Source organism: Myxocyprinus asiaticus, chromosome 40 (assembly GCF_019703515.2).
Source record: "Myxocyprinus asiaticus isolate MX2 ecotype Aquarium Trade chromosome 40, UBuf_Myxa_2, whole genome shotgun sequence".
Taxonomy (NCBI): domain Eukaryota; kingdom Metazoa; phylum Chordata; class Actinopteri; order Cypriniformes; family Catostomidae; genus Myxocyprinus; species Myxocyprinus asiaticus.
This window is the reverse complement of record NC_059383.1, coordinates 9,599,327-9,743,505: the sequence shown is the minus strand read 5'-3', so window position 1 is coordinate 9,743,505 and position 144,179 is coordinate 9,599,327. Positions and strand designations below refer to the sequence as shown.

General features: G+C 37.4%; 4 protein-coding genes across 6 annotated transcripts; 2 read left to right on the top strand and 2 right to left on the bottom strand.

Annotated features, from left to right (window-relative positions):
- Positions 1–5,591: 5,591 nt before the first annotated feature.
- On the bottom strand, positions 5,592–7,312 carry LOC127430434 (POU domain, class 4, transcription factor 3). Its single transcript, XM_051680196.1, has 2 exons — positions 7,039–7,312; positions 5,592–6,773 (listed from the first exon to the last, which is right to left on the bottom strand). The coding sequence occupies exons 1-2, from the start codon at positions 7,132–7,134 to the stop codon at positions 5,874–5,876; spliced, it is 996 nt and encodes a 331-aa protein (XP_051536156.1). The 5' UTR covers positions 7,135–7,312; the 3' UTR covers positions 5,592–5,873.
- Positions 7,313–26,247: 18,935 nt separating this feature from the next.
- Positions 26,248–58,203, bottom strand: LOC127430409 (RNA-binding protein 27-like). 2 transcript variants are annotated; one of them, XM_051680141.1, is made up of 21 exons: positions 58,020–58,203; positions 57,300–57,418; positions 56,219–56,340; positions 52,645–52,724; positions 51,619–51,815; positions 50,582–50,884; positions 47,176–47,394; positions 45,171–45,326; positions 44,543–44,689; positions 44,251–44,395; positions 42,433–42,586; positions 41,862–42,065; positions 41,198–41,314; positions 38,185–38,307; positions 37,993–38,067; positions 37,611–37,778; positions 37,114–37,218; positions 29,367–29,564; positions 29,189–29,272; positions 28,946–29,077; positions 26,248–28,309 (listed from the first exon to the last, which is right to left on the bottom strand). In XM_051680141.1, exons 1-21 carry the CDS (start codon positions 58,076–58,078, stop codon positions 28,220–28,222), a joined length of 2,997 nt encoding a protein of 998 aa, XP_051536101.1. In that variant the 5' UTR covers positions 58,079–58,203; the 3' UTR covers positions 26,248–28,219. The 2 variants fall into 2 exon arrangements, with proteins under 2 accessions (XP_051536101.1, XP_051536102.1); XM_051680142.1 differs by lacking the exon at positions 45,171–45,326.
- A 2,000-nt stretch (positions 58,204–60,203) lies between these two features.
- LOC127430405 (leucine--tRNA ligase, cytoplasmic-like) lies at positions 60,204–120,619 on the top strand. The gene is made up of 32 exons (XM_051680133.1): positions 60,204–60,307; positions 62,596–62,717; positions 62,807–62,894; positions 63,290–63,370; positions 63,535–63,672; positions 63,858–64,019; positions 64,128–64,240; positions 69,249–69,312; positions 69,496–69,563; positions 70,323–70,548; positions 71,532–71,619; positions 72,083–72,159; positions 72,337–72,390; positions 73,799–73,939; positions 74,832–74,909; positions 75,305–75,390; positions 76,347–76,412; positions 76,509–76,591; positions 76,937–77,075; positions 89,419–89,631; positions 91,858–91,915; positions 92,029–92,092; positions 92,756–92,939; positions 93,079–93,169; positions 97,608–97,748; positions 98,051–98,191; positions 103,039–103,149; positions 106,056–106,166; positions 114,807–114,911; positions 117,166–117,261; positions 119,124–119,256; positions 119,640–120,619. The coding sequence occupies exons 1-32, from the start codon at positions 60,302–60,304 to the stop codon at positions 119,843–119,845; spliced, it is 3,534 nt and encodes a 1,177-aa protein (XP_051536093.1). The 5' UTR covers positions 60,204–60,301; the 3' UTR covers positions 119,846–120,619.
- Positions 120,620–123,811: 3,192 nt separating this feature from the next.
- LOC127430447 (PLAC8-like protein 1) lies at positions 123,812–135,834 on the top strand. 2 transcript variants are annotated; one of them, XM_051680213.1, is made up of 5 exons: positions 123,812–123,970; positions 125,891–125,945; positions 128,357–128,541; positions 129,292–129,428; positions 134,015–135,834. In XM_051680213.1, exons 3-5 carry the CDS (start codon positions 128,358–128,360, stop codon positions 134,144–134,146), a joined length of 453 nt encoding a protein of 150 aa, XP_051536173.1. In that variant the 5' UTR covers positions 123,812–123,970; positions 125,891–125,945; position 128,357; the 3' UTR covers positions 134,147–135,834. The 2 variants fall into 2 exon arrangements, with proteins under 2 accessions (XP_051536173.1, XP_051536174.1); XM_051680214.1 differs by having other exon boundaries at positions 123,818–123,970; positions 125,894–125,945.
- The last annotated feature ends 8,345 nt before the right edge of the window (positions 135,835–144,179 follow it).

Genomic DNA, 144,179 nt, shown 5'->3' with positions numbered 1-144,179 from the left:
GCTACACAGGCCCCTGAATGGCTTTTATTTTGAAATTACTTACACATCGAGAGTGCATATTTGGAAGAGCGCAACAACTCTGTACCTTGTGTGGACCTCATTATCTGACATACAAATTACAATAATGGTGACAACCAAAAACAACATTAAGTATAAGATGAGCTCAATAACAGTAGCGTATATAAAATCTGCAAACAGTTAAGCTATGAGCAGTACATGGTCATTTGCATAATTTACTGACACCACAAAGCATTTCTGGGAGCTGAAGCCTGGAATAATGCTCACGCCTGATAAAAATGCAGAAAATAAGTCATGAAAAATATTACTTTGTAGCTATTTGAGAATTTGAGCCTTACTTTGTTTAAAGGATAGCAGAAACAGCACTTGTCAAAGCATAGGGATATTCACTTTTTCTCAAGAATAATCTGGGTAAGGAATTAAAACACTGCAGATATAAAGATGCAACAAACTCACAGAGTGAAAGTATGAGCAAAAAATCTGCAAAATATCTGCAAAGATCTACTCTTTAAAAGGTATGTTTATTTATTTATTTTTACATATATTTATATTTGTTTATATTTATGTATGTACAGTACATATTCTGGCCAAATTTGTTTTCACTGATTTATTTTTAAGTTAACATTTACACATAGTTATGTGAGTAATTGACATGACATTTTAAGCATTGTCATTAGTGTCCTGCTGTGTGACACTTTCTTCATCTAACTATTTTAAACAATATTTTATGATCTTGTATAGCTATATATACATATATAATATATTATTATTATACTTTTTCCACAACCTCATATTAACTAAGACAATAGTTTATTTGCACTTCTAGAAAAAAGTTGAAAGGTGATTAAGATCTTTTAAAACTTTGAAGAAATGCTGACGTCACAGCACCTAAAATACACACTTTCCCTTGTACTTTCATGTAAATTTTAACCTAACATCTGTATGTTGGGAAAAAAGTTTTCTGACATGTTATTTGTATGAACTATAAACTGCTTATTTTAGTGCTTTCTCTAAAAATTCAACTCACATTTATAGTGGTTTATATGTTTTAAAGTTATGACAATTTTTGCGCTGGTGGGGCCCGTTGTCATGACTGGCAGTCAATAGAAATGTCTTGTTTTCAACACAAAATTTTTAAATTGAGCTGGAAAATTAAATCAATGAGCCGCTGTGTTATGGCATGGTGTGTTGCGGGCTGGGTTTGGGGGCCAGAAAGTCTAGGGCCACTTTTTAGTCCCAGTCCGCCCCTGGGTTCAAGAATATTCCAGTCTCAATTGACAGCATTTGTGGCATAGTGTTGATTACCACAAAAATAAATTGACATAACTTTTCATAAATTTTTTTTTACAAAAATGAAGTTACAGTGAGACTCTTATAAAGTGAATGGGGCCAATGTGTTTTTTATTATTATTATTTACAGTCATTTTAGGGATTACGCCATTACATTTTCATAGCAACAAAGTTGTAAAACTGGATATAACTTTACACAGAAAAGGTATTTTACCACACTTAAATTATGTTAACACGCATATTGTTTACCTCTTGTGGCTATACTTTTGAAAAGCTGAGTATTTTAACGTTTATGGATTGGCCTCATTCACTTCCACTGTAAGTGCCTCATAATGCATCATAAACCCATATGCTTTTTTTAAAGAAAAGGAGAGACAACAATTCGAAAATATTTTTGTGGTAATCAGCTTAATTTTTATTGAACCCGGATTATTCCTTTAAATTGGCTTTGGTGCTTTGAAATACATTTTTTTTTTTAAATATTATAACAGGAAGAAATGGTTCTAAATCGCACTTAATAGTGGGCAGGTTTGGGGAGTAACGAAATACATGTAATGGGATTACGTATTCAAAATATAAGTAACTGTTTTCCACTACAGTTACAATTTAAATCATTTGTATTTAGAATACAGTTACATTCAAAAAGTATTTTGATTACTTAAGAGATTACTTTGCATTTTATTGTCATTTGTTTCATTTAATATTTAGTCCTTTCAGATGGAAAACATTTATACATATAAATGATGCGATCCAAAGTGCATTTGAACAGCGGTGAAACACTTTCTTATGATGTGTTACATTCATACGAGCAGACAGAGAAGTAAGTTTGAAGTAAGTTTGGTTTGATTGTCATCTTTACGCTAAGCTAAAATGCTATTTCTAGCCGTTTTACATGCACATATTACCAGGCACGATCTTATTTTTTTATCAAGAAAATTCACGTTGGATCATAATTTATTTTTTTCTAGTAAGACCTTTGATATTAGGGCAAAAATCTTATTCTTGATAATAATTTTTGTATTGTTTTCCTGTAAAAATATCTAAAAATCCTTAAAATAAGATCAATTTGATTGATCTTGTTTTAGAAACAACACTGCATAAGATATTTCAGTTTTTCAGAGATGTATTTTTAACATGTGTATATTGTCTTACTATACTGGCAGAGTTTTTATAGTCAAAACAAGTGAAAAAATCTACCAGTGCTGAAGAAGTAATCCAAAGTATTTAGAATACATTACTGACCTTGAGTAATCTAACGGAATACGTTACAAATGACATTTTACAGCATGTATTCTGTAATCTGTAGTGGAATATATTTCAAAAGTAACCCTCCCAACCCTGATGGAAGGCCTGTGCCCCAATCCTAATAAATTGCCTAAAACGCCACTGGTAAAGAGCCTTAAACCCAAACACAAAGGACAATTTCGGCAAAAAAAAAAAAAAAAAAAAAAAAGTTCTTTAGGTAGATTTATGGTTCCAAATTAAACTATGAAAGCCAGTAAAAAGGGAACCCTCCTATTTTTAGAGTATTGGTTTCTGGATTCTAGCATCAGTAGATAGTTTTCTGCAGAACTGGATTAAAACGTTATTTGCAGAACTTTGTCCTATGGCATCAGCCTGTAAAACCCGTTTTGGTTATAACTGGAAGCTCATTTTAGTGCAGCCGAAAATACGTGTCTGAAGTTTGAAAGCTATTTCATGAAAATTCAAAATTATAAACTGAACCAACAATAGGCAGTAACAGCGTTTGAACACACCATAGGACGTCCATTATGACACATGAGTTACTAGCCTATAGACCTCTACCTTTCAATAGATCATCAATAATTCAGTCGCCACCACTGGCCACATGCCCCTGCTCTGTGCTGAACTTAGATTGGCTTACACTATTGTTTGGGGGTTATGATATACAAAGTTGAATTACTGCCATTAATTATTTATGATTCGCATATGATTCCACACACCTCCATCATTTTAGACGTGTAACTCATCTGGGACTGATAATATATATATATATATATATATATATATATATATATATATATATATATATATATATATATATAGTTTTTTTTTTTTTTTCAATTAGAAAAGAAAAGGGGGGGGGGGGTTGATACTTCTTCAACTTAACGATTACTTGACTAAAAAGCAAATGCGATTTAAAATTTCGAGTTTGGTTTGTTTTGTCGAAGAAAAACAAAACGCCGATTCAAAGTAGTTGCCTACTGAAATTGCAAAATAAATAAATAAATAAGGTAAATACCTTGAATTAAATAGGCTACACTGAATTAAAGAAATATGTCAGACTAACCTACATTAGCTAAATTTTATATCGGCCACATAATATCTATAAACAAATGTCTATATTATCCATAAATAAGCAACACAATTAAAATGTTTACACAAATCGTTATTTTAAAAAAATAATAATAAAAAAAATGCAAATATTAGTGTTTCCAAGGTTATAAAATAAAGTATTCCTTTTATGCTGTTCTGCTTTAAAATTCACGATTTGGGCGAATTAAATCTCAACGTGAAACATTACGCGCAACGAATTAACTCGCGAATTTAGCAATGAAATCACTACAAAGCATATAATCATTTTTATTATAGCAATTGTAGAGTAATACTTATAGTAGCTAAATAAAAAAATAAAAAATAGAACATTCTGAATTTAAAAAAAAAAATGTACCATTTTCATTTCGTTTTTAAAATAGAAATATACTTGTAAAAATCTACTACAACATCATAGCACGAATAAGTTCTTCAGACGTGACAGTGAAATGAGGCAAAAACGACTCGGATCATCATCTTACCTGAACACACGGAGTCTTCCTCCATCCCTTGAGCCTGTAAGTAGAGTTCCTGACTAACAACTGTCCCCTCAGCTCTCGGGCTGTTTTATACCAATATACAATGAATATTGCATCGTCATTACTTAATAATTTCAAATCCCTCTGCACAAAGCCGTGACAGACATTTATTATTTAGCGGTATCTGCTTAAAGAAGTTGCCAAGCGAATTAGAATAAAGGGGAAAGGATTTAAAGTTGATTTTGTGATTGTTTTCTCTTTATTGTGACTGAAATGAGGGGATGTTTAGTCTGTATTTCATTACATTTTAAACACAATTGAGATCAAGAGGCTAATTAATAAAACAACACGTCATTCTTACAATGATTTTGACGCGTCTAGATTGGTTGGATGCAATTTATGTAAAATGAAGAAAATATGCAGTCCATGTGGGGTTATCAAAATTGCGACACGTGGCATTTTCAGTAAAAGAGAGAGAGAGAGAGAGAGAGAGAGAGAGAGAGAGAGAGAGAGATTTCGAGCGTCCTATACAGTAAATCTGAACTGAATTAGATGTTATCCGTTTTTCTGTTCATTTGTTCAAACTGGAAACATCATGTGAACTCTTCAGAAGGAGATATCAACTGACTCACGAAGGCTTTGAAAAAAGTCAACAATTTATTAAATGACATTCAAAGTCACACATTTTGTAAAGTGGAGATTAAACGTGAGAGTGAGTGCAGTGGCTACATTAATGCAAATCAAATAGCAGCATTCTTCATTACACCATCAGTTTTGCACATCTGGATCACTTTGACTTACTGATGATAATTCACGAGGGGGTAAAAAATCGTGTCGATTTGTGACAACATGTGATTTCCACCATACAGGCTATGCAGTCACGTATGCCAAGACATTCAAACGATTATTACAAACGTCAGTACACAAATGTCAAAAGGCATTTCAAGTGATATAACACAATGTAGACCTTGTGCGTAAATGGTATAGTTAATAAATATAAATAAGTCTTTAAATGTAATCTTTAAATACCAAAAACACACGTACACACTTCAAAATATAATTTCACGTGTGATAATACTGAAACAAAGTTTTAGCTGTTCAGTTAATCTCCTGGAAAATAAGTTTGATTATTTTCACCGAAAAAAAAAAAAAAAAAAGAAAGAAAAAAATGAAAGAAAAAAAAGAAGAAAAAAATGACAAATAAATAAATAAATAAATGAATAAATGAAAGAAAAAGAAGAAAAAAAATGACAAAAAAATAAAACAAATAAAAAAATGAAAGAAAAAAAGAAGAAAAAAATGAAAGAAAAAAATAATTTTTTTTTATATAATGTAGTGCCAAATTAATATCCATTTAATTATTTTCTTAAAGAACAGGTGACACTTTACATTACAATGACCATAACACAAATTACATGTGTCTATTATTCATTAATATCGTAATAATAATAATACCACGTGTAACCGGGAAATAATTACACATTAAATGCATGTAATTAAACAACATTAGCTACATGTTGTTCATTAGTGTTACACCTATACGTAATTACACATGATCACTGTCATGTAAAGTGTGACCAAAAATTAGGCTAATTAATATTATGTGAAGTTGTGTAAAATTGTAGGGTGTGCCAAGTGAAGGCAATATGAAAAGTAGGTTGGCTACTTTGAGTCTTTACAGGCTTAAAATGATTTAAAGAAATATTTAGATCCCTGTGGTGTTCCTTAAATGTCTAGTTTGCAATAACAAGACTAGTGCACTGCTGAATATTTCATCCTTTTCTGTTTTTGCCGTTGATTGCAGAACCAAACCCGAACCACGTTCTTCTTTAGATCCAACTTCTCCGCGATCGCTGCGATTTTCTCGGACGACGGTCGCGGCTGGATGGCGAAATACGCCTCCAGCGATCGCTTCTCCGGAGCTGCGATCGACGTGCGCTTTCGTTTCCTCTCGTTGCCGTTAAAGGGGTCTGGTTTGCCGTTTTTCTCCCGGTAAGCCGCTTCGGCCTCCTCCAGCCAGGCTTGGAGGACGGGTTTGAGGGCGATCATGTTGTTGTGGGAAAGCGTTAACGACTCGAACCTGCAGATGGTGCTTTGGCTAAGCGACCCGACCCCTGGTATCTTCAAGTTAGCGAGGGCAGAACCCACGTCCGCCTGGGTCACTCCGAGCTTTATCCTCCGCTGTTTGAACCTCTCCGCGAACGCTTCCAGCTCTCTGGGATCGGACTCCACATCATTGACGCACGCCATCCCGTGGTGGACCGTCAGGGCGTGCGGGTGGCCCATGGCCATGGCTTGGTGCAGGTGACCCATTTGCAGGTGGTGCTGGTGGGCTTGCGTGGTCATCACCGACGGGTCCGGCGGGGCCCCCATCCCACTGACGGATAAACTCGAGGAGATGTGGTCGAGCAGGTCCCCCTCCAGGGTCTGGTGGCTGAGGTGGTGGTGATGGTGCGAGGGCAGGTTGGTCGAAGGGTGCGATATGGGCACTGTGGAGGAGGAGGACGTGCAGGGGACGCTGCTCATGGTATGGTAGGTGACGTCCGTCTTGAAAGGGTGACTCTTGCCGTGAGACACAATGTCAGCCGCCACCAGAGCTTCAGCGCGGGCCAGCAGACTCTCATCAAAGCCGCTGAATATATTGCCCTGGAGCTGCAGGCAAGAGCGCGCATATGGAAGTCAGTGGGGAATTGTGTCAACTCCGGATTAAAGAACATTCCCAAGCACACTCCTCAAAGCACAGGTCATAAAAATTAATATGAAAGCAGGAGCTTTTGCTTGGATAGGCATGTGCGGGAGAGGGAGACAGAGGAGGAGAGGAGGAGAGGAGGTGGGGGAGGGAGTGATGTTGGAGCAACTCAAAACACCTCAAAGTGACAGAACTGAGACAGTACGAGTAGATTAGCGTGAGACATACCTGCGGGGCAGGTAGACACACCCGCCGCATGCCCTCGGAGCTCGCGTGCAGCGCGGGGTGCATGGAGAAGTGCTGCTTGCCGTTCATTGCCATCATCTTCGTTGCGCACCTTGCAGGTAAGTGGACCTGACATGGAGGCGACGCGGCGCTCTGGCTCGACGCTCGTCGTGTGTGCTGTTTCCATTGGCAGCACCGCCTGGTGCCCCCCCTCACTGCCCTCCTGCCTCCACCCGCTCCTGTGTTCAACTTTCAAGCTGCAAGTCAGTGAGCGCAAGAGGGCTGGCGCGCAAGCGTCGCTTACTGTACCAAATAAATGTGTCCAAGTTGCGGATGAAAATATTTCAATAACGAGTATAGAACATATTCAATATAGAATTCAATACAGCAGTCATTACAATGGAATAAATATTTATTTGATTGTTGTCTTTGCTTTGTTTTTTATAAGTTTTAATACAATTTATATTTGATCTAATTATTTAATATTGTTTATTATTATTATTATTATTTATTCTCTTATATTTTTACCATTATTTTATTTTGTATTTACGTTTTGAGAAATAGGGCTTCTGATTTGACAAACGGCTTATAAGATGTTTGGAAATAATAATTACAGATGCACTATACGTGCAAAAATAATAAATGTGTCCAGTGTAGATTATTCTTAGTTTGTGATGTATTTATACTTAATACAGGGCTTGGGTAGGCTATATTTGTTTTATTTATATATTTGACACACTGTACTACAGTAACAATATTATATACAGTAATATACTGCTAACTCAAAGAGCATTTTTGTAGATTTTTTAAATGCATACAATCCAAGAATTTATAGTCATTTATAATTAATGTATTGTGATGTCATTATAAAATGCGGTGTAATAGCAACATTAATAAAACAATATGTACTTGCTCAAAGTGGTGTTTTTATTGTGCTTCATTTCTTTAAGTGCTAAGATTAAAATTGTGATTTTGTTTTATTTATTTTTTAAATAAATATTTACACACACACACACACACACACACACACACACACACATATATATATATATATATATATATATATATTCACTTTACATCTCTGATTATTGAGATAATGGACCAAAAATGTCCTACATACAAAAGTCCTCTTTGTGTAAAAAAAAATCAAAATAAAAAAAAAAAAAAAAAAAAAAAATCATACAAATCATAAATATAAAGATACTGAAAAGGTTTCATCTAAAGGGAATATGTATCCTCAGGGCATTTATTATTTATATTTGTAAATAATTTCAATAGAATTTTTTAAAGTGCATGCTCTATACTTGGAAGCACATGCAACTTATCCTGCCCTCAGAGGTCACAATGTTAAACTGCCAAACAAAGTGTTTAAAAATGCAACAAATTCATAAATATAAATATCAAATGAAAGGTATGGATCAGTAAGATAACAAACAACATATGATATTTTCCATAATCAAAGTTGTGTCCTGGCTTTGTGTCAACTCCGTCATATTTTTTTATAAGCCTGAATAAATCAGACAATGTCATGGGTCAGCTATAACTCTGAGTACCCCTTTCCCACTTCCTGCTCATGGTGGATGTAACAGTAGGACATGTGGTCTGGTTAATTTGATATATTTTTATACTTTCAACAAACAATGTTGAAGATCATTTCTGTTAGAATTGTGGGATACATTTGGGCATTTTAGTTTATGTTATAGAGGCAGCTTTAACAGAGGAAAAAATGGCTCCAGAGTACAACACATGGTTAAGATGGAAAAATATTCAATTTTGTCAGAATAGTGTGAAAACAGAAAAAACAAAAACAATGTATAGAATGTATTTTATCACTTAACTCCTTTACTGAACAATATTATTAGATAATTAAAGACTTTACACTCCTGTTGGATGGATCACATTAAAATAGCACGCTTTTTAGTCTGACGGAATTGACACAAAGTACAATAAGATGTAAGTTATGAAGTGAATAAATGTCAATTTTGAGGAAAAAAAGCATTAAAAAATAAAATAAAAACCTGTTCGTTAGCTGAGACACTTGTCCACCCATTTTGAATAAATGTAGAATAAAAAAAAATAAATAAATAAATAAATAAAAAAAAGTTTTGTCCCTTATTTCAGGAATCGGTGAAATATTAATCGCCCATATTAATTTGGAAAGAAAATTGAGCGTCTCAAAATCAATGGCACGAATTTTCACCTTGGCTTACCCCTGATCTTCATTACCTATGGATTTTGACAGAGCTGCTCTCACCTTACCTGTTCACAGCTTGATACAAACAAGAAACAAAACACAACAACATTTTAAAAGCTCTTTAAAATGTATGAATCTTTTGTCAACAGATATCAACAAAAAAATCATATACAAGAGACGATCTAGCAAAACAAGGGCATAATATAAATAAAATACAGCAGACCAAGATAAAGCATCATAAAAATCTTTAAAGTAATTGTTTTCACCACAAGTAGCCTATAGAATGCCTCGATAATAATTAAGATTCTTTTGGTACATTGTGACAAAAATTATAGATTGTTTTATTATTCTTCTTATTATTTTGAACCTCTGTCAGTTTAGCTCCTTTTTAAAAAGAGAGGTGTAATCATGTTCTTATATGAAAACCGCTGAATTCCTCACCGTGAAGTTCACACACAAACTCAGGTGAATAGACGGTATTGGAAGTGAACACCTGTTCTCACTGCATGGCCGGTTGACGTGGCGACCGCACTGGTGACTGCAGAAAGAGAAGCCTGACAGTACAGTGACACGTGCACCATCCGATCCCGGCCAACTCTCCAGTTCCCCAGACGCTCAATTATTCATCCGCTATGTGGCGGGCATCTATTACCTCTCTGGTATTTTCTCTTTCATTACGGAGATTAACAGTGCCTACCTGCAAAAATGTAAGTAGTCGTGTTGGGCCAACTATTCATAATATTCCCTAGCTTGTTTGTAATACCTTTTATGATAAAGTCATGTCCCTATACTTCGCATGATAAAGTTTCAGCTCATGAATATTTTAAAAGCACAACCTAAAAATGCCCCATTCATAGCTCATCGCTTCATCTTGATTTACATGGACACTTTTGTGCTCCGAAATACAGCGTAATTATTATTATTTATATATTTTAAGGAGGAAATATTTTAGTTTTTGAAATTGTGATTATGGCCAAGGTTTTTCTTGTATCTTTTATTTATTTCTTTATTTAGAACTTGAAGACAGAACAACAGCACGATTGCGAGTGTGGTTTTGCTTTTTATACAACAGTTCATCAACAAAAACAAAATAATATTAAATTACTTTTCAGACAAAAATTGTCCAGTTACACTAAAGAAAATATGTTAGATGTAATTTTGAGATAAACCTAAATATTTTACGTTTTATTAATTAAAATGTGTTAAAAATTACACGGTTCAATCTGATGAAATTTTTTTATGAAATTGAAATACGTAAATCTTAAAAAATAGGTTAAAATATGAATATCAGCATCAGAATGAGCTTTATTGCCAAGTGTTCTCACGTACACAAGTGTTCTCAGGAAATAAGTGCACACAGAACATTACAGTGAGACACAGAATATAAAACAATGTAAGAGTATAAATAGACATACAAATAATAAGACATATCACATAGAATGGCGTATGTACATGTGCAAGTGGTAATATATGTACAATATAGTGGTATGTACAGTTATTGAATTAAATATGTGAATTTACATACTGTATGTACATGAGATATTTATTGACATTATTGCACTATGGAAGTCCTGAAGGCAGTTTAATTGTTCTTGAGGAAAATGGCCTGAGGGTAAAAACTGTCCTTGTGCCTGGATGTCCTGGAGCTCAGTGCTCTGTAGTGCCGGCCAAACGGCAACAGTTCAAAGAGAGAGTAGGCAGGGTGTGTGGGGACCAGAGTGATTCTACCTGCACGTCTCCTCACTCTGGAGACATACAGGTCTTGGAGGGTGGGCAGGGGGGCACCAGTAATCCTTTCAGCAGTCCTGACTGTCTGTTGTAGTTCCTTCTCTCTGATTTGGAGGCTGAACCAAACCAGACAGTTTTAGATGTACACAGGACAGACTCAGTGACGGCCGAGTAGAACTGTGTCAGCAGCTCCTGTGGCAGGTTGAACTTCCTCAGCTGGCAAAGGAAGTACAACCTCTGCTGAGCCTTCTTCACAATGGAGTCTATGTGGGTGTCCCACTTCAGGTCCTGAGAGATGGTAGAGCCCAGGAACCTGAATGACTCCACTGCTGCCACAGTGCTGTTCAGGATGGTGAGGGGGGGAGTACGGGGGGGATTTATCCTGAAGTCCACTATCATCTTCACTTTTTTGAGCGTGTTCAGCTCAAGGTTGTTGTGACCGGACCAGACAGCCAGCTGTTCAACCTCCCATTTGTATGCAGACTCGTCACCGTCACGGATGAGGCCAATGACAGTGGTGTCATCTGCAAACTTCAAGAACTTGACAGAGGGGTCCTTTGCAGTGCAGTCATTCGTGTACAGGGAGAAGAGCAGTGGAAAGAGAATGCGTCCCTGAGGAGCACCAGTGCTAATATTGAGGGTCCCGGATGTAAGTTTCCCCAGTCTCATTAGCTGCTGCTTATCTGTCAGTAAGCTCTTGATCCATCGACAGATTGGGGTGGGCATGGAGAGCTAGGTCAGTTTGGTTGAGAGAAGATCAGGCATGATGGTATTGAAGGCTAAACTGAAGTCCACAAATAAGGTCCATGCATAAGTTCCAGGTCTGTCGATGTGTTGCAGGATATAATGCAGTCCCATGTTGACAGCATCAACCACAGACCTGTTTGCTCGGTAAGCAAACTGAAGGGGGTCCAGCAGGGGTCCAGTGATGTCCTTCAGGTAGGCCAAAACCAGTCTCTCAAATGACTTCATGACCACAGACTTGAGAGTGACAGGTCTGAAGCCATAAAGTCCTGTGATTTTTATTTAATTTTTTAGGACCGGAATAATGGTGCAATGTTTGAAGCAGCAGGGAACTTCACACAGCTCCAGTGATCTATTGAAGATCTGTGTGAAGATGAGGGCCAGTTGGTCAGCACAGACTTTCAGACAGGCAGGTGAAACACCGTCTGGGCCTGAAGCTTTCCTAGTCTTTTGTTTCTGAAAGACCCGGCACACATTCTCCTCACAGACCATAAGTGCAGGTTGAGTAGCAGGAGGGGGGAGGAGGGGGGTTCCAGGAGGTGTTGGTGTTTGTGTGAAGTGAAGGTCAGAGTGGGGGAGGGGTGTGAGACTGGGCTTTTAAAACCTGTAGTAAAACACATTCAGGTCATCAGCCATTTGTTGATTCTCTACAGAGCAAGGGGTGGTCTTGTACTTGGTGATGCTTTTCAGGCCTTTCCACATAGATGCAGGATTGTTGGCTTTTCAGAGTAGCTTCTTTTAGCCACTCTGATTTCCTTAGTGTGTTTCTGGCCTAGTCGTACAATATTTTATCCCCACTTCTGTAAGCATCCTCTTTGGCATGACGAAGCTGTCTGAGTTTCCCTGTAAACCATGGTTTATCGCTATTGAATGATAAAAATGTCATAATAGGGATGCACATATCCTCACAGAAACTGATATATGATGTCACAGTATCTGTGAGCTCATCCAGATCTGTGGCTGCAGCTTCAAAAGCACTCCAACCAGTGCACTCATGGCAGGCTTGTAGTTCCAGCTCTGCTTCATTGGTCCATCTCTTTACAGTCCTTACTACAAGCTGATTTTAGCTTCTGCTTGTAGGTCGGGAGAAGATGAACCAGACAGTGATCAGAGAGTCCGGGTGTTGTTTCTCCGTGACTGTGTCGTGATCAGCCAGCTGTTGCAACACTGCGTTCACGCATGCTTGTGGCAAGATGTACACACTCACCAGAATAAACGAGGAAAACTCCCATGGCGAGTAGAAAGGCTAACAGTCGATAAAGAGCACTTATAAATTAGGACAGCACATCTTCTTCAACACTTTTACATCTGTAAACCAACTTTCCTTGATGTAAAAGCATGTTCCACCGCCTCTTGTTTTCCACGATGATTCCCCAATGCAATCTGCTCTGAACAGTTGGAAGCCCAGCAAATGTAACGCGCTGCCTGGGATGGCTTTATTCAGCCAGGTTTCCGTGAAACATAGAGAAGTGGAGTTAGAAAAGTCCTTATTTGTTTGAGTGAGCAGAAGCAGTTTGTCTGTTTTGTTGGCAAGGGAGCGGACATTCTCCAGATGAATACTCAGCAGCAGAGTCCTAAAGCCGCGTTGACGGAGCTTCACAAGCGCGCCGGCGCACTTCCCTCACTTGCGTCTCTTGGATCGCTTGTAGAGCACCGCTGCGCCTCCAACTAAGATGTCAAATAAAACGTCAGAATAATCAAACACTGGCAAAAAATGATCAGGTATGCTCTGCCGAATATTCAGCAGTTCATCCCTGGTGAAACTGATTGGGAAAGAGTGACAAAAAATATGACAAACAAACAAAAGTAACAAAAACGCTAGAGAGCTCCACACCGAAGCAGCCATCCGCGGCGCCATCTTGTTCTAATGTAAAATAGTCTTGAGTGTAGTTTCTACATTTCTTCTTTTCCAGAGAAAATAGTTCCAAAATAAGGCAAAGCATCAAGCACAACATTCTTTCTGCACAGCTCTCATATTTCAAACAAGTTGTGTTTCTTCGAAAAAGAATCAGTGTTTTTGAACGAATCGCTCTGGTTTACTTCCACTGTTTCGGTGCAGGGTCGCTTAGTTTGAAAACTTTAGGCGCTAAGGGTATGGTTATGGCCAAAGGCGTAGATTTAGGTAGTGATGATGGGGACACGTCCCTATCAACTTTCAGAAAATCGAAAATGTCCTGACCAACATTTGGGCAATTTTACCACTTAGAAAATATTTTAACTTTATAATATGTTTTTTATTTTAATGACTGTTAAACATTCTCAGTATCATTATTCATGTGTAAATTATTGTCCAACATATTTTGAAGTGGTGCATAAAAGGTGTTGTCACGTGGCACCTGTTACTTTTCTCAGTGCTGTTCAGGATGCACCAATCACAGTCTTTTGTGATTACTGTATGACTTTTTAATCATTCTGTGAACATTACACCAGCGGTGTATCATAGGTCAAATCCTTTAAACTAATAGATTTAAACAAGCATACTTTTCGTGTGCAAATATTTCCTATCTAAGTCCTGAATTGTTTGCTAAATTAAGAATTTAGTGGTGGCTAGTGGGGCTGCATTTTATATATATATATATATATATATATATATATATATATATATATATATATATAAATTAGGTATACAAATTAATGATTTTAAATATGCATTCATCTGTAAAGTTTATAAAGATACAGGGAGCAGAAAATATTAGGCGTGCGTCTAGTATGTGTGTGTTTCTATGACAACATAAACGTGTGTAAGAGAGTCGAGCAAGCAGCTCCTCAAAATGAGTAGGTCTATGTCAGCCCAAGGATGTTTGCATTTTTAACTACTATTTCATATTTTCTGTACACAGTGTATAGCATATTTAGCCAATACATGTTTTATTTTGCACATTGGAGAAGAACATTGGGGTAGATAGGAAAAGCATGATTTATTTATAAAATACATGAAATAAAATTAGACCATGATCAAAATGGTTCTTGTAAAAAAGGCTAATATTTAATGTGGTGGAGCAGAGGAATAGAAAATGAGACTTGTTAAATGAGGAAATATCGTGTCTGTAGACACAACACTTTCTGCAATGTCCTCCTTGCGATATGTCCCTACCAATTTTCAAACTAACTCTACACACTTCGGTATGGCTTTTTAATGTTCTAAATTATCTAGTCACTGTTTTACTAATTCAGAACATGCGTGAGGCTTCCAAATGTTTCTGAATGTTTCACGAACTGAGTCCACTTTGAATCAACCCGTTCGAGAACCACCTCTAACAAATTGTTCTTTAGTGAATCGGGTATCACTAGTTCTCATTCTTAACAGGTAACAGAAAGTATTTTAAAAAGATTTTTGAAACAATCATTAATAATTTTTACAGTGCAACTAAAACCTAGGCCTTCAACATAGGCCTTCTCGATAACTCCTGCTTCAGTTCCAATTAAAAAAGTTATGAACAAAAAATATTTTGGGCTAGACTATAATCTTTTCAGCAAATGTTTACCTTGTCCACGCCCCTACTTTGGTTGTGAAGGACTTTTTTGGACGAATCGGCACTCATAACATAAAAGACATAAAAATGTGCAATCTCCAGAAATAATAACTGTAGGAACAAGGGAAAGAATTTAAAATGAACAATGTATCAAAAATCCCCACCACTGTTTGAAAAGCACAAACACGGAAACGCAGAGTAATACAAATAGAAGAAGCCTCCCAGTGTTGTTGGACTGTATTTAAGCATTCTTATAATGCAGCTCGTCCAATCAGATTCGAGGACCAGAACTAATAGAGCGCAACAGTCTGGTTCCGGAAGTAAAAATCCCATTAATTTATCCCATAGACAAATTGATTTTCAACGATAACTTATAAACCTTTTGAGGCAGACCTATCGTGAGCTCCGAGGTTGTTCATCGATGGAATATGCCTCCGTTGAATCCATCAGTCTGCGTTATTTCAACTTCATTGTTTAAAAATCATGTTTGGTATTGGAATTCATGGTAAACAACTACATTACCCATGACCCAGCAACTTCAGCAATTAGAGAACCGAGGCCAACAAAGCCCGCAAAATGTTCCTCAGATGGACCGCGCACTCCCATGATGCACTGTGAATGACGTAATCAAGTCGTTCACTCCCTTCCCCCTTAAACTACTTATATATTTGTACATATCAGAATATTTTGTGATAAACATAGGGCTAAATTATATTGTTTAAATACTTATAATCAACAACCCAAAATCAATAGTTTGATATATTCCCATCGTTTTTTATTCAATTACATCATTCACAATGCTTCATGGGATTGTAGTCCATGCCCTCATGAAAAACAGTAAGTACTCAGCCTTGTATCTTTGTCTTTTTGTCCTATTTTCAAATACTTTTTTGCCTCAAAACAAAGTTAGTGATGTTGTGATTTACCTCGGAGCTGGTTGGTTTGGTTCATGGCTTAGAACTATTTTAATAAGGATTTTTAGGAAAGTTTATGGAAGAAATTAATGGGGGAAGTACTTCCGGAACCCAGAGGGCTGAATAAGTGGACGTTGTGCTCTATTGTTGTTTAAAAATATAAGCACTGTGACAGAAAGATTAATGAGCCAATAATGTGCTAATCATTTTATGGAACTAAAATGCATTGTTGTTTTTACAGTTAAGAAATCATAAAAAAATTTGATTTGAATTTATACAGTTGTAGAAAATGTAGAATTAAAAGTAGCTCATACTTATGTAGTTTGTATTATTATTATTACTAGTTCTTAAAAGAAGAAATAATAGAAGAAGCCCTTCTGTAGACCATCATGACTATGCCAAGGTCAGTACGTTTTACTGTATCAGAAAATGTGAACTTTTATGACATTTATGGCAAGCTTAAGCTGCCTTCACTTTCTATCAGAAATATCGAAATAGGAGTTTCTTACTTGTCAAATGTACCCTCTCAAGGCGTTGTAATTATGACTTGGGAAACTCTGAGATAATTTTGATACCTGAGTTTCTGAGTTGGGAGGAGGCATAACATTTCAACTTGGCGGATGAGAGTGCGGTATCTATTGTGAATGACAGGTTTTTTAAATGTATTTTTCAAAACGCAGCTACCTTGTTATCACTTGCCGTTTTAGGCATATACATTCATGTGTATCAGTAACCATTTGACGCAAACTGCGAATTTTTTCACAGAAAATGGCATGTACATTATTTGACCAGAATTTTATTATCGTCAGCAAGGCAAGCTGACTATATTCTGTTACCAAAATAAGAGTTCTCTTAGAAATATGCAAGAATGAACTTCTTGATGAGAAGTGAGCGTTCTCTATATTTCCCATTCTTTCAAATAACAAAGCACTTGAATATGACACTCGCATAATTAAGACTTCAGAAGGTGGAAGTACGATAATTCCAATGGTATGTGAAGGCATCAGTAGTTTTTAGACAGTTTAACCCCCAAATATCATGATATTTATTATTCGAAAATTCATGATGTACATTTTTTTTTTTTTTTTACCTTGAAATTATTATTATTATGAATATTTTTATTTATTTTTTCAAAATCTGTGTGCTATTGAATTCAATTGAAAATCAAAGTTGTGATGACGGGCAAACTTAGCAAAAAACAGACAAACATGCAAGCACATATTCAGACCTGAGAAAAAGGTGACTAAATGGTTCCTCTGTCATGAGGCCTTGACAGCTAAATCACCTGACTGATGGCTCTGCATCAGGTCTCACATTGCCTGCACGGAAAATTCAACCTCACAGTGACTTCACAAGTCTCTCGCTTTTATAGTCAGGCATCTTTTCGGATCATCTCAAAAACTTCCATTGTCATCTAAAAAACAGTTGCATTATTTAGGGATTGTGACGGTATTTGCAGACTTGTCATCAGTAGGCAACAACATGGCACTGATTTCAGTTGACATGTTTTATTGATATGGTTATGGTGAGATGCGACAAGAGTCTGCTCTTCTCCAGGCATTATTGCTTTGATGCAGTGTTCTTGCTACATCCATTTCCATTCGTATCCAGGCTCCGAGCAAGCTCTGAGTGGCTGTCGGTCCAGCGACAAGGGATGAGAAAATGACAAGTCTGTAAAGCTGGTGCTTGACGTCCCCTCCCACAGGGCAATCAACACTGCTTGCATTAAATCAAATAGACTCTGAGTGTTTTTCACTTGGCTTCCCAAAGTAAGGGATGGCCATGCATTATGCATGCACATTTGAATATGTCAAAGCCACGGAAGCCAAATTAAGTTTTACACTGTGTTTTAAGTCTGGATTAGAGGGATGGGACAAAAGCCACACAAATAGGACCCAAGAGTCGACACAAGGTTATGAGTGGCAGCTACATTTTTTTTCATTGTTTCTAAAATATTTGTCTTCTTTTGGTTGCGTTTTTATTTGTCTACACTGCAAATAAGTGTAGTGATATTAATGTTGTTGGGAAAATCAGATGACATTTCTAACAGATTAACACAGAAATCCATTGTAATTCCAAACGTTCACATATTTTTCCCTGCAAATGTGTTCCTGGATCAACATCAGTGTTGGTCCTGGAATAGTATTCCTATCAACCAATCAGATTTCAGGCTTAGTTTTATAGTAGTGGATAGGGTTAGGGCCTGGAGTTGAACTTCATTCTCATCAACCAATAATTTCCTTCTTATTTTAGGGGAAGTTAATAGTTAGGTTTGGAGGAGGGATAGAGTTACATAGAGGACTATGTTTGTTTGACAGAAATGTTGTTTCAGGGGGCCTGGGTTGCTCAGCAAGTATTGACGCTGACTACCACCCCTGGAGTCACAAGTTCGAATCCAGGGCTTGCTGAGTGACTCCAGCCAGGTGTCCTAAGCAACCAAATTGGCCCGGTTGCTAGGGAGGGTAGAGTCACATGGGGTAACCTCCTCGTGGTCACTATACTGTGTGGTTCTCGCTCTCGGTGGGGCGCGTGGTGAGTTGTGCGTGGATGCCGCGGAGAATAGCGTGAAGCCACCACACGCGCTAAGTTTCCGCGGTAACGCGCTCAACAAGCCACATGATAAGATGCATGGATTGACCGTCTCAGACGCAGAGGCAACTGAGATTTGTCCTCTGCCATCCGGATTGAGGCGAGTCACTACGCCACCATGAGAACCTAGAGCGCATTGGGAACTGGGCATTCTGAATTAAAAAATAAAAAAATAAAATGTTGTTTTAGGATAAACAAAAGGATTTAAATCACAAGAGCAAATCCTACATGTCAAAATCAAGCCCAAGACAAAAGTTCGAGCTTTTATTTCACATGCGTTGTTATTCCCAGAGAACTTAACAATTAAAGAGTTAGTTCACCCAAAAATGAAAATTCTCTTATCATTTACTCACCCTCATGCCATCCAAGATGTGTATGAATTTCTGGTAAGACTTTATTTATAGTGTTCGTGTTATACTGTAATCAGCCAAGTAAGTACAGAGTAATAAATAATGTAATAACATGAAACAACATGTACTTAATATGTAATTAATTTGTGGAACAGCATGTACCTACACAATGTAATTATGTAATGTGTAATAGACAAGTATTATTACATACCTGTATGTGTTACAGGCCAGGGTCTCGTTTCCCAAAAGCATCGTTAGCCTAAGTAAATCTTAATTTTGCGGCCCATTTTCCAAAAGCATCGTAAGCCTAAGTAGATCCTAGAATCCATCTTACGATTCATCATAGTTTTGCGGCCCATTTCCCAAAAGCATCGTAACTTAAGTAGTACTTGTAAATGCTCGTAGATTTACGAATACTCTGGAGTAATCGCACAGCGCTAAGAGCATCGTAAGCACATAGACTTATGCAGACACCTGCAGGACAAATGCGAAATTACACCTGATACAATTTAAACACCTACACTTTAAATATCTACACTTTATGCTAAAACTTTAATATCAGGATACCTATGTTTTATTTATATTTATTTTAACAGACAAGTATAATAATAATAATGAAATGCATAAAATAGACAGTCAATATAAATGGGTGAATAGATTAATTAGTAAACAAATAAAGTTTTTTTGTGTGGACTAGTTGGTAACAGCATGACTGATGCAGACAACTGTATAAATTCCAATCAAAAAGAGAAGAAAAAAGTCAATAACTGCATGAAAATCGTCTTCATATATACTGGCTAATCATCCTTGTCTCCTCTTCCTCTCTGACACCAAAGGTGCTCTTGCCAGCACTACAAGTTGTGTAGCACCGCACATGCAGCACTGCTGTCACTGTTATACATTTTGGGAGTAAAGAGCAGACCTCCGTTTTATTGGTGAATGTCCCTAAAGTGCATCTTCTAAACATCTCCTTATTTTGCGCTGTGTGATATCAAGGTGAACCTCGTAATTTTCAATGAATGCTTGTTATTAGCAGCAATGGCATAGCCAAGGGTGGGCCGGGGACCACCCAGAATATTAGAGCTTATTCTTTGACTTCAAATATATATTTATAAAATAGTTAAAAAATTGCATAAATCTGTCTGATTTCTGAAAGTGTGAAAGGACTGTTTGAATGCGCCACTTCTCTGTTGTTGAGGAACATTTGTAAAAAAAAAAAAAAAAAAAAAAAATATACATAGGTTCTCCACTGTCTTCACTAATCTTGGAAGCTTTCTTATCAAGAGAAATGTGAGAAAACTAAATATTACAAATGCACACCTGATTATGGAAGCAGACTGTGTAAAATAAATAGATCGTTCTGCACAAAATTATTGCAAAATAATATGTAAATATGTAGTTAATAAGTTTGAATATTTAAGGAAATATTTTTAAACAAATATTAGCGAGGTAATTTACAAATGATTGTAAAGTTACGCACAAATATAATTAAGTTACAATGGCAAGCAGCACTATACATTCAAATTTGAGCACTGTCGCACGGACAGCAATTCTCTTAAGAAGCTCTTAAAGTGTGTCCTCACGCGTGTTAAGTGCAGTTTTGGGAAACGGATGGAAAAAATAACGAACATTCATAAAATCGTTCGTAGAAAACACTCTTAACCGCTAAGATCAATCGTTTTTGGGTAATGAGGCCCAGTCTTGTTACATACCTATTTGTGTAATAGGAAGATCTTGTTAGTTTAAATTAACTCACTAGAACAGCTGAATACATGTAATGGCTTCATAATTACATTAGAATTACACAATATTACATAGTATTAATCAATGTAAATTAAGTGTATCTAGAATGTACTAAAGTGTACTTCATGTGTAACTACATAACTCAGTAAGCTTTGTTGAAGTTTAAATTAACTCACTAGTACACAGCTGAAAGCATGTAATGGCTTCATAATTACATTAGAATTACACAACATTACAGAATATATTTAAACTTAAGCACAGCTTGTTAAGATATGCAGTTACACATGAAGTACACTTGCAGTCTAGATTGCATAACTTAGCGTATATATATATATATATATATATATATATATATATATATATATATATATATATATATATACACAAAACAGTTAGTTCCAGTCCTCAAATCTGATTGGACGAGAGACGTTCCAAGAGTACTGATGGTCTCCCACCATTAGCACTCGGATGCTTCACTGTGTGTATCACTCCGCTTGTGTTCATGCCATTCTTAACTAAAGTGTAAGAGCAGTGCAGATGTGTTAAGAGCTTTCTATCTCTTTACATTTCATTTTGTGACATTACATATTTTAGCCAGCTGGTGGAGGCAAAAGACCATTTTTGGGTGTAATATGAGCCAGCATCAGTCAGTGTTTCATTCATCAGCACTCTGTGATCACTCGTATTACTACTACACTACTAAAGCTAGGAAATAGCTTTAAACGGCTTTAAACTAACAACTTCAGCATTAAGGTTCATCACAGCTGAGAGACACAACAGACTGATTAATTACACAATCTCAAGGCACTTACCTCCCACCGGACTTTCCACATTGGAGAGGACAAAATGTCAGAGGAGACTGTGGTTTGGACAGCTATTTTTCCACTGAGAAAATAGGATGAATTTCACCAAAATGACATTATTTTCAGAAAGCTGACTAAAAGACTACAACATCATCAACAGGTGATCGCACATACTCCATCTCTCTCTCTCTCTCTCTCTCTCTCACACACACACACACACACACACACACACATCCTTGTTTCTCCAATAACTTGTAAGAAGTTAGGACATTTTCTGATTTATTCAGGATTTTTAAAAAAAGTTGATGCAAAGTGAGGACACAACTTTGATAGGCAGTTTTTTATGGAAAATATAATTTAAAGTTTTCTTAATATATTGTTTGATATCTTACAGATCCCTACCTTTCATTTGATATTTATGAATTTGTTGCATTTTTAAACACTTTGTTTAGCAGTTTAACATTGTGACCTCTTGCTAAGGACAGGTTAAGTCACATATGCTTCCAAGTATAGAGCATGCATTTAAAAAAATTTGAATGAAATGATTTTAAAATTGAAGTAAAAAATGCCCCGAGTATACACATTTCCTTTAGATTGAACTTTTCCAGTATTTTTATTATTATGAATTTCTTGATTTTTAAAATAAAGATGACTTGTAAGACATGTTTTGTCCCTTATCTCAAGAATCAGTGATTTGTCTATTGCAGATACATAATTACAATGTGTAAGTACATGCTGTTCCACAACTTAATTAAATATTAAGTACATGTTGTTTCATGTTATAAGTACATTATTTAGTACTCTATACTTACATGGGTAATTACACTGTAACAGGGACACTAAAATAAAAGAACACAAATTAAGATTTTTAGAAGAATATCTCAGCTCTGTAGGTCCATATACTGAAAGTCTGAAAGTTAAAGTGGAGGTTTATAGTAAAAAATGACAAATATTGATCTGTTTCTCACACACACATATCATATCTCTTCAGAAGACATGGATTAAACCACTGGAGTCTTATGGATTACTTTTTTGCTAACTTTATGTGCTTTTTGGAGCTTCAAAGTTTTGGTCACAATTCACTTGCATTGTGTGAACCTTCAGAGCTGAGATATTCTTCTAAAAATATGTATTTGTGTTCTGCAGAAGAAAGAAAGTCATACACATCTGGGATGGTGTGAGGGTGAGTAAATGCTGAGAGAATTTTCATTTTTGGGTGAACTATCCCTTTAAAATGAAAATTCAGTTGTTATAACCCCACATGACTCTTTTTCTTAACACAAAGGGAGAAACTGAGAAAAAATGTTGTGCTCAGTGATGTCATACAATGGTAGTTTATGGTGACCACCTCTTCAAAAGGAGCTTCAAAAGGGTGCAAAAGTATAATTAAAAAGTCTAATAAATTATTCCATTTGATCGTTCTGAAAGCATACGACAAGGTTTGGTGAGAAATCAAATCTAATGTATTATTTAGTGAAACTCTTGACTGACCAAGCTGTCCTGTGCGTGTTCATTAAAACTAAATTAGTAATGGTTGAATTTTAATTTTTGGGTGAACATTCCCTTTAATAAAGAAAATTTAACACCATTCCTCTATCCAAATATTAAGATTTGTAACCAAGATAGTAGTTCAGTACTAGATCAGTATATTCACTAGATTCAGTATATACTACAGTCTATTAAAATAGTAATTATATAAAAATAAATAATTGATGTTTTAGTTTTTTGTTTCTTAACTATTATACTATATGTTATACATTCTTCTCAAATTAGTGTTAATAAATAGTAGATTTTCATTGTGAATTTACCCCAGTTAAACTGCATACAGTTTACCCATATAAAGAATCTAACGTTCTATAGATTTGTGTGTAGTCAAGACATAATAGTATAACATGTTTTGAGTTGATCCAAATATACAGTGCATCCGGAAAGTATTCACAGCGCTTCAATTTTTCCACATTTTGTTATGTTACAGCCTTATTCCAAAATTGATTAAATTCATTATTTTCCTCAAAATTCTACAAACAATACCCCATAATGACAACGTGAAAGAAGTTTGTTTGAAATCTTTGCAAATTTATTAAAAATAAAAAAATGAAAAAAATCACATGTACATAAGTATTCACAGCCTTTGCCATGACACTCAAAATTGAGCTCAGGTGCATCCTGTTTCCACTGATCATCCTTGAGATGTTTCTACAACTTGATTGGAGTCCACCTGTGGTAAATTCAGTTGATTGGACATGATTTGGAAAGGCACACACCTGTCTATATAAGGTCCCACAGTTAACAGTGCATGTCAGAACACAAACCAAGCCATGAAGTCCAAGGAATTGTCTGTAGACCTCCGAGACAGGATTGTATGGAGGCACAGATCTGGGGAAGGGTACAGAAAAATTTCTGCAGCATTGAAGGTCCCAATGAGCACAGTGGCCTCCATCATCCGTAAATGGAAGAAGTTTGGAACCACCAGGACTCTTCCTAGAGCTGGCCGCCCAGCCAAACTGAGCGATCTGGGGAGAAGGGCCTTAGTCAGGGAGGTGACCAAGAACCCGATGGTCACTCTGACAGAGCTCCAGCGTTTCTCTGTGGAGAGAGGAGAACCTTCCAGAAGAACAACCATCTCTGCAGCACTCCACCAATCAGGCCTGTATGGTAGAGTGGCCAGACGGAAGCCACTCCTCAGTAAAAGGCACATGACAGCCTGCCTGGAGTTTGCCAAAAGGCACCTGAAGGACTCTCAGACCATGAGAAACAAAATTCTCTGGTCTGATGAAACAAAGATTGAACTCTTTGGCCTGAATGGCAAGCGTCATGTCTGGAGGAAACAAGGCACCGCTCATCACCTGGCCAATACCATCCCTACAGTGAAGCATGGTGGTGGCAGCATCATGCTGTGGGGATGTTTTTCAGCGGCAGGAACAGGGAGACTAGTCAGGATCGAGGGAAAGATGAATGCAGCAATGTACAGAGACATCCTTGATGAAAACCTGCTCCAGAGCGCTCTGGACCTCAGACTGGGGTGAAGGTTCATCTTCCAACAGGACAACGACCCTAAGCACACAGCCAAGATAACAAAGGAGTGGCTCCGGGACAACTCTGTGAATGTCCTTGAGTGGCCCAGCCAGAGCCCAGACTTGAACCCGATTGAACATCTCTGGAGAGATCTGAAAATGGCTGTGCACCGACGCTCCCCATCCAACCTGATGGAGCTTGAGAGGTCCTGCAAAGAAGAATGGGAGAAACTGCCCAAAAATAGGTGTGCCAAGCTTGTAGCATCATACTCAAAAAGACTTGAGGCTGTAATTGGTGCCAAAGGTGCTTCAACAAAGTATTGAGCAAAGGCTGTGAATACTTATGTACATGTGATTTTTTTTCGTTTTTTATTTTTAATAAATTTGCAAAGATTTCAAACAAACTTCTTTCACGTTGTCATTATGGGGTATTGTTTGTAGAATTTTGAGGAAAATAATGAATTTAATCCATTTTGGAATAAGCTGTAACATAACAAAATGTGGAAAAAGTGAAGCGCTGTGAATACTTTCCGGATGCACTGTAGTGTTTCTTTTACTCTTTAAACCTTGTGGCACTTCATTAAAAATGATATACAGTAGTTCATATTCCTTGTGTAACATTCATTTCAGCTAATCACTGTATTTCAAAGTGGGCCCACAGCTGTCTTGAAAATGTCAGTGGCACAATCATTTACCCAATAAACTACAACAGCAGTTTAGTGCCACTGCCGCGTCAAAATCTAAAAAGTCAATTTTAAGAATAAAGTTGTAACAATGCAAAATTATAGTAATATTTTGAAAATAACGTGATATTGTGAGAAAGTCTTAATATTATGAGAATAAAGTCAAAGCTTTCTGAGATTTTAGTAATGTTTTGAGAATAAACTCATATTATTTGCGAGAATATAGTCGTAACATCGTGAGATTAAAGTAGTATTATTTTGAGAATCATAACATAATCGACATTTCACAAGAATAAATCAAAGTTTCAAGAATAATGGAACATTGCGAGATGTACTAATTATTTGAGATTAAAGTATTACAAAGTATAAAGTCGTAACATCGCGAGATAACCTCAAGTAATATTTTGAGAATAAAGTAGAATTTAGAGATTGAAGACAATATTATGAGATTAAAATATTTCAACAATAATCTCACAATAGGCATTTAACAAGAATAAAGTAAAAGTTTTGAAAATAAAGTCATATTTTGAGAATAGTCGTAGCATTATAAAATTAAATTAGTAATGTTTTGAGAATAATCTCATAATGAGCATTTTATGAGACTAAAGTCGTAACATTGTGAGTTTACAGTAATAACATGAGAATAGTCGTAGTATTATGAATTAATGTTTCAAGAATAATGTCATTATAGGCATTTTATGAGAAAAAGTCCTAAAATTACACGATTAAGTATTAATATTTTGAGAATAAAGTAGCATTACGATAATAGTCGTAATATGAGACTAAAGTAGTGTTTTGAATATAATCTCATAAAAGGCATTTTATGAAAATAAAGCAAAAATTTCAAGAAATAAAGTTGCAGTGTGAAAAGATTGAAGTAATGATTTGTTGAGAATAAAGTAAGATTATGGAATTAAAAGTAGGAATGTTTCAAGAACAAACATACACACACTCACAGAAAAAAACAACGACAACTGTTTTTAGAGGGAATAATTCTTGGAATGGATCATGGAACTTGTATTTTTTTCCTCTCAGCTGAGATTTTCTTTTCTGCTTGTTTATCTTTATTTCTGGCCAATTGAACTTTAATCTCTTTTTTTTTCTTCTTGATATTCCTCTTGCTCACCCCCATTCCATTATCTTTATTGATTGCAAACATGCGACTGTTAGAAATCCATTTTACAAACAGAGAACTCAAAAATACATCCATAGATTTTAAATGTATAAACAGTAACAAAGTCAAAATCTATTTACGCTAAACGTATGACATTATACTAATGCGGTGCAGTTAAACGGTTATACAAATGAATGAAATCCATTCTTCAAATTCACACACACATAGTCTGGAGTCTTTCTACGAGACTCTTTCTTGTACAAAACCAACATTACGACCAGCCAGATCTAATATGAGTTACTGAGAGAAATTGGACTTTCTTGGGAGACTTTGAAGAACACATTATGTACAATCCATTGGAAAGTGTGGGGCATATATCACTGAATGATTGAATTCAAGCAGCATAGTAACATGCTATTAAATGTTAAATCAACAGTTTATATGGGAAGGTTTCAAAGTTTTACACTGGTTCTTCATTAAAGGAACTATAAACTTATATTTGAATTGTTTTTAGCAAAGTATGTAAATATGATAATTAAAAAAATATTTTTGCAAACACACATATTATATTTTCTTCCCCCCCCCAGTGTGCACACTCACACAGGTGCCAGCATGCTATAGATAATACGGTTACAGAAACGGACACATTGTCGACCCATTTCCGCAGGACCAGGCTTTTGGAGTGGCGAAAACTAGATGATGCAATAAAACGTTACAGGAAGGTATCAAAATATGAACTGAAGAACAATTTCACAAAGCATGGTGTAATTATGTTAGCTTACGAGTCAAAAACAAGTTGTAAAGTCACTTAAATAAGCCTCATGAAACAACAGATTAAATCATTCTAATGGTTAAAATAATAAAGTGAACAGTCGTTTCTACTGCAACCATTTACAAAATGTACACAACAAAAAAATAGTCACAAATCTCGTAAAAAGTCAGCGGTACACGACAATGTAAGGCGTAAATGAAGTGTAAATCAATTTAGAGTACATTCAAAACACCTCTGTTCATATTTTACCTCAATTAACAATACGATTATTTTCTCAAAACTTTTTGGTTTTGGAACATCCTCTGAATGTGAGAAATAAATATGAACAGTCCGACACACTGACCAAAGTGAAGCGTGCCACATTTCTATTCTCTCAAATTCCTATTTACAGACGGTGGCATATTCATCTCGATAAGAAGAAAAATAATAATCCACTTAGGGATATATATTGCCTAAACTTTAGAGGGCAGATACAAAAAGAGTTTTGAAAGGGTTTGACGGCAAGATGGCATATCACTTCTTCATAAAGGAAAGAGATGCCTTTAATGGGAATGGTGTCTGATGAGTGCGTCCATCAAGAAACTGAAGAAACAAGAGTTGAGGCCAAAGTGGCACAAAGTGCAGATGAATTTTCACGTTAAATCACATGTTTGACAGCTATCAAACACTGGGCAAGAAAAAAACTTAATCAGGTATTTCAAAAACTAAATTCACAGTAGTCACAAATGTTGTGAATTACTGATATCTGGTCATGCACAGTGAAACAAAATGTTGATTTCAATCTCAGCAAAAGTGAGAGTTTGATATATATATCTATATAAACGCAGAGATTTCAGAGTGACAGAAACACTGCAAGTGTCCACATACGTCTCACATTCACATATTTTTCCTTTTAAGGAAACGCTGTTTCTTAGACCATCAGCCTCTGAAATACTAAAAACCGTTATGAAAAATTAAGACCTTTCTGTCTTAATCACACGCGCATAAATTAGCCTTTTCGAAAAACAAAACCTAATTATGAGAGTCCTTTTCAATACAGAAGAGTGACGCTGATTCCACTTCCTCATCGTCTCCACGAGCGACTCTCATATTCATCGTCTTCATCATCATCTTCTTCCTCTTCCTCTGGAAGCAGGAAGGGGCTGACTGGCTCCTGGAAATGTAGGAACAAAGATCCATGTGAACAGTTCTAGTGGATCTAGGAATTGCTGATATTACCAGGGTTTATCCAGAGTTAAAAATACAAATCGCGGCAAAGTGCGCCAAAAGAGCCCTGCAGCAACCTAACATTTCCACAATGCACTGTTAATGACTCAAACTACTTAGTATATATCTGAGTATTCTGCAATAATTTTAAAATATATTGTTCCTCTACTTAAAATCAATGACTTTAAATCAATAGTTTAATATTTTTCCATTATTTATTAATTCAATTACATTATTCACAATGCCTTGTGTTGTAGTTCATTCCGTCATGAAAGATGCCAAGTACACCGTCTTGTACCTTTTTCTTTTTGTCAGATTTTCAAATACAATTTTTGCTTCAAATCAAAGTTTGCAATGTTGTGATTTTGTTTCATGGCTTAGAACTGCTTTATAAAGGATCTTATGAAATCTCTATGGAAAAAATGAATGGCAAAAATACCTAGGAAACAAGATGGCTGGAAAAGTGGGTGGACACTGTTGCTCTTTTAGCAATAATGATATTTAATTTAGCAAACACTACTAATTTTATAATTAAAATACTATATAATTATGTGTAATGGTGCTGAATAATTACTGTCATTACATGTAATCCAGCAGCATTGACGTCTTCCTTTAATGACTCCTCAACTGGTTCAGTGGATAGAGATGGAATTTTAGGTTTGTACCATGAGATCTGTAGAATTCGACCTTTGAACTTCGCCCCTTGGTTTGCAGCCTGAAAAGGAGATATTTAGTGTTAAATGCAATTAACCTCTTAACAAAAACCATTAGCTCAAGTTAAAAATTAATATGTCAAACAAAACTAAGAACTAAGAAGCCATAGTACATTCTCGGCTTCACTGCGGGTTTTGAAGGTCATCACGACACTGGTTGCATCTTGGTCACGAAGCTCCTCAATCTCGCCAAATTTCTATAAAGCGAAAGAACGTGGCATGTGGATTGATTATAAACTGGATGAAATGTACTAAGGTATAAGCCTGCACTAATAACATCTTAAATCTTACCACGAAATGTGGCATGAGCTCTTCCTTCTCTTCCTGTGTTAAGCCAATAATGGTGATGGCTCGCGGCCGGTGGTCCACAACCATGTGATTGGCTCCTCCACGCCCCCTGAGGCTCCGCCCTCGGCCCCTCCCTCTGCCTCGGGTTGGGGCTGCCGGTGGCTTGCCACGCCCAGCAGTTATGAGTCCCAGCCGTGTTGCCTAGTGAAACAATTTTTAACAACGTGATGAGTCTTTCTTCAACTTCGGCACTTTGGACGTCTAGTTGGAACGTCTCGTTAAAACATTTTTCACACTCTCAGTAGTTAATAAAATTTGTCTACTGACAATGTCCAACAGTGTACATTCATGCATCACAGGAGATTTATCACATTTTTGTCATTTTTTTTTCACTGAAAGTCATGAAAATTCCCAATACAGTATAATTTCCAGTACATCTCAATTTATGTGTTGTGTTCAGCCCCTCCAGGATTTTGAGATCTTGCGATCAAAACAATGAATGCAAATTCAACAACTCTGCGCATTATTTGTGGTAGCTTGCAATTTTGTATAATTTCCATAATTTGTCTGCATAAACTGTGAATCTGAGGTTATCAGATCACTTTTCTTCATGTTTGACAGTGGCAAAACAAATGCTTGAAAAAGTTGAGACATCTTCAACTGCACAGCTGCCATTCTATTATCTCCACATAGTGTTGCCAACCGTCCCATATTTTGGCCGAAATGACGACGTCCCATACGGGATGCCTAGTGTCCCGTATTGTAGAATCTAGATGCTTGAGGGGGATCTTATTGCGTTCACTATCAAAATCCTTGTCTAAGCTTTCACGGTACCACAGACGGTGTGTGCATACATCACAGCAAGTATTTAATCTTCACGTTCTCTTCAGGAGCCGCTTTGAGTGCAGTGTGCGCATTTAGTAAAATGTGATTCGAATTTAAAGTGCTCAATAATTGCAGTTCTCAAATTATCACAGATCGATCAAATGATCGCTATTAGGCGACGTAATAATCGCAACATGGGTTAATTAAGGGTTGTGCACCTGTAATAGAGTAATAGTACTCGCTAGGCGCTGTTGAACTGTATTGGATGAGAGATGATGATTTCATGGCGTCTGTGCAAAGTGTGGCAATACTGGAAAACTGGAAAGCTAATCAGACAGTATGTATGTGCGGAAAAACGACAGCGCACATTTTATTAAAAGCAAACTTTCACCACTTGTTTTTTTTTGTGAAGTGATAAAAATATGAAAAAGTATTTGCTGATTTCTTCTGTTTGTGTGTATATCTCATACTAAATTGTTTCAAAAATTCAAACAAAATCTAACATAAAACAAATGCGATCTGTGTAAACAAACTACAGTTTTAAAATGATAATGTTATTTATTGAAGCAAAAAAGTTATCCAATACCAACTGGGCCTGTGTGTAAAAGAATTTGCCCCCTTAGTTACTAAATACCCAAATATATAAATTTAGTATTTAATGGGGTTCAGCTGGATTAGACACACTCAGGCCTGATTACTGCCAGCCCTGTTAAATCAAATCAACACCTAAATAGAACTTTTTCAGCAGCATGAAGTTGGCTAAAAGGTCTCACCCAGTAGCACACTATGACTAGGTCAAAAGAAATTCCGGAAATGATGAGGAAAAAGGTGACTGACATACATCAGTCTGGGAAAGGTTACAAAGCTATTTCAAAGGCTCTGGGACTCCAAAGAATCCAAATGGAGAAAACTTGGCACAGTAGTGAACCTTTTCAAAAATGGCCGACCTTCTAAAATTCCTCCAAGTGCACAGCGACGACTCATCCAGGAAGTCAAACAAAATCCAAGGACAACATCCAAGGAACTGCAGGCCTCTCTCGCATCATTAAAGGTCACTGTTCATGACTCCACTATCAGAAAGACACTGGCCAAAAATGCCATCCATTGAAGATTGGCGAGGTGAAACCCACTGCTAACCCAGAAGAACATTAAGGTTCATCTGAATTTTACCAAAACACACCTTGATGATCCTCAAACCTTTTGGGAGAATGTTCTGTGGACTGATGAGTCGAAAGTGGAACTGTCTGGAAGACAGGAGTCCCGTTACATCTGGCGTAAATCAAACACAGAATTCCACAAGAACATCATCATACCTACGGTCAAGCATGGTGTTGGCAGTGTGATGGTGTGGGGATGATTTGCTGCTTCAGGGCAACTTACAATAATTGAAGGAAACATGAATTCTGCTCTCTACCAGAAATTCCTAAAGAACACCCAGTCATCAGTCTGTGATTTGAAGCTCAAGCGCAACTGGATTATGCAGCAAGACAATGATCCAAAGCATAGGAGTAAGTCCACCTCTGAATAGCTCAAAAGAAACTAAATTAAAATTTTGGAGTGGCCTAGTCAAAGACCTGACTTGAACCCGATTGAGATGCTGTGGCAGGACCTTAAACGGGCAGTTCATGCTCGAAAACCCTCCAATGTGGATGAATTAAAGCAGTTCTGCAAAGAAGAGTGGGCCAAAATTCCACCACAGTGTTGTGAAAAGACTGACTTCCAGTTATCGGAAGCGTTTGGTTGCAGTTGTTGCTGCTAAAGATGGCACAACCAGCTATTAAGTTTAAGGGGGCAGTTAGTTTTTCACATGGGTGATATAGGTGTTGGATAAATTTTTTGCTTCAATAAAAGATATATATTTGAAAACTGTATTTTGTGTTTACTCAGTTTGCCTTTGTTTTATGTTCTCTCTCGTTTGAAGATCTAAAACAATTTAGTATGAAAAATACACAAAAATATAAGAAATTTGGAAGGGGTTACGTATTTTTTCATAGCACTGTATGTAGAGTTTATGTATGTGCGTCACACTAATGCCATCAGTATTGGGTTCTATGTAAGCTCCGGGTAAGTGCAAATGTGTTTTACTGTTATTTAAAAAAAAAAAAAAAATTCCCAAAAGAAAAACATAGTTTGTTGAAGTTATCTTATTTTGAAACCTTTCTTGGTAACATTTGTGAATATTTCAAAAGCTCTGAGACTCCAAAGAACCACAGTGAGAGTCATTATCTCTAGATGGAGAAAACTTGGTACAGTAGTGAACCTTTTCAAAAATGGCCGACCTTCCAAAATTCCTACAAGAGCACAGCGACGACTCATCCAGGAAGTCACAAAAAAGCCAAGGACAACATCCAAGGAACTGCAGGCCTCTCTCGCATCAATAAAGGTCACTGTTCAAGACTACACTATCAGAAAGACACTGGCCAAAAATGCCATCCATTGAAGAGTGGCGAGGTGAAACCCACTGCTAACCCATAAGAACATTAAGGTTCATCTGAATTTTACCAAAACACACCTTGATGATCCTCAAACCTTTTGGGAGAATGTTCTGTGGACTGATGAGTTGAAAATGGAACTGTTTGGAAGACAGGGGTCCCGTCACATCTGGTGTAAATCAAACACAGAATTCCACAAGAACATCATCATACCTACAGTCAAGCATGGTGTTGGCAGTGTGATGGTGTGGGGATGCTTTGCTGCTTCAGGGCCAGGGCAACTTACAATAATTGAAGGAAACATGAATTCTGCTCTCTATCAGAAAATCCTGAAGGAGAACGTCCGGTCATCAGTCTGTGAGTTGAAGCTCAAGCGTAACTGGATTATGCAGCATGACAATGATCCAAAGCATGAGAGTAAGTCCACCTCTGAATAGCTCAAAAGAAACTAAATTAAAGTTTTGGAGTGGCCTAGTCAAAGTCCTGACTTGAACCCGATTGAGATGCTGTGACAGGACCTTAAATGGGCAGTTCATGCCTGAAAACCCTCCAATGTGGCTGAGCTAAAGCAGTTCTGCAAAGAAGAGTGGGCCAAAATTGCACCACAGCGTTGTGAAAGACTGATCTCCAGTTATCGGAAGCGTTTGTTTGCAGTTGTTGCTGCTAAAGATGGCACAACCAGCTATTAAGTTTAAGGGGGCAGTTAGTTTTTTCACATGGGTGATATAGGTGTTGGATAACTTTTTGCTTAAATAAAAGATAAATATATATATATATATATATATATTTGAAAACTGTATTTTGTGTTTACTCAGGCTGCCTTTGTTTTATGTTCTGAAATGTTCTGAAACAATTTAGTATGAAAAATACACAAAAATAGAAGAAATTTGGAAGGGGTTAAGTACTTTTTCACAGCAATGTATGTAGAGTTTATGTATGTGCATCACACTAATGCCATCTGTATTGGGTTCTATGTAAGTTCTCAGTTGCCTCTGCGTCTGGCTTGTTGAGCACGTTACCGTGGAGACCTAGCGTGTGTGGAGGCTACACGCCATCCACCACAGCATCCACGCACAATTCACCACACACCACACCGAGAGCGGACCACATTATAGTGACCACAAAGAGGTTACCCCATGTGATTCCATCCTCCCTAGCAACCGGGCCAATTTGGTTGCTTAGGAGACCTGGCTGGAGTCACTCAGCACGACCTGGATTCGAACTTGCGAACTCCAGGTGTGGTAGTCAGTGTCTTTACTCGCTGAGCTACCCAGGCTCCAAAAGTATGGTATTTTTGTTGGTATTTATTACATTTGTCTTGCCAACTACATACACAGTTATTAGGCACTAAAATATTTACAGGTAATTGCACTTACACTATCATTGACACAAATTAAACAAGTATACAAGGATTTCTTTGTGACTTTTCACTGCAAAACAACAACAAAAAAAACGGAGCAAACGGCATCGCAATTTTTGAGAAAAACAAATTCAGTAATATTGGGCCGCAGTAATCAAGGAAAAAAAATGCAACAAAATCCTGATGGGACTGTGTGTTTAACAGAATTCAGTGGTGGAAATGACACGGATGGAAATGACATTTGTAATGTTTTTGAAATAAAATGGCAGACTCTTTTGTCTTGCTATGATTAATTTCATAGCTAACATTTTATGTAACCTATATATGCACAATTAAATAATACTTTCGCGCTTTGTGCATAACTTACAGCTTGATTGGAAGTGACGCCCGATAAAAACATTCTGCTCACGAATGATATTTACTGTACCTCGATTTTGCTTTGTTTTCTTGAAACATCACTTCTCATATTTAACATCAAGCATGCTCTTCACTGACACTTTTGTTGATTTTTAACAAGTAATGTACATTAACTTTTAAAGAACCTTTAAAATGTCAAAATCTCCCACCGCTCATCGAGGCTTGTTAGGACAAAAACTGATTAACATGAAAGAGATAACTTTTATTGTGTTGTGTCTGGTTATAATAAATGCTAAAGTAAGTTTGGTTTTAGGCATGCCACTATGTGTCGCTCACAGAACAAATTATGTCAATTTTGTCATCAGCAAAGTCTGAGCGGACTGTCCTCGTGCAGCCTAGTTTCTGTAACCTGCAAATAAATAAATGCGTATACAAATCTGAGTACACGTGATGTAACGCGAGTCATGACAATCAGACGTTGTGTTGAGCGATAGAGACTGTTTGAGCCATCATGAGCACTTTTAGCTTTACTCTCTTTAACATGAGCGGTCTCGTGTCAATCAAACATGCGTGCTGTCCAGGTGCTCTTAATATCTCATCAGTCACTCACCTCAGCGCTATTCTGTGAGGATCCCAATTTAAATCAGATTAATGTTGGTCACAATACCACTAATCACAGCAATTACGTTTTAACCATAATGACACCGCGTCTTCATGCATTTGCTTAATAAGCAAATTTGTGTTACAACAAGATGCCAAAGACAGTAAAAAAAATTATAGATATTAATGATTTCTTACTGGAGCCGTTTTAGAGCTTGTAATGGATATATTTTTCTTATTTTTGAACGTATCGCTGCTGTGTGTGATGCTCTCATGTTTTGTGGTTGCCAGTATGTCACAATGACCTTTTGATATTGGCAACCGAATGTTAGCAATTCACAATGAATGTAATTTTAATGTAATTTTGGTAACACTTAATAAAAAGGTTTCATTTCTTTAACATTAGTTAATGCATTAGGTATCATGAACAAACAATGAACAATATATTTGTATAGCCTTTATTAATCATAATGTTAGTTAATAAAATTACAATTGTTCATTGTTAGTTCATAGTGCATTAACTAATATTAACTAATACAACTTTTGATTTTAAAAATGCATTAGTATATGTTGTAACTAACATTAAGTTCATTAGTTTATGTTAACTTTATGTTAACTACAGTAATGTTAAATAATGGTAACAAATGGAACCTTTTTGTAAAGCGTTACCGTAATTTTACTATGTGGGGCAAAAACATATAACTGCAGCATACATTTTGCAAAAGTTTGGCAAAGGACACTTTAAAAAAAAAAAAAAAAAAAAAATTGGTATCGGCCGATCTTTGTGTTAAAAAAATCTGAGATCAGTATCGGCCTCAAATTTCCTGATCAGTGCACCACTATCTCTTACATGACCTGACTGAACATGGTCGTTCATTCAGTGTCAGCCTTTCTCTTCTAATAACTGTCATCCCTCAATCTCTCTCTCCTTTCTTACATGGAAGCCGATCAAACTTTAATGCACTGAAATGCATGAGTGTGAGGAGAGGGATGAGTCCTTGGGGTTCTGTAAGTGCTTACAGTTTAATGTGCAGGAGATGGTAATGACATGCATATTTCACAATGGATAATTTAAGCCGAGCACCAGCCGTGATGTTGGTGTCGTGGCTCTTGTTTTAGGGATGCTTATTTTGGGACTGAATGCGAGATAGTGAGTCTGTTTGCGTGAGATAATGGATTATTTAGGGACTTCAGGGAGGGAGGGATAATGTTTTTGCATTTTTTACTTGGAAAAAAAAGGAAAAAAAAAGGCATGTTGTTGACTAAAAAATATATGACCCAAACACACTCTCCGTCTTCTACAGTTTGGACAAACAGATAGACCGTCCTAAACTCGTGCCATTGGCTATGAGTTGCCTAAACTTTTTCTGATTTGCTAGCCAGTGCAACCTGCAATCAGATACTAAAAACAGGCTTCAATTTCTTCATGTAAAATATACCTTATTTCTTTAAAATATTTCTCTTTTTTTTTTGTCTTGATTTTGGGGTGAAATATGACCCAGAAAAGATTGTGACAGGCCTTCTGAGATTCATCCAAGCACACATTGGCCACCCTCTAGAAGTGGCATCAGCCACTGACCCTTTTTGACCATTAAATTGAATTTCTATGACTTTTTCATTTTTGCATTTGTGATTACCGGATACAGATTTCTAAAAATCATTTCTGATACAAACCGATTTGCTAACAAATCATTAAGACTAATTCATTGAAAAAGAACTGATCCAAAAGAATGACTCCCTGACAAATTGGACATCACAATGGATCTAGCTAATTTATAGCAGAGAAAAACTATAAACACTACAAAAATAAAAATTGTATTCACTGAGGATGCTTTAAATTGATAAAGAATTACAGTATAGACATTTATAATGTTAAAAATTTACTTTTCTATTTAAATAAATATCAGCAACGTGGACAACTGAAGTACACTTTAACCTTAACAGCAGCTCAACACCTTAAACTGATCTATCAGTCCATAATACTCCATTCTAATCATTTATCACTCAATCTTTTAAGTTCTTTTACACACTCCACCCTTTTCTTATTTGCCAAAGCAGCTTTACAGGAAATTATGCTATAACAGAAAAAAAAAAGCTGTAATGTCTTAAAAGTCATCATTGTGCGGTTTGATAAAAGCATGATTGTGCCTAAATAAGTAAAAAATTGAGCATTTACCTCCACCTGCAGTTGACCCAGCCTCCTTTTCAGGTCTGAGGTGTCCTCTCCTGATGTGAGCTTCTTATGAAAGTCCAACTCTGCATCCAGCAATTCTTTCTGTGCCTACATTTGAAATAAAGACAGCAACAAATCTATTCAATTCATTAAAAACTCACAAACCAGTGGTGGCAATCTACGTGAGACAACTATCATTGGTTGACAATGAGGCATTACGAGAAAAACTACAACATAAAATCTTATGGAAAACACATTTCCATTCCACTAGGTCACTGAGAGCTACTTCTAGGAATATTAGGGGTGGGCAGTATGCCGGTACACAGTGAAAAAGTAGAAATGTTTCAACCGTGTGAATCATGACAGAAATGTCGTATTTGGGTGAAGTATCCTTTAAAAAATAACTAGCAAAACTATATATATATATATATATAAAACACACACACACACAGTATATACACCCCAAAGCGGTAACACAAGGTACATGTAAACTGTCTTACATCTGTTTTGGATTTTGCTTGTGTTGTGTTGGCTGGAGCTTTTGAAGCTGGGCTAATCTCATTCTTCAGTTGAGAGATCTTTTCCGTTAGTTCTTTCAACGTCTTCATGATGTTAGCTCTCTCTTCTGGCTTCATCCCTCTGTTCTTCTCCAGGCGGTTTATCAGCACCTACAAACGGCTCAGGTTTAGTGACTAAAAAAATTAGTTTACTGAATAATAATAAAATAAAGTCTAGTACCGGGTCTATGTTAAACTCTCTCTCTCTCTCTCTCTTTTTTTCCTCCACAGGTATGTTTATTTGTTTTAACCACACACACAAAAAAAATCCTCTTTTTTTTTTTAATAATCTTATATATTCAAGCATACTTTCATTTCATCGTACCTTCTGGCATTCAATCTGTTTTTCCAGCATTTCTTGTTTCTTTTTTCTCATGTCCTGCTGCAGTTTCAACGCCTCCTGAAGGCCAGAGGTCACGTTAGCTCACTCATAAGTATATTCTAGACAGTGCAATTGAAGCAGGATGAACCGCTGCGATCGGCTTACAGAGGTGAAAATGAGAAAGGAAATACTCACATGCTTCTTTTTTAGCACATCCTGAGCTTCCAGAGCTTTGCCCGTCTTACCCATTGACTTTGATGCGGTTTTCAACACTGTGCGTGAGAACGGACCTTTTTGTTGACTTGGTGGCGTCAAGCCCTGTTTTAACAGAGAAACTGACATTGAAACCAACTAACTAATTGATCATTGCTGATTCTGTGCATGTATTTTGTGAGTGTACTGAGTTTAGAGCAGAGGTTCTCAACTGGTTGGTCGCAATCCAAAAATGGGTTAAGTCTGTTCTGATCAGTTTGTGGACCGCAGCGAAAAACAAAAAAGCTATATGCAAAAAATAAAATGCAATAAATCATAAAATCGTAGATGGTTAAGACGGCAAAGTAAACAGGCTTATCAACTTTTAAACGCCCTATCTTTTGTTGTTGACCTCAATGGCCATGCGTCCAATCAAACTGTAGAGCATTTTGCTGCAAATTAATTCATCTCATGCTAGAAGCTACACAAATTAGGCACATTGCAACATCCTTGAAAACCATTAATAAAACTATGCTAGGTTAAAAAAAATTAAAAAAAAATGACCCAGAGTACATTTTTGTGAGGTGAATTTAGGAGCATGAAACCATCAAAATTCAAAAGATATTGTAAACCAAACAAAAATATATAATAAATAAATGTAAAGCTTAAGTCTAAAAGTTTTCCTATTCCGCCTTTGCTCATAATTCTGCATATTTTTGGGCCTATGCAGTTCATTATAATATTAATACATTACAACGTCTGATTTTTGTTCACTTTTTTTTACGATATACAATTTTGGGGTCCCACTTTATATTATGTGTCTTTAACTACTTGTACTAACATTAAAATACATCCAATAATATGTATTTACTGTGTAACTACATGTTCTCCAAAATTCTCATAAGATTACATTTGCTGCTACTGGGGTTGAGGTACGGGTAGGTTTAGAGGTAGGGTTAGGGGTTTTAGGTTGGGGTAGGGTTAGGTTTAGTTAAAGAGTAGGGTTAGGGGTTTTGGGTTGGTTCGGTTTAGTTTAGGGGTTTTGGGGAGGGTTAGGTTTAGTTTAGCAGTAGGGTTAGAGGTTTTAGGTTGGGGTAGGGTTAGGTTTAGTTAAAGAGTAGGGTTAGGGGTTTTGGGTTGGTTCGGTTTAGTTCAGGGGTTTTGGGGAGGGTTAGGTTTAGTTTAGCAGTAGGGTTAGAGGTTTTAGGTTGGGGTAGGGTTAGGTTTCGTTTAAGAGTAGGGTTAGGGGTTTTGGGTTGGGTTGGGGTGGTTCAGTTTAGGGGTTTTGGGGAGTGTTAGGTTTAGTTTAGGAGTAGGGTTAGGGGTTTTGGGTAGGGGTGGTTCGGTTTAGTTTAGGGGTTTTGGGGAGGGTTAGGTTTAGTTTAGGAGTAGGGTTAGGGGTTTTAGGTTGGGGTAGGGTTAGGTTTAGTTTAAGAGTAGGGTTAGGGGTTTTGGGTAGGGGTGGTTCGGTTTAGTTTAGGGGTTTTGGGGAGGGTTAGGTTTATTTTAAGTGTAGGGTTAGGAGTAGAAGGGTTAGGGTATTGGCTGATTTATACTTTTGGATCGAACCTACGCCCTAGGCTATAGTTAGCGACGGCGGTTACAGCATAGCCTACGGCGTAGCCTGACGTGCATCTGCTGGTTGAAGTTACAAGCATACGCTTAGGTCTTTTATCTGTTTACAGCTTATAAACAACACTTTTTTACTCAGGGCTTTTACTTTATATTTATTTGATAATTTAATTAAATAACGTGTTTTCTACTCGCGAACTTTCCAATCTCCACGATGTTTTAACCGTATGTTTGACAGCGGTGTACAGCAATGATCATATTTCATAACTTATGGGAAAGGAACACTTCTAATTTGTCAAAAAAAAAAAAAAAAAAAATCACCTGTTAAGAGTTGGTAATATTTCTTATATGCATACCCACTTTGTGTAATTCAGGCCAGCAGTTAATTAATTTGATGATTTGTCTTTCAGCACAGAACGTCAAAAAGTATGCCAAAATATTTATTTATTATTTAAGTGACTCAAGCGAGCAAGCATACAGTATTTGCCTAATTTATTTTCTCCCTGCAATGCAGGGAGCATGTATAATAAATAATATATGACTATATTTCAACATGCTCACATACTTTGAACTCATTTTAATGCTACAATCATTTAATAAATAATCCACAAATTACATTGCTTACATTTCCATTGTTTATTTATGAATGTTTAATTAGCATTTTGACTTCCAGCCAGGTCTCCTATAGCAACCAAATTGGCATGGTTGCTAGGGAGGGTAGAGTCACATGGGGTAACCTCCTCGTGGTCGCTATAATGTGGTTCGTTCTCAGTGGAGCATGTGGCGAGTTGTGCGTGGATGCTGCGGAGAATAGCGTGAAGCCCCCACACGCGCTATGTCACCGCGGTAACGCGCTCAAGCCACGTTATAAGATGCGTGGGTTGACGGTCTCAGACGCGGAGGCAACTGAGATTCGCCCTCCGCCACCCGGATTGAGGCGAGTCACTACGCCACCACAAGGACTTAGAGCACATTGGGAATTCCAAATTGGGGAGAAAATAAATCTGACTGTACTCACTGAACAATGCAGTCACACCAACGCAGAACTATAAATGCCAACCAACATGTTGGCCAATATGTGAAGCCTACACCATAGGTTTGATAAATCAGTAAATCAGCCTTTAGGGTTGGGGTAGCGTTAGGGTTAGAGTTAACAGTGTAATTATAAATGTAATTAAATTTATGTACTTTAAATAAAAGTACAAAGCAACAACAAGTATGCACATAATAAGTCCACTGAATCACACACCTAAGTATATAGTAGTCAAAGACACAGTACAAAGTAGGTCCAATTTTGGTACTGCATAGGGTCGCCAATTGATGTCCTGAAGCAAAACCAGCTGAGAAGAACTGCTTTATATCATACAATTGGGCTCTTGTTAAATCTCTTTGGGGTGTGCACTTGCAGGCATATGTGTTTTTTTTATTTTATTTTTTTTTTTACCACTGAGGGTTCTTGGCTGGGGCTGGTAGGTTCAGCAGTTCCTGTGGTTGTCTGGTGTTTGATGAAGGTTTTGTTCAGCACGTAAGATCCTGCACTGTGCTGCTGCTTATTAATAACCTGCAGGCAAAACAAAATATGATTACCATATGTATAAAGTAGGGTTTTTAGGATACCAAAAATTTCAGTAGTTGATACCAATACCAGTGAAATTTCAATCTCAAATAAAATAAAAAACTAAACTGCCACTGAACACAGTCCTTTCTATTAAAATGTAATATAGCATTCATATATAATACTAATAAATATGACTATCAACACATTTAATTAAAACAATATCTAGTATTATAATTTACAGTATGTTATCATAAATATATAAATTATATTCTAATACTAGATATTGTTTTAATTAAATTTGTTAATATGAACTAATTAAACAATATCTAGTATTAGAATATAATTTATATTTGTATTGAAATATTAAATTAAAACAAATGGTATGTAGATTTGAAATATTTCTCAACTGAGTAAACAGGTTTATCCAATTAATTCAAACAAGTAAACAGTCATTATTAAAACGAAGTAAAAACAAATTAGGTACAGCGAGTGAATTTCTCTTTTTATTAATACTGCTCCCAATATTGCATCAGCATCACAGACATCTGACCTTGTGTGTGATGGGGTGTTGTTGGACAGGGTTTGTGCCCTGACTGGGTCCCTGTTCCTGTGTGTTGGCTGTGGCCTCTCTGTGCCAGTACACTCTGATGAAGCGGTTGTTCAGAACGGCTTCAGTGCTGGAGATGGCCCTCCGCGCCTCCTCATTGGCTGTATACTGGATCAACGCCGCCTCTGGGTCGCCCCCAAAGACCACCTGTAAAAATTAAGAGAAGAAAAAAGCTTCACATTACATCCAAACCACAAGAAAATGAGAAAAAACAATCCACATTTTGATGCACTCTGAAGTTCCAAATGTATTGCAATTTATAACTGCAACTACATAGGTTGCCTGTGTAACAAAAGTCACATGATCAAAATGACATGTCTGAACAGCCTTTAAATTGTGAAAAATGTCTTTAAAATGATTCATTATGTAAACTATGCATTTTACTTCTGTTTCTGTGTTTGGGAGTGATTTGTAAATATCGCTGCTAAAGTTAATATTATGAGAATTGAACTGATGCACATGAAACTTTGAACACAGTCAAATCTTACAGTAAAAATCTTTGGAAAAAGTCTACCTGAATGTTGACTATTGTTCCAAACTTGCTGAAGTGCTCGTTGAGTTTGGTGATGTTGTTGAGCTCTCGGGGGATTTTGCGGACCTCTAGTTTGGTGTTTACGTAATGGTTCTTCTTCGGGAAGGTGGGTTTATGTTGGTTATTGAAATTTTGCCTGTAAAACAGAGAAGCCTATCACAACACAGCATCACGAATCTTTGGATATCTTGGTACCGCCACCTTAACGCAGTAAGCCAAGTGCAAATCTATTTAAACAGAGAGACAAATAAAACTTTGCAAGTGTTTATTCAGGGTTCAATACAAGTTAAGCTCAATCAAAAACATTTGTGGCATAATAATGATTACCACAAAAATACATTTAGACTCATCCCGAACAAAAGCAAAAATCTTGGTTCCAGTGTGGCACTTACAATGGAAGTGAGTGGGGCCAATCCATAAACATTCAAATATTCACTATTTTAAAAGTACAGACAAAGATGTAAACAATTGGCATTTTAACATGATTTTAGTTTGATAAAATCACATACTAACCTTTTCGTTATTTCCAATTTTACAACTATGTTTCCATCACGCTGTAACCCTTAAACCCTAAAACGATGATTTAAATAACTTTAAAGCTCTAATAATACATGAGTTTTAATAGAAGAATTATTGTAAGTGCTTTTAAAAAATTCTAAGCTTCATATTTCTGCATTTAAACCCTCCAAAAATCGGCCACATTCACTTCCATTGTAAGTGCCTCACATTGACTTCCATTTTTGCTTTTGTTAAAGGAGGGGCAAGTCAAAATGTATTTTTGTGTATAATAAAATAAAATATATATTTAATAAAACATACATACATACATACATACATACATTATATATATATATATATACACACACACCTACATACATATTATATATACACATACATATATATATATATATATATATATATATATATAAAAAACATTAAAGTTGGTTTATGTACCATTATATAAATAAATACACAAGTTGACCAATATAGGATTGTGCTGATTTGATGTGTTGAAAGCCAGTTAGTCTGCCAATAGTTTTTAAAATTGGTAACCTATATTAAATGTTCTTAGTCTTTCCTTCCTGTGATGGGGAGGGCCAGACAGAGGCTACAAGAGTCCAAATTGAATTCAATTCCAGATAGTTTTTAACCAGGAAAAATAAATAAAGATTCACAGCACAGAACTTTTAACTTTAAAGGCTTAAATATACAGAGGACTCTTATTTTGAAATGTCTGCACTTCACAGCTTCCAGCTGCTCATTCAAACAAATAAGGGATATAAAATGTGCACTCCTACAATAATCTACAACGTATTACAATACAAACAATTAAAAGTAAACATTGTCATATTTCCTCAACACTATATAATCATCAACAGATGATCATTAGTGATTGCTTGTCATAAATGTCTGATACGGCCTAATGAATGTGAACTGCTCAGCAACAGCTGGAAACACTTACAAGCTCCCATGTGCTTGGAGAAAATATAGTGCTGCGTTTTCACTTTGAAGGACGCAGCACATGCATTTATTTCATTAAATCGTATTCTTTTGAAGTTTGATAATCACATTAGGTCATATCACGATTCCTGTCTTTCCGCCCCCAAATTTAAGACCTCTTTAAAGAAAAATTATACAACTAAAGTCTTAATTTAAGATATTTAAGACTTTATGACCTTCAATTTCAGAAAACTGAATTTAAGAAAAACATTTTTAAGACTTTAAGGATCCGTGGGAACCCTGTAATATGCTACGTCACTTTAAGGCACTGATCTCAGATCAGTTGATTCCAGCACTCACTTGTCCATCCAGGGTTTTTTGGCCAGTGGTCCGGCATCTGTAGTCGGCAGACTTCTCTTCCTGTTCTCCTGCTCAGAGCTATACCTCATCTCACTGCTCAGCACACTTGTGACGGCCGGCTCCGTTTGGATCACGATATTAGCTGCTAAAAAATACAAACAAACCAAAGTTTAATTCGATAAAACCCTTACGGTGAACTTTCGGTTTAAAACTCTTTCCCAACCTGTATTTACATCAGAATTCAAAACAATTGCAAAACAGTGTGGGTCTGATTATTTTACACATCTGATACCTCGGCAGGTCTGTCCATCACTGGAGGTGAGGCCGATGAGGTTGGGTCTCTGCGTCTGGATGCGAGGGATGAAATGCCGGTACTGAGCTCTGCCTGGCCCGGTCAGCCCCGGAGATTCAGGGTTATACGCCTCAGGGTCATAGCTGTCTGTATGAGCAAGATGAAAGTACTGTTGAACCATATGCATAAAAATAAAATTACAAACACTCAGCATGTGCATTCTTTTTGTTTGTGGCACACAACTTTTTTGCAGATGTCCTAGACAGCACAAGTTTCATTGTGATTTAAAAGTGTGGGGCTAGTCACCCTTCTACAATTACAACATTTAGCAACAGCGCTACTACATGGTCAGAGTCTGTCATTGCAGCCTTCAAGAAAAGAAAAAACATTCCTAAGTCCTGACATTCACTAAAGTGAATAAACTCTTCTCTAAATTTACACAGGAGTTCACAGGTTTATTAAAGGGGCCATATTTTACACTTTTGTAGTCTTTTTTTTTTCCTTGAAATTTTGCATTGTAAATGTTAAAGTATGTCTTCAGAATACATACACTTTAAAACACACAGTGTCAGTTGTAGAAACACCACTGCTCATGACAAAGAGAAGAAAAGCACAGTGGCAGTCTTACATTCAGACAAAGTGTATTGAGGGTGAAGAGAAGCAGAAGAGGAGGAAGAAGAGGAAGGAGGAGGTGGAGGTCCCACTCCAGGCAGGGCCAAAGGAGAGGATGTGCTGGATCTGGAGTGAGGAGTGTCTATCCCAGTGGCTGGGATTAGAAGAGGTCCTAAAACAAGACAACAGTACACTGAAGCATGCTAAACACTACAGTTAGTACACTCGTTGTCATGATAAAAAGTTTGATTCTTGCACTCGAGGACATACATAAAGTTAAAGAGATTTAAAGGGACAGTTCACAAAAAAAAAAAATAAATAAAGGGGAAAAATTCTGTCATTACTCTTCCACGCAACACAAAAGGAGATGTTTGGCAGAATGCTCACCTTAGTCACCATTCATGTTCATTGTATGGAAATAAGATGCAATGTAAGTGAATGCTGACTGAGGCTAATATTCTGCCCAACATCAGCTTTTGTGCACCATGAAACAACAACATAAGTGAGAAAATGAGAGAAATGTCATTTTTGGGTGAACTATCATTATAGGTAAAGCTCAATAAGTCATGTGTAATGACATTTAAAACTTTTAAATTACTATTTTCAAGCATAATCTGGATTTAGCTACTTTTTAAATAGAAATAATATTTGTATACATTAATATACATTTGATTTGATGATTACCACTAGTAAAAACTATTTAAAGGTGAAGTATTATAAAAGTTTAAAGGAATTCATATATCCCTACTTTATTATTTTATATATTTGAAGTTAAATATGTGAAAATAACTTCTTACGGTGTGTGAAGCACACATATGACAATTTATATGACAATTAATCGTAAAAGCCCTAAAAGAGTCAATTAATCGTCATAATTGCAACTATTCGTTTGACAATTAATCGTTAGCCAGATTTCATAATCATGACAGCCCTACATCATGCCCTTTCGCGCACTCTGATTCCCTATGAACAAATAGGCCATACTAAATAAAAGGAGATAAACATTTAATGTCATATTAAACAAGACCACTATAACATATAGACACCGGACAGAAAGCGTGGCAGAGGAATCGTGTCATCTGATAACATCGCCGGTTTGAACGGCAGCTGGGTGTGTGGGGGATCCACCACATGATGTAGGATGGTTCTTCTGGTGGCTAGTAAGCGTAACGATACATATTCCGAGTATCTTATGAATTAATTTGAACCTCGACAGTAATGCGCTAACTTGAGTGTAGCTTACCTTTCGAGAAGCAAATCAGCAAGTTCAGCATCTCCATCGAATCCAAAAAATTCCTTCATCTTGTACATGCACTGCCAATATTCACTCTGTTCTCTGTCTCTGTGTCTTTTAGCAAGTCATTACGTTTTGGCAAAGCTACATTTCTTTTCATCTGTACACGTCTGCCATAGATGTTCTTATTCGCCCGGCTGAACAAGTAGCCACGCCTCAACTCATGTTATAGGTTGAGCTAGAAAGGTAAACCCACGAATGGCTTACTTATAGATGTCAATTAACAATAAACTGTGATAGTAGAACATATTTAACAAAAACGTTACATCACCTTACTTTTTTTTTTTTTTTTACAAATTATATCATCAACATAACGATTGAGAGTATACATTTGGACTGAAAAATTTACAAGAATCTCTTAGTACTTTGAAAAATTATTCCATCTGAAGAATTTTCCCATGTGCTCTAAATCATACAAAAACTCACCAGACTACAAACATATGCTTCATCTGTCAATTAATATTTTTTCATGTCAACTCATCTTCATGATGTCCATCAACAGCGCACTATCATTTTAATTCAGCATGCACAGCGCAGCAAAAATTGACTCTGCGCCGAAAAGATCGGAGCAGTGCTGCTTCTGGGATACTTCTGTCGGGCTGTTTCTGCTTCCGATGTGAAAACCTACCCGTTAACATGGACGCTGGAAAAAATACGCACTGCTTCTGCTCTGCTTCAGAATACAAGAGGTGTTAGATTAACATGCTGAAATCAAAATTGCACTCACCTGGCATGGGGTAGATGCCCGGAGGCGGGGGCTGCCCGTGAGGGGGCAGGGGCATGCGCATGCCCGGAGGTGGTTCAGTCATGGGCGGCATGGGCATCCGTGGCTGGCATGGTGGGGGCGGAAACGGGATCATTGTAGGAAGGGTGACGTCATCCACGATCAGGGGGTCATTACCGTGGTCAAAGGGACAGAGGTCACCTCGAATACAAAATCCTTTCTCTGCTCAGAAACAGCAACAGACAAAATATTTCAAAGTAACATTAAATCTTAAGCGAAGTCAGATAAAAAGTCTTTGTTAAAAAAGTTAGCCACAGTCACTCTTTTATTGCATCTTTTTTCAACATAATGAAAGTAAATGGTGGCTTAGGTTGTCAATCTGCCTGAAAAACCTCAGCACAGAGGAAAAAAGGGTTTGTACAGAGCCCCTTAGAAGACAGGGTGGGAATTTTTTTCTGAAATAATTTTGCATTCTCTCGCAATAGTATGCGTTCCCTCGCAATAAGTTTTGGGTTCCCTCGCAATAAGTTTTGGGTTCCCTCGCAATAGTTTGTGTGGCGTCACAATAAGTTTTGTGTGTATAAGTAAAATAAGTTAAACTATGGCATTTGTATAGTAAAATTACAATAAATACAAAGTTATGATTTTTATTACCATAGTTTTCGTTTTCCTCTATTATTACTATGGTTTCACTATGAATACCATGGTTAAAAATATGGTTACTGTAGTAAAACCATGGTAAATTTATTGCGAGGGAACGCAAAACTTACTGCGAGGAACGCAAAACTTACTGCGAGGGCACGCAAAACTACTTCTGAAAAAAAAATCCTGCCCTGTCCTCTAAGGAGCTTCATAGGTTTGGAACATCATAAGTGTGAATTTACATTTTGGGGTGAACTTTCCCTTTAGCACAAGTACTTCAAGTAAGTTCATTCATCTTGAACTCTATATCTGTGCCAATCATGGTAAGGAAAGACTAAGAAATCTTGTAACATTCTATAAATTGATTTAAGACCATAAACAGATTAATTGGTTATCTGCCTTTTCCACAATCTTAGTTATCGGTATCTGCAAAATCCACCATCGGTCGACCTCTAATAAATACTGTATTTACTAGGGATGGGACGATATATCGAATTTCGAAATATCACAAACCCAAAAATATAGGAAACGCTAAAATTATTGCGAGGGAACGCAAAATTTATTGCGAGGGAACGCTAAAATTATTGCGAGGGAGCGTGAAACTTATTGTGTGGGAATGCTAATCTATTGCAAGAGAACGCAAACTATTACGAAAACAACTCACAGGTAACAAGACACAGACTATCTGTAAGTTATGTAAAACCATAAAATCGTACCCTTACATATTATAGAGTTAAAATTTTTTTATAGATGTTCTATTCAGTCATATGGCTGGTCCTGCACTTGTTCAGCCAAAATGTAGCCATCTATTCTTGAAGGTTTTATTTGTTTGTGATATTTTCTTGTGTATGACAAACTGAACAATGGTAACTCCGCATCATATCACGCACGTTCTGTGTGTGTGTGTGTGTGTGTGTGTGTGTGTGTGTGTAGATGACAAAGAGCAGAGCACTTATTAACTGTGAAGCGCACAGCACATGAAGACTATACTGTATATTTATATAATTAAATCACAGCCTTTTGGTTTAATAAGCACATTAATCCATGTAGCAAACTGCTTATCCGGAAGTGAGCTGTCATCAAAAACATAAAAACTAAAAGTGCTTCATTTGGTTTTCTGCCAAAATAAAAGCTCAATGTAAGTAGACAAGTGAAATTGAAGAAATTGCGACAGGCATATATTACTACTGTTTATTAAAATTTAATAATCGATGCAGTATTAATAAATACTACTACTACTAGTAATAATAATAATAATTACATTTAGGCTAAGCAATATCTCACAAGCAAGAGTGCTGTACTAAATAAAGGTTTTCATCAATGCTTTCATTACTATTGTGATGCTCTGCTGTGCAGCACTGTATTTGACAAAAAAATAACAATACTGTGTTTTGGAATGTGCTGTGAGGATCTACAAGCACTTCGTTTGATAAAAATAATGCAATGGTATGATAAAAAGTTATTGTTCTGTTTTCATTTACATTTAGTCATTAAGCAGATCAAACAGATTTCATGGGGCACTACTCTTAATGAGAATTTACAGTATATCGTGTATTAGAGAACTTTATTCTGATTAGAAATTAGAAATTGCATTTTGCTCAAACATTTTTCTAAAAAATAATAATAAATAAAAATAAACCCTCTGTGATACTTTGCCATCTATGTGTTGTTATAACGAATAGAGATTATATCGAATAGTGAACCTCATGTCGTATGTCGAACCGAATAATGAAACTACAATATACTCGCATCCCTAGTATTTACAAATGAATTATATCATTGGCATAGTTTACATATATCAGTCTTAAGCACTGATGAGCTACCCAGCATGACAATTCAAAGCTTTTTAGTGTGATCATTACACAATCAAGCTAACCATCCATTCCTCATTCGTCCCTGTGGACATTTCCTCAAACTCCCACTAGTGTGGAAAAATACCCCGGCTCAAGGGAGACAGGGTGGTAAATATAAACACTGCCAATTTAGCACCATTATGCCAAAGTTATTAGTAATGCATTAGAAACAGACACCCTGATGGGTAAAATATATAAAATGTCCAGAAAAGCACTTCACAAAAATAAGTTTATTAGGTTTGAAACAGAACATGTCTATAATTAATGTGATAACTACACCATAGCAGGGTCAAAAATGAAATAGGGAAAAAGTCACAAAAATGTAACTTTTGACATAGTTCTCAATATTCTATCTGACACCTAGTTATGCATATTATTGGATAGTTGATGTTGATGTAATTTTATTGGTAACAGCTTATTTTTCAAACTGAGTATGTATTTTTAATTATTTAAACTGAAATTAATTAGAAGTATTTGGCATGAAAGGATCTCAGTGAAAAAAGCCCTCAAAAGGTAAAAAATGCCCCTGAAAAACAAATGCAGGTGGCATATATTGCCCTTAAAGGAAAATGTATTTTCTGACTCTGCACCTGAGGTTACTAAGACACCTGTATGAACTTGAGGGGAACTGACTTCATTCATCCACTAAAAATCATCTTGACACCAATCAATTGGAAGTCATTGCAAAAATGGCTCCAATAAGTGAAGCTAGTTCTGACAAAAATTCAAGCATCATTTGTTGCCATTTGCTTTTATATTTTGTGTCTACTAATCTCATTTGTATCGAAGTTCTACAACATGCAAACCTTTTTCCAAAAACAAACCTGATAAAAAGCAAAAGCCAAATTAATAAGCTTCCCTGCTAATCAAAATTATCAAAAAAAAATATATAATTGTAATGCAACAATTCTTACCGTCGTAGTCTCTGCAGCGGTGTTTGGGTGCACTGCTCTTATTGAACGTCTTGCCGTCTGTGTGGTTGCTGAAGTACGTGGACCAGCTCTCTGAGGTGCTGTCAGGCAGGTGAGCCGGTGCTACCACGGTTACGGCTTTGGGGATGGCGGGACTCCCCGAGGAGGGGAACTGGTGCTGGGGTAGGGGCAGAGGGAGCAGGGGAGGTGGATGAGACTGCTGGTGGTGTGGGTTACCCATGTGAGCAGAGGAAGGGTTGTAGGGCTCCGCGTCCTTCCGCTCCTGCTCGAATTTGGATCTGTGCTCTGTTGAAATGAAGTACATTTGAAGGTGCACCAAGTATTTTTTTTTTCCTCAAACATTTTTTTTTTTTTTTTAACAAAAAGGAATAAACTGAACTTCTGAAATATTTTAAACCATAGTTATATAGTTTAAACTATGTACACTCACATAAGAAGAAGAATCCAGTCTCATCAGTAGCCTAATAAAATCTATTTTATTCTAAATTCTTATATTTTTTTCTGAATTCTAAAGGATTATTCTGGGTTCAATACAAGCTCAATCGACAGCATTTGTGGGATAATGCTGATTACCACAAACGAATAAAAATAAATAAATAAAAAAAGAGCTTAGGCATTTACACTGAGGCATTTACAATGGAAGTGAATTGAGCCAATTTTTAGGTGGTTTAGATGGCAGAAAGGTAAAGTTTTAATTTTATAAAAGCACTTACATTAATTATTCTGTTAAAACTCATGTGTTATTTGAGCTGTAAAGTTGATAAACCATTTAAAAAGTCGCTTTAAAGTTTTAGGGTTCACTGCGTTATGTCATCATGGCAACAAACTTGTAAAATTGAATATAATTTGACACAGAAAAGGTAAGTGAGCAATTTTAGTACACTCAGGTTTACACTCATAGTTAACATCTTGTGGCTGTACTTTTAAAACAGTGAGTATTTTAACGTTTACAGATTGAAAAAAAATAATTGGAATTGAATCAAATCAAAATTCGGAATCAGACTGGATCCAGTCGTCACCTCTTCTCTGATTGTGCTCTCTCTCTCGACTCTTTCCACGGCTGTTGCTGCGACTGCGACTCCTGCTGCGACTGTAGCTCCGCCCCCGTGAGCTCCCACCCCGCCGCTCATGTCGCTCCCGGTACGACTCTCCGCTCTTCCCGTGACGGTCCAACTCCCGCCGCTTACGATCATCTCTCCTGCGGTCATCTCTAGCCCTGAAGCAATACACATTGAGAGTCTCAGCACAGTAGTTTTCATGTTAGACAGCTTTGCTACCGCCTAAATTCGACCTAAAATTTCTACTGATTTTGCTCTATTATTTATTTATTTTATTTTTTTCTCCCCAATGTGGAATGCCCAATTCCCAATGCGCTCTAAGTCCTCATGGTGGCGTAGTGACTCGCCTCAATCTGGGTGGCGGAGGACGAATCTCAGTTGCCTCCACGTCTGAGACCGTCAATCCATGCGTATAATCACATGGCTTGTTGAGCGCGTTACCGCAGAGACACAGTGCGTGTGGAGGCTTCACGCTATTCTCTGCAGCATCCACGCACAACTCGCCACACGCCCCACCGAGAGCGAACCACATTATAGTGACCACAAGGAGGTTACCCCTTGTGACTCTACCCTCCCTAGCAACCATGCCAATTTGGTTGCTTAGGAGACCTGGATGGAGTCATTCAGCATGCCCTGGATTCGAACTCGCGACTCCAGGGGTGGTAGTCAGCGTCTTTACTCGCTGAGATACCCAGGCCCCCGATTTTGCTCTATTATTAATTAACTTTGGTATCTGATGGTAGACGTAGAAATTGGTGATCTACACAAACTACAAAGGTTAACAGAAAGAAAAAAAGCTCAACACAAAGAAAGTAAAAATAGATAGACAGAGAACAGCAAATACCCACACAAAACAACAAAAAACAAAATTTGTTCTATGTGTAGAAAGATTCACACTCTGCTAGGTGTAGAATACATATGAACTATCTCAAATGAACATATAATAATACAGAAACAGTATAAAAAAAGCAGCAGCAGGAGACCAACCTTGATTCGTTGAAGTCGGAACGATTCCTTAACGGGCTTCTTCTTCTTCTGTTCTCCCGATCATCTTCAACAGGACTAGCCTGAAAAAAATAAATGCTATTATTCAGTGGCCTCAAAAAGTATTTGGCCAGTGAAACTAACCTGTGCATGGCATATGATTCAATGGGCCTCACTCATGAAACTTTCATAAATATATGACTAAATTCTGAGTACTTTGTGCATAAAATGGACCTTCCTGAGAAATTTCCTCCGGATTCACGAATGCTTCGCACCCACCAGATTTGTTAGTTAAACGGGTTAGTGAACATTAGTGAATTCCAAACATTCGTAAATTAGTTCATTCACAATTATCATAATTCACGCCCATGAAAACATTCTATAAGGATGACATCAGACTCGCTAGTAAATGCAAACAGGGATGTGTGGAACAGTAATGAAAGGGGTTTAAAATGAACTGGATTCAAATAAAATAAAAATTGATTTAGCAAACAGACTGGTGTTATCACAAAGAAAGTGAGGAACTTACTGTCATCACATGTTCTGGCTGCCATCAGAGTTTTTGTGTGAATCAAATAGTCAGGCAGGTCAATAAAAATTTTTGACATGAAGCTTTATTGTAAAAAAAAAAAAAAATTCAGTTCACGCCAGCAAGAGGATGTCCACCAACATTAACATTCTGGTTCAGTCAAGCACATCGCCAAAATCAATGGTGAAACTTCTCAGGTTAATTATTATGGTAACAGTGATATACTTCCACTGCAAGAATCTTCAGAGAAATAAATGCCTGTAGAAGGTCTTTGACCAAAATGCTGTAAGCTAATAAAGATTTGAAAGCCACGACAGCGTGCTAGGCTTTATTTAATTTTTTTTTTTCACAATACTGTGTTCGCACCTGCCTGTGATATGTTTTTTTACAGGTTTAACAGCATTTACATAGACCATGCGTTAATAACTGAACGTCATTTATCAAATTATCGAGCTCATATCAAATGAAGAAACTGTCCAACCAGTCACATTAGAGGGCCAGCCGCTTCTACGGACACGTTGGAGAAAAAGAAATCTGCATTGGCTAGTACATTTTTGCTTTTATTTGCCAGACTTTTAACAACATGTAAGCGTAACGCAACTAAAATGATATATAGCAATACGGGAAGGTGCATCATCAAATATATATGACTTTATATGCTATAATATTTGAGTGTATATTTTATATTATATACTTTACTTTTCATCATTTTAATCACATTTTAGATTTTTAAAAATGTACAAATTTCACATTCTATCAATTTATATGATGTCATGAAATTGCATTTATAATAATGATACAAGTGTTGTCACTGTTTTAAATTTCATACACATTTTTAACAAAATATTCACAAGGTTGGAACCTAATAATGAAAATACTTACACATGTAACATTTAAGTGCTACTATATCAAACTGTGTGAAAATCCCAGGAGATCAGCAGTTACAGAAATACTCAAACCAGCCCGTCTGGCACCAACAATCATGCCACGGTCTAAATCACTGAGATCACATTTTTTTCCCCATTCTGATGGTTGATGTGAACATTAACTGAAGCTCCTGACCCGCATCTGCGTGATTTTATGCACTGCACTGCTGCCACACGATTGGCTGATTAGATAATCGCATGGATGATTGTTGGTGCCAGATGGGCTGATTTGAGTATTTCTGTAACTGCTGATCTCCTGGGATTTTCATGCACAACAGTCTCTAGAGTTTACTCTAAATGGTGCCAAAGACAAAAAACATCCAGTGAGTGGCAGTTGTGTGGACGGAAATGCCTTGTTGATGAGAGAGGTCAACAGAGAATGGCCAGACTGGTTCAAACTGACAAAGTCTACGTTAACTCAGAAAACCACTCTGTACAATTGTGGTGAGAAGAATATCATCTCAGAATGCTATTCTGATCTGTGGATTGGCGCTGTTTTGGTGGCACGGGGGGGACCTCCACAATATTAGGCAGGTGGTTTTAATGCTGTGGCTGATCGGTGTATATGTGCAATGTATGATTTACAACTATTTACATTGATAGGTATAACAGGTGCTAAAATGGTACTGTCTCTATAAGAGAACCGGCAGAGCAAGTGTTCATGATTGAATGAGTGCAGCGCACATTAACGAGAGAAATTTATTTTTACTTCTTGAACAACTGACCTGACTGTAAACAACAGAAAGGAATTAAAAGAGACATAATGGAATGAAAACGGAGTGTTTCGATCTCGTCTTTGTACACACATTGCACGGAACTAGTCAAACCTAACTTTACTCACATTACGTGTATTGACTTGTGTGTAAAAATATGTATCATACAAGTTCACAAATTCAAGTCCACATGCTCTTCCTTCCAACAGACAAGTTACCGGTCTGTAGATGCTGTAAAATGGAGAATGTTGTGAAAACAGTCCATGCAAAATCAGAGTTGACATTTGTAACAGGGTTCAATGGAAAGGAGGAGGTGGGAACCGGATGAACCATCAAAATAATGTTTAAACGAAAACAAAAAGACACACAAACATAAACGCATATAGGGCAGCTGCCTGTAGCTCTCTCTCTCCTGAACTGCCGCGTTCCGCTGCATTTATCCCTCTCCTCGGCCGATTAGCCCGATTGGGGGCCAGGCATGCGTAGTTAAGGCCCGGCCCTCCTCCTTGTCACACTATTGTTAAATGTAATGTAATTGTAACTATGGAATATCACAGCTCAACGAAAGTGATGGTGACACTGTGATCCACAACACTTCAGGATCCACTGCAGCCAAATAAGGTAAAGGAAAACATTTCCTTCATAGTGTGCGCAAACAAGACACATCATGAAGTGAAAGGGTCTCAATCACTGGCGAGTGAAATCAGAATGTTTACAAGCCAATCTTAAGTCGCACAGCACAACATTTAGTCGCATACACGAGTGATTTACTCGCAATGTAGAGGGCTGACGGCATTTATTTTATAGAGAAAATCAAACTCTGCATTTTTCCTTTTCACCCCTTGCCAAGCACTTCAGCTGGAAAAAACGATCTAAAATTAATAAAGCATAAAAAAATAAATGCAAGCATAAAAAAAATTTAAATAAGAATCTGGTTTAAAAAAAAAAAGAAATAAAAAAGAACAACAAACCACATTTTTACTAATTTGTTATTTTTAAGATTAATTTTACTCATTTCATTATTAGTTAATTTTTTCATTACTTATTTTATTTAACTTCTGTCAAAATGTAGTCATGGCAGTTTATCAGAAAGAAAAAAAAAAAAACGTTTCGGATGCCTTAAACATTTTACGCGTGTTTGGGAGCAGGTGTAAATTTTGTTCGTACCAACTAACATTTTGAAAATACAAAAACTTTCATAATCCGAAAATTTACGTCAGAATGGCTTTGTGAATGATTTACACAAAAATTTGTTCTGCTCGTGTTTCATGAATTTCAACTAGGAACTTTGGGAATGAAGGAGGACACTAGATTCAATTAAAATTATATTTCTTACACTAGTTAAACTCTAATGATTTTTGGGTAGAGTTTACAAAACTGACATATCAACTTGTCTGAACTGATTTTACCTCTTCCTTTTCCTCGATCTTCTGCACTAAAGGGGTTTTGACCTCCTCTTTAGCAGGTGGATTTCCCAAATAATTTTTGGTGGCTAGACATTCAAATAGTTTATCCACAAACCCTGTAGTCTCTGTGAAAGTGAAAAACAGAAAACAATTAATCAAATATGTGAGTCTATTACTAAAATCAGTTGACTTCATTATATGCCAATGGTGTGAGTCCAAAAATGGGAAAAAAAATACTTGTGTTGTTTTTCCAAAGTTGGAGTGCCTATAACCCCAGAAGTTTTAAAGACATCTTAAAATTGTTTTCTTTTTGTATTTTCATCTTTAGGACCCTGTGTGGTTGAATCCCAGAGAAAGGGGGCCCTCAGTGTGGTTCCATCAGAAAATGGTAAAATTGGACTCATTTTTAATGTTCGAAAATCAAATGCGGGTCACATGATATGAAGCTAGTTTTTCTTGTCCAACAAAAAGGTCTACAGTTGTAGACAGTTTTTTTTTTTTAATTTTAATTTGAAATCCTCATGGTGGCGTAGTGACTCGCCTCAATCCGGGTGACGGAGGACGAATTTCAGTTGCCTCTGCGTCTGAGACCGTCAATCTGCGCATCTCATCACGTGGCTTGTTGAGCACGTTTCCACGGAGACGTAGCGTGTGTGGAGGCTCACACTGTTCTCCGCAGGCATCCACGCACAACTCACCACACGCCCCACCGAGAGCGAGAACCACATTATAGGGACCACGAGGAGGTTAACCCATGTGACTCTACCCTCCCTAGCAACCGGGCCAATTTGGTTGCTTAGGAGACCTGGCTGGAGACACTCAGCACTCCCTGGATTCAACCTCGCAACTCCAAGGGTGGCAGTCAGCGTCTTGACTCGCTGAGCTACCCAGAACCCCTACAATTTAACTTTATTTATTCACATTAAAACAATAAGGTAAAAATCTCAATTTTCAAGAGTGCAAAAAAATGCTACTATTAAGAATAAGTGACACATGTGGCTCTTCAGTCAACCGCTGGTTGAGCTGACACAGCATGACCCTTTAAGGACATAAAACAACTAAAATGTGAACTGCATGCCATTACCCTTCTGGAGGAAAACGTCCAACTGATCTGCGCACAACGCTCTCAGTTCTTTCTCTGGTTTGTCCTTCTTTACTAAAGCCACAACGTAGTTTGCCAGTGCAGTTGGGTCAGCATCACATCTGCAAAAGATCACAGGTTTATGTCACATGCATTCCATGTGTATGGGGACACAGACATGCAAAAGACACGAAAGATGGGTGCGAATTGATCCAGAGGTCCAATTAAAACAATAATACACTGCCTGATGTCTCTGTCATGTTTAGCTGCAGCTTTCGCAAGAGCTCTGCAATGATGCACTGTGCAAGATGCTTGACAAGTTGGCAGCTTGTGCAGCAAACACATTGGGATTTCAAAAATAAAGTGCCTGTCTCTTGATCCCAGCCCGAGCACTTTGTGGTTACATGCCAAGACGCTTAATCTAAAATAACTTGTGTCCTGATCCAATTTGGCCCAGTCTCTGAAAACTATCAGACTGTTTTGATGAGCAACCACTCAGAGCCACTTAGCTTAGCTTCCTGCTACATGTCTTCTAACTGGGTGGTTTGTTGATTTATTGAACGAACAGACCTATAGATTAATATAACACAGTTGAACTCACATTTAAATACATAATAAAAGTTATCACGGTCTAATGACGGTGTATGTAAATGGTTTGAAGCCCAGCTAATGTGTTAGCAAGTTAGCAGCGCTGGTTCAAATGTCACTCATTTCAACACTTACATGGGCTCAAGAAGTTTAGCCAGCCAGGATTTCAGAGCGTCAACATTTTCTATAATCATCCTGACGCGCAAGTGATTAATACTGATAAACGGCTGGGTGTTTATGCAAGATTTCTAATAGCATCGTTTACTGGGCCTGTTGTAGACACTGGCACGTCGGACGGGCTGCTGGCTTGGAGGTTCATGGTAGCGTCACGCGGAGATGTCAAAGGGCAACGGTGGCGGCCAATCACAAAGCTGCTTGAATCTTATATTTGCATATCATTTAATCCCTTTTTTCTCGTATTGTACAATAATGAATGAAGTATGGAAGCTTTGAAGTGGTTTGCATTGTGAAGAGCTTTCCATAATGCACTTCTGTAAAGGAACAAACCTTGTTCGGAGGTTTTAAAAAAAAAAAAAAAAGATGAAAAAAAAATACGTTTTTATTCATCCGTTTTATCTGTCAGGTTTTATTTTTAGTTGAAATACAGTTTGGTGTTTCGAGAGTAAACCAAGTCAGCAAACAGTTCCCCTAATGTTAGCATCTGGTTCCTATCTTTTTTTTTTTTTTTTTTTGGTTAGTTAGTTTTTGTAACCATAAACTAACGTTCCCAAAACGTTTCAGGGAGGTTTTTGTGTTATAACCTGACAAGAATTTAGAATGTTCTCTAAAGGTTATTTTAAAGTTTTATTTTTCTTTCATACTGTTCATTTTTTGTCATAATCTGCTTGCTTTTACCATTTCAAAGTTAAAGGTGCACACAGTAATTTAGTTCCAATTAAAAAAGTTTTACTTCTGAAGAAATGAATCATAATTTTGAAACATGTGTATAAAATCATGACCACTCACATGAGATGATGACTCCAGTCATATCAGTAACCCTAAAAAAAGCTGTTTAATTTTACATGGAGAGGGTCCCCTCATGGAAGCTGCCATGTTATGATCACATGACCATGATTACTCGCTTAATCTTAGTAACCGTCATGTTATTGGACACTTTCTCTTTTTAATTAAATTGATCCTGGCTGACTGTGAATAGTTAATTTCTTCAATGGCATCAACAATTTAAAACTATTGATTTTGATTGATGCCTCATCCATGCCATTAGATGTTACTGTTAGTCCAAAGCTGTGTCCCAAATGACGCACTATACACTATGCACTTACAATATACAATATGCACTCAGACATGTAGTGTATGAATTTTCATGTAGTGAAATTGTAGTACAGGGCCAAATGGAACACTTTACTACACAGAAGCATTTGCCGTTAACAGCTGACAGAAGTGACATTTCAAATTGCTGCTAGCTTAAGCACATTAGCCAACCTCAGTTCAACACTTGTACCTCAAATAATGAACATATTCATCCAGTACATTTCTTTTTGTTGCATTTTCAGTGTTAACATAGCACTCGCACTACTTACATTACAAAATGACTTAGAATAGTGCAAAAGTGTGTGGTTTAGGATGCACCTCAAGATAACACAAACACAAAAGTTACTGAGTGCACCTTTAATGGTCACCTTTAATGGTCTATAATGAACCAACTCACTGATCTTTAAATCTCCTCAGTTACTAATTACTTCAAGATTTGAGATTCAATATACAGTATGTTATTGATTTGATAAATATTTCACTCATATAATTGAAAAGTGATGATGATGCAGTATAAGAGTGTTCCTTTATGATAACAAATAAAGAGAAGCAGAGATGTTCCTGCTAAACTAGTGGTAAGAAATATATTAACGTTAGCCCAGTTAACTTTTTAATGTCTTTCAATAGGCTAAATTTCTCATTTCAAAACCCCTATATTGTGTTGAAGTAGTACAAAATCTTGAGCAGTAGTGTAACTGCAGAAAAGGAAAAAGAAGAGAAAGATTTTTAAATGTTTATGAAATGCCTTTTTATGAATTATTTATGACAACAATACTTTATTTATGTTAGTGTATGGTTGCCATTTGGTTATTTTTTCCTGAGAACCAAATCCTAACGGTCGAGGAACGTTCTTTCTACATTTTATTTTTTATAATCAAAAACTAACGTTCCCAGAACGTTTTAGGAACCATTGATTGTTATTTAGGGTTTTCTTCTTCATCTTATTACTATTATTGGACTTTTAAAGTGATCGACTGCCGAAGACACGTCCTAATAATACGTTCTAATAAAAAAAAAAAACTACATTACCCATAGAGTACAGCGCGTCTTCCGGCGGCGTTTCTTGACTGTTTCATCAGCAGAGTGCGGCGCGTGGGTCTCCACTCTTTAAGAAATCCTGCTTACGTTTTTGTGATTAAATCAGGATGACGGTAAATTTTGATCTTCATTAAGTTCATTAGATTTTTATTTTATTTTTGCCTCACTGTCCATTTCATTAGACCAAATTACAAAAAGCATTAAAGTAGTTGTGCAGCAGCATAGGTTATCTTTAGCTGCTAGCGTCATGCATTCACACTTTCATTTGTCCTGAGCAGAGAGTCAGAGCAAATCTTCACAACTATGTACTATTGTAACTATTGTAAATTCGAGTAAATTGGTGGCAGGGTGACATGGACAGGGGAGTGACAGCTGTCAATCACTGCTGCTGATGTGACTTGTTGGTTGTATTCCTTGTAATAAAGCATTGTTCAGCAAATTAACCAGCGAATATTCGGGTAGCACTTTGTGATAAGTTTAATTAATTAGTAATTAATGCTTAACAGATCAGTAGCTGATTTACATTAAGTTTCATGACATTTCTAACTATTTAAATACAGATAAATTTAAACGTGTCTGTTAAGTATGAAATATAATATTGGTATGAAATTTAATATAATATTGGTATTTAACATAAAATGACTATCATAATTATATGATTATATAATTGGATTGGGCCAAGTTGTAAAGTGTTTAAAAAATTTATTATTTTTTTTTTATTAATTTTGTTTTATACATATTTGCTGTTTCATGACGTTTTTTTTCCCTTCTTAAATTTAATTGAAAAACCTTTAATAGGCTCTTTGAAAGCAGGTTTCAATGTGACAATTTACTATAAAGTGTGACAAAGGTCACTGTGTGTTAAAGGGATCAATTTTTGGTTAAAGGGGTAGTTCATCCAAAAATGAAAATTCTCATTATTTATCACCCTCATGCCATCCCAGATGTGTATGACTTTATTTCTTCTGCAGAACACAGATGGAGATTTTTAGCAGATTATCTCAGATCTGTAGGTTCACAAAATGCAAGTGAATGGTGACCAAAACTTTGAAACTTCAAAAAGCACATGCATGCAGCATAAAAGTAATCCATACACTTCAAAAAATTATTTTCAAGACAAATACTTTTGTCTTGTTTTCCTGTAAAATTATCTAAACATTCTTAAAACATGATTTATTTACTTGTCAAGTAAGATGGCACAAGAAATTAAGTCTTATTTTAAGGGAAATCTGACAAAATTGTGAACTTTAGACTTAAACAAGAAAAAAATAAATAATAATCTGCCAATGGGGTAAGAAAAATAATCTTGTTTTTCCTTTGAATCAAGTTAATTTTTTTTTTTTACCCCATTGGCAAACAGTTTTTTCTTGTTTTAAGCATAAATCTAACTAAATTCAGTTAGATTTCTCTCAAAACAAGACTTAATATTTATGCAAGTTTGCTTGTCAAGTAAATAAATCACGTTTTAAGAAGAAGAAGCCTTTATTCTGTCACACATTATAAATTTGCATATATACAGTGAAATTCTTTTTTTCACATATCCCAGCTAAGCTGGGGTCAGAGTGCAGGGTCAGCCAAGATACGGCACCGCTGGAGCAGATAGGGTCAAGGGCCCAACAGTGGCATCTTGGCGGTGCTTGAACCCCCAACCTTCCAGTCAGTAACCCAGAGCCATAACCACTGAGCCACCAAGAATGTTTAGATATTTTTACTGGAAAACAAGACAAAAATACTTGTCTTGAAAATCATTTTTTGCAGTATACAATTCAAGTGGTTTAATCCATGTCTTCTGAAGCAATATGATAGGTGTGGGTGAGAAACAGATTAATATATAAGTCCTTTTTTTACTCTAAATCTCCACTTTCACTTCCACATTCTTCTTCTATTGTTTTTTTATATGATTTTTTATTCACATTCTTCGTTTATATCGCCACATGTTCAAAGATTTCGATTCTTTGTGAAAAGGACTTAAAAATATATCTGTTTCTCACCCACACATATCATATCACTTCAGAAGACATGGATCAAACTACTGGAAACTTATGGTTTACTTTTTTGCTGCTGTTATGTCCTTTTTGGAGCTCCAAAGTTCTGGTCACCATTTACTGCTTTGTGGACCTACAGAGCAGAAATATTCTTATAAATATCTTCATTTTTGTTCTGCAGAAGAAAGAAAGTCAAACACATCTGGGATGGCATGAGGGAGAGTAAATGATGAGAGCATTTTCATTAAAGGGATAGCCTTTAATGAAAATTACTGTAGTGTGACTGATATTTTTCCCATTCTTCCAAGAGTTGCACTTGTGTGTTTTTAGTCTTTCTGTATGAACGTAGTTATAAAAACGAATCATTCACATTGACTGATCTTAATATTTTCCACCGATGTTATATGTCATCTCAGGAGCGTAAGGGAACAGCAAAGCTTGACTTCTTGAGAAACATCGAGGAGAAGGTCCAGCAGAAATGGGAGAAGGAGAAAGTTTTTGAGAATGATGCTCCGACCACCATTGGGGAAAGTTCAAAGTGAGTCTGTTCTCATGTATTGAAGAATTCTTCCTGGTTGCCGCTGATCATTTTCATGCCTAATTATTTATTATTCTCCGTCTATCTAGTAAGAACAAGTACTTTGTTACGTTTCCTTACCCGTACATGAATGGAAGACTTCATCTTGGACACACATTCTGCCTGTCTAAATGTGAGGTGAGTCCTTCTAGGTTTTTCTACAGAAGGAAATGAATACAGATGAATCTCAGGAAACCTGTCATTCCTGTTTTGTAAAGCATTTATAAATAATGGTAATACTTTTATGTCCTGCTTATGCTGATTTAAAAATAAAATAAAAGAATTGCTCTACACTATTTTTATTTATTATAAAACAGTAAAAGATATACTATCACAGTAGTGATCATCTGATGAAAAAGAATCAATAAGTACATTTCTAGACACATTACAGTAATGAGAATTTGCTTGGAAAATGTGCTTATTTGTCATGAAAATTAATGTCACAATGCAAAAAATCTTAATGGTCCTAAATAGGCTTTATTTTCATGACACACAGTGTCTTCTACTACACATATAACTTTTACATGTTGCAGTTTGCAGTGGGTTACCAGCGGCTGAAAGGAAAACAATGTCTTTTTCCATTTGGACTGCACTGCACTGGAATGCCCATCAAAGTGAGTCATTTAAACTCCTCCCACACAATGAGTTCTGCTCAATAAGATCCATACATGATTCATACATGATTACTACTTACCATATACTGCAGCAATAGTGAAGTAGTACGCTGTTCCCAACATAGCCATAATATCCATACATGCTTTGTGTCCATGTGTAACAGGCATGTGCAGACAAGCTGAAGAGAGAGATGGAGCTGTATGGTTACCCGCCGCAGTTCCCTGAGGAAGATGAGGAGGAGGAAGAGAAGCCAAAGACCACTGATGAGGTCATCATCAAGGACAAGACAAAGGGCAAGAAGGTACAACAGCACTTTACAGCTACGTTTTAGGCACCTGTTTAAACTACGAGCAGAATTTGAGTGTTCTTTAAATTGGGGTGGTGTGGCTGAAAGATCAGGTTAAAGATCAGAGCTTGCAACTGAACGATTGTAGGTCCTAACCCCCACCTCTCTTCCTCCTGTCTTGAATCTCATGTGACTGATAGAGTAAAGCCGTGGCAAAGGCTGGCAGCTCGAAGTTCCAGTGGGACATCATGAGATCTCTGGGGCTGTGTGACGATGAGATTGTGAAGTTTGCCGAAGCAGAGCATTGGCTAGATTATTTCCCTCCTCTTGCTGTAGAAGACCTGAAGAAAATGGGCCTGAAGGTACAAGAGAAAGCTCACTGGAACGGTTTCTATTGTAACCAATGCTGGTTAAAATGACTTGACATTACGCCCCTACAGTCACTGAGTTTTGTTTCGTGAATCTTGTAGGTTGATTGGCGTCGCTCCTTCATCACGACTGATGTAAACCCCTATTACGATTCCTTTGTAAGGTGGCAATACATCACTCTGAGAGAGAGAAAAAAGATCAAGTTTGGCAAGAGGTATGTCTTTTGATTAAACAATTTCAATAGGAGAATTCTCAATTCATGTGATGCAGGTCTGCTAAATATAAATAAGGTGATGATGATGATTTTTCATTATTGTTTTTATTTTTGTTTTGTTTCCAGTAACTAATTGACCAATTTTCAACGCTTTGTCATGTTTTTTTTACCATTAACTACAGACAAACAATGGTGTCAAAACCAGTAGCATAGCCAGTAACTTTTGGGTGGGCCAAGAGAAATTATCAACTGCAGGAGATCTGTAAACTTATTTATTATTTATTTGTTTACTATTTTAACATTTAGCTAATTGTTTCCAGGGGCTTATTTAGGACATTTACTAAAGGTTGTCTACTTTAAGAACATTAAAAGATCAATCAACAGTATTTGTGTTTTAGTATATTCATATAATATATTTTTTGTTTTATTTATTTTTTTATTCATATGGAACATTAGGAGGCATTGTGGCTAAAGAAAAGATATTGACTATTATATGGGGATTCAGGAGATATTCGCTAGAATTTTTTGAAAATGAAAAAACGGGCCTGGGTAGCTCAGTGAGTATTGACCCTCACTACCACCCCTGGAGTTGTGAGTTCGAATCCAGGGTGTGCTGAGTGACTCCAGCCAGGTCTCCTAAGTAACCAAATTGGCCCAGTTGCTAGGGAGGGTAGAGTCACATGGGGTAACCTCCTCGTGGTCGCGATTAGTGGTTCTCGCTCTCAATGGGGCGTGTGGTAAGTTGTGTGTGGATCGCGGAGAGTTGCATGAGCCTCCACATGCTATGAGTCTCCACGGTGTCATGCACAATGAGCCACATGATAAGATGCGTGGATTGACGGTCTCATTTTATAGAGATATAAAGCAATATAAACATAATATATCGTAATCGGCGAAGAAAGCAACAACAATTCGTTTCTTTGTCGGATCAATGCATCGCAATGCACTGATGCATTTTTACATTATTTTATAGGGGGGTTTTTTCTTATGAAAAGGGTATTCGTATGTCTTAAAAGGTTACATCAGATGGTTTGATATAATAGTTACAAATTAGAAATATGTGTATGAAACCAATGCATACTACCTGAGTGAGAGAGAATGGAGTATAGAAAGAGAGAGAAAGGGTAGAGAGAGCTCTAGCCTTATGGCCTGTAACTCAGTCGCTCAAGAGCAGAGCCCAGAGAGAAGAGCCAGAGACAAGAAGAGAAAAGAGCCCAGAGCATAAGTTACAATACTCTTTAATCCCTTTCTTGATCATATAACCATAAACAGACCAGATACACTCAAACTAACCAATCAGCAGACCAGCTTTAACCCCCACTGTATTCTATTTGTGACCATTTGCAGAGACACAATAAACAAACACCTCAGCCAATAGGCTGATAGATCACTATCAGCACCCTCTGTATGTCTTGGAATGCAAGAGATGGTCTGTTTTCACAAAGGAATAAGAGTTGAAATACAGGAATTAATTTCTTTGTTAATTTTCAATCCTACAGTGGAACAGCATAAGACAATGATGGGGTGGGCCCAGGGGCGTAGCAGTAATTTTTAAAGGTGGGGGGGGTGCACAGCTGTCAGTAGGTAGCTCGCACAGACCCAACACTTACAGTGCAGTATTAATATATTACAGTATATATTAATATATGTGTATTATTTACTTTTAATATTTGTAGAATTTTAAAGATTCAAGTATTGCAAAATAAATGCAAAATTTAGCTAAATTATCTGCAAATATAAAGTGCATCTTGTGGAGCACTTGCTTCTGTTTCACACATGACAATAAAAGACTGAGCACAAGCTGGTCCTGAATAAATTATTTAATCAATTACAATAATGACAATTTTGCGTGTGCATTGTGGGAATTAAATGTATCCAAGTGGCTCGCGTGTTTTGACTATGTTCACCAAAATTTGTTCAGATTCATTTAATGATTCAGTGACCATTTCTGGTGATTCCAGAAGGAGGTGACAAATGCGTGTCTTGTGTGAAATGAGTTAGTTAGTCAACGATGAGGAGTCAACGATCAAAAGAGAATTTTAATCCTTTAAAATGTGTGTCTAAAGATCTACAAAGAGACATTAGTAGAGGGTTTAAGCATTATTAGAACAAAGCAAATCTATAATTTCCCAACAGTTTATGAGCTACGGAGCATGACTTTTATCAAAAGACAACAATAATACTCTCAATAATGTCTGTACGTTTTCATGTATAAAAAAGCATGTCTACATATCTATTCATTTCAGTAAATAAGAACACAGCAGATCTATCTTTTTTCCTACAGTTTGTCGACTGCACACCAACATAGGAGGTAAAAATCAGGAGCTGATATTAAAAATAGCTTAACATATTTAACACAGATCTAGTAATCTGCTTAATTTGTCAAAAAAAAAAAAAAAAAAACTGATCAAACTATTACCTCACAAACATAATGTAAAAAGCATAACTTAATGAAGACACGTGCTAATATAAACTCCACTTACAATGTGTGCTTAAAAGAAGTATTGCCTTTTGTTTTGTTTTTTTCTGCAGTGCATTTCACGTAATGCTGCCAATCAAGAACGATATGCCGATAAATAACTCTCGTTTGTGTGTTCCTCATCTCTAGATTATTCATTTAGATCAACATCAATACCGATAAAAAAACATGGATAAATGAGCATTGCTGAAAGCACCTTTGTAGAAATGAACAGAGCCACGTTGATTAGACTGTCTGATTGATGGCCTATTACGTAAGGGTTGTTTCAGCTCATGAAACTCACCTGTGATTGGCTGGATGGTCGTCAATCAGCCCACAGTAACAGAACGCAAAGAAGACTGTATACAAATCCACCATTTGGACTTGATATGGGTTTAGCTTGGAAAAGTGTGGGGGACAAAAAGCACTTTTTTAAAGAGTGCGGGAGACGTGGGGCAGCTACGCCCTTGGGTGGGCCTGAATGTCCAATGAGTGGCCCCTGCCCACTCAGACCCACCCATGGCTACACCACTGGTCAAAACAGTGGCGTTAAACAGTGGTGTCAATGAGTTGATAAAATATCAAACCATGTGGTATTTATTTTCAAGACAGACAGAACCAACATTAGCATTTCAAGTGACTTTTTTCACACAAATAAGTAAAAAAAAAAAAATAAAAAAAATTGTTTTCTATAGTTAATGTGATGAACTACACCTGTAGTAGGACACCTGTGTGAACTGGGGGGGAACTGACTTCATACTTCTGCTAAAAATCATCTTTACACCAGATTGCAAAAATGGTTCCAAAAAGTGAATTTAGTTCTGAGAAAAGGTTTAGCAGTTTTTTTTTTTTGTTTTTTTTTTCAGACGTCGGTTTGGTTATCTGTCTATCTTGTTATCAATCGCTAGCACCATCTTTGAATTTTATCAAATTTTTAATGGGAGTGACAACGAGGCTTTGATGGATAGACGTACAGTCTCTTCAGTGGGCTGTACTGCAGTTTAATTGTTCCGCAGAGAAAACATTGATCAAAAATATCTGTCCAAGAACATTCAGTATACAAAGAACTCCAGACCACATGAGCTGTGGAAAATAAGTTGTGATCTAGGAGTTTTATACAGCTTTATACCGTTCGTGCCATGAATTGCCGAAGATTTACGAATAAGGTCTATGCCACGAGGAATGCATGCCGTAATCAAAGCTAAAGGCGGTCCAATGGAATATTAGAGTATGTGTCTTTTTTTTTTTTTGGCCAGGCAATGTAACTGAAACATTGCTTCAGCAGGCGATTTAAAGTCTGATAATGACTCAAATTTAAATGTATTGTTGAATGTGATGAATTTGTACACAAGCAATGCTTTAAAATAATGAGGATAATTTAAGACGCAACTTCTCGAAGTTTATACGCTGGTAGTAACTACACGCAAATGTACCGCACGCTGTCAGCATGCTTAAACATTACAAAAAGTTGCATCTCTCAATTCATCACTTTAGAATCAGAATCAGCTTTATTGCCAAGTATGCTTAATAATTAAAAATTGAATAAAAAATAAATATTGAAAATAAATTAAAGTATATATAGAATACACAATAGACTATATATAAACGTATATATACACACCACAGCTAAAAATATTAAACTCACTAGTTTGTTGTAGAGTAGAACACCTGTCCCATTTGTAGGATGTATATCTTTGACTAAATGACTTCTGTCTGCATGTTTTGCATTTGTCGTCTTCAGTAACCCTCAGTTATTTAAATGCTCCCAAACAGATGATTTAAGTCAATTTTTTGGTTGATAAGAGTCTGGTACTGTAGATCGAATTCCTCGATCTTATGTCGATCATAAGAATCATATGTAAACTTATGATTCTTATGTTTTGGAGTTTGTGTGTTTCAGCCCAGTTCAGTCCACGCCACCTGGCAAAGCACCACGCAGACACCGTCCATAACCAGCTCCACTACCCATCTAGGCACAAGAGTTTTTTACATTTAGGCTTACAAAATTGGTAACACTTTACAATAAGGTTCCATTCGTTAACATTAGTTAATGCATTAAGTGTCATGAACAAACAATTAACAATATATGTGTTGTACAATTTATTAATCTTTGTTAATGTTAATGAAAATACAATTGTTCATTGTTAGTTCATGTTAGTTCATAGTGCATTAACTAATGTTGAACATACAACTTTTGATTTTAAAAATGTATTAGTATATGTTGAAATTAACATTAACTAAGATTAATAAATGCTTAAGTATTGTTTATAGTTAGTTCATGTTAACTAATGCTGTTAACTAATGTCAACAAATAGAACCTTATTGTAAATTGTTACCACAAAATCTTACAAAAACGCTTTTGTATTTATATATGTAAATAATGTTTTCCACGTGTAAATAAAGTTTTTTGTGGTTTTTACCGTAGATTTTAAATTCTTACAGTTAAATTAACCATGCCATTTTTAAGCGTGGTTAATATTAAAACCGTATAATCGCGGCATCTCTATGTATTTTACAGTAAAATTATAGATTTTTTTTGGTCTATTACAGGTATACCATTTACTCTCCCAAAGATGGGCAGCCCTGCATGGATCATGACAGACAGACGGGAGAGGTGGGCATGATTTTAAATAAATATATATATATAAATATAAAATATTTATATATATATATATATATATATATATATATATATATATATATATATATATATATATGTATTTTTGTATTAGATGTATATTTTTGTCTTAAAATAGAACAAATACCTTTCCTTAAAGTAATAATCTCTCTATTACAGGGAGTCGGTCCTCAAGAGTACACCCTCATCAAAATGAAGATTGTTGAACCTTACCCAACAAAACTGAGGTAAAATCCCTTACCTGTGGTGGTACCATGGTACATTTATGGTATCAGATGTGAAAACCATTCTACTTCGAAATATGGTACTGAATGATTGCCATATTCATTTACCATGGTATTTACTTGGTACTCTTAGATACTTCAACAAATACCATGGTATTACAATGTCATTGTCAAATCAAACAAATCATTTATCACACCGATGGACCATATAAAATGAATGGACCCACTTTATATTTTGTGGCCTTAACTACTATGTACTTAACCATTTGATACAATGTACTTATTATGTACATACATGTTGTTTCATTGTAATTACATTTAAAGTGCTTGTGTTTAATAACATTTGTAGTTACACTGTTAACTTTACCCCTAATCCAACCCTTAAACCAAAACCTAACTCTAACCCCTAATCCTAACCCTAACCCTACCCTTACTCCTAAACCTACCCGTACCTCAACCTCAGTAGTAGCAAATGTGGGAATTTTGCAGAACAACATGTAGTTACACAGTAAATACATAGTCTTGTATTTATTTAATGTTAGTTCATAGTAGTTAAGGCCACCAAATGAACTAATGAATGCAAAAAGATTTTAAAATGTAGAAATGGTGACCAGTCAAAATATATGGCCTAAAATATATACTTTCCCTTATATATTCATAAGAAGCCTAATGTCTATGGACATGTTATGTGTCAGCTAACCCTACTTTAAAATGTTGATATATAAATTGCACCCACATTTATGGTTTTCGAAATGTTTTCAGCGCTCTTAAAGGCAACAACATCTTTCTGGTGGCAGCAACTCTGAGACCTGAAACCATGTTTGGTCAGACGAACTGCTGGATCCGTCCTGATATGAAGTACATCGTGTTTGAGACGGCCAGCGACGATCTGTTCATCAGTACACAGCGCTCAGCCAGAAACATGTCCTACCAGGGCTTTACCAAAGAGAACGGAGTTGTTCCTGTGATCATGCAGATTATGGGCCAGGTTTATTTCTCTCTGATCCACACACACACTGAACACGTGCAGTAAACAGAATAAATGAAAGCAATAGTTCGCCCAAAAATGAAAATCCTATCATCATTTACTCACCCTCACGTTGTTATAAACCTGCATGAATTTCTTTCTTATCTGGATAACAAATGAAGATTTTTAAAAGAATGTCTCAGCTCTGTAGGCCCATACAATGCAAGTGAATGGTGACCAAAAATTTGAAGCTCCAAAAAGCACAAAGGCAGCACAAAAGTAATCCATACGACTCCAGTGGTTTAATCCATGTCTTCTGAAGCCATCCAATTGGATTTGAGTGTGAACAGACCAAAATGCACAAATACACTTCCTAGCGCCATCTAGCGCTCTGCAAATGCATCAAGCACTAGAAAGTGTAATCACGTTTGAAATCATGATAGTGCCTAGAGACTGCAATGGCAACATGTACAGTGAAAAAAGAGTTATATTTTGGTCTGTTCTCACCCAAAACCGATTGGATCACTTCGGAAGACATTGATTAAAACACTGGAGTTGTATGGATTACTTTTATGCTGCCTTTATATGCTTTAGGGTGCTTCAGAGTTCTGGTCACCATTCACTTGCATTGTATGGACCAACAGAGCTGAGATATACTTCTTAAAATCTTCATTTGTGTTTTGTAGAAGAAAGAAAGTCGAACACATCTGGGATGGCATGAGAGTGAGTAAATGATGAGAGAATTTTCATTTTTGGGTGAACAATTAAAAAAAAAAATGCATTTACATAAACACCTTAACTATAAAAAAAATCATGGGATTAATTATGATTATTTATTTGAATCTACTGACTACCCTTGTTATACCAACCTCATAACATACTAGTAAAGTCACAAATTAAATCATGTTTGTGCACAAAATTGTTTATGCATTCAAGCAAACATACACACTGCTCCTCCACACACTTTGAGTCTTGCTCACTCTCTCTCTTTTTCACCTTTCCAGGACATCCTCGGCTGTGCATTGAACGCCCCCCTCACCTCATACAAGATCATCTACGCCCTGCCAATGCTCACCATTAAAGAAGACAAAGGTGCCTGACACCACCCCATAATATCATCTCATCACATTACCCTGCACTGACAAGACGCATCTCATAACGGTCCCGCGGGACAGTTCCCACTTTCATAATGGCTAGAATGAATGCGGCGTTAGACATCGCGGAGCACGGCGAATCTAGGAGAAATGGAATATGGAAATTACTCTAATGGATGTTTCCCTCAGGCAGCAGGGGGCCGCATTACTGCACTGCTCGTCATCTGACGTGATTCGGCAATGTGAATTACTCTTGTTTCTTTTGCCTTGGGCTCCCGTTTTCACAGTGAAAAGGACCTTCCCCAAATTAAAATGTCAGAAATGTTAATATCAATCGCTGAGTTCTCACGATCCTGAAGTGCGTGGGTTGGAACGCTGCTCTTTGAGAAATGTGAAGTGAAGTGTTTCGAGTACATTAACTCTTTAGTTTAAGATTGCTGAAATCTAATTTGTCGTTACAGGCACTGGAGTTGTCACCAGCGTGCCGTCAGACGCGCCTGACGATATCGCCGCTCTCAGGGACATCAAAAAGAAACAGGTGTTGTATTTATTTTACAGCAGTCCATTTTCTTTTCTTGTGGATTCAATTTTGTTTACGTTTTTTCTTTTTTTTTTTCTTTAGCGAATTTAATAATAAATGTATATCAGATGATGAAGGTACCTAATACAGAAATGTCTGAATCTTGTCTGGAAAATGTTTTTTTTTTATATTTAGGCTTTGAGAGAGAAATATGGAATTCAAGATTTTATGGTGCTGCCCTTTGAGCCGGTAAGATGCTTTCTGTTGCTATTTGCTGAACTAAATAAAACATATTTTTAAAAGAGTCCATGAAATCAAACTTTGCAGTTTTAACAGTGTTAATTAAAAAAAAAAAGAAATGTTACATTTTGAATGTATTTTTGAATGTAAATGTTTTCATTTTTATTTTAGTCATAATATTGGTCTTGTAAAAAAAATGTCCTTTCAAATTTAGTCAATATTTGTCCTGTCATATACAGTCATTTTATTCAATTTTAATAATTTGACTGAAATGGCATACAATTTTAGACAACAAAAATAATATAGGATTATTTTTTAAATGACGACAATGTGCAAAAAAACTGTCAAACTGTTACAGACCAAACTTAAGCCAAATATTCTTTTAATTATTTAAACATGTATGAAATGTAAGATCATGTGAAAACTGTCCTGAGTGCTTGTAATAACAGCAAATAATTAGTATACTGAAGTGTTTTTTAAATGTAAAATTTCTAAAAATATTTTTTTATCATTTTTTAAAAGTTACTGAGTTGTGAAGTCTTCACACACTAGAGACTATTCTGTGTTTAGGATATTGCATTGTGTCTAGCCTGTTTTACAGAAACATTGTTTTCACAACACAGGTTTTGTATTCTGGCTAGCATGTAAGTTATTTGAAGTTCACCTTCATCTTTTTCATTATTGTTTTTTTTTTTTCTCCCAATTTGGAATGCCCAATTCCCAATGCGCTCTGAGTCCTCATGGTTGTGTAGTGACTCGCCTCAATCCGTGTGGCGGCGATGAATATCAGTTGCTTCTGCGTCTGAGACTGTCAATCCACGCATCTTATCACGTGGCTTGTTGAGAGCATTAACATGGAGATGTAGCGCGTGTGGAGGCTTCACGCTATTCTCCGCGGCATCTGCGCTCAACTCACCACGCGCCCCACCAAGAGCGAACCACATTATAGCGACCATGAGGAGGTTACCCCATGTGACTCTACCCTCCATAGCAACCGGGCCAATTGGTTGCGTAGGAAGCCTGACTGGAGTCACTCAGCACGCCCTGGATTCGAAATTGCACCTCCAGGTGTGGTAGTCAGCGTCTTTACTCGCTGAGCTACACAGGCCCCCCTTTTTTCATTATTGTTGAGGAAAAAAAAATGTAGTCAACGAACATTTTCGTCAGAAATTTTGTTGACAGTTAATTCAAGTGCCTTCAGTATTTTCATCCATGGTGCAAACTGTCAATGTGGTGAGCTACAAAAGTCTGTTGGCTATACAAAAGTGACCTTTGAAATGTCCTGCCCCAACTTTGTATTTGAATGGGAAATATTTCAACAGAAGAAAGAAAACTGAGCCCATCATGCCATTTCTTTGGGTCGTTTAAGTCATTTTTCTAGATCTTGTGTGTCTAAGCTGATTCTGTGTTCTTTCAGGTGCCCATCATTGAGATTCCAGAATATGGGAGCCTGTCGGCTCCTCTGGTTTGTGACGAGTTAAAGATCCAAAGCCAGAACGACAGAGAGAAACTGGCCGAGGCCAAAGAGAAGGTCTACCTCAAGGGCTTTTACGAGGGGGTGAGACCACCTGAACACCAGCACTCCTCAAATTCACCATTATCAGCCCTTAATATTGCATTACAGTGGGTTGCATTTGGGACACTTTATGAAATATGCTCATTTTAAGCCAAACGTGCACAACAGGACAAAAGCTTGTCAAACTAAGGAAAGTGTACACTACTACACAATTGATTGCAGACTAGCTGCGTCAAGTACAGGACCGTTCTCCACCCCAGATGTAGTTATGATCTCAAAATCCGTTCTCATGCAAACATTCACAGATAGCAATGGGAGAGTTTATTCATGACAACATATCAACAATCAAACATGAAGGAAATACTTGCGCTCGTTTAAAAAAAAAAAAAAGAAATAATTATTGATTTGCACAGAATGGAAGAAGAATAAGAAAAAAATATGGTTTAGACATTTGTGAGTGTTTGGAAGGTGATGAGCATGAGTCTTGTAGTGTGCCTTTGGGTTTAGGTGCTCAGGAGTATGATGATGTAGTGGCTAAAGCTCAGGCCTGGTAACCGGAAGGTTGCTGCTTTAATTCACACAAGTTTGCTTTGGATGACAACAGCTGCAGTAAATGACTGTTTACGACTTACTAGATATGCACATCTGATCACCTTTTTTTGTGTGTCGTGTTTTGTTTTGTCATGTTTTTGTTTTGTTATGATTTACCTTTTTGTGTGTTTTGTTTTTGTCATATTTTGCTTTTTTTTTTCTGTCATGTTGTTTTTGTTTTGTCACATTTTTGTTTTTTGTTTTGTCATGTTTTTATTTTGTCATGTTTTTATGTTTTGTTTTGCTTTTGTTTTGTTTTTTGTTTTGCTTTTGTGTGTTTTGTTTTCTTTTTTGTTTTTTTTTACTTTGTTATTTTGTTTTGTTTGATGTTTTGTTTTGTTAGATCATGTTGGTTGAGGGTTTCAAGGAGCAGAAGGTCCAGGATGTGAAGAAACCCATTCAGAAGATGATGGTGGAAAAAGTTTGTGGAATTTTTTTCTTCTACTCTTATTGCCGTTCTTACTTCTCAGTATGATGGTGCAAAGGTGTACACTACCTTGCAAAGGCACAACGCAGCAACTACACATTTTGTCAAAATTAAGTTGTGGTTGAAATTGGGTCTCTTGGACTACGATCTGTCCTGTGACTGAGTTTGACTCAACTATAGTCAGATTCAGAGAAAACCGAGTGAGACTGTTTTATAATCCATATTTGGCTGAACAATTAAAAAAACGTTTAAGATGCAAGGGTGTAGCCATTTTTCTCAGTTTCATTGTTGTTGTAGTTAATGCGTTTTGGCTTTATAGGGCAGTGTATGTTCATGACTGAACCTTATAAATGTATCTGTCAAACCCCAGTTTGTTATTGTTTTCTTAGGGTGAAGCTCTGATCTACATGGAGCCAGAGAAGCAGGTGTTGTCTCGCTCTGCAGACGAGTGTGTGGTGGCGCTGTGTGATCAATGGTTAGTGCAGAATTAACACTGTGCTTTCCATAAAATAGGGCTTGAAGTTCTTAAAAATGTAAGTGAACTGTATTTTAGGAGGTCAAACTAAATATTATATGAGCAGTTTTAAATAAATAAAAAAAATTCTTAAAAACAAATGCCAGATTGGGTATAACAGGGTTGCAGATTAGCCTAAATTAAGCTATTACTTTGCAGGGGCTTGCTTGTTTGGGACCAGATGTTTGTTTGTTGTTATTGATAAACTTATTTCCCATAAATTAAAGAGAAAAATGTAATAATTTGTCTTACAATAACTTTGAAAACCGAGTTGAATGGTTGAGGTTGATGAATACAGTCACCGCTGCAATGTAAAATTGGGAAAATGGAATGAGATTATTAACTTCCCACCAAGTAACATTCAAATGATGTCACAATTGTATATGTTCAGTTTTATTAATTAGGATGAAATCATGCAAAAGACATTTTAAGTGTTTAAAACTAGCTACTTTTCATGCTCTGTTCATTTTAAGTTTGATAATAGTTTATCTAAAGCTTTGTTCACACATCGTGAAATCTCGCCGCAATGCTGAACTAAGTGACAGAGAAGAGGCATTACAGTATTAACACATTCATGCATATACTGTCCAAATCCGTGTCTCGTTCACTCATTCACTACTCACTATGTAGTGAATGTCACATAGTTTGCCAAAGAACCTCTGTGGCTTTGCTTTTAAAAAAGTAATATGTAATTTGTACTCTATTCGTGGAGGGTGTCACGGTTAAACAGATGTAGCTTCTCAAAATATATGATAACATCCAAGATAAGTGACCACTGCTGTCCTATAGTATACTCACTTCCTGTTCAATCAACTCACATCCTGTCCTTATTATTCTGTGGGGTTTTAGTACAACTTGTATTGATGTCACTTGTCTTGTGCTGTTCCTTATCAGTGATTGGAGGTTTTATTTAACAGGTATCTGGATTATGGCAACAAGGAATGGAAAAAACAAGCCATGGGCGTCCTGGAGGATCTGGAGACGTATGTTTATCACACACACTTTGTGGGACGTCATTCAGAGGCTTGAAAATTTTGGAGGTTTGTATGAATGTCTGAATGTTCACTGTTGCTCTTCAGGTTCGGTGATGAAACCAGGAAGAACTTTGAAGCAACGTTGGCTTGGCTTCAGGAACATGCTTGCTCCAGAACATATGGGCTTGGTAAGATCGGCTTCTCTTTGAATCGGAGCAGTTTTTGTTAACATGCTTCATTGAAAGCTTTTCCTATGTCCTTTTTAGATTTTCTTTTGGAATAAATTGCTTGGTATAGACAGACGTTTTTGCACACATCATATTGTACGCATCTCAGATGAGCGGCGCATTTGTGTGAAGCCAATATTAATCAAAGGCATTTGGCGAGGACTTTTATTTCTGTTGTAATACTCTTTTATTCCTCTCTCCTCCCTTGCCCCCCAAACCACTCAGTGATAGCATCAGCAATTTTCTTGCTGTTCCTTAGAGAGAACCTTTGATTTTGGACTTCTTTTATGTGTTTGGTTCCCATAGGAACCAGGTTGCCATGGGATGAACAATGGCTCATTGAGTCCCTGTCGGACTCCACCATCTACATGGCCTTCTATACTGTAGCACATCTTCTCCAGGGAGGGACCCTCAACGGACAGGGACCCTCACCACTGGGAATCAGGTATTATTTGTGCTTTGACTCTTCCAGAAAGGTTGGAAAATGTAAAATATGAAACCACATAAAGGATAGAAGGAAATGGGGAATAAGAAATATAAAAATAAATAAAAAGATAAGCAAAGGAAATGGGGAAATTCCATGCAATAGATTTGTTATGGACTGATTTTCAAGTTCACCTGAAAATAAACTTGCACTCATCTTAGTTCATTTTACATTCTTCCTCATGTTTTTTCAAACCTGTATGACTCTTTCTTTTGTGTAACAAATGACAGACTTCAATTTTGGGGTGTGCTATCCCTTTAAATACAAGTTCAATACAAGTTTAGCTCAATCATCAGCATTTGTTGCATAATGTTGATTACCACAAAAATTATTTTTGACTTGTCCCTCCTTTTCTTATAAAAAAAGCAAAAATCTGGGTTACAATGAGGCACTTACAATGGAAGTGAATGGGGGCCAATCTGTAAACATTAAAAGTGTAGAATTTAAGAGTGTAAAAATGATTTTAGTATGATAAAATCACTTACCTTTTCTGTGTAAAGGTAAGGTAGACAACGTAATCTCAACAAACCTTAAAACCCTAAAATGATTGTAAAAATTATGATTTAAACAACTTAACAGCTCTAATACTACATGAGTTTTAACAGAAGAATTAATGCAAGTGCTTTTATAAAATTATAAGCTTCACAGTTCTGTGTATAAACCCTCTAAACTTTGGCCCCATTCACTCCCATTGTAAGTGCCTCACTGTAACCTTGGAATTCTTTTATTTAATTTTTGTTATAGAAAAGGAGGGATAAGGTGAAACTTTGGTGGTAACCAACATTATGCCACAAATGCTGTCAATTGAGTTTAACTTGTATTGAACACGGAATAATCCTTTAAGTAAAAAAAAAGTACTTTACATGCAAGTTGTACAGTCAGGGTGAGAGGGTTTCTTTTAAAATGTATTCCACTACAGATTACAGATTACATGCTGTAAAATGTAATTTTAACGTATTACGTTAGATTACTCAAGGTCAGTAACGTATTCTAATTACTTTGGATTACTTCTTCAGCAGCAGCGGGTTAGTAGATTTTTTTCACTTGTTTTGATGGTAAACAGGTTAATAACAAGTGAAAAAAATCTGACAGTACATTAAGACAAAATAGACTTATACATTAAAAATACATTCTCTGAAAAAACCCTAAATAATAACACATTTTTATTGATTAATGCAGCAAATCACACAGACATAATAGACAATACAACCTCAAACCACATGAAATCAAAACTTTATTTTTTTTTTCCTCCCCGAGCAATAATCCCTCCATCCCACCTGACACAAACAAGCACTCTAGTGATCGGAAGTCAACTGACAAAGACACACAAAAAGACAATAAAACTTAAAAAAACTGTCTAAAAATATTTAGACATAAAAAAAAAAAAAACTCTAATCCCTCTCCCCTTCCCCTCCCCGAGAACCCTCCAAAAAGGCCAGATAACCGCCCCACTTCCTAATGAAAATATCCATGTTATCCAGCCTTCTGTACACCATCTCCTCAAACGCCGCCACCCTACCCAGCTCAACGCACCACTCACGAAACGAGGGCACATCAGACGACTTCCATCCCTTGAGAATTAACCGCCTGCCAATCATCACACCTGTCTCACGCAACTCTCCACGTATTTATCACCCACATGCAGGACCGCTCCATCCCCCAAAACACTCAGTCTGGGGCAAACATAAACCGTGTGTTGACCACTTCACACACAAACCTCTGTACTTTCAACCAAAACTCTTGTATTCTAACACATCCCCAAAAAACATGGGCTGTGTCCCCGTCTTCCGATTGGCATCTCCAGCAGGTGGGTGTGTCTTTAAGACCAAGCCTGTACATTCTAGAGGGGGTCCAATAAAATTGATGCAAAATATTAAATTGCATAAGGCGCACCCTTGCATCTCTAGATGCAGACTTGATGTTTTTTTAAATCCCAGCCCACACCCCATCCTCCAACACCAAATTAAAATCTTTCTACCATAATCTCTTGATAGAAGTTAAAGCTCCATCCCCCAAACTCTGAATTAGTAAAGTGTAATACACTGATGCCTCATGTCCTTTACCAAAAGCAGCAAGCACCTCTCCCAAAGCATCTGCTACTCCCAAAAATAGTACAGAGCAGGTGGTGCAACTGTAAATACCTAAAAAAATTGAGATCTGGGAATCCCAAAATGTTGAGTCAAATTATCAAAGGATCTCAACACTTCGTTCTCATATAGATCACCGAGTGCAGCAACCCCCTTGACAATCCACTCTGACCAGCAGAAGGGGGACTTATCCATACATCATTTTGGGTTCAACCATATGCTCGAAGCAGCATTCAAATAAATGTCCGAATTAAACACTCTGGACACTTTTGTCCATACCGAGTTCAAATGCGAGATGACTTAACTTCACCGGTTAATTTGATAGACAGGCCCTGCAATGGCGAAATAGGGGCTAGAAATTCTTGTTCAATACAAAACCAAGGAGGGGCCCTTTCAGGTGGAAGCGACCAATGAGCCAAATGTCTGAGACTGAAAGCATAATAATAAAACAAAATCTTGGGTAAGCCTAGTCCACCTTTGTCAATCAGCCTATGTAATTTGTTGAAGTGCAATCTGGGATGCATACCATTCCAAATGAAGGACTTCGCTATACTTTCAAATTGCTTAAAATAAGAGAGGGGGAAATATATAGGGAGTGACTGTAGCAGGTAGTTGAATTTTGGAATACAATTCATTTCAAATCAAATCACTTTTATTGTCACATAACCATATACACAAGTGCAATAGTGTGTGAAGTTCTTGGGTGCAGTTCCAAGCAACACAGTAGTCGTGACAGTGATGAGACATATACCAATTTACAATAAACATCAGATTAACACAACACAATTTAAAATCTATTATACACATAATTACACATAACACAATATACAAATAATAACATACAATGTACAGTATACAATACACACAATATAGAATACACATTATACAATAAAAAGTATATATAGTATATATAAAATGTACAGTAGGTTGTATTGTACTGTATTGACATTCAGGCTGTCGTTTGATAGTAAGTTGCCAGTGTGTTGTTAAGAGAGAATATAATATAATAATAATATAATTTATGACAGTCCGGTGTGAGATATAAGAGTAATAAAGTGCAATGCTGATGTATTTTGATCGTGGCAGATCAAGAGTTCAAAAGTCTGATTGCTTGGGGGGAAGAAGCTGTCATGAAGTTGGCTGGTGCGGGTCCTGAACAGCCCTTGGCCCGGGTGGCTGGAGTCTCTGATGATCCTCTGAGATTTTTCACACACCGCCTGGTATATATGTTCTGGAGGGAGGGAAGCTCACCTCCGATGATGTTTCTGGCAGTTCGCACCACCCTTTGCAGGGCTTTGCGGTTGTGGGCGGTGCTATTGCCGTACCAGGCGGAGATGCAGCCAGTTAGGATGCTCTCTACAGTGCTGGTGTAGAACCGTGTGAGGATATGGCGGTTCATTCCAAACTTCCTCAGCCATCTCAGGAAAAAGAGGCGCTGATGAGCCTTCTTCACAATGACTTCAGTGTGAATGGACCATGTGAGTTCCTCAGTGATGTGGACACCCAGGAACTTGAAGCTGCTGACTCTCTCCACTGGTGCTCCATTAATGGTGATGGGACTGTGTTCTCTTTCTCTTCTCCTGAAGTCCACCATAAGATGCTTTGTCTTACTGATGTTGAGGGAGAGGTTGTGCTCCTGACACCAGTGTGTCAGAGTGTGCACCTCCTCTCTGTAGGCTGTTTCATCATTGTCAGTGATCAGACCTACCACCGTCGTATCATCAGCAAACTTAATGATGGCATTGGAGCTGTGTGTTGCCACACAGTCATGTGTGTACAGGGAATACAGGAGTGGGCTGAGAACACAGCCCTGCGGGGCTCCAGTGTTGAGGGTCAGTAATGAGGAGATGTTGCTGCCCATTCTAACCACCTGGCGTCTGCTTGACAGGAAGTCCAGGATCCAGCTGCACAGCGAGCTGTTTAAGCCCGGAGTTTCTCATCAAGCTTGGAGGGTACCATGGTGTTGAATGCTGAGCTGTAGTCTACAAATAACATTCTCACATAAGTGTTCTTTTCTTCCAGGTGGGAGAGAGCAGAGTGTATTGTAGATGCAATGGCATCATCAGTGGAGCGGTTGTTGTGGTAAGCAAACTGCAATGGGTCCAGTGATGGAGGCAGCACAGAGCAGATGTAATCTCTGATTAGTCTCTCAAAGCATTTGCTAATGATGGGGGTCAGAGCAACAGGACGCCAGTCATTTAAGCAAGTGATTTTGGATTGCTTTGGAACAGGCACAATGGTGGACGTTTTAAAGCATGTGGGGACTACAGACAAAGAGTGGGAAAAGTTGAAAATGTCCGTAAAAACACCAGCCAGTTGGTTCGCGCATGCTCTGATGACGTGGCCCGAAATGCCGTCTGGACCCGTGGCTTTGCGGATATTCACCCATCGGAAGGATCGGGTTACATCCGCTACAGAGACGGAGAGTGAACTAACCTCTGTAGCTTCGGCTGCGAGAGCTCTTCTCCGCGAGGGCGGTGTTATTTCCCTCGAAACGAGCATAAAAAGTATTTAGCTCATCCGGGAGAGAGGCAGCGGTGTTCACGGCAGAGTGATGATATTAATTCCCTGCCACGTGCTTCTACAGTTGGTGGTGTTGAACTGTCCTTCAATCTTGTTCCTGTACTGACGTTTTGCTGTTCTGATAGTTTTTTGGAGGGCATAACTGGCTTGTTTATGCTCCTCCGCGTTCCCGGAATTAAAAGCGGAGGTTCGCGCATCAAGTGTCGCTCGATGTTCATATTGACCTTCCCAATCATCGATAAATGTAGTGAAGCCCACCTGTCCACATCGCTCAAAAATCTTTTTATTAGAGGGTCAAAATTAACTCTAAGTCAGACAAATTTGGTGGAAATAAAATACCTAAATATTTAATGCCCTGTTTGGGCCCCTGGAAAGTGCCCGGCTGGAAAGCCACTACGGACAGTATGCTGTCAGAGCCAAAGCTTCGGATTTAGACCAATTGACTTTGTATCCTGAGAACTTGGAGAAGGAATTAATAATTCTGTGGAGGCAAGACATAGATCTAGAAGGGTCGGAGACAAATAATAAAATATCATCTGCATAAAGCAAAAGCTTATGTGCCACACCTTCCGCAATCACCCCTGGAAAATCATCCTCTTTTCTTATCGTGGCTGCTAATGGTTCCAGGGCAAGACAGAACAATAATGGGGAAAGTGTTATTCAGAGTAAAATAATCTGAAATGAATCCATTTGTTTGTACTGCTGCTACAGGGTGTCTATAAAGTAAATTAATCCAACCAATAAATGTACTCCCAAACCCATACATTTCCAAAATCTTAAAAAGATAATCCCATTCAATCATATCAAATGTCTTTTCAGCGTCGAGTGAGATGGCAGCGACTGGAGTCTGATCATTCACTACTGACCACATGATATTGATGAAACGCCTAATATTATCAGAAGAGCTACGGCCCCGAATAAACCCCACCTGATCTATATGTATAAGAGATGTCATAACTTTACTTAATCGGTTAGCCAGAATTTTTGACAAAATTTGTTTGGATCAGGGAAATTGGGAGGTAACTTTTACACTCGCTTGGATCTTTGTCCTTTTTAAGAATCAGACAGATCCGGGCTTGTGTCATGGTTGGGGAAGCTTTCCATTCTTTAATGCTTCTGTATAAACTTCTAGCAAAAGTGGAGCCAATTCTGTTGCACAAGATCTAAAAAATTCAGTGGCAAATCCATCTGGCCCTGGAGCTTTGCCTGTAGGCAGGGACTTAATTACCTTGTCAAGCTCCTCCAAGGTTATCTCAGAATCAAGAGAGTTTTTTTGCTCGGTCATCAGTTTAGGGAGTCTAATGGATCCACAAATTTTCCAATATCTTCATCAGTAGATGAAGATGTGGAACTATAGAGATCAAAATAGAACTCCCTAAAAGCATTATTAATAACACTAGTCGAGGTAAATATTTCACCGGCAGAAGATTTTATTCAGGGAATGGTGAAAAAAGACTCTCTCTGTTTTATATATCTAGCTAAAAGCTTCCCTGCTTTGTCCCCCGACTCAAAGTATGACTGTCTTGCCCCGAATAACCAAAACTCCACTTTCCGCATCAAAATAGCATTATATCTATATTTCAATCGAGTCAATTCTCTGAGGCCATCAGACGACATACGACATTTCAGCTCTGCCTCTGCCCTTTTAATATTCCCTTCCAATTCCACAAGTTCTTGTGCTTTGGATTTTTTGAGGAATGAGGCATACTGTATGATCCGACCTCTAAGAACCGCCTTAAGTGCCTCCCAAGCCATGCCTACAGAGGATACGGAGGACCAGTTGGTCTCCATATAAACATTGATTTCAGCCTTTAAAATTTGTTGGAAATCAGGATTTTGCAAAAGGGATACATTAAAGCACCAACTATATGATTTCTTTTTCTCCGAATGTGGCAACACCTCTAAACACACCAGGGCATGATCTGAGACTAAAATGTTTCCAATTGAGCAATCAACAACAGATGAAATGAGGGACTTAGATATTCTAGAATAGATTTTCAGATGGGTTCAAAAGTCCAAGATTTTTACACATCCTGTGAAGTGTCAGTGTTGCTCTAGGGGGCTTACACACTTTCGCTTCACTATGATCATGAACTGAGTCCATCAAAAGATTAAAGTCTCCTCCCAATATTATATCATAAGGGGTGCCAGCGGTTTGCAACATCCCTTCAAGATCTAAAAAAAAGCCGTGGTCATCAGCAGTAGGTGCATAAATATTAGCCAAAATCAGCCTTTGTCCCTGAATTTCAACTAAAACAATAATGACTCTTCCTAATTTATCCTTAATCTGTTTGAGATATTTGAATTGTAGATGTTTATTTATCAATATAATAACTCCCCTGCTCTTAATTGAGCTAGCACTAAAAAAAAAAAAAACATGTCCACCCCATATCTCCCAAATTTTTCAGCTTCCTGTGGGGAAAGATGTGTTTCTTGAAGAAACACTATATCATATTTCTTATGCTTAAGAAAAGTAACAACTGGGGTGCCCCAACCCATTTACATTCCATGTGGAGAGGGATAATCCATTAATTTTTACGATTGACATCTTGATATAATAGAAAGAAAAAAAAATGTGTGTCAAAAACAAGATTATACATACCACAATCCCCATTAGTGCAACATTCAAACCCTGAACTCCCCCCCCCGATCCAAACAAACAAAAAAAAGAAAACGTACGCATTAACCCCACGCACGAGAGCGCCAACAGGCGTCAATCCCTCCAAACTCAAAAGGTCCATGCATGCCTGCAAGAGCCCCCGTGACAACTTTGCCATCGGATTGCTCAATTTTGCCTCAAGAATTTGTAAGGCAAAATTACATAACAGAAAATACTTTGTAAAACAGACCTCTGCCAATAGGCATCATAAACACACATAACATATAGATTCATTCACAGAACTGACTCAAAGATGTGTTCTTCCACAAAACAAAATTCCAGCCGCTATAAACCGTTCAGTGTCCTTGAACAGTCAAACAGATGAACGGTGAACCGGTTGCTTATGAATGCAGCAGATGACGTAATCATTCCAGTGTCCTGCAGAAAAACTCCGCAAATCAAACCCCAGCCAACACATCCTTTGTGTGGGCATGTAAACATTTTGTGGTCATCCATAGCGTCTAATCTCAATCTGGCCAGGAACTTCAGTGCAGAAGCGATCATCCGTCAATGCAAAAGATTCTTTAAGGAAAAGCGTTATTCCACCAAACAGACTCCAGCTGCCAGGCGGAGTCAACGCAAAAAGAAACAAAAATGACGGTCAACTTCCTCCAACAGTAGAGTCAACGAATAGCGAGTCGATCCACTTACATGAGAAAAACCCCAATGGTTTACTCACTCATAGATTGTATAAAAGACAGTGTTTGTTTCGGACACTTGAATACATTGCTACTGTCCTTTATCTCTATTCTCAGTCTGGCCGGAAACATCAGTACAAAAATTATATTTCTTTGATGCAAGAGTTTCTTACACTCCTTGAATCGCTCACGTTCTCTCTTGACGAATTCGCAAAGTCCGGGAACAAGAAAATACTGTGATTCTTCCAAGAAAGCCTTCCCTTGTTCCTCACCTGGTGCAACACAAGATATTTATTGAATGATCTCAGAAATTTGACCAAAATTGATCGGGCCTGTTTCCCTCAGTAGATCTACCAGCCGGAACTCTGTGAGCTCACTCGATTTCCAGCCCATGGCCCATTATGTCGAGCAGACTCGGGAAGAGTTCATCCAAGAATTTCACCATATCTCTGCCCTCCTCATGCTCAGGAATTCCAACAATTCGGACATTATTCCATGCGATTATTCTAAATAATGGTATATGCTATTTATTCCTCAGTGCAAATAGTGGCAGATATAATTTGCACACCAACCCTGGTGCAAATAATGGTAGATACTAATTGCACCCTGGTGCAGATAGTGTCAGATACTGCAGGTGCATCTCAATAAATTAGAATGTCGTGGAAAAGTTCATTTATTTCAGTAATTCAACTCAAATTGTGAAACTCGTGTATTAAATAAATTCAGTGCACACAGACTGAAGTAGTTTAAGTCTTTGGTTCTTTTAATTGTGATGATTTTGGCTCACATTTAACAAAAACCCACCAATTCACTATCTCAAAAAATTAGAATATGGTGACATGCCAATCAGCTAATCAACTCAAAACACCTGCAAAGGTTTCCTGAGCCTTCAAAATGGTCTCTCAGTTTGGTTCACTAGGCTACACAATCATGGGGAAGACTGCTGATCTGACAGTTGTCCAGAAGACAATCAATGACACCCTTCACAAGGAGGGTAAGCCACAAACATTCATTGCCAAAGAAGCTGGCTGTTCACAGAGTACTGTGTCCAAGCATGTTAACAAAAAGTTGAGTGGAAGGAAAAATTGTGGAAGAAAAAGATGCACAACCAACCGAGAGAACCACAGCTTTATGAGGATTGTCAAGCAAAATCGATTCAAGAATTTGGGTGAACTTCACAAGGAATGGACTGAGGCTGGGGTCAAGGCATCAAGAGCCACCACACACAGACGTGTCAAGGAATTTGGCTACAGTTGTCATATTCCTCCTGAACCACAGACAATGTCAGAGGCGTCTTACCTGGTCTAAGGAGAAGAAGAACTGGACTGTTGCCCAGTGGTCCAAAGTCCTCTTTTCAGATGAGAGCAAGTTTTGTATTTCATTTGGAAACCAAGGTCCTAGAGTCTGGAGGAAGGGTGGAGAAGCTCATAGCCCAAGTTGCTTGAAGTCCAGTGTTAAGTTTCCACAGTCTGTGATGATTTGGGGTGCAATGTCATCTGCTGGTGTTGGTCCATTGTGTTTTTTGAAAACCAAAGTCACTGCACCCGTTTACCAAGAAATTTTGGAGCACTTCATGCTTCCTTCTGCTGACCAGCTTTTTAAAGATGCTGATTTCATTTTCCAGCAGAATTTGGCACCTGCCCACACTGCCAAAAGCACCAAAAGTTGGTTAAATGACCATGGTGTTGGTGTGCTTGACTGGCCAGCAAACTCACCAGACCTGAACCCCATAGAGAATCTATGGGGTATTGTCAAGAGGAAAATGAGAAACAAGAGACCAAAAAATGCAGATGAGCTGAAGGCCACTGTCAAAGAAACCTGGGCTTCCATACCACCTCAGCAGTGCCACAAACTGATCACCTCCATGCCACGCCGAATTGAGGCAGTAATTAAAGCAAAAGGAGCCTCTACCAAGTATTGAGTACACATACAGTAAATGAACATACTTTCCAGAAGGCCAACAATTCACTAAAAATGTTTTTTTTTATTGGTCTTATGATGTATTCTAATTTTTTGAGATAGTGAATTGGTGGGTTTTTGTTAAATGTGAGCCAAAATCATCACAATTAAAAGAACCAAAGACTTAAACTACTTCAGTCTGTGTGCATTGAATTTATTTAATACATGTGTTTCACAATTTGAGTTGAATTACTGAAATAAATGAAATTTTCCACGGCATTCTAATTTATTGAGATGCACCTGTATTTGCACCCATATTGAAATACTAACCTACAGTATGGACATCACTGCAGTGTGTTTATTGTGTTTATTTAGAGTTCCTCAGACACACTACATTAACCTCTACCCCTAAACTTAACCTTACCTGAGAAAAAATAACCTTGGTTTTACTACTGTAACCATGGTTTCACCATAAAAATTAACCATAACAAAATTCTCAAGATCAATTTTTCCAAGAACACATGCCAAATCAACTTTGGTCACTGGTGGATTAGCGGGTAATTCCCTCTCCGATGACTCAAGACAATCGATTCGTCTCTCAACATCCGTCACTCTTGTGACTAACCCAGAGTGGCCAAATGACAGGTACAGTACTGTATACTTATTTATAATAATGTGTAGGTTATAGACCACATGTCTAGCGGAAATATAACGGATGAAATATTTTCTTGTTTTTTGTGAACTTGAAATTTATTCCCCTTATTACATATGTTGTTCGTTCTCAAAAGTTAATTTTGTTTCCATCACCGTAATCGATCGACGTATAACAGCGAGATCCTCCAAGTCAGCAAGAATCCTCGTCAGTATCACCGACATGTTGGACAGTTGACGCTGGATCTCCTCTCTCGTCGCACCAACCAAATCGAGTCCCCGGTCTGTAGGCCTAACGGGGCTTTCATCCCGAGCACATAAGTGTCTTTAAAATGTCTCCAGAGCCCGAGGATTTTGACTTCTTTGCCATATTTTACCTCAAAGAGCAAATGTGTAACTGACTGTATCGAATTTCACCAGGTTATCACATAAAAATTATTAAAAATTTAGCAAAGTGCGCAGAGCTCGTTGCTCACATGTCTGCTCCTTGTATGGCATCACGTGACCTCGAAAAAACACTTGTGCAGTGCTGCTTCTAAAACAAGATAAAATAAATATATCTAGTTTTAAGGATTTTTACTTATTTACAGGGAAACAATACAAATATTCTCATCAAGAATTACATTTTTGCACTACATCTTTGCCATAATATCAAAAGTCTTACTAGAGAAAACAGAGATATGATCTAACATGGATTTTCTTGATAGAATCGTGCCTGATAAAAGGTGCATGAAAAAGAGCTAGAAATAGCATTTTAGCATAGCATAAAGCTAAATGCTCACATGACAGTTCTCACTATTTCTGCTGCTCTAAACTTCCTTCAAAACCCCATAGAGTGTACACAACAATATCATCTTTGGAACGTATGTGGATCCCCTCTATTAAGCTCCCAAAGGGAAAGATCCTCAGTGGGGTAAAATCCTCTTTTTCACTCATAGCAGTGTGAGAGCGCCCTCTGTCTACTCGTATGAATGTACCACATCATAAGTAAGTGCTTCACCGCTGTTGAAACGCTCCTCAGATCGCATCATTTATATTGACAAAAGTTTTCTAGCTGAACAGATTAAATAATAAATGAAACAAATAACAATAAAATGCAAAGATCTCTTCAGTAATCTAAATAAGTTTTAATGTAACTATTTTGATTACCAACAATTTAAAATTGTAACTTGTTGAATAAAGTTACTTATATTTTGTATTGTAAATACGTAATGCCGTTACATGTATTCCGTTAATCCCCAACCCTGTGTACAATTCAGTTCTATTCAGTGTGATTAATTGAATACAAAATAGTGTTAAAAAATTTACACAATTAGCAGGGGACAGTAAGCACAAGTTGTACCTCGCAACGCACAATTAATTGTATAAACAAAATGGTACGTTAAAAATTAAAGGCACTTAACATGCCTCTTGACCGTACGAAAATAAATGTTTCATACCAACGAAGCAATTTGGGCTTGAAGTAGCACCTTTAAGTTTTTTGTGAGTCGCCATCAGCAGGTAGCAGTCAGCGCAACTCCAGCTGTGCAGGCAACAAACCGACAGCTGTTCCAAGACAGCTGCATGCCGCTCAACAGAATGTGGGGGTCTGGAAATTAGTTTTTTTATAGTTTCAAACTACATTTCATGGTGTGAGATGCTGAAAACCTGTGAAATAATGCAAACATTTAAGTGATTGACAGCCCTTGTAAAAACCCCATAGTGTTGATGATGAATCAAACTGACATAGAAAATTGAGATTTAATGACCATCTGAACATACTGACACACGTGCATTGTTACTACTAGGATAAAAACGGCAACAAAAAAAATATACTCCAAAAACACTGTCTTTCTCCTGACCTGTAGACCTGAGCAGATGACAAGAGAAGTGTGGGATTACATCTTCTTCAAAACAGCACCTTTCCCAAAGACGAACATCCCGAAGGAGCACCTGGAGAGGCTCAGGAGGGAGTTTGAGTTCTGGTACCCGGTAGATGTGAGAGTATCAGGAAAAGACCTGGTGCCAAACCATCTCTCATATTACCTGTACAATCATGTAGCCATGTGGCCAAATGACAGGTACAGTACTGTATACTTATTTATAATAATGTGTAGGTTATAGACCACATGTCTAGCGGAAATATAACGGATGAAATATTTTCTTGTTTTTTGTGAACTTGAAATTTATTCCCCTTATTACATATGTTGTTCGTTCTCAAAAGCATTGGTGCTTAATTTAAAGGTCAAGTGTGTACTTTATTGGATGTTAAAATACTGTCTTCAGTGCTAGTTAATTTACTGTACACAGAGACAACTCCATCAGAGAAGTGACTCTATCTGTGGTGCTGTCAAAGCATTCTTCTGTTTGTTTGAGCATCCTGACCAGCCCGATTTAGCAACATCGGCTCAACCAATGGGATTATCGTTTTTTTTGTTTTTTTTTAAACCTCTGTTAAAAGTCCTTATTTTTTCAATCCCATTTGGAGCCGCTAGGTTGCAGAAATTACACACTTCAGCTTTAATATAACAACTGAGAGAAGCACTAGTCCAGTGGTTCTCAAAGTGTGGGGCATTGTACAGGGGAGTGGAAGACTGCCCTGTTCTAATTCACTTTCACACATTTCAAAAATTTGTGACAATACATGCAAGAACCAGCATGTGCGGTTTAAACAGAGGAGTTTATACTTGATGTATGAGGAGTTGTGGTGTCTTAATGTGTTCATGTGGTGTCAGGTGCACTTATGTAAAAGACGCCAGATTCAAATAGGTGAAGAGGTGATTTAGCACTTAAATTTGGTCTGTTCCTCACACAACACTATCGCATGGCATCAGAAGAATTGAAATATAGCGCACAAGTGATATGGATGACTCTTCTGTTGTTTTTCTGTGCTTTTGGAGCTTGAAAGTCACTGTCACAATCAGGATGCTCTCATCCCTCAATCTGGTGATTCATGGATGAAAAAAGTCATACTCGTTTTGAACGAGGAAGGTGAGTAAATAATGGCAGAAATTTTAATTTTAGGGTGAACTATTATATTTTATATTTTAAAGGAACAGTTCACCCAAAAATGAAAATTCTCTCATTATTTACTCACCCTCATGCCATCCCAGATGTGTATGACTTGCTTCTGCAGAACACAAAGATTTTTAGAAGAATATCTTAGCTCTGTAGGTTCGTACAGTGCAAGTGAATGGTGACCAGAACTCAGAAGCACATAAAGGCAGTGTAAAAGTAAGGCAGATGCTATTTCCACTGTGGTGCAAATAATGGTATATGCTATTTATACCTCAGTGCAAATAGTGGCAGATATTATTTGCACCCCAACCCTGGTGCAAATAATGGTAGATACTAATTGCACCCTGGTGCAGATAGTGTCAGATACTATTTGCACCCATATTGAAATACTAACCTACAGTATGGACATCACTGCAGTGTGTTTATTGTGTTTATTTAGAGTTCCTCAGAAACACTACATTAACCTCTACCCCTAAACTTAACCTTACCTGAGAAAAAATAACCTTGGTTTTACTACTGTAACCATGGTTTCACCATAAAAATTAACCATGGTTACTATATAACCACCATTATTACTGTACGAACTCCATGATTAATTGCATTAAAACTATGGTTTCTACCAAAGAACATGGTTACTACAATATTAGTAATACAGTGGTGCAATCTACAAGCGATGCCGAGCCGTGGAAATGAGTGCGATTGACAGACCCCCCCCCCCCCCATCCGAATCAAACTCTTCTCTGCACTCCCCGGCATTCATCACTGTGACCAAATCACTGTGATGAAATCAACATTTAGATTAATTTTTATCTATTATTTTAAGTAGTATTAAATAAAATATTAATCCATGTCTTCAGTAGCGATATGATAGGTGTTGGTGAGAAACAGATCAATATTTAAGCCCTTTTTTGCTATAAATCTCCACTTTCACTTCCACATTCTTCTTGTGTTTTTGGCGATTCGCAGTCTTTGTACATATTGCTACCTACTGGTCAGGGAGGAGAATTTATAGTTCAGAAATTACTTAAATATTGATCCGTTTCTCACCCACATGTATCATCTCGCTTTTAAAGACATGGATTTAACCACTGAAGTCTTATAGATTACTTTATGTGCTTTCTGGAACTTCAAAGTTCTGTCCACCATTCACTTGCATTGAAAACAAAACAAATTGAGAATCACTGCACTTGTCAATGTTACTTAAAATACTTCACATTTTCAAGCTTTTGTACTTGGCAAATTTAATTTATTTAATTTTTTTAATTTAAATTTTTTTTTAACCATGATAGTGATAAATGGCCTAAAGCAGTACGGGCCAATGGTCATCTTCTGCTAAACTCTGAAAAGGTGAGTTGATATTCCTATTATTTCATTGGGAGGTCCTCACAAGTATCGGTGCACAAGTGTGTGTGTGGTTGGTCCCCTTCATCCATCTAATCAGTTGTGTTTGTATCAACCAGATGTCCAAATCCACTGGCAACTTCCTCACTTTGAGTCAAGCCATTGCCAAGTTTTCAGCAGATGGTGAGTCCTCCATAAACACTCGCACATTTGAGGAACAAACCTGTTAAACGTGAGCACAACGGCCTGATTTACTCTATGCCAGCATCAGAAATGCATTTAATCCTATATTTAATTAAATGATTTATGTAGATCTCCTTAGGGGAGCTGTGTGTAAGCATGTTTGTCTTTGTCTTATTTATATCAGATGAGAAACTTGAATGACTTTATAATCCCACATTGCATTTGAGGTTACAAAAAGACAAATATTGTCTTTTAAGAGATCTGTAAGATCATTATTGTCAGAAATGTGTTCAGGAAAAATACAAATTCAACTAGGGTTGTCACAATACCAAAATTTCAGTAGTTGAAATACCATTAAAATTTCATGATGTTCAGTATCATTTTCGATACCACAGAAAAAAAAATCATTTGCTATTATATGCTAAATAATATGCTAGGAGCAAAATCTGGTTTTAGCGCAGTGTTTGATTTACAGGTGAGTGGACTGGTCAGGACTGATTAGTCTTTGATGGGTTTTTGTGATCTGAGCACAAAATGTTTCGGACCCTGTTTAGACCTGTATTAAGCGCTGACCACTTTTGATCGGATCGCTCAAAAGGCATCTTAGCCCCAGGTGTAAATGGGGCCTCTGTCTCTCTGTTTATCTGTCTGTATGTGTCTCAGGTATGCGATTGGCCCTGGCTGATGCAGGAGACACAGTAGAGGATGCTAACTTCGTTGAAGCCATGGCCGATGCGGGAATCCTCCGTCTCTATACGTGGGTGGAATGGGTGAAAGAGATGGTTGCCAGTCAGAACAACCTGAGGACTGGACCAGCGGACACGTTTAATGACCGAGTCTTTATTAGGTAACAATCATGATATAGAATAATTTAAGCCATTTGTAGGTTCCTCTTTCGTTAAAGCATGATTTGAATCTGGAAAATGGCTTTATTGGGTTTTTTCTGGAAAATGCAATGTTTTTCCTGTCTGATTATCTGTGTGCAGTGAAATAAACTCCAGCATCATTAAAACAGAGCAGCACTATGAGAGGATGATGTATAAAGAGGGTTTGAAGAGCGGATTCTTTGAGTTCCAGGTAACATACAGTATATGCACAATTGCATCCACCTGCCTTCACTGAATCACACCGGTTTGATTTTTGATGTGCGTCGGCAGATGGCCAGCATCTGTTGTGCTGAATAAACTTTGCGAATGTTGGATAGAGTCTTACAGAGCAAATACATCTGCACCTCTCGTTTTAATTGAATAGAACGATGAAACGCACTAACAGAGACTGCATGCAGAGGTTGAAAAAAATCATTATTCGTCTTCTAGTACTTTGTTGTACATTTTTTTTGTCATGGTCTGTTTTTATCCATTGTTTCCATTTTTCCAAAAAACTATATAGACGTATGCCTTTTAATTTCCTTGTGTAGATTTCGTCTTGATATTCCCAATTTGGAATCTCTTGCATTTCTCTCTTAATCCTCTCTCATGTCTGTCTCTCAAACCTCATTCACACTGGGCTCTGATCCCGAGATGTTGCCGGGGTCAATGACGGGGAGCCTTCTGCGTGAACGCAAGCCGGAGCCAGAATGCCAGAAAATCTGGTCCTGGAAATCAGACACTTGTAATATTGCCGGTCCCGGTAATAGTGTGTGTTCTATTGATGACATATTTATCATGAGAAGGAGAAAGTCTGTATGCAGAATAGAGATTTAACAGTTTACAGTGTACTGCGGTTAAAAATCAAACATATAAATGGCTGTCATACATTGCCATTTTCTCATTCATTCATAATATATGAATTTTAACTAAATAACAAAAGCAGTTACTAAATCAAATACACATCTTAACTGTTGCAGCACAGTATGAAAATTACTAGTTTATTTTTTCTATTGTTTAATATTAATAATATTGCAATGCACCGTGGCACATTAATATATACAGTATATTTTTTTATGACTTTCGCTTTCGATCTTTATTGTCCTTTATTGGCCAAAAACTATTTACATCAAACAATATCAAAATGATCTTATTAGCTATTTATAAAAGTAGCTTTAACTGAAAAAAAAAATAGCTAAAATTGGCTCTCATGCATATCTCATACCGTGACCATCAGCGCAGACGATGAAATTAGCCATTAGTATTTTTGTGGTAAGGTACGAAAAAACACGGGTTATCAGTAAACTTAAGACGTTGTACATAGACGTCACATCGTAATTCCACTTTTGTCTTGGGATATTTTCCGGGATGTGTGTGAATGCGAGCACAGATTCCGGGAAAGCTCGGGCAGTGTGAATGATCAAAATCTTGCAGTCCCAGAACGGATCCAGGGGTGACTTTTCCGGGATACATCCCAGGATCTCTATGCGAAAGGGGCTTCAGTCTGTTCTTCTCAGCAATGCACTTTAAAACTTTTTAGTTTGCTTCCCTTTTCTTCTAATCTCTCTCTTTCTCTTCTAATCCCTATGTGCATCATTTACTGTGGGAATGTTTCTAAATAAGGCAAAAGCAGTATACCAAATATTTTTGCTGTCAAAATGTCAGAAACCGTATGGAATTATCTGGCAAAGTTTTCTGTAAATGATTTACAGTTTAAAAATTCTATACATTTTGTTTAGCGCAATCTCTGACAGCATGCAATTGTCATTCCCTAATAGCTTGTTTTCCATTCACATATTTTTATAAAAAATTTTGGGATATTGGACAAAAAATGCTGGATAGAATTATCATGATATGAATAAAATGTCCAAAATCTGCTTAAAAAAAACATATACCCTCATGATATATATATATATATATATATATATATATATATATATATATATATACACTATATTGCCAAAAGTATTCGCTCACCCATCCAAATAATTGAATTCAGGTGTTCCAATCACTTCCATGGCCACAGGTGTATAAAATGAAGCACCTAGGCATGCAGACTGCTTCTACAAACATTTGTGAAAGAATGGGTCGCTCTCAGGAGCTCAGTGAATTCCAGCGTGGTACTGTGATAGGATGCCACCTGTGCAACAATCCAGTCGTGAAATTTCCTCGCTACTAAATATTCCACAGTCAACTGTCAGTGGTATTATAACAAAGTGGAAGCGATTGGGAACGACAGCAACTCAGCCACGAAGTGGTAGGCCACTTAAAATGACAGAGCGGGGTCAGCGGATGCTGAGGCGCATAGTGCGCAGAGGTCGCCAACTTTCTGCAGAGTCAATCGCTACAGACCTCCAAAGTTCATGTGGCCTTCAGATTAGCTCAAGAACAGTGCATAGAGAGCTTCATGGAATGGGTTTCCATGGCCGAGCAGCTGCATCCAAGCCATACATCACCAAGTGCAATGCAAAGCATCGGATGCAGTGGTGTAAAGCACGCCGCCACTGGACTCTAGAGCAGTGGAGACGCGTTCTCTGGAGTGACGAATCACGCTTCTCCATCTGGCAATCTGATGGACGAGTCTGGGTTTGGCGGTTGCCAGGAGAACGGTACTTGTCTGACTGCATTGTGCCAACTGTGAAGTTTGGTGGAGGGGGGATTATGGTGTGGGGTTGTTTTTCAGGAGCTGGGCTGGGCCAGTGAAAGGAACTCTGAATGCTTCAGCATACCAAGAGATTTTGGACAATTCCATGCTCCCAACTTTGTGGGAACAGTTTGGGGATGGCCTCTTCCTGTTCCAACATGACTGCGCACCAGTGCACAAAGCAAGGTCCATAAAGACATGGATGAGTGAGTTTGGTGTGGAAGAACTTGACTGTCCTGCACAGAGTCCTGACCTCAACCCGATAGAGCACCTTTGGGATGAATTAGAGCGAAGACTGCGAGCCAGGCCTTCTCGTCCAACATCAGTGTCTGACCTCACAAATGCGCTTCTGGAAAAATGGTCAAAAATTCCCATAAACACACTCCTAAACATTGTGGAAAGCCTTCCCAGAAGAGTTGAAGCTGTTATAGCTGCAAAGGGTGGGCCGACATCATATTAAACCCTATGGATTAAGAATGGGATGTCACTTAAGTTCATATGCGTCTAAAGGCAGATGAGCGAATACTTTTGGCAATATAGTGTATATATAATATTATTATTATTATTATTATTATTATTTTAATTCTGTAAGAAGACATGCTCATAAACTACAGTCAAAACACATTTACTGAGTAAATTCTTAGATGACTTTTTAAAATTTGGGTTAAAGTTTTGGTTAAAGGGATAGTTCACCCAAAATGAAAATTCTCCCATAATTTACTCACCCTCATGCTATCCCAGATGTGTATGACTTACTTTCTTCTGCATGACATAAACAATTGTTTGTAGAAGAATATCTCAGCCTTGTAGGTCTACACAATGCAAGTGAATGGTGACCAGAACTATGAAGTAAATGCAGCATAATGACTCCAGTGGTTAAATTCATATATTCAGGAGTGATATAATAGTCAAAATTTTGGTCACCATTCACTACAGAACTCAAATATTATTCTAAAAATCTTCATTTATGTTCAACAGATGAAAGAAAGTCATACACATCTAAAATGGTATGAGGGTGAGTAAATGATGAGAGAATTTATTTTTGGGTGAACTATTCCTTTAACACAACATCTGACTGCATGTAATTGCATTATCATTCCGCAATAACTGGGTTTCCATTAATGAATTTTGACGTGAATATTGGGATATTGCGTAAGAAGTCCTGGATGGAAACTTATTTGATGGATACAAATAAAAGATCCAAAATGTCCATAAAATGTATATACTTGCTGTTTTTTTTATTCTGTAAGAAGATATGAGCATAAACTACGATGGAAACACATTTTTCCTGTATTGTTTTTTAAAAGCATTTTTGAAATTCTGTAAATGATGGAAAATGTTCAGTTAACGCAGCCTTTGACTGCATGTATTGTAATTGCAATGTAATTATCATTCCACAATAGCTGGGATTCCATTCACATACTTTTCTGATCATTTTTGTGATATAGCATCAAATATGCTTGATGGAAATGGCAAGATGTGAATACAATTTTCAAGTAACGTACAGTATACTCTCGCTTGAGATTTTCTTTATTCGGTAAGCACAAAAAAACTACAATGGAAACACATTCAAAGCATAAAACCTTAGATGCATATTAAAAGAGTCATGTGACTTTCCATCAACAAGTCATGTGACAGAATAATTCACTCATAACTGGACTAGCCAGCGGACCAAAATCTGTTCTGGTCTTTTACAGTATTTAAAATGTTGGAGGCATCATAGGGAATCTTTGATTTCTATTTTGTGCCAATTTCCCTGGTGATGATTTTGTTCTCTTTGAACACAAGATAAAATGTATTCGATGGGCTTTTTTTTTTTTTCTTTTTTTTTTTTTTGGCAAAAATGTTTTTGTGATATTCAGATTTTTCACATAAATTAATTTTGCAACTTGGACGGAAACGTATCTAACATTTATCTGTGGTTGTTTATACACTGCCAGGCTATATGTGCCATACCTTCTGCCCTACATGTATCAACCTGAACATGAAGTTTTTGTTTCTTCAGGCTGCTAAGGATAAATACAGAGAACTGGCCATCGAGGGCATGCACAGAGATCTTGTGTTCCAGTTTATTGAGAACCAAACACTGCTGCTGGCACCCATCTGCCCACACCTGTGTGAACACACCTGGTCCCTGCTGGGGAAGGTGAGACCCCCTCCACACTGAAGGACAGGTGTCCATTGAGGAATAATCCACTTTTAAACCATAACATTTCACAGACATTAAGGCTGTTGAGGAGCTACAATGAATGTCAGTGACTTTTAATCAAATATAACTATGATAATTATTATTGTCCTTATTGTGAGGAATGGTGAAAAAACTATTAAGGGTGGTTTTCAGAGAATATAATTTTTATATTTTAAATTTAGTGAGATTTATGCTTAAAATTCATTGTAGTCTCAACACAGACTCTGATAACATTCTCAGACTGTTTATTCTTCATACAGAGCAGTTCTCTGATGAAGGCCAGCTGGCCCACGGTTGGTCCAGTGGACGAGATCTTGATGCGATCCTCGCAGTATCTGATGGACACGGCTCATGACCTCCGCCTTCGCCTGAAAGCTTACATGCAGCCAGCCAAGAGCAAGGTATGAACTATTCACAGTAGTGATGTCATAAGTACTTGTACTTTGATACCAAGTCAATACTAAAATAAAAAAGATGTAACTATTCCAGTGTTTCTGCAGTACAGGAAGTACCGAGCACCGAATCAATTTGGTCCACGTGCGCTGTGTGACTGACGGGGGCTGCTTTCAAATGCTCATACACTTATGAGTGTGTGCCATTGTTCCTTTTACACTGAAATGAACAATTAATCAAATTAAAATAGTGATGTGTCCTAGTGTTTTTGTAAACCGGCGATTTAATTAAATAAAAACAGTCGGCATGTGCTGCACGCTTTGAATGTGTGAAGCCACATATAAGCTGAAAACACAGACAAAACATTTTATGAACATTGCATGCTGTGCTTGTTGTAAACAACAGAATAGAGCTTGAAGTGTGCAGTGCCTGCAGACCATATATTTATATAATGAAATCGTAGCATTTTGCACTTTAATAATTGAAATGACGATGAATCAGACGTCCAGCACTGCAATTGACAGAGCAGCGCCGGCAGGACACAAGCTACAAAGCTGCATCTGTGGCTGGACAAAGATAACATCAGAGAAGGGTCTAAAGGTCCACCAGGGCAGGAATAAAATGCCTGAGGGAGCTCGGCGAGGGGCCTCGCATTGATCATTACCTCGTAAGAGGTAGGACAAATCAGTCGAGTGAAGCCCAGTAGCAGGCCATTCACCACGGTCCACAGGGTATCAGCACCCCAGGCGAAGCTCAACCAAGCACAGACCCACCAATGGACATGAGTCCAGAGCCCAGCCAGGCACGGCCAGCAGAAGAGAGGAAGATGGATGGAGGAAAGCCTCAAATCGTGTGGCCTAAATCCTGCCAACATAGACCTCGTCCATCTTCTAGAAGGATTGAAGGGATGTGTAGAAAGAAAACCAGAGAAGATGGGAGGCATAATATACAGCTATGGGGCGGAGAAATTTGGGGTGAAGGAAAAAAACAGAGGACACAGAAGGAATCTGCTGCCCAGCCTACGTTCAGGAGACAACAGGAAATCAAAAGACTTGTGAAGGAAAGAAGACAGCTGAGAAAACAGTGGAGGAAGTTCACAGAAGTGAATGGAAAGGACTTGAAGCACTACAGGCTGGAATAAAGCAGCTCCTGGCAATGCTGCGAAGAGCAGAATGGCTGAGAAAACAACATAAGAGGAAAGAACGGGCGAGGACAGGCTTTTACAGAGATCCGTACAAGTTTGTCAAAAGCTTCTTTGTCAAGCAGAAGAGTGGGATCCTTAGAGTACCTGTAAGGGAGCTGGAGGAACACCTCAGAAAAGACCTACTCTGACAACCAGAGGCATGTGCCATCACCATTCTGGATGACATGCCTCCAATTCACCTACCTGAGCATCAAATGGACATATGGCCCCTTACATGGAATGAAGTGGAGAGTACAGTGAAACGAGCAAGATCAAGATCAGCCCCAGGGCCCAATGGTGTCCCATACAGGCTCTATAAAAACACCCCCGGTGTCCTGAAATACCTCTGAAAACTAATGAAAGTGGCATGGGGGAAGAAATCATACCTAAGGCATTGCGAAGGGCAGGAGGAAAGAACAGAACTCCTCAACAATTAGCCAGTTCCACCAGATCAGCCTCCTGAATGTGGAAGGTAAAACCTTCTTTGGTGTTGTGGCCCAAAAACTCTCAGCATTTCTGAAGAGCAACAACTTCGTTGACATTTCAGTGCAGAAAGCAGGTATACGTGGTTTCTCAGGATGTCTGGAACACACAAATGTCATCTGGCACCAGATACAAACTGACAAGGAGAAGAGAGACCTCCATGTGGTTTTCCTAGATCTTGCCAATGCCTTTGGGTCGGTGCCTCATGAGACTCTGTGGGCAGCTTTTAACTACTTCCAGGTCCCAGAGAGCATTACAAAGCTGGTCAAAGCTTACTTCCAGGATCTCCAATTCTGTGTCACAACACAGGACAAAACCACCGCCTGGCAACACCTTGAGATAATAGCGGGCTATACCATCTCTCCTCTGACATTCACCATGGCAATGGAGCTCATTATCTAAGCATCACAATGGGTGGTCGGAGGGGAATGTTTGAAGAATGGGCTGCATCTTCCCCCAATCAGGGCCTACATGGATGACATGACCACAATCTCAACAACAAAAGTATGTACCAAATGCCTGAATGGAGATCAAACCCCAGGGAAGCTGTCATGCCACGGTCCAAATCACTGAGATCACATTTTTTCCCCATTCTGATGGTTGATGTGAACATTAACTGAAGCTCCTGACCTGTATCTGCATGATTTTATGCACTGCACTGCTGCCACACCATAGGTTGATTAGATAATCACATGGATGATTGTTGGTGCCAGATGGGCTGGTTTGAGTATTTCTGTAACTACTGATCTCCTGGGATTTTCACACACAACAGTCTCTAGAATTTACTCAGAATGGTGCCAAAAAAAACATCCAGTGAGTGGCAGTTCTGCAGGACGGAAATGCCTTGTTGATGAGAGAGGTCAACAGAGAATGTCCAGATGGGTTCGAACTGACAAAGTCTATGGTAACTCAGATAACCACTCTGTACAACTGTGGTAAAAAGAATATTGTTTCAGAATGCTATTCTTAGATGCGGGTTGGTGCTGTTTTGGTGGCACGAGGGGGACCTACACAATATTAGGCAGGTGGTTTTAATGTTGTGGCTGATTGGTGTATACAGGAGAGAGATTGTGGCTGCTGCGATGAACTAATCTTGATAAGTCTTGATTACAGTACTCTGTTTATGTCTTCTCCTGGTACATCATTAGTTTCAATATACAGTGTATCTTTTCTGAGGTTGAGCGTTGTTACCATGGTGAATCAGAGACACTTATATTAATCTATAGTCCTATTAAAAATTAAAACTGCCACCTACTGTTACAATAATTTTTTTTTATTATTATTATTATTATTATTTTGCAGTTAATAACACAAATTTAATACAGTTGTGCTCAAAAGTTTGCGCAGCTTTCGTGCAGAAGAATGCAAATTGTCTGCCAGTATTTTCTGATAACATGCTCATCTTGCCATCAATTTTCACAAGATTCCCCGTGCCTTTAGAGCTCACACACCCCCAAAACATCAGTGAGCCACCACCATGCTTCACTGTGGGGATGGTATTCTTTTCACTATAGGCCTTGTTGACCCCTCTCCAAACATAGCGCTTATGGTTGTGACCATAAAGCTCTATTTTGGTCTCGTCACTCCAAATTACAGTGTGCCAGAAGCAGTGAGGCGTGTCAAGGTGCTGTCAGGCATATTGTAACCAGGCTTTTTTGTGGCACTGGCGCAGTAAAGGCTTCTTTCTGGCAACTCGACCATGCAGCTCATTTTTGTTCAAGTATCGTCGTATTGTGCTCCTTGAAACAACCACACCGTCTTTTTCCAGAGCAGCCTGTATTTCTCCTGAGGTTACCTGTGGGTTTTTGTTTGTTTCCTGAACAATTCTTCTGGCAATTGTGACTGAAATCTTTCTTGGTCTACCTGACCTTGGCTTGGTATCAAGAGATCCCCGAATTTTCCACTTCTTAATAAGTGATTTAACAGTACTGACTGGCATTTTCAAGGCTTTGGATATCTTTTTATATCCTTTTCCATCTTTATAAAGTTCCATTACCTTGTTACGCAGGTCTTTTGACAGTTCTATTTTGCTCCCCATGGCTCAGTATCTAGCCTGTTCAGTGCATCCACTTGAGCGCTAACAAACTCATTGACTATTTATACACAGACACTAATTGCAATTTAAAAAGCCACAGGTGTGGGAAATTAACCTTTAATTGCCATTTAAACCTGTGTGTGTCTGTAACAAGGCCAAACATTCAAGGGTATATAAACTTTTGATCAGGGCCATTTGGGTGATTTCTGTTATCATTATGATTTAAAAAGGAGCCAAACAACTATGTGATAATAAATGGCTACAGATAATCACTATCCTTAAATAAAAGACAGTTTTTTTTGTATGATCAGTCAAATTTTTTTTTTTATATTTTCAAAATCAATGCCAAAATTTCACAATTTCTGCCAGGGTATGCAAACTTTTGAGCACAACTGTATTGCATATATCACTAGACCAAAATAAAACAGGCACCTAGTTAATAGTTAATGACACATGTGCATTAAAATATTTGCCCAGAAATTTATTTTTGTACTTTTATTTAGTAGCCTAATTCACAAAAATTATTTTATGGCCTCTATCCCCTCAACATTAAGTCATTAGACAGATGTCCAGCAGATCCAACTCCACCCAAAAGAGAATTTACATGAGCAGTGAGGCGAGTTAAAGCGACAGCTGTCATGTAGAATGAGTTCGGTTCTATTCAAACCTCCTCTGAGTGAAAATCCCTCGCTTTTGACAGGGGCCGCTCTCCCTACAGTCTGTTTCTACCTTTGCTGGCTCTTGCATAACTGATGTTAGGAGGGAGGCTTTTCTCAGTCCTGTTTCTATGAGCATGTGGTAATGGACGTTGTTTTGGATGGGAGTTGTTGTGGTGATGTTCTTTAGTGGGTTTTAAGCTTTGAAGGAAAAATAAACTGGTGTGACTGAATATAAAAAACAGTTTGAAAGATAAGTTTTGTCAGAGCTAAGGTTATATTTATAGATTTAAAGTAGATTTACTTGTTCAAATATTTTATAAACTCTGGAAATGTCGACACCAACTGCAGTGGCCGTTTTGGACATGCCTATTCATTCTGTCATTCCTTGTTATAACTGTTGTTCACATTTTCAAAATTATGCTTATAATGAATAAAACTTAATAGTCTTGACTGTACTTACTGTAACACATTTTATTTGATACTTTATTATTACAGAAAGGGGACAACAAGCCTCCAGCCAAGCCCACACACTGCACCATCTATGTAGCAAAGACCTATCCACCCTGGCAGCACAGCGCCCTCTCTCTGCTGGGCATGCATTACAAGGTACTTGTCTTTTTCTCAAAGAGTGCATATCAACGTGATCTTCATATATTTACGTTGCTCAGAACAACTCTGATTTCTAAGAACTTCAACTAACATGGTGCTTCACAGAAGAAGAAATGGGCCACACTGTTTTTCTATAAAAGGAGAAAATTAATCAAGTGATAATGTAGCACCAACAGTCATTACACCATAATAAATCCTGACGTGGTGTTCAGAACCCCGATGCGAAGTAGAAGGGTCTTGTATCACACTGAAAGGTTTCATTTTGCAATTATGACCAGATGACTGTACATTATCCCACTTATTAAATGTATTAAAAAATAAAACTACTTCCCAAATAAATAAATGAACATGAATAATTGATTTGAGTTGAAATTATTTTACTATGTGAGAAGAGATCAAAGAGACAACAGTCTCTGACAACAGTCAGTTAAAAAGTTTAGCGGTCATTATTAGTATTAAGCAGATATATCGACCAGTCCTATATTTGCCCATTTTGAGATTTTCGGCATTGGCCGATTGTCAGTTCCATATCTACTGACAACATTGTCAGTGGTTGTTTTCAAATATATATATATATATATATATATATATATATATATATTTTTTTTTTTTTTAACAGAATTTTGAGTAAGGTTTTTTTTTTTGTAAATAAATGTACATACTATTTGCTTTCACTAAAATGTATTAAATAAATCATTAGCGATGCAGCAATACTGAAAATTCAAAGCTCATTGTGACCAGTAACAATAACCGATAATTTTACTTCTTGCATTTGAACCCTTTAAACTGGAGCTCCCAGGTAATTAATTAAAAACTATTCACTTAAAACAAAATAGGTGTCGTTTAAAAGCTTGAAATTTGGACTCCACAATCTGACCAACTCTTCTGCTATTTAAGGATTGGCGGATGTAACATGAAACAGAAGTGTGACTATATTACAGATGTATGCTGATTTGAATGAGAAATAAATGACACTTGCATAAATTCTATTGTGTTTGGGGTTGTTTTAATCAGAATCATCCCCTGAAAGTAATGATATGCCACTCTCATGAAGTATTTGGCAAAAACGCAACAAGAATGGCTCTTTAAAGATTACTCGGATGTTCTTTTGTCACACTTATTACCTCATAAATCATAAACAGAATATGGAAAACGGCATATCATTACTTACAGTGGATGATCCAGATTCAAACGAGCCCCAAAGCAACATGACATGGTGCACAGATGTTGAAATAATCCTCACTGAGTGAAATCGCAAGCAGAATATTTGTTATTTTCCCAGTTATCGGCCAATAGAACATTTTAAGCATGTAAACAATAACAAGGAATTGGAACACAAGTTTTCCTGCAGCACTTCCGGTATCCTTAACGGATCCTTTAAATAAGGCTCTGAGTTAACATATTTTCCTCAAATAATGTCAAACGTTTACCTGAAGTGACTTCAGACGTTTTGTTGATACTGAACGTCTATTCGAGAGAGGTAATGAAAATGTTTTGTTTGATGCTCATAATTATTTCCTTAGCGGAGAGCCTGGGAATGATCGCTCCTGTTATAAAAAAAGTGTTTTTAGGCAAGTCTGGTCAAGTCGGCGGACATCTTTGGAACACTCTCACAGCTATTATTTACAGCTATTCTATGTAAATCTATCTACTTGAATGGGGAAAGACCAAAATCCCTAAGATGGTTGGCCAAGATTACGATCAAAGAACATATTTCAAATCAGCAGTAAAATCTGACAACACTGTTATTATAAATTGTACTTCTTTACCTCAAAATACGAAAAGAAAATATATATATATATATATATTTTCCTGGCTTGTATAGTTAATGCGCATGCGCGTTCTTGAGTAGATTTACAGATGATGTCTGTATCTAAAAGGTGATTGGCTCGTTTACCTGTAAGGCAGGACTTGCTTTCTACATCCACTGACCGTTGGGCGTTCCAATTTCTGCCATTCATTTTAATAGAAGTGACCCGTCTCTGCTAAATAGTCTCTGGTTATAATCAATGAAGCTGTCTGTCTGCGCGACCCACAGACAAGGTAAGGATTTATTTTTTTAATGATTAAAATACTTTTCTTGTCTCTGTCTTCTGGGTAAAAGTGTCTGCTAAATGACAAAATGTAAAAGTAAATGACTTGCAGAGGTTAGTAATTGTGTTAAAGTCACTATGAATGAAGCACCTGCCACTGTTGTTTTGAATGAGGGTGCATTCCATTCAGAAGTGATCATCCCGTTGCCCTTCGAAGACTTTACCATCCAGTCTGATAGCTTTTGAAAGGCTAAAAGATGTGGGGCTTTAAAATAATGCTCATTCTGAACTCACTTTTGAAGTAATTTTTATTGGAAGTCCTGTCTGAAGCGATCATACAGTATGACTATCATGATTGCTCTCCCTTCAGAGAGCCCTTCGGAGGGTGATTTATCCCGTTTGGAACACACAACTTGCAGGAAATGTTCAAGGAACAAAAAATCTTCACTTCCTTAAACTATCTTGAAATGGTCTATAATAAATCGGCCGCAGATGTATTGTGCATCCCTATACAGTATATCAGCATTAAATCTGCCATCGATCACTCTGCTCCCTAGATATCAAGGTCCGCATCAGCCATTAAAATACCCATTTCGGTTTACCACTAGTCGTGATACAAAGGCCGCATAATGCAGAATTGTTCAATCAGAATCAAGTTTTCCAGAGAGCCGTGTAATAATGGTAAATATTAGGTTTAGTATAAAGGAATACTGAAACACAGGGCCATGTCCAAGTTGCATATAGATGTACAGTGATTGGTGAATTATTATCCATCTCAGAACTATCCTCAATGTCAGAGTTGAATTTGAAAGTCTTCAATCTTGGTAAGCTGTCAATCAAAAAACTGTTCTTTCCCATTGTAATTTCCAGAGCAACAATGGAACTCTGCCTGACAATAAGGTCATCGCCATGGAGCTGGGCGCCATACCAGAGCTGAAGAAGTACATGAAGCGAGTGATGCCCTTTGTAGCCATGATAAAGGTACACGAAGATTTTGATACGTGAATATTGGATCTCAGATTTATGATCCCGTCAAATAATAAGATCAACATGGGCCATGTTCGGAATAGAAAAATACTGTATACAGCTATTTCTGCTGTACACAGCATGTATGTTGAGCACAGTATGGGAATTATCTGTATGCATAGAATGGCCAGATGACCTAATACCACTGCCAGAATATGACATGGCACACTGGGTAAAATGCTGTATACCACAATACAATGCACTTGACTTGACCTCCCATTTCCAGTGTGATGAATGAACCAGAAGGAATATAAAGCACACATTATTTGATTGGACTGCCAAAATTTAAGACGTCTTTACTTTAAATTGGATAAAAAATGCAAGATATCTGTAAATAAAAATGCAAAAAGCATTCCTATATTTGAGGCGATAACGTCATTTGTTAAATCAAGCATGCAACATTAAGAGGTCATGTGACAGCAATGTAGCATACTACATTTGTTGCATGATGAGTAGAGTGTTACATACTATTTAAAAAATTGTAGGCAGATACACTGTGCAGTAATACATTCTGAGCATACCCATTGGGTGTTTCTCAATTCTAAGAACGCAGAGAATGGACTTGTGATCTTCTGAAGGCCAGTCTTGCTAAGCTACCTTGGAAGAATGAACTTAGAAGGACAGAGGGACATAGAACGCATCTATTGCGAGCTTTGAGATGTGCTGCGATTATCACACCAGTGTTATGTCCCGTCTAGGGGTAAGGACGCAACATAAACGAGATGCCACAAGCAGGATTAACCAAAATTCCCAAATTTATTGGTTGAAACATTTCTCTTCTCTTTTTAAGAGTGAAGCAAAGACTTCAGAAATGAGTGTGGCCAAAATAACAAACAAAAGTGATTCTAACACCCCAGTTGAAAATTAACTTAAAAAAAAAAAAAAAAAAGAAACAAAATAAAATACATAATTCTTCCCTACCTCCCTAACTATTCCAGAAACAAGAAAAACTCACACAATAAAAGAAACAGGCCCCCATTTCCTACAGCTTCCTCTTTAAGATCAACCACATATTGACTTTGGAGAAAACAATCACTCACTTCAATAAATTAGACATTAGCTTTCACTACCACATGTTAACAATGAGGAAAAACATTAAAGAGTACAAAAGGCCACCACGGCCTTGAGAGCAAGCCACATCGGATCAACACTGTCTCCTTAAGTAGGCAGACCTCTCCACATCCACCAATCCCCAGGACTAGCTGATTCTCTCCATGGTCCAATACTGTGAGAGAGAGAGAGAGAGAGAGAGAGAGACAAAACACAAAAAGGAACAACACACATAATAACAGCGCCACCTGCTGCACAATATGTCAAAGGACGCAACATCTCCCTTCCATAAATGTCAAACCACCGTTTGACTAAAAAGTGTAATACCCTACTCAACACTAAAGGCAGGGGACAACATATCCGCAATCACATTTTCCACACCCTTTTTGTGATGAATCTCAAAATTGAACTCCTGAACAATTAAAGACCAACACATTAAGCATTGATTAGAGTTTGACATCTGACTCAAATCACCAACGGATTGTGGTCCCTATACAATGATTGGAACAGAATTACCACCCAAATAGACCTCGAAATGCTGCAACGCCATCAATAACGCCAGAGCCTCTTTCTTAATAATGCTATAATTGCGTTGCGATTTCGAAAACTTTTTTTGAGAAAAAACAAACAGGGTGCTCAATGCCAGTTTTATCATCCTGTAACATCACGGCTCCCGCTCCGTTCGCACTTGCGTCTACCTCTAACTTAAACGGAAGTGCAAAGTAAGGAGCGGAGAGCACGGAAGTGCTACTCAATAAATCTTTGGCAGTGTTAAACGCAGCATCGCACTCCAAAGTCCACACAAATTCCTGAACAGAGCTGAGAAGATCAGTTAAGGGACACACATGTCAGCAAAATTCTTGCAAAACAAACAAGAATATCTGACCATACCAAGGAAGTGTCTCAATTCCCGTTTTGTGGTAGGCAGTGGAAACTCAACTATGGCAGCAACTTTGGCAGTCACAGGGCGCACTTGACCTTGACATACCTGTTTGCCTAAATAGGTTACAACCACTTTCCCAAAGTCGCATTTGGCCAAGTTCAAAGTCAGTGAAGCGTCAGCAAAATGATGAAACACAGTATCAATACTCATAAGATGTTCTTCCCAAGTGCTTGAATAGATGATCACATCATCGAGATATGCGTCACAGTTATTTACCCCACACAACACTTTCTGCACAAGTCATTGGAAGGTGGCCGGCACGTTCCACAGACCGAAAGCCATTACAGAATAGGACATAAAACTATCCGGTGTCACAAAGGCTGAGATCTCCGCAACGTGTTCGGTCAAGGGCACCTGCCAGTACCCCTTTAGCAGATCTGATTTTGTCATATAACACGTAGATCTCACATGGTCAACACAATCTTCTAACCGGGAAAGCAGGAACGAGTCAGCCTTAGTTACTCGATTGACCTTTCAGTAATCAGTGTAGAAGCAAGACGACCCATCTGCTTTTGGCACAAGCAAGCACGGTGAACACCATGCACTGTAACTGGGAACCGCAAGCCCATGCTTCAGAAGATAATCTAATACTTTTCGCATTATTTGTCTCTTTTTAGGGTTAACATGATACGGGGGTACCGAATCACGTACATCGATATCGTGAACCAAAACAAGAGTTCGAGAAAGGGTATCAGAAAAGATGGAACAATACTTGATGAGGGGTGCTCACACTGTGGACTGTGTAGGTCCTAATGCCCCAGTATAGTGATGGGGCCACTATACTGTAAAAAGGTGGTCCTGACACTCTGTGGTCATTAAAAATCCCAGGACACTTCTTGAAAAGAGTAGGGGTTTAATCCCCCCATTGGCCCTTATCAATCATGGCTTCCTAATAATCCCCATCCATTAATTGGCTCTATCAATCCTCTCCACCAATAGCTGGCGTGTGGTGAGTGTACTGGCACACTATGGCTGCCGTCGCATCATCCAGGTGGATGCTGCACACTGGTGGTGGTTGAGGAGAGTTACCTGTTCACTGTGTAAAGCGCTTTGAGTGTAGTGTCAGTAAAGCACTATATAAATGTAACGTTCATTCATTCATTCATTCTCAATCGCCGCCAGAGACTCTGATAGATGAGCTAGATATAGTATGAGGGCAAGTTATTTAAAATCTCAGAATTTTGCTTCCAAGCACCCAAATCAGGTAGATTCCAACATTCTAACCCACCCTACAGAATTCTACAGAAGTGTAACAACAGTCGTATTTACAGGCTTAACCTCAGGGAGGGAAACGGACGGAGATGGAGGACTACCTTCAAATGACTGATCCACGTACCATTTCAACATGTTAATTTGACAAACTCGTGACTTACGTTTACGATCAGGAATTTGCACTAGGTAGTCAGTTTCACTCAATTTGTGCTCTACCAAATAGGGTCCGGAAAAGCTTGTAAAGCCGAACCAGGCACAGGAAGATAAACAAGCACAGTGTCACCCGGTTTAAATACTCTAGGGAGGCTTTTCTTGTCAAATTGTTTTTTCATTCTTGACTGGGTATACCCCAAATTAGCTTTGGTAACATCACAGGCATGATGGAGTTTTTCACGAAACGAGCTGACAAAATCCAGCACTTTCACTGGGGTAGATGGCACAGTCAGCATCTGTTTATAGAATAGCTTTAATGGTCTGCGAACCATGTGACCAAAAACAAGTTCTGCTGGACTAAACCCCAAGGACTCCTGCACAGTTTCGCGTATAGCAAACATCTGCAAAGGTAAGCCATCATCCCAGTCCTTACCTGTTTCAATGCAGTACGAACGCAACATCGACTTCTGATGAAAACGTTTCAACACACCTTGTGATTGAGGATGATAAGCGCTGGAACATTGGTGCCTCGCTGCCAGTTCACACATTACCTGGGAAAACAGTTTAGAGGTAAAATTAGACCCCTGGTCAGTCTGAGTTCTCTTCGGCAACCCAAAAACTGAACAAAACCAGAGCCTTTACCACTGCCTTCGCTTTTAGCGTTCTCAAAGGAACAGCCTTCAGTTAATGAGTAGAAGCACACATTAAAGTCAAAAGATATTTATGCCCTGATTTTGATCTAGGCAACAGTCCCACACACTCTCGAACAGCTTCCTCATCACAGGAATTGGTTGCAGTGGAGCTGGAGAAATTACCTGGTTTGGTTTACCTGAAAGCTGGCAAACATGGCATGATTTACAATATTTGGACACAACCAATTTAATACCTGGCCAAAAAATAAATAAACCTTAAGATGCAATATGTTTTTTTAACCCCCTGTCCTGACAGTGCATGATCGTTAGCAAGCTGTAGAAATTGAGGACGAAAAACATCTGGCACAACAATTTGATGGACTGTGTCCCAGCCCACACCAGCGCGAGGCGCCGTCCACTTGCGCATCAGGACAACATCCCAAAAATATGCCGTATCATATAAGGATGTTTCATCCTTATCTTTAGCTGTTGCAGTACATCCAGCCAAAGAGGGGTCAGCTCTTTGCACATCAGCCAGTTGCTCTATTCTTATTTCAGGCAACAATTCAAGTGTCTCAAATCAATAAAATCAAAAGGCAGTTCAGGTTCAATAAACACTTTACATTTACTTGTGACTGGAGAAGTACTCATAAATGAATCAGACAAATCGATTACCTCATTTAACTTTCATACTTGTGCCCGTGTCAATGTGCAGACTGGAAACACTTCAGGAAACTGCGTTGCCAGATCTGTGTGCTCACAAGAGATTTTGTGAGCATCCACTACAATTGGAAGAGGAAAAACCTTGTCTCCTGCCAGGTCATTTCCTATATAAGTTTAACTCCCTCAACAGGCAATTGAGCTTGCACAGCAACATTCACAAATCCACTAACCAAGTCGGATTTGATATACACAGAATGTAGTTGAACTTTTATGTAGCCTAGTTCAATGCCCCTAACTAACACATTAATTCCGCAGTACGTCTCATCAGAGAATGGAAACACGCTTTCCAACATAAACGATTGAGCAGCTCCTGTATCCCTTAAATTAGAAACAGGGCGTAATCCATCTGTATCTGAAAACCCCAGAAATCCATTCAGAATGAACGGTTTGTAAACAGCAGGTGATGAGGCAAGACTACTCTGAGTGTCATCCAAATCACAAACAAAACCAACTCCCTTAGATTTCTTCTGTTTCCATGCCTTACAATCAGAGATGAGTCAAGACAGTAAAAACATACTTTATCGGATGAGTGAAGGTGCGCGGTATTACGAGGTCTTTCACCTGCATCACTCTTAGTCTGTTTAAAAGTGTTGCAAACTTTTTCTCTAACTGAAAGATCAATAACTGGGAATACACGTTTCTCCTGACGTTCTGATACAGGGAAAACGGTTTTGTCAAGTAAAACTCATCAACCAAAACTGCAGCATCTGTCAGTGATGTTACTTTCTGCTCATTTAAATGAATTACCACCTTATCTGGCAGACCACTCTTGAAATCCTCCAGTAAAACTAGTTCACGTAACTGAGAAAAATTGTGGCTTTACAGGCCCCACACCATTTGTCAAACAATGCCCCCTTTTCTTTTGCAAACTTCACAAAATTTGCTTTGCTGATTTCACATGGGCTCTAAATTTTTGACAATAAGCCTCTGAAACTAATTCATGGGCTCTTAATACAGCGTTTTTAACTAAGTCATATTCTAAACTTCCTCAATAGGTAAAGCCGAGCAAATTTCTTCCCACCAATTTACACTGTAACAGGAGTGCCCACATTTCCAGAGGCCATCTAAGAGTGGTAGCAATGCGTTCGAATGCAATAAAGTACGAATCCACTTCTAAAAGAAGGTACTAATTTGATATATTTGCTTACATCAAATTCAGCTACAGATGTCGCTGTGTCTCTACCCACGGTAGCAGTACCTCCTACTGAATCCACTCCACCCCTTATCACATTCTGGGCCACCCCTGTAGGAGGAGGAACTGAAGGCGAAATAACCGAGGAAATGTTTACTGTGCTTCTCGAAACCATTTCCAACTCACACAAATGGAACAATCTATTCTCACGTTACTCACTCGGTACCTGCAATTCCAGCTCTTTTAATTTAATCGCCAATCCAAAAAAGCGTAAAAAAGCGTACTTGTAGCATCGGTGTGCAAAAGGTGCTTCGCATCAGCTTAAACCAGTGCAGCAGCCTCTCCAACACCATCATACTCAAACTCAGCCGGTAAAACATTCCTTTCGACAATTTTATTTAAACGTTCGGATCGAATTACATGTTTAACATCAGACCTAGATACAGCTATTTTAAAGAATCTGGCTAGCTGGATTAGATCATCTTTCCTACATTTCTTAAACTCCTCTAAAGTCAGATTCTGGGAGAACGCTTCTGGAACAAACTCCATTTCCCAACATCAATATTTCCCCTCCCACACCAAGAGAAAACAGCAAAACAAAAACTCTTTTATTGAGTTTTTTCTTGTTTCTGGAATAGTTAGGGAGGTAGAGAAGAATTATGTATTTTATTATGTTTCTTTTTTTGATTAGGGAAGTTTATTTTCAACTGGGGAGTTAGAATCACTTTTGCTTGTCATTTTGGCCACACTTATTTCTGAAGTCTTTGCTTCAGTCTTACAAAGAGGAGAGAAATGTCTCATCCAATAAATTTTGGAGTTTTGGTTAATCCTGCTTGTGGTAGGTGGGCCTGGGTAGCTCAGCGAGTATTGACGCTGACTACCACTCCTGGAGTCGTGAGTTTGAATCCAGGGCATGCTGAGTGACTCCAGCCAGGTCTCCTAAGCAACCAAATTGGCCCGGTTGCTAGGGAGGGTAGAGTCACATGGGGTAACCTCCTCGTGGTCACTATAATGTGTGGTTCTCACTCTCGGTGGGGCGCGTGGTGAGTTGTGCGTGGATGCTGTAGAGAATAGCGTGGGCCTCCACACGCACTATGTCTCCACGGTAACGTGCTCAATAAGCCACGTGATTCACGGATTGACGGTCTCAGATGCGGAGGCAACTGAGATTCGTCCTCCGCCACCACGAGGAATTGGGCATTCCAAATTGGGGAGGAAAAAAAAATCCTGCTTGTTGCGTCTCATTTAAGTTACTTCATGTCTAGAGGTAACATAAACGAGACACCACAAGCAGGATAATAACAAGTAATAAAAAGTTTACTTGCGCTTTCAGCCAGTGCTTAAACAGAAAAGTACATGCAAACAAAACAAGCAAACCAAACAATATAACAAAAAACACAATAGACTTACTACTACAAACAACAACAGATCCCAAGTGATGGTATAGTATTGATCAGCAGGTAGTGTGATCCACCAGACAGTCCAAACAGAATGAGTGCAAGTGGAAAGATAAAATGTCCAAACAAGTGGTCACTGCTGGAGTGATGAAACAAACCGCTACTACCTGCAGGTCTCACGGCACAGATAAACAGTGGAACATTAAACGCCAAGCGCAATGTTCAGCCGGCAGACAGCTTGTGATTTGCGGGTGTCCAGTCTCAGTCAAGAGCGCAACAGTGCATGTAGTGTATTGGTGCTGCTAATCAACAGGAAAACACTGGCATTGGGGTGCAGCTGGTACACATCCCCGAAAAATTTAAACGAAATAATTATAGTTCATGAACCCTTTGTTCTGCAAATATTAACCTGATTTTAAAAGTCTTCTCAGGCTGTAATGTGTTTGTTTTTATAAATGTTCTTAACCATAAAACACTGGAGTTCTGGTGCAGTAAATAAATAATGTGGAAGCTGTAAACATTCTTTTTAAGAATATTTATGTAATGTGCTGATTCCTCATATTTTATAACATACCTGGTGTTTTGTCTTAATGCACATTATTTAATTTGGTGTATTTGAAGTTGGGTTCGGGAGTCCGTTTGGAGTATTCTCATAGCAAAATACATGTGCAAATATAAAGAGGACGTATTTTCATGCAACAGCACTCTTATCTCACTCAGATAAAAAACACAGATTCTATATTCCTTAAAATGTATCAAAAACATGGAAATAACAATGAAACAGTTTTTCAAATTAGGACAATAAATGCCTTAACAGCATTAAATAAATTAACCTTACACATTGACTGCTAAAAAAGGTCAGAGCAGCAAAACAAATTCGTTTGTAGAACAGCAACAGCACCTCCTACTGTACAGGGGTGAAATTGTCTTTCATTTTATTCGTCACGGTCTCAGTGTGAATGGAACTTTTGTCGGCAGTTTGTCTCAAAAATTCATCCCGATTTTGGTGTGAGTAGGCCTTTAGTAAACAAACTTCGAGTATCCAGGACGACGGGTGTCAGAACAGAGTCCAGAACCACTGAGACCGATAAAAAATAAGTGTACTTATAAATGTAAATAATAATTAATCATTAATATTTATATATTACATATGTTAGATTTAAATAATGATATAAATAAATAATGTAATATTAACTATATTATAGTAAACTAACTTTCTTTGCTGTTTCTGCAAATTTTTTGTTAATGAGATTGCTTTGTGAATTCATTTACATTATATAATGGAAGCAAATGTGTCTCTTGCACTACGAATCTACACTGAAGTTGGCCATGTTTCTGTCTTTGTGTTTCCAGGACAACCTGGAGAAGAGCGGGCCGAGGGTTCTGGATCTAGAGCTGGAGTTTGACGAACGTGCAGTCCTGCTGGAGAACATCGTGTATTTGACCAATTCACTTGAGGTAGCACCACACAACTATTTGAAGAACAACCTAAATGTCCTGCATTTAAACCTCTCTGATGTTCTCATCTAACCCACTTAATGGAGACCTATTATGCCCCTTTTTACAAGAGGTAATATAAGTCTCAGGTGTCCCCAGAACGTCTGTGAAGTTTCAGCTCAAAATACCCCACAGATCATTTATTATACCATGTTGTAAATGCCTCTTTTTGGGTGGAATCAAAAACACGCTGTTTTCGTGTGTGTCTCTTTAAATGCAAATGAGCTGCTGCTCCCCGCCCCCTTTCCGGAAGAGGGCTGTGCCTTTACAGCTCGTGCTTCGTATACTATAGCAACAGCAAATCAGAACCAATATGACTGACACCGTAAATACCGGAGTTCAGCCATATATGTATGAGCAACCGTAAACAACGGAAAACATAGGCATTTTGAGTTTGTGATAATGCTTCTTATGTAGAAAATCACTTCCTGCCCTCCTTCTGCATTTCATACCACAGCAACGCAGTGACATGACGTCATGTGCAAACAAGCTATGATGACATCTCTGGTCTCCGTGAATACAATCAGAGACAATGGTAACTTTAGCTGCATTAGCCGTGGAATCAGCTAACAAACTCATTCGGAAAGGCGATTTGCAAACATTCACAAAATATAAAGTGCAATACTTACATCTTCAGGATATAAAGCTGGAACACGAACAGTTGGTACTGATCCATGCTTGAGAGTCAAATTTTTTGAAAATCCTGCTTTATATTGACCCTCATTCATAAAGCAGTCTGGTGTAAATTATTTGCACAAACATACACAAATTTTGGTATGTTTTGGGGCACATTTTCTTCAGTGGCTCTGATGCCGGGAGTACATGAAGACTCTTATGTTCACTTTTACAGAACACTTATGACGCTTACGAAGTTGAGACATTATTCTTCTCACTGTAGCAAAAAATGGCGGACTGTGTGTCGATCACTCGGGAGGATCTATGGTAATAGGGTGGAGTCCGTCACCAGTCCTTTAGAGCGGATACGAAAACCAGTCATTTTGAGACACTGTTTTTGATTAATAGAAATATAAGAAAGAGGAGTTTTAACATTGTAGGGTGGTTGTGTACACACACTGCCAATTGACATTTATACACCATGTAAAAGTGAATTTTGCATAATAGGTCCCCTTTAAAGACATGAAATTAAAATTGTCCCAGTTTACTTTTTTTTTTTTTTTCAATTTGGAATGCCCAATTCCCAATGCGCTCTAAGTCCTCTTGGTAGCGTAGTGACTCAATCCGGGTGGCGGAGGACGAATCTTATTTGCCTCAGCGCATGTGGAGGCTTCACGCTGTTCTCCGCGGCATCCACGCACAACTCACCACACGCCCCACCGAGAGCAAACCACATTATAGCGACCACGAGGAGGTTACCCCATGTGACACTACCCTCCTTAGCACCCGGGCCAATTTGGTTGCTTAGGAGACCTGGCTGGAGTCACTCAGCACACCCTGGATTCGAACTTGCGACTCCAGTGGTGGTAGTCAGCATCAATACTCGCTGAGCTACCCAGGTCCCTACAGTTCACTTTTTTAATAAATGTTGCTGCTATTATTTTGCATGATTCATCAGTGCATGTTTTTCTAAAGGGAAAAAATAACAGTTTGATTTTTATAATCCCTCATGAAAATGTAACTTTTGAAACAAGATATTTTGTGTTGATGTAACCAAGGTGGTGTGAGTGGAAAAAAATGGTATTGACCAATAATTTTGCAGGCCACTTTTCAGAGTTCCATCAAATCCCAAAGCAAAAAACAAGCCCCATCCTCCCTTATTTCCCATTGAATATTCACATGGAAAAATGTAAAAAAAATAAAATAAATAAATGCTCATAACGTCACAAAAGCACGCTTATTTTGTTCCAAACCCATATGACTTTCTTCTGTGGAACGCAAAAGGATGTTGGCCTAAGTCACCATACACTTTCATCTGCATAAATCCTTTGTGTTCCTCATAAGAAAGCCATATGTGTTTCAAGCAACATGAAGTTGAGTAAATGATGACATTTTGATGAAAATGTTTTATTATTGAGTGAACTATTCCTTAAATAGCAGATTTTTGATCTGTTTTCTTTTGTAACAACCAATCAAATTGCAGTGCTTAATACTGAAATAACAATAATCTGCTGACTTTGTTAGATCTGAGCTCTCTTGATACTGCTTTCTATCAGTAGCTAAAGGGTTTACCATTTTCTTTCTCTCTGTCCTCCACCAGCTGGATCAAATAGACGTGGTGTTCGCCTCTGAAGCTGATGACAAAGTAAAGGAGGATTGTTGCCCTGGGAAACCATTCTGTGTCTTCAGATCTGAGGTGAAACCAACAGCCCACTGAGGCCTCGTCATTGCTGCTGCACGCGCTCAAAAGCCTCCGTCTTTTGTTTCGCTTTTTTAATGGTTGATCTGCCCTGCACTGCATGCAGCTACAGGCAGGCTAATTTTAGAAGCACTATGTGCATTGGTAATGGTACAGTGTAGGTGTACAGCATTCATTCAGTGTTTTTGAATTATTGCCAGGCTTTTGGTTGACTTCAAATAATTTTCTGGAATTGAATTAGCAAAATCTGATTCACAAATGCCTTCCCTAATTCAAATTCACAAAATAAATTTAATATTCACAATCAAGTCAAAAGATTGGACACACTAAATTTATGTTTTTCAAGTAAAAAAAAAAAATGTTGTCTAAAGACTTATGCTTAAATGCATACTGCATAATTCCCATACTTCCATTTTTGTTATTTCTAGGGCTGTCAATTAGAAGCATAAATTTTGTGTGATTAATTCTATAAAAATAATACGTAAAAACAAAGTCAATCAAGACTTTAGACCTGTATGTAAATTCTGTAATAGAAGTATACGTATATTATGAGCATCAGAGCAATTCAAGCTTGAAGTACACGTAACTTTTTTTAGTTTTTACGAGCTGCATCAGCAGGGGGCAGTCAGTGCTTCTCAACAAAACTCGAAAGCCGGTCACACTGTATGCGTTCTTTACGGCTGGATGAAAACAGGGACCTCGAGACGCAAGTTTCCTATAAACGCAGCGTGAGTCGCTCCGAAAGCATCCGTCTGACGAACATATACAAGAATGCGTCCTGTGAGAACAGGACAGATTGACGAATTCAGTTGCAAAATAGATTGCTGTCAACTGTAGGCTTGTTCAGTGATATGGGCATAAAACAAACAATATATTGACTTCTAAATCCACTTTTTGTGTTGTCTTATCAATGCTTTACTCATCTGCCACAATAATGCAACAAATTTCTATCTAAATGATAGGCTATTTAAAATTGTAATTTATATTATGTACTATTTATATTGAATTTTCTTTATTTGAGTGGCCTTTCTCAGCAAATATTGATATATGTATAAAATAAAGCCTGATAGGGAGATCAGGACCCCGACAGGAAATGAAGCCACTTATTACATGGCTTCTAAACAAATAAATAAATACATGGACATGAAAAATTGATTTGCATTGAAATTATGTAATTAAGTGAGAATAAATAAATCGCTGAACAGCTGAAATCCACCTCCGTTTTGCGTCGGAGTTCTGTTGGTTTATTTTGTAATTATTGACTTTCTGACTGCTCATATTCTTGCTAAATAAATAAATAAATGCACATGAAATATTGATTTGAGTTTAAATTATTTTAATAGCTTACTGCTAGATGGTGCTATTAACCAATTAGAATAGAGTATTCCAGAGAGCTGTGAAATATTTGCGATTTAATCATGTAAATTCTGTAATAGAAGTATACGTATATTATGAGCATCAGAGCAATTCAAGCTTGAAGTACATGTAACTTTTTTTAGTTTTTATGAGCTGCATCAGCAGGGGGCAGTCAGCGCTTCTCAACAAAACTCGCAAGCTGGTCACACAGTATGCGTTCTTTACGTATACAGTTCTTTAAATAGGGCTGTCCATCGATTGACAGCCCTAGTTAATTCACAGTTTTGAAAACTTTACTGTTTTTCTAAAATGTGGCAAATAATAATAATAAATTAGTAGATGTGCCCAAATTATAGACTTGTAGTGTATTCAAAAAATATGATTAAATATGACATTATAGTTGGTACACACAAATGTTATTTTTGAGCATGCCACTGTTTTGATCTCTGTGACATAGCATCTATAAATACAGCATCATTAGCTGTGACCTCTGTGTGTCTCAGCCTGGATTATCAGTCCTGATGGTGAATCCACAGCCATCCAATGGTCTGTTCTCAACTAAGATTGAAATTCGACAGGGAGACAGCAAAGACAGCATCATCCGCAGACTATCCCGTGTCAACAGAGGCATCAAGGGTAAGCCTTATTGTGCTGCCATTATAGCAAAGTAATGTGATAGAAAGATTTGGAAAGGTTTTAAAGAAATAAAAATAATAATAATAATAATAATTTATACGTAAAACAGATTTCAAAGCATACAGATGCCCCAAAATGTATGTGGACACTTAAGGCACACTTAAAGGTTTTTGAATGTCGTTGTATTTGATAAGTTAGTTCTGAGAAAAGCTCTAGTATCATTTGTTTGCAGATGCCACTTGGTTTGATGTTTTATCGTCTTATGCAATGACATTCATATACTGTATATTTGAAGTGTGACTTAAATATGTCACGTAGTTTTTATCATTTATCATTATATTATGAAAAACTTCAGATTTTTCAAATGTATGTGAAAATTTCAGATTTATCCAAAGTGAAGTTGATGCGTTTTGAAGACCCTCTGTTGGGACCTAGAAGAATCCCTGTTTTGGGAAAGGAAGAGGAGGGTAAACTGCCCATCTCAGACAGTTCAATCTTCCACCTCAACCTGGAGCAAAGCAAAGTTCATATGAGCGATAACGGCCTGAAAATGGACATTGGGGACACTCTAGTCTATCTGCTCCAGTGACGTTCTACGCACAAATATACATTCAATATACAGTTCCCCTCCCCCCTCTGACTCTCTTTACATGCATCGACAAACAAATGACTTTTTTATCTGTATCAGCTGCTAGAGGGATTAGTTTATCTTTCATTAGCTGGAATTTAGCCTCATTGCAACAAGCTAAAGGGATAGTTTACTCATAAAAAATGAAAACTCTGACATCATTTACTCAGCCTCATGTTGTTACAAACCTGTTTAACTCCTGCCTTGGCATTTGGTATTTGTTCTGATTAAGGGTTATAATGCATTCATATTATGTTCATTTTCAGGCTTTTCTGTAGTAAAAGCCCAATGGGGAGCTTTAAACGCACAATTCATATTCATTTAGGATAATGCTAATTAGACTGGAAATATTTAGGAAAAGTAATGGTTTTTATGTGGGCCCTTCTGTATAACTTGGAGGTGTTGCTGTACTTCCATTGTTTATTCCTGTTAATCAGTTTCATTTGTAATTTTTACATCTGTCCTGTATTTTAAACCAAGTCTACATATGTAAACCACAACAGTCCAACAAAGGAGATGTGAAAAGACCTGCTGTGTTGTGCATTCAACTGTGAACATGTACAACCTCCAGTATGTTTTCTGGGTGCAATAACTGCCTGTATTTCACTGTAAAACTCCAGTCAGAAAGAAATGTTTTTCTCTCTACAAAATGTTTTCTTTGGACCCTTTTCTGTCAAATGACATGTATTCAATGAACACTTAATACAAGATGCTAATAAAATGTGCCTCTGTTTCTATGCTTGTTTTTGAATATAAATGCCACACCCTAATCATATTAGGCAGGTTACTAGCACATTTTCCGGGAAATTGTCATTTTTTGTCCCCTTTGAGTTGCTACTAAAATAATTAACAAGAAGAATCACAGATTGCAATATTTGATAGATTCTACTAACTCTGTTTAGTGTTTAATGCAAAAAAAAATAAAAATAAAAAATAATAATAATAATTAAAACAGTGTTTAAATTTGAAATATTTAAATTTCATTACATTTTAATGGGTGAATAAAATAAAGAAATGAAATGCAACTTAATTTGAGCTTTAATTGAAATAACATGATTTATCATATCCTTTGTATATTTTTAGTAAAATGCTTTAGATTTGATATACAGGTGCATCTCAATAAATTAGAATGTTGTGGTAAAGTTAATTTATTTCAGTAATTCAACTCAAATTGTGAAACTCGTGTATTAAATAAATTCAATGCACACAGACTGAAGTAGTTTAAGTCTTTGGTTCTTTTAATTGTGATGATTTTGGCTCACATTTAACAAAAACCCACCAATTCACTATCTCAAAAAATTAGAATACATCATAAGACCAATAAAAAAAACATTTTTAGTGAATTGTTGGCCTTCTGGAAAGTATGTTCATTTACTGTATATGTACTCAATACTTGGTAGGGGCTCCTTTTGCTTTAATTACTGCCTCAGTTCGGTGTGGCATGGAGGTGATCAGTTTGTGGCACTGCTGAGGTGGTATGGAAGCCCAGATTTCTTTGACAGTGGCCTTCAGCTCATCTGCATTTTTTGGTCTCTTGTTTCTCATTTTCCTCTTGACAATACCCCATAGATTCTCTATGGGGTTCAGGTCTGGTGAGTTTGCTGGCCAGTCAAGCACACCAACACCATGGTCATTTAACCAACTTTTGGTGCTTTTGGCAGTGTGGGCAGGTGCCAAATCCTGCTGGAAAATGAAATCAGCATCTTTAAAAAGCTGGTCAGCAGAAGGAAGCATGAAGTGCTCCAAAATTTCTTGGTAAACGGGTGCAGTGACTTTGGTTTTCAAAAAACACAATGGACCAACACCAGCAGATGACATTGCACCCCAAATCATCACAGACTGTGGAAACTTAACACTGGACTTCAAGCAACTTGGGCTATGAGCTTCTCCACCCTTCCTCCAGACTCTAGGACCTTGGTTTCCAAATGAAATACAAAACTTGCTCTCATCTGAAAAGAGGACTTTGGACCACTGGGCAACAGTCCAGTTCTTCTTCTCCTTAGCCCAGGTAAGACGCCTCTGACGTTGTCTGTGGTTCAGGAGTGGCTTAACAAGTGGAATACGACAACTGTAGCCAAATTCCTTGACACGTCTGTGTGTGGTGGCTCTTGATGCCTTGACCCCAGCCTCAGTCCATTCCTTGTGAAGTTCACCCAAATTCTTGAATTGATTTTGCTTGACAATCGTAAGGCTGCGGTTCTCTCGGTTGGTTGTGCATCTTTTTCTTCCACACTTTTTCCTTGCACTCAACTTTCTGTTAACATGCTTGGATACAGCACTCTGTGAACAGCCAGCTTCTTTGGCAATGAATGTTTGTGGCTTACCCTCCTTGTGAAGGGTGTCAATGATTGTCTTCTGGACAACTGTCAGATCAGCAGTCTTCCCCATGATTGTGTAGCCTAGTGAACCAAACTGAGAGACCATTTTGAAGGCTCAGGAAACCTTTGCAGGTGTTTTGGGTTGATTAGCTGATTGGCATGTCACCATATTCTAATTTTTTGAGATAGTGAATTGGTGGGTTTTTGTTAAATGTGAGCCAAAATCATCACAATTAAAAGAACCAAAGACTTAAACTACTTCAGTCTGTGTGCACTGAATTTATTTAATACACGAGTTTCACAATTTGAGTTGAATTACTGAAATAAATGAACTTTTCCACAACATTCTAATTTATTGAGATGCACCTGTATTTGTGGGGATGAAAGTATAAAAGGTTTTTGACCAGATGGTTCAAACAAAAGTAATGTTCTTTTACAGTATCATTACTTCATTATGTTTAAACTTATGTTGACTTTGGCTGGCTTAATATTTCAAGCTAATGCCAACAAATCATGTACACTGGCGGCCAAAAGTTTGGAATAACGTTCAGATTTTGTTCTTATGGAAAGAAATTGGTACTTTTATTCACCAAAGTGGCATTCAACTGATCACAATGTATAGTCAGGACATTAATAACATGAAAAATTACTATTACAATTTAAAAAAAAAAAAAGAAAATACAACTACTTCAAAGAGTTCTCATCAAAAATCAGATCTTTGGCATTCTAGCTGTCAGTTTGTCCAGATACTCAGGTGACATTTCACCCCACGCTTCCTGTAGCACTTGTTATAGATGTGGCTGTCTTGTCGGGCACTTCTCATGCAACCAAATAGCTTTGTTTGATATAATGACTAGTGATTTTCTAGCACCAAATTAGTAATTTAGCATGATTACTCAAGGATAAGGTGATGGAGTGATGGCTGCTGGAAATGGGGCCTGTCTAGATTTTATCAAAAATGACTTTTTTCAAATAGTGATGGTGCTGTTTTTTTACATCAGTAGTGTCCTGACTATACTTTGTGATCAGTTGAATGCCACTTTGGTGAATTAAAGTACCAATTTCCTTCCGAAACAGCAAAATCTGTGATCTGTGTTCTTTTCTTTCTCAGTCATTGGATTGACATGATGTAACGATTTAGGGTTAGACTTGGGGTTAATAATGATGACTAAATTGGTATTTTGTACCCCATATTTAGTATTGAGGGTAATAGTTTAAGAATCCATTAAAAATGCCCAGATTTGTTGACCACTAATCTGAATATTGAGGGGATGTGTCCCTCTTGATGGTCCCTCACTAATCCTGTTGCTTTCAGCCCTGCTACTTCAAACCTGAGGTGGAAAAATATAATTTCTTAAAAGTTCAGAAGTAACCTTTTCAAATTAAATGAAAATTCAAAACAAAGAGAAAATGAGCCTACTAAGAATTGCTGCAAGGGTTATTACTCTATTTTGCTGTCAAGCAGGCAGTTGCAGATATGAAGATGGCTCATTTTTACAGTCGGATCAGCCACACATAAGCGTGTTCAGATAGACATTTACATACATTTAAAAAGACTTGACTGCCAAATATATAACCAAGCCATTGTAGAAATGACAACTCCAAGCAAGGTTTCATTAGTGGATGTGACCCAGTTTAATGCATGTTAGATGCACTGAAGAAGGAAGTGATGCAAGACATTAACCTCATAATACGTGCAATTCTGCATTGTCTGTCTCTGTGTTCTTGGGGTGCATTTGTGTAGCATCACACACAGGCTGGATCACTGGTAAGCTCTTGTTGCTTGTTTGTTGTTTCATTTGAAAGGATATATTTGATGTTTTTGTATGGATTGTAGGCACCTGCAGGATATTTAAATGTTGGCTTTCAGTCTCAGTAGTGCATGAGTATGTGTTTTAGAAGTGTGTGTAATGGGAAGGGATTTTTTCTATATTTATGTGACTTTAATATTCAGTTTGACTTTGATATGCATTACGACTGCAGGTTGATGTTCATAAAAAATTGTTTTGTTATATGTAGGTTACATAAAACTGTCTTGGAATTTTTTTTACCATGCCTTCATTAATTTTGGCTACTTTTAAAATAACTTTTATGTATAGATTTTATTGTTTTACCCAAAACTAGATTTTACAATATAAAACTCATTTAAAAAAAATGAGATTTTTTTTTTTGTTTGTTTGTTTTTGTTTTTTTTTGTGTGTGTGTGTGTGTGTAAAAATGATTTGTAGTTTTTTGCACAAAATATGACTGTCCCACAGTTGTTGCGTTATTTCTACAACAACAAACAATTCTGCCACTAATAATGTTTTAACCAAAGATAGTGTACGTGTTAACCAAGTCGACAAAAGTGTCAGTGAAGAGCATGCTTGAGATGAAAATGTATGGAAGCCTGTTTTCGGCACATAATACAAATGAATAAAAGTCCAGTGCAATCTCATTATTTTGAGTATCTTATTATTTTGAGATATTATCTCATTATTTTAAATTTGTATAATTATTATGAGATATTCTTATAATGAGTTAATATCTTATTATTTTGAGTTAATGTCATTATTATGAGATATTATCCCATTATTTTGAGTTTGTATCTCAGTATTTTAAGATATTATCACATTATTTTGAGATCTCATTTATGAGTTAGTATCTAATTATTTTGAGATGCCTTATAAAGGATCTTTTTATTTTGAGGTAGTATCTAATTATTTAAAGATATTTTCACATTATTTTGAGATATCTTGTTTTTTGAATATATAATTATTTTGAGATATTATCTCACTGTTTTGAGATATCTAATTTTTCAGTTAGTATCTCATTACTTTTAGAATCTCATTATTTGAAGATAATCTCATTATTCTGAGAAATCTGATTTTGAGTCATTATCTCATTTTGAGAAACTATCTATAATTTTAAGTTAGTTTTTAAAAAGAATTAGATACTAACTCAGAATAATGACTCGTGAGCTGTATTTGTTTTATGATTTGACACTGCGGAAATGGGCTTCCATAAATATGAGACGTGATGTGTGAATAAAACAATTAAAAATCATGGTAAATATAACTTGTAAACAGAATATTTTTAGTATGTGTCATTTCTAATTAAGCTGTAATTTTGTCCAATTATGCAAAAAGGGAGAAAATATTATTTTATTGTATATACGTATTTAGGAAACATAAAATGCTAACTACATAATTAGCCTTAATAAAACGAAGTAGTCAGGCATTTAATTTCAAATATGATGGTAATGTAATTTCCGTCCCCATCATTTCCACCACAGAATGTTAACAGAATCGATACAGAATCAATGTGGTCGAAATTACATTTCTTGGTTCTGAAAAAGACAAAAATGAGAATTCTCAGAATTCCCCTGTGATGAATTTATGTGCCCTGTTGAACATTGTTAGTTGATGAATTAAATCAACTAGTGAGAGTGTGAATAGTGTTTTTTTAGAGAGTTTATTTTCTAAAAGTCTACAGGGCCAGAAGTGCCCATGGTTAAAGACACACCCAATTGAGAGGTCTGAATTGTTTGTATTTGTGTCTGAGTCTTTTGTGTCTATGTGTCAAACACATTAAGAGGGCTGCAGTCTTATCAGCTCACAGCAGCTTTCTGTCAGGGCGTCTTGGCCAATTGGCTATCAGAGATACCACACCACTGTCATTATAGGAAACTCACCCCTGTTTTTTCCAGCAGTCTGTTGTCATTGGGAGGAAATACTCTGAGCCAATTTGACATCCACCACTAGGTAAGTGTTCACTCTCATTAGTATGCATTTTATAAGTAATGTTGACAATGCTGTCAAATCTTTCAGCTCAGGTCAGGACTAGCCATTTATTACCTTTATAGGGTTTTATAAAACTTCCACAGTCTGTTCAATGACTGTTTGAAGTCTGTTGCACACAATATTGGTAAGCGCCGCTGACTGACATAGTAAGTTCCAATCTAACTGACTGGATTTATGCAACTTCTGCAAGCATTCTGGATTACACTACAAGACTTTAACATTGATTTTCAATCAGGCCGAGTTAGTGCTAGTCGGTGCTAGTTGGTATGATGCTCCAAGACATTCGGTGAGCAGCCAATGGAAATCAAGAGCGCAGGGTCACAAAGCTCAAGAGACGGAAATGGCAAACAAGCACTCAAGTGGAGTTTAATTTTTAATGGCACTCACCTCAACTCGTGTTGCCGTCTTCAGAGGCCAAGGTCTTTCCACCCAAGACTGCACCCAAATATGCTTTGCCTGTTTCTTTCACGACTTGGAATGCAGTAGCGACAACAACAACTGCTCCCGTATTCATGTTTGTTTACATCTGTCAGGCGTCTCCTAAAACGGAAGGGGACATGTTTCCACATGAGTTTGAAATTGGATCGGATCGACTTGTAAGTGGGGTAATGTGGGATCCTGGGTTGTGTGATGTGTTAAGCCCAGTCTTTGTCTGAACTGATTTTTCAGATAAGTCGGTAAGTGTGTGATGCCTAGTATTTTAAAATCTGTTTAGGTTTTAGAAGTCGTGTAGTGTATGTTACAGTTTTTTCATCAGTCTGCCTGGAAACAAAGTCATGTTCATACATTGGGTGCTTTTGAGGATAATATAATAATGGATTTGCAAAGATTTGTCAGGTTAGTGACATAAAATGGGTAACACTTTACAATAAGGTTCCATTTATTAACATTAGTTAACAACATTAGTTAACATGAACTAACAATGATCTTAGTTAATGTTAATTTCAACATATACTAATACATTTTTAAATCAAAAGTTGCATTTGTTAACATTAGTTTATACACTATGAACTAACATGAACTAACAATGAATAATTTTATTTTTATGAACTAATATTAACAAAGATTAATATATGCTGTAAAAATGTATTGTTAATTGTTAGTTCATGATGGAACCTTATTGTAAACTGTTACCATTAAATCTTTAAAAAATATTTGGGGTTTGTTAGAGGCACTAAATAACATGTAAACTAGATATCCACTAGCTGAATCGTATATTCTGCTTTGTTTTCTTAGTTTATGCCAATGAAATAGTCTGCTTTTATTTTCTGTACTGTACTAGAGGTCTGCTATTATACAGTACAGTATATATACAGTACTGTGCAAAAGTCTTAGGTGCATTATATTTTTCACAAAAACATTTGTCTTAAAACGGTTATTTTATATATTCTGCTTTTAGTGTATCAGTAGGAAATATACATTTTAGATTTCAACATTCCCTTTGTAAATAGAGTTGAATAGAAGTAGAACAAGGAGTCCTGCAACAGATGGTATGGCCCTCAAAGAGCCCAGGTCTCGATATTGAGTCAGTCTGGGATTACATGTAGAGACAGAAGCAATTGAGACAGCGTAAATAGATAGAAAAACTGTGGCAAGTTCTCCAAGATGCTTGGAACATCCAATCTGCCAACAGCCAAGAAAAACTGTGTCCAGGTGTACCAGGAGAATTGGTGCTGTTTTGAAGGCAAAGGTGGTCACATCAAATATTGATTTAGCTTTTTGTTATATTTACTGGACTTTGTATGATATTAATTGATAAATGAAAACTATTTATGCCATTATTTTTGAAGACATCCTCACTATGAAACATTGTTGTATATATGCACACATGCATACACGCACACACGTAACTCACAGATACGTGTGAACAGACGAGTTAAGGGTTTTTCAATGATAGAACGCGCTGGACAGACATCTTTGTCGTGCCGCATATCTGTTTTTTCACCATTTTAGACACCATGTCAGGTTAAAAATAACTTTTTACAAGCACATCTTGAGACACATTGCATTCTGCTTCATTCATTGTGATGCATCTTCCTTTTTTTTGTTTTTTGTCATAAAGATTCGAAGAAGTTCAGGTTGCAAAGAGGACAATCGTTTAAGGATACTGCAACACCATTATTGAAATTAATATTTTGCATGCTGGTTTTTTATTCTGGTATAATCAGTCTCAGATAAACCCACCTCTAAGCGGCACATAAAAGCTAAATGAACTGTGATTTATCGCTTTACAAATATATAACCAACAAACATATTGTATCAGTCAGATGGATCCCCCTGTATAAATGGGTGGTTCTTCTGACATTTAGTCAAAAGTCTGGCTAAGCGAGACTTAGTGAATGTTCTTGGTTTGAAACTATCTTTCTTCTCAGCATGAGAATGAACTCGTCAGGTGGTCAAGAAGTTGAACAGAATGCAACAGGAAGTGAGAAGGTGGAACTTCCTGTGTTGACTCAACCTGGCCTCGGGATGACCACGACAACAGTGACCACAATCAGTCAGACTGGTGGAGACTGGAGCACAGGGCTGTTTGACGTGTGTGGTGACACCAGCACATGTAAGAGGAAGTGCCTATGAGAAACAAGCTCCTGGTTGTAGAATGTGGTCAAAAATAGCATAGATAAAGATATAGACATAAGCAGGTAGACAAAAGTGCTAAATCTTCTACTTTCTGCATTTTTGACATTTAACCTTTGGATGTGGAAATTTCTGTAGAGATTTTGTAGTATAAACAAACTTAAAATGTGTGAATGTCATTGCATTATTTCATAATATCAAATCATATATTTACTACTCTGAATGTATTTGCAAGCTTACAATCAATTACAAGAATAACTGTGCCATAATTAAACTGTAATTGAAGTTATCCAGAGATTTATCTTCCCCAGCATATTTGCTTTTTCTAGATCATTTACTACATAATTTAAAATCTTCTGGGTCAAACTTTTTCAACAGATGTACAGGGCCATGCATTAGTATGAATTTATTATAAGCATGGTTTGTTTACAGTCTCATAATAATTAATAGTTCATGATATTCCTTAATGATTATAAATGGCTAAGGATTTTCCATTAATTTAAAGTAAACCTGGACATAAAGCGAAGTAATACTTTTTACAAGAACATTGAATATTCCATTTCTACCCATTTGAGCCATATTCATTTGGCTGTTTTGTGGATTAGTTTTGAATTGAATCCTTTTGAAGTCAATCAACATAAGCAGCGTTAGACTAATTCCATATAAGCTTTCGAGTTTGTTTACAGATACCAGCCCATGTTTTAAAGCATCTCTCGTCTCTTCTGTGCAGTTCTGATGGGTGCGTTTGTGCCGTGCTGTTTGGACCTGAGTGTGGCTCATCAGTATGGAGAATGCATGTGTCTGCCGCTGCTGCCCGGATCTACATTTGCCATGAGAGTGGGCATCCGAGAGCGCTTTAAGATCAGGGTAAGGATTCAATGGGTAAATAATGCAGCATGCTGGAAAAGAATGTTTCCAACAAATTTCAACTAAAGAGTATTAATTAGTCACAGAAATTCAAATACAGCTGGGTCATTCTAAGGAATATAAGGAAACTACTGATGTAACTAACAGGATACTGACCTAATGTAACTCTTTTTAGTTTGCAATACAAAATAACTTTTAAGATAAAACATAAATGTTATTTTTAACCTTGTGTTTTGTAGAAAATTCCTAACAACCATTGTGTTCGGGTCAACAAAAAAAAAAAAAACCTTTAAAGGACAGTAGATATACAGCACACATTATAAATATATACACAGACATAGGCTTGTTTTTCATACAGAACACGAGTTTTTATAGTAGGATTTAATCTGGAAAAATTACCACCTACATGTCAGTTGTGGTACTTTGAGTAAAAAAAAAAAGATAATTGTTTGAAACAAATACAGAATCATGGTTTTATACAAAATATATAAAATATATATATATATATATATATATAAACGTATATAATCGTCTGCCTATATGAGCGAAAAATCCCATAGACTTCCATTGAAAAGGTCCCCACACAAATGGGTTAGGATATCATAGAGACTTACAGATGATTAAATTGGACCAGTAAGTAGCCATCCAGCAACCATCTAGCAACATCCTAGTAATCAACATAAACACTGTGACATTACATAAATAAAATGTATTCATTTATTAATTGGTGTGGAGAATCCATTTTAAAAATTAGTTTGACCAAATACAAGATTAAGATTCAATTTAACTGTTTTCAACTCTTAAACTGGTCAAAAATGACCGGAACATGACAGAAGAGGTTAAATATTTGTTTTTCAGGAATATCAGTTTGCATGTCCCATTTATCACCATTTGAATCTTTTATTTTCTATATGGGTTATATGGTAACACTTTATTTTAATGTGTACTTGTTACACATATTACATGTATTTACTATAGTAATAACAGTCAATTATGCATAATTACAAGCAACTAACCCTAAACCAAACCTTACCCTAAACCTATAGTAAGTACATGTTGTTAATTAGTAATAATCAGTAATTACTTGTGTAATTACACTGTAACAAGGACACATTAAAATAAAGTGTAACCGGTTATATCCATATAGAAATCCAATTATACTTAAATTTAGTTTTTATTGAAATTAAAATATTGTGCTTTTTTGCTACAGTATTTAGTTTATTCTTTGTCCTTTATTCTTTACCTAGTCCCTGATTTTTTATTGTTTTTTGTTCAATCCTATAATGCTGTGACATTTACCCCCTTAAAAATAATGGTTTGACCTTTTTGACATCCTATTTAAGGGAAAGATACAATAATTTTTTTAATTTTTTAAATTTTTTTTTTTATAATGTGGTTCAAACAGAGATAAGTTTCTCTTGCTGTCCTTAACTGTACTTCATTATATTTGCTCTCATGTTGGTCCTGTCAACCTCAATAGTTCAACTCTGTTATGGTGAAAAAAATCAAAGTGATCATTTTTACAGAAAAAAAAAAAAAGAATGCAGACTGTAAATAATGTGGTGTGGTGCGATCATTAGATTTGTTTTTATTTTAACTGGTGTTCAACCCTGTAACATTTTGGACAGGGTTGACACTAAACTTGCTTTGAAGGAGAAATGGTTCTGAATTTACTCAGACCATATCCACACTAATCCGTTTAAGTTTTAAACCTCCGTTTGCTGTTTCTTAATACCATCGTTTTCCAAAGTATGTGGTAATGGAGCGCATTTACGAAGCACTCAGTTTTCGGTGTTGGAAAATGCTGTTCTAGTGTGGATGAGTGGTATAAATGTAGCGAAATTAATGCGTTCTCAAATGAAAACATAATAGTGTGGATGTTTTCTAATAATATTCTAAGCCTACTTCCACATGAGTACATTTTTTTTTTAATGCATGAATTTTGCTGTTAACCCCTCTCATCCACACTAGAATGGCAATTTCCTCTACCGAAAACAGAGTGTTTAGAAAACTCTCACCATTAGTGCATACAGTACCATAGGCGTAGATTTAGGTAGGGATGGTAGGGATATAACCCTGTCAACTTTCAGAAAATCGAAAATGTCCTGACCAACATTTGGGCAATTTTACCATTTAGAAAATACTTTAACTTTATAGTATGTTTTTATTTTAATGACTGTTAAACATTCTCAGTATCATTATTCATGTGTAAATTATTGTCCAACATATTTTGAAGCGGTGCATAAAAGGTGTTGTCACGTGGCATCTGTTACTTTTCTCAGTGCTGTTCAGGATGCATCAGTCACAGTCTTTTGTGATTACTGTGATTACTTAAGGGCTTTTTAAACCATTTTTTAGCCATTCTGTGAAGATTAAACTGGCAGATTTCCATTTGTATCGTAGGTCAAATCCTTTAAACTAAAAGATTTAAAACAAGCATACTTTTCGTGTACAAATGTTTCCTTTCCTTTCTAAGTCTAAGTCCTGAATTTTGCATGTGGCCCAATGGAAGACTCTGCCTTATGGGCGGTAAGAGCCCTCTTGAGGAAAGCACTTTGAATTTGAGTGACTGTGCCAGTTAAGGGGATGGATTAGTGCAGGAATTTAAAATGCTAGCACAGACAACTGATTGCTATGCCAAATTAAAAATTTAGTAGTGGCCAGTGGGGCTGCATGTTTTATATATATATATATATATATGTATTTTTTTATTTTTTTCAGTATACAAATTAACTTGTGGTATGATTTTAAATATGCATTCATCCATTTATATGCAGTCATCTGTACATTTTATAAAGATACAGGGAGCAGAAAATATTAGGCATGTGTCTAATATGTGTGTGTTTCTATGACAACATAGCCGTGTGTGAGAGAGTCGAGCAAGCAGCTCGACAGAATGAGCTGGTCTATGCAGCATGGTCTCATGAAATTTACATGAACACGTCAACATTTTTGCAATTCAAAATGTATGTGCTGTATAACATGTTTGGCTGCAGTTTTACAGTGAAATGTCCAGCTGGGGGCGCCCAAAAGGAAGTAAGATGGTGTCATAATCAGAAGCGGTTTTAAGGTGAATTTTAGATTTAAAAAAATTTAAAACATGCCCCCTTACCTAAAACTTTTGCCTGAACCTAACCAATAGTGTTTTCAAATATAAATGAGATGTTTTAAAAAAAAAAGAACATCCTTACCAGTACAATTTATGAAACAACCACATCATTTCATGCCGCTTCTATGACTCTATAATGTCAAGGGTCATCTTGAGTTTGTGGGTGGACTTGAACCACAAACCTCTGATTCTAAGGCCAACACCCTATCAGGTAAGCTACCACTCAAGTTAATCATTTTGGAATAATTGTATGTAGATGGGTCTGTAACATAAGCATTGAAATGTATTGTTTTTCAAAGATGCGTTAGAGTAAAAGTGTGTTGATATCATAAAATAGCAGGGTCTGAGTAATAGAGAGAAAAATAATTATTTATAAAGTCATAATCAGCCATTTAAGTCATGATTTGAGTGAAATTGAATAAAACACACAGTTGTTGTAGTGCCTCTAGTGTTTATTTCACCTGAAAACTGCAGGGAATTGTACCTTGAGACGCCTATAACAAGTTTTTCAAAAATGTATATAGAGTCACGTTTTCACTATGAGACCAGGTCGATCTATGTCAGCGCAAGGATGTTTGCATTTTTAACTAATATTTCACATTTTCTGCACTCAATGCGTGGCATATATTTAGCCAATACATGTTTTGTATTGCACACTGGAGAAGAACATCGGGGTAGAAAGGAAAAGCATGATTTGTCTATAAAATACAGGAAGTAAAATTAGACCTTCGTGATCAACATAAGAAAGTAAGATGTTTTATACCGAGGTTGTATGGAGTGGTGGTGGTGTAGTGGACTAAAGCACTGAACTAATAAGCAGAAGGTTGTTGGTTCAATCCCCACAGCTGCCACCACCATTGTGTCCTTGAGCAAGGCACTTAACTCCAGGTTGCTCCAGCGGGATTGTTCCTGTAATCAGGGCACTGTAAATTGCTTTGGATAAAAGCATCTGCCAAATGTATATAAGGAAATATTATGCCTATACACACTATACTTTCTTGCATTCTTAATATCAACATTTTGAACAATGTCCTCCTTGCAATATATCCCTACCAACTTTCAAACCAAACCTACGCCCTTGGTGCATGCTTTTTTGACCTTAGGAAACTGAAAAAGTTTTTTTTTTTTTTTTTTTTAATGAAAACGGATTAGTGTGGATGTGGCCTAAGTATAACAAGTCTTAATCCATTGTGACAGGATTGAAATAATGTAGTGCTTTAGGTCATTTGCAAGACAGTAACCACATATTTTGCATTGGGAGTAATAGTTAATGAATCAGCCAATGAAAAACCCATATTTGTTGACCACTAATCTGAAAAAATGCCCTAGATTTAATGTAAGATGGACACCATGAATTTGAGCTTAATATGAAACAATTGAACTATTTGAATATCATAGACTGATATCTCACTTGGAAAAACAATTCATTCAAGAATTACAATGCAGTATACCCAGGTGTGTGTGTGTGTGTTTGTAGGGCAGTGTGTGTGAGGACTGGACTACGGTATATTGCTGCTACCCTCTGGCCCTCTGTCAGATGATCAGAGAGATGAAGAAGAGGCTGAAGACGCAGATCTACACTGTTTCCACAGTGCTGGAGAGCTCATGAGATACTCTGTGTGTGGGGTCAGGACATTTGGTCACCCACAATGAAGGCAAAACCTAAATCACCTACAAAGTGGGGATCAGCCAACAGTTCAAATGAGGAAAATGGTTTGATAAATAAGATTTCAATTACAGTTTAAAATGGGAAGTTTCAGGGGTAGTGCATAGAAAATGTCTTTAGTTCAATATAAAAACAATTGAAGTCATTGGAAAGTCCCCACTATGAGAGAAAAACAAATATGTGCGTGTGTGTGTGCAGTCAGCTCAGATTGTCTTCTCGTCAGTGTTTTTGACGATGCTAAGGACTGAGGGGCCGTCTCAGTTGTCAGCATGTTTATTACCAAGGGTCCAGAAGTTCATGCAGGGTTAGACATATCAGTATTCTTTGCTCTGAGATTGATGTGTCTGACATTTCAAATTGACAGCGAGATGGAGAGACAGATGGGTAAAGAGATGCATGAATGGAGAGTGGAGGTGTACACTTTGATTTCATACTGCTGTCACACAGTTCATGTACACATGCAGTTTTATTATGTATTAAAGCTGAAGTGTAATTTCTGCGCCACTACTGTCACCAAACAGAACTGCAAAAATAATGACCCTTGATAATAAATGTAGTAAATGTCAAACAGGTTTTCTACCTGTCTACCTGTCATTGGTTGGCCATTTAAAAAATAATAATAATAATAATAATTATTTAAAAATTTGAGATTGGTCAAAACTGATTTGAGATCTCTCTTATGGGGTGACGAATTTAAAAGAAAGTGTTAGAAAACCTTAAAATATAGGGCTATTTAAATTAAAATTTAGTTTAAGCATTAACCTTTAGCTCCCCAACACAGTCTCATCATGACAACTCATAATAATTCGTACAAGATGCCGAAAACAAGAGATCGTACAACTTGGCTTGTACGAAAAGGTACGACTTTTATGTCCATAGAGACAACAGAAGAACAAACGGAATTCCAAATAGGTACAACACAAGCATAACATTTTAGCTAGCATCCTATCAAATGCAGAATTTTAAGAAAGGAAATGTTATGTGAAGGTCTAATTTAAACTGAATTGGAAACTTTTTACCAGGTCTTCATAATTTGTTATTGGTACTTTCCAAATGTCTTATATGTACATATTATATTGAAAAACCACCCATCACTTTATTAAGATATGTATTACAATATTGCATTATATTTCCTGTTACAAGAAAGCATAGAGTCTGTCTATATATCTGTAGAGGGCACTGTTGTTACACACACTTTCCCTAGTCCATGAAGTACAGAGAGTGTGTATTTGTGTGTGAGATGGCATGGATATGTCTGCTGTCAAGGGTTTTCTGTGGGGTCCCTGAGGGACATGAGACCGCTGGAGCCCTAAACACTGCAGATACAAATTCAGAGAGGTGAAAAATGAGGACAGGGAAGACTGTGACACAAGATCAAGGAAAGTTTCAAGCAGCCCTGTTTTCTCTCTCTTATACACACTTTCCTGGCTCAAATATATCTGAGCACCAATATACCCATCTTTTTACTTTATATGTATTTTTCTTTTAAAAGCAAGACTTTCTGAGTTCTAGTGTATTATATAATGGTGAAAGTAAATTGGTATTAATCAATAAAGCAATACGCCATGAGAGGCCATGCATTACTGATTTTTTTCATGGGTAAGAAAAGGGGTTCTTACCACCTTAAAGGGTTTGTTAACTCAAAAATGAAAATTCTCTCATCATTTAATCACCCTCATGCCATCCCATATGTGTATGACTTTCTTTCTTCTGCAGAGCACAAATGAAGATTCTTAGAAGAATATTTCAGATCTGTAGGTCAATACAATGCAAGTGAATGGGTGCCAAAAATTTGAAGCCCCAAAAAGCACATAAAGGCCTCATAAAAGTAATCCATAAGACTCCAGTGGTTAAATCCATGTGTTCAGACACAATATGATAGGTGTGGGTGAGAAACACATAGATATTTAAGTCATTTTTTGCTAGAAATTCTTCTCCCTTCCCAGTAGGGGGCAGTATGCATGAAGAATGTTAATTAACAAGAACACAAGAATAAGAATGTAAAAGTGATTTGTTTCTCACTCACACCTATCATAATGCTTCCGAAGACATTGATTTAACCACTGGAGTTGTATGGATTACTTTTATGATGACTTATGTGATTTTTAGAGCTTACAAATTTTGGCACCCATTCACTTGCATTGTATGGACCAAGAGAGCTGAGAAATTCTTCTAAAAATCTTTATTTGAGTTCAGCAGATGAAAGAAAGTCATGCACATCTGGGATGGAATAAGGGTGAGTAAATGATGAGAGAATTTTCATTTTTGGGTGAACTATTCCTTAACCACTTTAATAGCAAAAACAGTAATCTGAAAAAAGATACCACTGTTCAATAAATAGTTAAATGTTTTAATATTAATAATCAGATGAAACTATTCTTCCACCAAGTAACATTCTTCATGAGCCTGTAGGCTGTTAATGGTTGCCAAGCAACGTAGCATTTTGGTGCATTAAATTATAATTTGCTTTCACAGGTTTACAGCATTTATCTGCAAAAAAATGGAATTGTCAGTCTGAACCATACGTTTATTAAATTGCGTTTGAATTGTGAATGCTGACTGTTCAGTTTTTTTGTGTGCAATTTGACAAGCACCTGAAATATGTTGACCTCTCCCTGTGGTGCTACTGATAGTGTGTTGCACAAGCAGTCTCCAAGACGTTAGTTCTGGTCCCATGGAAACCAGGTAGTAATCATGTTCACTCTGAGACACTGGTTCTGGTCCCGTGGAAACCAGGAAGTAATCATTTTCACTCTGAGACACTGGTTCTGGTCCCGTGGAAACCAGTAAGTAATCATTTTCACTCTGAGACACTGGTTCTGGTCCAGTGGAAACCAGGAAGTAATCATTTTCACTCTGAGACACTGGTTCTGCTCCCGTGGAAACCAGGAAGTAATCGTGTTCACTCCAAGACATGGATTCTGGTCCTGTGGAGACCAGAAAGTAATCGTTTTCACTTTGAGACACTGGTTCTGGTCCCGTGGAAACCAGGATGTAATTGTGTTCATTACAAGACATGGGTTCTGGTCCCACAGAAACAAAGAAGTAATTGTGCTCACTCTGAGACACAGGTTCTTGTCCCATGGAAATCAGGAGGTAATTGTGTTCACTCTGAGACATGGGTTCTGGTCCCATGGAAACCAGAAACTAATTGTTTTCACTCCAAGACACTGGTTCTATTCCCGTGAAAACCAGGAAGTAATCGTGTTCACTCTGAGACATGGGTTCTGGTTCGTGGAGACCAGGAAGTAATCATTTTCACTTCGAGACACTGGTTCTGGTCCCATGGAAACCAGACAGTAATCATGTTCACTCTGAGATATGGATTCTGGATCCCGTGGAGACCAGGAAGTAATCATTTTCACTTCGAGACACTGGTTCTGGTCCCATGGAAACCAGGGAGTATTTGTGTTCACTCCAAGACATGGGTTCTAGTCCCATGGAAACAAAGCAGTAATTACATTCACTTCAAGACACGAGTCCTGGTCCTGTGAAAACCAGGAAGTAATCGTGTTTACACCAAGATACTGGTTCTGGTCCCATGGAAACCAGGAAGTAATTGTGTTCACTCAGAGACACAGGAACTAGTCCCATGGAAACCAGGAAATAATCGTGTTCACTCTGAGATACGGGTTCTGGTCCAGTGGAAACCAGGAAGTAAGTGTGTTCACTCCGAGATATGGGTTCTGGTCCAGTGGAAACCAGGAAGTAATCGTTTTCACTCCGACATTCGGGTTGTGGTCCTGTGGAAACCAGGAAGTTATTGTGTTCACTCTGAGATACGGGCTCTGGTCCCGTGGAAACCAGGAAGTAATCGTTTTCACTCTGTGACACTGGTTCTGGTCAAAATTATTATTATAATGCAACAGGCTAGTGCAAGAAGCCAATTATACACCTAATTTGCATCCTTTACTCTTCATTATATTGTTCTAGTGCTAAAAAGCTCCTGTTTTTGTTGGGAAGTTAAAAAAGAAAGAATGAAATGCGGGACCCACTTTATATAAGGTGCCTTTAACTACTATGTACTTAAGCATATTATACAATGTACTTATTATGTACATAGGTGTTGTAGCATTGTACTAACAATTAAAGTACCTGCTTTTAATTACAACTTAGTAGTAACACTAACCCTTACCCTAAACCTAACTTGACTCCTACTCCTAAATCTACTCATATCTCAATCTTAGTAGCAAATGTTAATCTTGTGAGAATTTAGCAGAACAAAATGTAGTTACACAATAAATACATTGTATTTTATGTATTTTAATGTCAGTTCATAGTAGTTAAAAACTAATATAAAGTGGCACCGAAATATGATATTATTTAGACCAAAATCACTTAAAGCACATGATGTTGTAATCACGATTTCCCAAATTGTAAGTACAACGTCCCAGGAGGTTTTGAAGAAAACAAGACAATCCAAGAGCATTTATGGCACTGTTTTAGGAATATCAGTGCCCTAGTGCTGTGACGTGTATATGTGTTTGTGTGTGTAGCTCCTTAGTAGCCAGGTGTCTCCTTGGTAACAGTTCACAACAACCGCACGGACACCTGGGGCAGATAATGTACATCTCATCCCACCCAGCGGTGTGATAGAAGGCTGGTTAGATGTTTGAGTGCCTGAAGCTTGATTCTGTTAAAATGGATAAGCAGACAGTTGTAAAGAATAACAAAGCATGACTGTGGCTGCAGGGAAAGTTCATTTTAACAGGCATTCAGGCAAATCTTAGCATTTTCAATATCCTGTTCATCAAACGTGTCATACTACAGAGGGAGGTGTTAATGGCTTTAAAGCTGTTGCTTCCTTGCAAGAAAATGTCCGTAGCTGGTTAGAGATCTGTTTAGTTTGACATGGAAGATGAGGGAGTTTTCAGTCTGTGGGCTCCATCTAAAACCGGTCTGATAACAGGTTTAGAAGTGGTGGACAGATGTTAGCATTTTCCAGTCCGAGGTTCAATTCTCAGTACTTTCTAAAATAGTTTTAATGGGTTTGTGAGTATATGATGGTGAGTAAACGATGAAAAAATTTTATTTTAGTTTTTGGGTGAACTATGTCTTTAAAATTGACTTTTATAGCTGGGCTTTGGGGTTTATTAAAACTATATGCTGCATTTTTCACATGACTACCACAAATATAAAACAAACATGGTGCATCACAGTGTGTTTGTATACAGATTTTACTCTTGTTTTTGAGGACATATTTAAACATACGGATTAATGCAATCCATCATTATAACATTGCTCAAAAAGATTGTCAGAGACGACATCTTTGCTAAAGACGACAGGTAATGTAATTACATTATATTGTATGAACTATGGCTTAACTTGCTAAGTTCTGTAAACTGTTACAGTGGAATCATTATTAACATTGGTGTAGCAGATGGTTATATTTGGATTTTTGCCAAAACATATAATAATATTGATTGAGAATCCCACCGTTTTACTTACAGATAGCTGCGATCTTCCAAACTTAGTGAGTACCTGGTCAAAAATGTTGTTCCCCTTACAGAACAAAACAGTGCACAAAATAAGATGACAACAGTGTAAGAAAAGCTGTTGATTCACTGTTTACCACGAGCGTTACTGGCTGAATTCAATGCCCCATTTAGTTAGCAGGCTGGTTGGTGTCCGAGTCCAAAACATCGTTGCTCCGTCCACTGTCGCTTTTGCTCATGTTATTTCAATTTGTTTATGATTTGGCAATTGTCCGATTGAAGGTGGCGTGCATCATTTTGTGCTGTATCTTCATTCTCGTAGAGTATATTTTTCCTTTGCAAACTCTCTAATTTATCTCGGATCTTCATAAATAACATATCACAAGTATAGCACTTGTTGTGATACCTGAACGCTTTTGATGTCTGATAATTTTGTGGGTTTTTTATTGTTGTTATACAGGTGCATCTCAATAAATTAGAATGTTGTGGAAAAGTTCATTTATTTCAGTAATTCAACTCAAATTGTGAAACTCGTGTATTATATAAATTCAATGCACACAGACTGAAGTAGTTTAAGTCTTTGGTTCTTTTAATTGTGATGATTTTGGCTCACATTTAACAAAAACCCACCAATTCACTATCTCAAAAAATTAGAATATGGTGACATGCCAATCAGCTAATCAACTCAAAACACCTGCAAAGGTTTCCTGAGCCTTCAAAATGATCTCTCAGTTTGGTTCACTAGGCTACACAATCATGGGGAAGACTGCTGATCTGACAGTTGTCCAGAAGACAATCATTGACAACCTTCACAAGGAGGGTAAGCCACAAACATTCATTGCCAAAGAAGCTGGCTGTTCACAGAGTGCTGTATCCAAGCATGTAAACAGAAAGTTGAGTGGAAGGAAAAAGTGTGGAAGAAAAAGATGCACAACCAACCGAGAGAACCGCAGCCTTATGAGGATTGTCAAGCAAAATCGATTCAAGAATTTGGGTGAACTTCACAAGGAATGGACTGAGGCTGGGGTCAAGGCATCAAGAGCCACCACACACAGACGTGTCAAGGAATTTGGCTACAGTTGCCGTATTCCTCTTGTTAAGCCACTCCTGAACCACAGACAACGTCAGAGGCGTCTTACCTGGGCTAAGGAGAAGAAGAACTGGACTGTTGCCCAGTGGTCCAAAGTTCTCTTTTCAGATGAGAGCAAGTTTTCATTTGGAAACTAAGGTCCTAGAGTCTGGAGGAAGGGTGGAGAAGCTCATAGCCCAAGTTGCTTGAAGTCCAGTGTTAAGTGTCCACAGTCTGTGATGATTTGGGGTGCAATGTCATCTGCTTGTGTTGGTCCATTGTGTTTTTTGAAAACCACAGTCACTGCACCCGTTTACCAAGAAATTTTGGAGCACTTCATGCTTCCTTCTGCTGTCCACCTTTTTAAAGATGCTGCTTTCAATTTCCAGCAGGTTTTGGCACCTGCCCACACTGCCAAAAGCACCAAAAGTTGGTTAAATGACCATGGTGTTGATGTGCTTGACTGGCCAGCAAACTCACCAGACCTGAACCCCATAGAGAATCTATGGGGTATTGTCAAGAGGAAAATGAGAAACAAGAGACCAAAAAATGCAGATGAGCTGAAGGCCACTGTCAAAGATACCTGGGCTTCCATACCACCTCAGCAGTGCCATAAAATGATCACCTCCATGCCACGCCGAATTGAGGCAGTAATTAAAGCAAAAGGAGCCCCTACCAAGTGTTGAGTACATATACAGTAAATGAACATACTTTCCAGAAGGCCAACAATTCACTAAAAATGTTTTTTTTATTGGTCTTATGATGTATTCTAATTTTTTGAGATAGTGAATTGGTGGGTTTTTGTTAAATGTGAGCCAAAATCATCACAATTAAAAGAACCAAAGACTTAAACTACTTCAGTCTGTGTGCATTGAATTTATTTAATACACGAGTTTCACAATTTGAGTTGAATTACTGAAATAAATGAACTTTTCCACGACATTCTAATTTATTGAGATGCACCTGTAGAGTGAAGAAGTACTCCTTGCTGCAGATGGTAGCAACTGTTGTTGTTTGGGAAAACTTTACCAAGGTAACAAAACATTATCCCACCCTCCATCCCCTGACGTAACCGGTTCCTGCGTAGAGACCAGCAAGCTTTTGGGGCCGGTGCGGAGCCAGGTTTTCGGCCCTGGAACAGCCTTTTCTGCGGTGGAAATGCGCGGAACAGTTCAAGAATTCGCACCAGCCTAGGAACACGCACCCGAACCATGTCGGTGGAAAAAGGCTATTAGAGTGTGGTGATATGCAGATCACATGGGACATGTTATCTCCTCATACTGTCTCTGTTTTAAAGCATATGACAGCTTAAGAAGCCTGATTATTGGTTTGTCTCTCTAGGGTTTGGAATTTTTGGACATATTTAGGGTGTTCATCAGGTTTGTGTTGTCTACACGGAGGTAAAATAACTTAATATTATACTATTACAGCAGGCTGATCACGTCTTGTTTCAAAGGCTGCGTACTAGGAAGGACGCGTCCTTTGAAAGTAGCGGTGTACTGAGCATCCTCGTTTAAACAAGTTTTGTTTAAACGACATACCCTTCATAGGACAAACGGAAACTGATTGCTATGACAGCACGCCTTGCGCTTTACCTGTGCGTGCACTCTGAGGTAAACTTTAGAAGAGTTATAACGATGTAGTAGATAGAAAAGAAAATGGATTTTGCTGCTGTATATTTACATTTAGTTTATAATAATTCATTTTACATTATACTGCATATTATTATAATTATACATACTTTATACATTACACGTGTCTACTGAGGTACTTCAACATGGGAAATAACTTTACTTGCATTTGAACATCATATTTTCAGGTAAATCAGTGTCATTTTTTATTGTAAGTTTCCATTGAAGCAAAGAATTGTGGGTTGTGAATGCCAATGAAGGACACACCTCTTGCATCCTCCGAATTCCTGTAAAAGAAGATCGCATTCGAAGGTTGCATTCGGAGTGTCCTAATCGCTTTTCTGGAACGAGACATCCTCGATGACATACGTGGCTGATAAATCCTTGATAGCACATGTACATCACTTAGACCTCTATTTGATGTATGTGTTTACATCTGGAAGATGTATTTTTTTAGGTTGTTTGTTCACCTGCAATATGTCTAAAAGAAGGGATTCCTCTCGGATATCAAAAAGACATTCAGTGGATGTCTATGAGATGCTTATGATTAAGAATGTTTGTAAATCTGATCTTTTTAAGATGTTTAGCACATGTTATTTAGAATGTGATGCTTTCCAGATGAAAAGATCTAAAACAGACAACTCAGAGATATACGTGTGCTATCTGGGATGCGACCTCCGGAGCACACAGCCATTGAAAAGAGACACAGCCACTGTGAATTCGGTGACAGTAGGTTGAAATTTCTTCAGCTGAATCCGGTCTGTGCTTACCGAAATTTTAATTACTGCCTCCAGTGGTCAAAGCTGGAAGTGTTGTTGAATTTATGGGCATGTGTGAGCTACAGTTACATGCATGAAATATCCAAAGAGTGGCACAGAGTTGCCTTTTTAGTTGTAAATGATGTAATACAGTTAATGCATATTTTAGTAACCATATGCCCAAACCCCAACCCTAAAACTTACCATCAGTGGAGTAAAAATTGAATTTAAAAAAGTGAAAATACAACCTCAGAATTGCACTCATCATTGTTTATGTGAACACAATTACTTCATGGTTTTCACAGAACCATAACCATGTTAGTTCATGTTACTTCATAGTGCATTAACTAAAGTTAACAAATAAATGTTTTTATTTGAACAATGTATTAAAATATGTTGAAATTAAGATTAATAAATGCTGTAGAAGTATTGTTCATGTTAACTAATGTTGTACTAATGTTAGCTAATTTATATATTAGTATATGTTTAAATTAACATTAACTATGACTAATAAATGCTTAATAAGTATTGTTAATTGTTAGTTCATACTAACTAATATTGTTTAACTAGTGTTAACAAATGGAACCTTATTGTAAAGTGTAACCCATATTGCACACAAAACTGAAAAGTGCTATCTCAATCTGAAAAGAAAACAAAGTTTATCCTTTTACCACTATTTTCCTGATGATTACTATGCAACCATTCTTGAAGACTGCTTTACCATTATTGAAATTATTTTCTTTATTTCATGACACTCTATTGTGTTATCATCTTTTTCAGATAACCCTGCCTCTAAATAGTACATAAAACAAAGCAAACTGTGGTTGGTCACTTTACATGTCAGTTAGATGGTCTCTTCATGTCTAAGTGGGCGGTTCTTTGCCAGAATAGCCTGCAATGTGGACCAGACTCCCCCAGTGTGCTGTTTTCAGCCTGATCTAATGAAAATGACATAACTGTGGCAACATTTTAGCAAAATTATATTACATGGTTCATTACATGTATCACGACAGTTCCGAGTTGAAATGTTCTGAGTGGTGCTAAAAGTTTTCTCTGATAGTCTCCTAAAAAGCAAATGTGAGA

Excerpts from the sequence above, each read along its gene's own strand:
- LOC127430405 (XM_051680133.1), top strand. Across the intron at positions 74,910-75,304 it reads AGAAGATGATGGTGGAAAAA|GGTGAAGCTCTGATCTACAT; the intron begins GTTTGTGGAATT and ends TTGTTTTCTTAG. Across the intron at positions 75,391-76,346 it reads GTGGCGCTGTGTGATCAATG|GTATCTGGATTATGGCAACA; the intron begins GTTAGTGCAGAA and ends TTTATTTAACAG.
- LOC127430409 (XM_051680141.1), bottom strand. The coding sequence starts at position 58,078 with ATGATTATAGAAAATGTTGACGCTCTGAAATCCTGGCTGGCTAAACTT. Across the intron at positions 52,725-56,218 it reads AGATCGAGGAAAAGGAAGAG|GCTAGTCCTGTTGAAGATGA; the intron begins GTAAAATCAGTT and ends TATTTTTTTCAG. Across the intron at positions 47,395-50,581 it reads CCGCTGCAGAGACTACGACG|AGAAAGGATTTTGTATTCGA; the intron begins GTAAGAATTGTT and ends GTTTCTGAGCAG.
- LOC127430434 (XM_051680196.1), bottom strand. The coding sequence starts at position 7,134 with ATGATGGCAATGAACGGCAAGCAGCACTTCTCCATGCACCCCGCGCTG. Across the intron at positions 6,774-7,038 it reads TGTGTCTACCTGCCCCGCAG|CTCCAGGGCAATATATTCAG; the intron begins GTATGTCTCACG and ends TCTTGCCTGCAG.
- LOC127430447 (XM_051680213.1), top strand. The coding sequence starts at position 128,358 with ATGAGAATGAACTCGTCAGGTGGTCAAGAAGTTGAACAGAATGCAACA. Across the intron at positions 128,542-129,291 it reads GTGTGGTGACACCAGCACAT|TTCTGATGGGTGCGTTTGTG; the intron begins GTAAGAGGAAGT and ends TCTTCTGTGCAG. Across the intron at positions 129,429-134,014 it reads GAGAGCGCTTTAAGATCAGG|GGCAGTGTGTGTGAGGACTG; the intron begins GTAAGGATTCAA and ends GTGTGTTTGTAG.